Source organism: Notolepis coatsorum (assembly GCF_963971535.1).
Source record: "Notolepis coatsorum genome assembly, chromosome: 11".
NCBI lineage: Eukaryota > Metazoa > Chordata > Actinopteri > Aulopiformes > Paralepididae > Notolepis > Notolepis coatsorum.
In genome coordinates this window covers 54,421,944-54,529,433 of record NC_140175.1, presented here as the reverse complement: position 1 = coordinate 54,529,433, position 107,490 = coordinate 54,421,944, and the positions used below count along the sequence as shown (strand labels likewise).

The 107,490-nt window shown below is 42.7% G+C and overlaps 1 protein-coding gene across 1 annotated transcript; it reads right to left on the bottom strand.

The window, feature by feature from the left end:
- Nucleotides 1-18,002: 18,002 nt before the first annotated feature.
- Nucleotides 18,003-103,173, bottom strand: LOC311237130 (protein phosphatase Slingshot homolog 1-like; the record flags this gene model as incomplete). Its single annotated transcript, XM_084324936.1, is given in 17 exon segments — nucleotides 18,003-21,864; nucleotides 25,836-26,487; nucleotides 27,523-27,723; nucleotides 28,493-28,639; nucleotides 29,146-29,192; nucleotides 33,104-33,232; nucleotides 33,851-33,944; nucleotides 34,501-34,695; nucleotides 48,719-48,784; nucleotides 50,852-50,920; nucleotides 52,078-52,199; nucleotides 56,108-56,172; nucleotides 62,095-62,195; nucleotides 69,763-69,805; nucleotides 69,808-69,870; nucleotides 95,759-95,796; nucleotides 103,061-103,173. Coding segments are annotated over 17 exon segments (3,537 nt in total). The 3' UTR covers nucleotides 18,003-20,472.
- Nucleotides 103,174-107,490: the final 4,317 nt, after the last annotated feature.

Sequence of the window (107,490 nt, the reverse complement as noted above, 5' to 3'; positions counted from 1 at the left end):
ATTACACAATGTTGGGTTTTCGCCGGAGATTCACCAGCCCCTGGAATCTTCTCGGCACATCCTAACAGCGCATCGGGCCTGTCCTGGGGTTTCCTCGTCTCGTGACAGCGGATCGAGGGATGTCGTGCGGCGGCTAGCTGTCGGGCTAGGTCGTGCACAGGTAGGGCTGCGCTGCCAGGCATTAATGCTAGCATTTGTGATACTGCTCGTTGTCCCGTGAGACAGCCGAGTCGTGTATTGGCGCGAGGGGCAGGATATTTGGGAAAACATGGTCGTTGTGACTCTGTTTTGGGTGTTTTCCCAGCTATCCTAGTGCTAATGCTAATGCTAATGCTAATGCTGGGTCTCCGTTCTTGTTCCCCGCCGAGGGCTGTCTTTACTAAAAGGTCTTCCCTCCTCTTAACCATTCATGCTGACGGTCAATCGGTGTCTAATGTTGGGAGTTTTGACGGGGCTTGTTTACCATTTTCATGGGTGGATGGGCGAGGCCTAGGGCTGGTGTGCTTTTTGTGAATCTATGAATTGTGTGCGGGACTGGTGTTTTTCTCTGGTCTGCATCCCCTTAACATTTGTGTGTATGTGTGTATGGAGTTTTCGTTCATTTATTCATTTACCCCTTCATGGGTGCACACCACAGTGGAGGTTGCTGCATGCCTACTAGTGAGGCAGTGCTTCACTAGTAGTAGTCTTTTGTCTGCAGCCACCACTGGTGCTCCGTGCTTGTGAAGCAGGTGGCATCAGTCCTTTGCCTCTGACATGGTGGAACGGTGTCCCACCCGGCCAACGCCATGAGGCGAGTCGGCCCAGCAGGTGGCTGGTGGGCTGTTAAAGACCGCCACGGTATAGAATTAGCAGCGACTAGCAACATTGTTCGAATTGCTGTTTTTACTGTCAAAAAAATGGTGTCGGGTGGTGGGGCCTTAGGGCCAGCCGACGTCGAAACATCGCGCAAGGTTTTGAGGTTATTAGCTTTTGACCTAGCCGCAAGCTATAACCGCAGGGAGGGCTAGGATGCTGTCAACGGTTGTTTACAGACATCTTGGTTGGATCAGTCTCCCCTTGAGGAGGAGAGATGTTTTTTCCCTCCTCAGGGCTCCCCTCTCCGCAGAGGGACTTTGGTCTTCCGCAGGAGCGCGGGCGGTATTTGACCTAGGCCCCACACCGCCTCACACCGCGCAGCCAGAGGTGAGGGCGCGGCCTTGCCAGCGGCTGTGGCGAGGCCCTCAACCAGCGGCCGTGTTTCCCCCGCCTGAGGTACCCTGGACACAAAGAAAACAGGTGATTGCAAGGCCGACAGCCTTGGCGGCCGAGGGATCGGCTACATTAGATGAGCACGCCCTAAAAAACCGTCGCCGTCTAGCTCGCTCTCTGGTCACTCCCCCCCCAACACCAGCGGGGTAAGGGCTCTGATTTGTTTCCTTTGGCTGCGGGCCGCGTGCCATCAATGAAGCGCAAGCGGCCCCACATTTCGCTTCTCATGGGGACAGGGGCTGACACCCAGTTGCTGGCTAGGACTGGGTCTGTCCGTGAGAATGTTGTGCTGTCAAGCGGCTCCCACGCCACACGTTCTCCGTCTGTGTTTGGTGAGCCTGGTGTTGTGTCTGTCAACAACAAAGGTTGTCAGCGGAGGAGCTCGAGGCCCTTGGGGTCGCAGTGCGAGTTCCCCCAGCCCCGCCCTCGCCAGGCCGGGTATCACGTTAGTGCCTCCCATGGCCGGAAGACCGGCGGTGGTCAGGCAGACGCGCATGATTTGGGTGGTAGTAATATCACTGCAGGGCTACGGTGTGTAGGAACCCACCCTATCGGGCAGTGTGGGGACCTCATGCCTTGCATGTCCAGCTGTAGAACAGTTCCTCAGCAATCCATGCCGGGGAGGTGTTCAGTGGGGGAGCTTTTGTCACCCAGTGTGATGTCAGCTTCCCCCGTATCAAACCGGCCCTTTCTGTCGGGTTCCCCCCTTGGGTGCGATTGCCTCGTTGGTAGTGTCAGGGTCCGATATCCCGTCTCCGCGCGGTTGGCGGGTCCAGGGTTGGCAACGCACAGCGGGTGGGACCGGGCCGCCTATCTACGGTTCCTGGCGGACCAGCGCCAAGTGGCGGCGGGTGCGCTTGGGATTATCATCACATATGGCTACAGCAGTGCCATATGTCGAGGTGGATGGAGAGAACGCTGAGGCGGGGACTTGTGTTTACACAACCCCACCCATTTTCAGGTTTGGTACAGACCCTATTGTCGGGGTCAACAGCAGTGACAGCTCTGGTCGACGAGATCCAATCTCTGTGGGCGAAGCAAGCCATCGTCGTGGTCCCACAGGAGGACGCGATGCATGGCGTTTTCCTCCCGGTATTCTCTTATGCCCGAGAAATCGGGGGGGGGGGGGGGGGGTGTCAGACCCATAATGGACCTGTCCCAAGGAAGGTTCAGAATGTTGACCGTCTCCCACCTGTTAGACGCTGTCAGGTGGGGGCCTGGTTCTCCTCCATAGACCTGTAGGATGCGTATTCGCATCCCGATCTTCCATCTCCAGGGCTTACCTACGCTTCCTTTGCAGGGCTTAGCGCCAGAGGCTGCCGTTCGGCTACTCTCTGGCTCCCCGCATCTTCACCAAGTGCGTGGAGACCGCGCTGGGGACTCTGCGTCGACGGGGGTTACAAATTGTATTCTGCCCTGGATGACGTTCTGGTCCTTGGCCGGTCAGGGTAGATCGCCAGGTCTCATACCAGGCAGGTGGTGTCTCACCAGCCTGGGTTTTGCTGTAGACTGAAAGTAGAGTTCTCCTCTTCCCAGTCAACGGGTGGAGTACTTGGGCTTTTTCTAAGCTCAAGGTCTATATGGGCATCCCTCTCGGAGCGGTGGCGAGTGGTTGGGTTCTCGGCGCGCTCGGGATGTTCCGTCCTAGGACGGTTACGGCGCTGTCCGTGATGCGCCTGCTGCTGGGGTCCCTCTTGGCCTCCTCTTCATGAGGAGGATGCAGAGGTGGTTTTTTCCAGTATGGAAATGGACCCGATGTGAGACATATGGAAGCGGCTGAAGGTTCTCATGTCAGTACTGGGGGACCTCGTCTTCTGGGGAGGGTCTGGTGAAAGGCAAATCGAATCCAGGACACTTGGACAAGGAACTGTGGCTGAATGGTACACCTGAACAGGCCAATGTAATAGCCGTTAGAGACATAAAAGAACTTGATCAATATAAATGAAAATAACAAATGCTTTGGCAAAGTGGTGGATCAGGGAAGGTCATATGTTTCTTCTGTTTTCTTTTGTATTTTGGGTGGGTTGTGAAATGTTTGTGGGTGAAAAATATGACATGAGACAATGGGTCTCATTCCCGAACGGATTTATGACAAGAAATTTCCTCTCAGGCGTATTTGCGACATATTAGGGCTGAAAGAGAGATTCCCCTAACTTCCCTGAGATTGGATCCGGCCGTGGCTGAGAGCAGAATTTAAGAGTGCTGAGGAGCACACTTATGATTGATTGATTGAAAATTGTATTAACTTGACAGACTGTGTTCTCCATGTTCTTAATGGCTTTATTTGGAAGGACATTTGTTTGATATAGCTATAACTTGCATTCCTTCAAATATATCATTAATCAATAAAACAGATATTGAAATCTGTTTGACTATGTAGCCTACTACACCAACACTGCAAATGACAGTAGATAAATAAATAAATAAGAACTAAAGCTAATCGCGTGGAAATAGACTGCATTAATATTCCATAAGTCTTGTGTGCGCCAGTATAGCCTACGTGTCTAATGAATGAACAGTAGGCTTATATTATTCTAATTACTTGTTTCATTAGGATTTAGTAGATACTATATATATTCTCTGCCCTATATGTACAGTAAGTACAGTACACATATTAAGGCCGCCAGAGTCGGGCAGCGAACTGGTGGACTGTACTATGCAGCGCAGTATCTGCGATCTCCTAATAAAACAAGTCATTAGAATAATATAAGCCTACTGCGTTCATTCATTACGCACGTAGACTATACAGTACTGCGAGCGTGTGGGGGGGGGGGGGGGGGGCTGCATCATTAGTTGCATTTAATGAGCTGGACAGGTGTGTCTAAACTCTCGACTTTTCTCGATTTCATTTGCACATGGCACAGACCCTGCCTTATAAGGAGCTCTGGAGGCATTGTTTTGTATGCAAATTACCTAGATGGGAACGCACGTTCATGTTTCAGAATGGTGACATTCCTCATCGCCGGTATCTCAGCTGTGATCGTTTGAGCCACTTAAGACATCTTCCCCACGCGTGAACTTGTCGTCGATTCTGTCTCAGTCGGTTCCAAGATAAGTCTTCCAAGAGAAGTCTTTGGGAAATATTGGGGAATGAGACCCAATGTTCCTTGGTGGTGTTTGTGAGAGTGATGTGCTAGAAGTGGTTAGAAAGTTTAAGAAAAAAAAAATCCACTGATAGTAATACTATTGACATGTCAACTATAAAAGAAGTCTTTGACTGTGTCCTCAAACCATTCACTTATATATATATTTAATATATTATTATAAATATATATATTTATATTTAAGAATTTGTAAGGGATAGGCAAAAATAAGCATGTGCTTCAGCCTATTCCTTTTTTTCGGTCGTTGATTTTGGATTTTGTGTGTGAGCTTGCTATGTACGTTTGATTTGTCTGTAAACAAGACCGAAAAATAAACTTCATTCATTCACTCTCAGGGGCTCATACAGAACCAAGCATTTCACCGTAAAGTACATGTATTTTATATGTGACAAATAATAAACAAACTTGAAAACTTGAAATCTACTTTTATCTTCTGTGCTCCTGACACATGGAACATCTTACAACAAACTCAATACTTGATAACCTTGGGTCAGTTTAAATCCTTAATCACCCACCATTCCACCATCTGCATTTGTTTTAATTGATTATACAAACTCTATTATGATTGCACCTATTATATATTGTATTGTTTATTGTATATTTATTGTATTTATCATGTATTTATTATGTATGTATGCTCAACGTCATTGAAAATGAGGGCTTGCCTTCAATAAATATTCTAGTTGAAATAAAGATTGAATGAACATATTGAATGAAAAAAAAAGTATGAAAATACTAGAATAATAGTATTTATTTTTGAATGTCTTGAGTTCCAGGGTGATGCTGAATGTACTGTCTGACAAAGTTTAAGAGACACTGGTTTATATGTACAGTATAGCGTATATGCAAATGAACAATACAGCAGAGGAACAGAAATGAGATGTGCAGATGCAGAATATAGTTTGACAATAAAGTCTAAATTAGGAATGAGGCACTGATACCACTTTTTCTACTATTGATACAGATTCATAAACTTCCTGTATCGTCTGATACCGAGCACCAATCAGATCCATCGCTTTTACTGAACAGATACCGAGCACCAATCAGATCCATCGCTTTTACTGAACAGATACAGAGCACCAATCAGATCCATCGCTTTTACTGATCAGATACAGAGCACAAATCAGATCCATCGCTTTTACTGAACAGATACCGAGCACCAATCAGATCCATCGCTTTTACCGAACAGATACTGAGCACCAATCAGATCCATTGCTTTTACTTTAACAGTAGAGACTTAGACCATTAGTGTGGGGTTATACATTTATCTCCATTAGAGACCCAACACACACACACACAAATCAATTTTGTGTCAATTTAATTAAAAGTAAATACATTTTCAATTACAAATGAAAACAGATATTAAATTAGAGTTTACCTACTCTTAATACTGTACATAATGATAATAATACTGTACATACATCAGACTAGCATATTACTCAGTAGCTTCACTATTCCATTTAAATCACACTGTATTGTTAATGCACTTTACTGTTACCTTGCACTCTGGTTAGATGCCAACTTCTTTTCGTTGTACCGTAATTGTGCTGCACGATGACAATACATTTGAATGTAATCTAACCAGCTGATAAGAGAGTTGACCAGATAGACACTCACCTACAGGTTGGGGTCTGGCTGGTGTGGGGCAGCCTGCTGGTCTCTGAACAGGACACCCTCTGGACCAAGACGAGTCCTGCTGCCTCCCCATGGTCCTCCCTGTCCCGTGATGTCACACTCTCCCTATTTGACTAACTCAATAAGAGTCCTCTCTGCCTTGTGCAGTTAACCAAAAGAAGCCTGAGTCAAGGGCCAAAGAAAGACAGACAGTGCTGTTCAGAGTGACTGAGGCCTCTGTCTGTCCATGTGCGTCTCAGAAAAACAAGTCCTTTATTATTAGCCTGTACTTTCAGACACATATCTTTTTTGTTGATCATTTTGCGGAAGTATATATATATATGGTGTTAAATAAACAAACAAATTAAAACACATGAGCTAGTTGTACAAATGACAAGGAAGAACTGTTCCAAGCAGCATCTTGTACCTGCTGTTGGATTAAAAGAAAAACAAGCTAGTTCTAAGGCTGAAGCCTAAAGCAGTGGTTCTCAAAGTGGGGTCTGGGGACCTCCAGGGGTCCAGGTACAGTATCACAGTTGTGGAATTCTGGGCTTAATCATATCCAACAACATACAGTAATTGCTTTTTCCCCTATTGCTAGGTTTTTAGTGAGTCGTTCCTCATCTTCATTGGGGAAAGTCTGGGAGTGTTGCACATTTGGATTTTATGGTGGTTTTTGTGATGTTTCTTCTTGACTTAGACTTGTACAGCGCATGGGGGCTATTCTATGTGATCTCGGGCTATACAAGTACATTTGATTTGATTTGAATTCTGCTCAGATGGGGATCCCTGATCATCTCTGATGGCGGTCCCAGATAATCCCAGATCATCTCGGATGGAGGTACCAGACCATCTCGGATGGGAGTCCCAGAGACAAAATCCTAAAATGGGGGCCTGCTGCCTTATGTATTTCAATCTGGGGGTCTTTGACGTGAAAACGGTTGAGAACCAATGGCCTAAACGTTTGGGTAAGAAGGTAAGTGGGCTTGTAACCAGGAGGTCACCAAATACACAGACCAACAACTGTTGTTCAAGTGCCCTTTAGCTAAGAGTGGCAGCTCCTAGTGATGAACAGTGTCAGACTGGTTGTACTGGGCAGCTCCTAGTGGTCAACAATGCCAGGCTGGTTGTACTGGCAGCTCCTAGTGGTGAACAGTGTCAGGCTGTGGTTGTACTGGGCAGCTCCTAGTGGTCAACAGTGCCAGGCTGGTTGTACTGGGCAGCTCCTAGTGGTGAACAGTGTCAGGCTGTGGTTGTACTGGGCAGCTCCTAGTGGTTAACAGTGTCAGGCTGGTTGTACTGGGCAGCTCCTAGTGGTCAAAAGTGTCAGACTGGTTGTACTGGGCAGCTCCTAGTGGTGAAGTGTCAAACTGGTTGTACTGAGCAGCTCCTAGTGGTCAACAGTGTCAGACTGGTTGTACTGAGCAGCTCCTAGTGGTCAACAGTGTCAGACTGGTTGTACTGGGCAGCTCCTAGTGGTCAACAGTGTCAGACTGGTTGTACTGGGCAGCTCCTAGTGGTCAACAGTGTCAAGACTGGTTGTACTGGGCAGCTCCCAGGTGTAAAGAACACACTTTTAGCAGCTCTTCCCTGGTTAGAGGTTAAGGGGGAAAAACAAGACAACCATCAAGTACTGAAATGATAGTCGGGGTGAATGTCTTGTAGTGAAACGTGAGCAAAGACAATGAACTAAGGTGAAGTTTATTATTATCTATATATATTATATCTTTTTTTGTTTTAGATATGCTTATATTTTGCCTCTACAACTGAAGTTTAATAAATATATATCATCATCAAAAGCAAGTATTAGTATAAACATTTGTTATTGTACGATCTGCATAATGTAAACCAAGCTACTGAACACACTTTACAGTCCCTTTTCTCAGAATGACATATATTCACCCTTTTTTCAACAAAAATAGCTAGTAATTTACAGACATTTTTTATTTATATATCTTTTGTAATTTTTCACCATATAAAATAAATCATTATAGAAACAACATTTTGTTGACCGACTTAATCCACTGCGAAAAAAGGGTCCAAACTAAAATGGACATTTCCTTATTTTTTTTTGAAAATGTTGGTATGTTAACACATTGGGCGCCGGGCATTGTGCCCATCATTATACCCAGTCTGCCAGCACTGTAACCCTATGGAGATGTTTACCTTCTTTGCAGGGCTATAACTTTTTAAATATTATAGCTATATTGACATTACTATGGCCCATTCAACATCGCTTATCTATCGTTCAGGATGTGGGAACGTTATATTTTTTCATTCATACATTGTTGTGTTAATACCTTCGAGAATATAAGTATGTTTTTAAGCTTTTCTGCTGTAATTCCAAAAACGCTAGTTATAGGCCCTGACGCTATGATAGATTATTGATTGGCGTTTCTTTCCTATACACGCTATATTAAAAAATTCAAATGTATATGATCGGTATACATTATGCTTCATCATGCGTGAAGGAAAGGGGGGGGGGGGGTCGTTTATAATTCCTTGATCGTCAGTAACGTCTTTATTTAGTATGGGTTGATATATTGATCAGACTGATTGCAAACAAGGAAATGGACAATCGGGCTGAAAATAACGTTAGTGTCCTCTTACCGTTCGCCGATGAGACTGGAGGAAAAAGATCCCAATAATTTGACACCGATCTCCTAGATCCATTTCCGGTTTGTATTGCGCAATAAACGCCGAAATCATATCGATTATTGCGTTTAGAAAGCGATCCAAATGCACTAGAGTGTTTGTCTGGATCCACGTAACAAGATATGACTGCCGGAGGGATTTCCTCGATGCACCGACCGCCACTTCCGGTTTGACGTGAGTGTAACTCGCCCGACCATTCACCAGGCGGCGGTATTGAGGCGTTGCAATCTCAGACAGGGTGCCGCTGCAGTCCGGAGGGAGGCTGGATGAATTATGAATGCCATGGCGAAAAAATGAAATATTAATCCCAAAAAACGATTTACGCCGTTGTTGGCGTTCAGCGCATGGCGGGCAATAACGAATTACGCCATTTATGGCGCACAATGTGTTAATAACAAAATATATAAAAGTCATAATACAAAGATTATATATTTTGTATCCAAATTTTGATATTCCAGTCCAGATTTTCAAGTATATGAATTATAAGTAATTACACACACAGATTAAGGTAGTTCAGTACCACAACTTAACACATTGGATGCCAACAACGTGATAATTCGTTATTGCCCGCCATGCGTTGAACGCCAACAACGAATAAACACGTTTTTGGGATCAATATTTAATTTTTTCCCCATGGCATTCATAATTCATCCAGCCTCCCTCCGGGACTGGAGCTGGACCCTCTCTGATATTGCAACGCCTCAATACCGCCGCCTGGTGGATGATTGGGCGAGTTACACTCCAAGCCAAACCGGAAGTGGCGCTGGTCCATCGAGGAAATTCCTCCGGCAGTAATATCTTGTTACGTGGATCCAGACAAACACTCGAGTGCATGGGATCACTTTTGAAACACAAGAATCAATATGATTTCGGTGTTTATTGCGTCATACAAACAGGAAATGGATCTAGCAGATCGACGTCAAATAATTGGAATATTTTTCCTCCAGTCTCATCGGCGGACGGTAAGAGGAATATAACGTTATTTTTCAGCCCCATTGTTTATTAATTTCATGGCAATTCATCTGATCAACATATCAACCCATACTAAATAAAGCCGCTACTGACTATCAAGGAAAATAAACGCCCCCCCCCCCCCCCCCCCCATTCCTTAACGCATGATGAAGCATAATGTATACCGATCATATACATTAAAACATTTGAATATAGCGTGTATAGGAAAGAAACGCCAATCGATAATCTATCATATGCTTCAAGGCCTATAACTCGCGTTTTTGGAATTACAGCAGAAAACCTTAAAAACATACTTATATTCTCGACGGTATTAACACAACAATGTATGAATGAAAAAATCTAACGTTCCCACATCCGGAACGATAGATACCCGATGTTGAATGGGCCATAGTAATGTCGATATAGCTATAATATTTAAAAAGTTATAGCCCTGCAAAGAAGGTAAACATCTCCATAGGGTTACAGCGCTGGCAGACTGGGCATAAGGATGGGCATACTGCGTGGCAATCAAAGTGTTAATATACAGGTCTATCGACCATGTTTACAAACAATACAAAATTAAGACAAACTAAATGTTTTATTTTAAAACAGGTTAAAGACCTACGGGATCAGTAGCTGTGTGGTATTGTCAATTTGAGGGTTTTCAAGACGATGAACTAGACATAAACCACGAGTGGGAACAGGCTGCTCCTTGAAGTTTACTTACAGTAATTTCATTTTCTAAGAGTCCAAATGTAAGTCACTTAGCCTGGGAAACCACTGACTAGTTCTTCAGCCTGTTTGGATAAAGCATGTGAAGGAGTCAGTGGTCTGTTTGGATAAAGCATGTGAAGGAGTCAGTGGTCTGTTTGGATAAAGCATGTGAAGGAGTCAGTGGTCTGTTTGGATAAAGCATGTGAAGGAGTCAGTGGTCTGTTTGGATAAAGCATGTGAAGGAGTCAGTGGTCTGTTTGGATAAAGCATGTGAAGGAGTCAGTGGTCTGTTTGGATAAAACATGTGAAGGAGTCAGTGGTCTGTTTGGATAAAGCATGTGAAGGAGTCAGTGGTCTGTTTGGATAAAGCATGTGAAGGAGTCAGTGGTCTGTTTGGATAAAGCATGTGAAGGAGTCAGTGGTCTGTTTGGATAAAGCATGTGAAGGAGTCAGTGGTCTGTTTGGATAAAGCATGTGAAGGAGTCAGTGGTCTGTTTGGATAAAGCATGTGAAGGAGTCAGTGGTCTGTTTGGATAAAACATGTGAAGGAGTCAGTGGTCTGTTTGGATAAAGCATGTGAAGGAGTCAGTGGTCTGTTTGGATAAAACATGTGAAGGAGTCAGTGGTCTGTTTGGATAAAACATGTGAAGGAGTCAGTGGTCTGTTTGGATAAAGCATGTGAAGGAGTCGGTGGTCTGTTTGGATAAAGCATGTGAAGGAGTCAGTGGTCACCCAGGCTAAGTCACTTACATTTGGACGCCGAGCAGCTAGCTGAGAATTTGTATTCATTTATAAATGTATAACTGTTGATTGATATGCACTGTCCCTGATCAAATAAACTGAGTAAACTAAACTAGTGTTTTAAGTGCCTTGCTCAAGGGCACACAGACAAACATCGACAAAAACTAATGAGGAAGTTGATAGCGTTACTTATTTACTTCCCTGGTCCAGGTTGTCAGCAGGTTCAGGAATTGATTTGACTCACAAGTTTAGCTACTATAGTCTTCAGGAAACCGGGGCGGTACGGTGGCGCAGTGGTTAGCACTGTTAAGGTACAACTTAATTTACCACTTTCAAAAGGTAATGTTTGTTACATGAACAGTATATAAGCTGTGTATTGGCAAGCATCTGGCATTACTATACATATCACAATACAGGGGTCACTATTGAATATGTTGTGAATCACAATATGATGCTATAGTATCATGATAGTAGTATTGTGATAACAGTGATATACTGGTAGTGCTGTGAATTTAGTACAGTACATCAAAATCTGAGACTGTAGCAAAGATGGCGGCAGCTACAAGTTGACCTTGTGATGGAAGTTGAATTTTAAACACAACACAATTAACTGTTAATAAAAAAAACACAAGATTAAGTGTCTGGGGTTAAACACAACCCAATTAATGGTGTTTAGTGTAGTAGTGTTTTTGAGAATGACAGGACTGCCCCCCCCCCCCCCCCGCCCCCCCAAATAATATAATCCAGTCAATTCTGCAGATAGGAAATTATTTATTCCCATGACAAACATTGGACTGGACATCATTTAACAAAATGTAAAAAAAGAAATAATAATAAAAGCATTACACATTAACATCACCAATATACAGTACAGTGCAAATAATAAATTACAGCTTAGAAAAAAATATAAATAAAAATCATGTTAACAAAAACAATTAATTCAACAAAAACTGAACTCCCAGTTTGATTACTCGTGTTCTTCATGTATCCACGCATACACTCCAAAACATCAACATCATGATTCTACTGGGGGGGGGGGGGGGTATGGCCAGGGACTGTCAGAATACTTTAATCTCAATAAGCATCTTTAGATGCACAGTAGTTGGGAAGGAAGAAATCAAGTTGCACACTTGGGCTATAGTCGCAGAAGAAACATTTTCATTGACTTGACATTTTAGCCATAACCCTCCGCTTCTAGAGCCTGAGTGTGTGACTTGATTTCTTCTAAGTTTAGTCTCCCATCGTCAGCATAGACACGTTTTTATAGTGCATGTTCTCTTCTCTCCAGATATAGCCACGAGACTGCGGCATGTATAGACCTCATACCATTTACTAGTGGCTTTTTGCAGTATGTAAACTCGGTTTCCATGGTAATATTTGAAACATTTTGTTCATATTCATAGAGTATTTACAGGGATATTTGTAATCGCCTAATCGGGATATGAGGATCTATAGAAACAGATGATCCAGAATAAGACCTTAACCTGGATGTGCTATGCGTTATTACCCAGAATACTTTGTGCATGTAAACCCACTCCCTGTCTTGTCCACAGCCCCCCTGTCTCTGGCTACAGTGGGATTGTCAAGTTTAATGCCTGCTGGAATTCAACAATGTGTCCATTGTCTGCAAGTCTAAATACACCCTCAAGACGCTGGTCCGATTAGAGCTGCACCAACGCCATTTCCTGCTGACCAAGTACAAACCCCAGTGCTTCATTATGAGTGCTTGTTTATATATGAAGTTGTGATGGTAGTATTCTCTTCATATTGACCATTCGGGCCAGCTACTGTATTCCATAACAGCTACTTTATCCCATAAAAATGGCAGGAGAAAATTATATTATAGAATGTTAAATTTGTAAGACTTTATGCATTACTGTTCTCAGCTAATGGTATCCAGGTATGTCCATTAGGATCATTAGATAACAGCTGTTTAGCAGGGCCTGACGTGGTGCAGCGCTAGTTCCAGGTGTGAAAACAGATATGGGCTCATGGCTCCAGTCCATCAGACGCATCACTGCTGTGGTGAGAAAACGTCATAATAACACATACTGTAAAAGGTCCAGGTGCTTTTCATTTCTCACCATCCTAATACCCCATCATTCCCATTCAAAACACATTGCATTCACAGTATTCCATCACATTGTCACCACAGACATCTTGTGGTAGGCAAACAAGGGGCGATTATAATCAAACAATATGTAATAAATCATTAATGATTGGCCACTGAGCTGTTTCATGGCATTGCATCTTGTTATGACATGTCATGAGGATACTATGAACCAGTTCAACATAATAGTTTGTTATTCTGGTTCCTGGTAAATTTGGCTTTTTGGGGGGGGGGGGGGGGGGTGACAAGGTTTTGACCTCACAGCAGTAACATGCTTGTTGGATAAGTGCTGTCGGTTATAGGATTGTGTGAATAATGAACACGTTTACATACAGTAGCCTACATTATGTGCTTAAAGAGTACGAGTGCAACCCTCGCAGGGCTGAGGGCAGGTTAACGGACAGCAAGCAGCACACTCCCTCACAATGACTGCGGTTTGGTGGAGCTAAGGCCAAGGTTAAGGCACTTAAATACAAAACCAAAGTCAAAGCATGATGAACTGAACCTATAGTGTAGGGGCTTGAGGAGACACTGGCCTTAACATCAGTATTCAGTAGCTAGTGATGATAACACAGCACTTCTGATAGCTAGGGATGCACCAACGTGATATAAATCTGATCCATTACCTTTACTGAACATTAGAGGGAGCTGAAGTATAATTCCTATGACTCCCATTCCAAACTACAACGCTTAGCCTTAGCTAACGTTTTCCTAAAAGGTTTAGAAATTACTTACGACTGTAAACTAAATGGAGCCTTGAGGTTTGAATCTAGATTATTTATTGTGCCGTGTGCTCATACCAAGTCCCTGAATGTAATGTCTATGGGGATAATGTGCAAGCATGGCTAATGCTAACATACCAGAGTCTATGGGGTTCTGTGCTAGCATGGCTAATGCTAACATACCAGAGTCTATGGGGATCTGTGCTAGCATGGCTAATGCTAACATACCAGAGTCTATGGGGTTCTGTGCTAGCATGGCTAATGCTAATATACCAGAATCTATGGGGATCTGTGCTAGCATGGCTAATGCTAATATACCAGTCTATGGGGTTCTGTGCTAAGATGGCTAATGCTATTAAACCAGAGTCTACGCGGATCTGTGCTAGATGGAACTAGGAGCTAGCCTCCACTTATCCCAATATCCTCAGACCAATAGTTTGGGGTTAATGGACAGAAACAATTGAAATATAGCTATAATCCATTTGTCTTCATTAGATTGATCTAATATTCTTCTATGGGTGAAACGTGTGCGCTTTGATGTGCGATATGCTGCACATGGCTTTAGGTATTATGCTTTTGTACTGGAGGAAATTGCCAATATCCATAGCATGTTTTAGCCTGGTATTGGCCTGATATTCAAGGCCAGTACTGGTATAGGTGCATCCCTATTTGATAACATTTGAAATTCTCCAACATTATGACATTCAGTAGACCCTACTGAATATTAACATGATATGATATTCAACACCTGGCCATGTTGGAATCTGATAAAGATTAATCTCTTAACAGTCAGAACTGAGCTTGTCCCGACTGCTGTTTTATAGGCTTGTTGAGCCTTCTTGAATCCAATATTTCTTCATCAGACAGTGAGTGCTCTCGATTTCAGAGTTGTAAAGCAGCTGTTACCAGCTACTTTTGCTCCGTGTCCGATGTTACATCTCACTCTGAACAGCCACATGGCACAACATGTGAGAGAGAGGTTTGTGTTGAAGCCGCTTCCTGTAAGAGACCATCATCTCCCAGCAGGCCAGTGGAGGGGGGGGGGGGGGGGGGGGGCAGATCGGATGTCTAGTTATCCCTCTACAGATTGGCCATCCTATCCACACAATATAAGGTAGAAATAACCATTAATGCCACAGTCAAAGCAGATTAAATAGTTCATTTGCATTCATTCTTTACAATTTTCTCATCTTCCCAGAGCACTCGTATCGTATCAGTATAGTAATAATGCTGCATGCGCCTGCACACACACGCTCGTCACCCTAGCACACTCAGCGTGCCAAATGCAACACAACCAACCAAAACATATTCACAATAAAACATCCGTGCAAAACTATCATACCCTCTATGGCAAAGGAACTGAAGGTTGGCTGCACAAAACTTCCATAACCTGTGATATGTGCCAGAGGTTATGTATCGAATGTGTACAAAATAAATATTACAAGTGATAAATAAAGGGAAGAACTTGATGACTTGTGAAGTAGGTAGGTGATCTGAACAGTTGGGGGCACCTTAATGGATATTGTGATATTCTGAATTCAAGGTGGTTCATTTAGTTCAGACTCTTGTCACTTTGTACAAAAGAGATTTCTACACGTCTCCTTCAATTTCCCCCAGAAATGGCTTAGAAGCATTGCTTATTAAAAATCAAGGCTTACCAGTAGCCGCAAGCTCAGCTGGTTAGCAAGCTTAAGGAAAGTCAAAGGACAAAAGTATTTAATTATATATATATTTGTTTTACACACAACACTAGGGACCAACCGAATAACCAACTCAAATTCTAAATGTCAAGGTATTCCTTCAACTGTTTTAGTTTTTGTCTCATCCTGCTAAATTGGCTGATGATATGAGGCAGTAAAAACCTGCCTCACATGACCACATGAACCATCTATCTATAGGAACACAGGCCACCTATAGGACCATCTATAGACCACAGGAGGAGCATTAAAGAGTTTAAGTCTGGCACGATGTACAGTAGGCCAACCAGAAATTAATGGTCTCATTCCAAAAGGCTGCATATCCATGTTGGGGTGGTGCTGCCTAACGTTCGCTGCTAAACATTGTAAAAATACAACTGATTATATTGTCTAAAATGTTTTTATTTTTTTTTACTTCTCAAAACCAAAAGGTATTTCCTACGAACGTCAATAATAATCCATAGTGAGTTTTTATTTCAGCAATCATTCTGCTATGAGTAGAATGAATTATTAAGATGGTGGATATCTCAGTCGGGATAAAAATGCTTCCAACTCCACTCCAACAAGCCAGGTGAGAAAAAAATATCCATTCTGACATGTTGCACCAGAAGACAACCAAAATATTCAGTCAGAGAGCAGGGAGTCTGTGGCAGCTGGGTACAGTAGCAGACCCCAGATCTGTACTCAAAACACTGTCACACATGATTTATGTGTATTTTCAAATGTTCTGTAAGTCAAGTGAAAGGTAGATCTCAACAATGTCAGCATGTATGGAGTTGTAGCACAAGGGTGAGTCTCAGCGATTGATCGAGGAGCACTAGCCAGACTGTGATTGGTTTAACAACAGGAAGTGAAACAGATCAGAGAGAGAAACCATGGTAACACTTCACTTGAAAGGCATCATATGTATATGCCCTATTATTACATCATAATCACATTAGAAAATTACGTGTTATAATGAAACATAAAATACATTATGGATTTGGCATGACTGAGATCATTAGCTATACAGTTGGGACAGATGAGTGTTAAACCTCCTAGATTTTGAACAATGTCACACATTGAAAGTGTGTATTATAGTATATTATGTTATGATTAGAATGATTAGGATGCATTCATAATGTGTTTATAGTGTGTTCCAATGCTCAATGGGTAACAATTCAAGTGTTTTCAAAATGTGTGCTTAGGTAAGCTAACCCTCAGATCCATTCGATTGCCTTCTCTGTGTAACATTGGTTGTGTTTACATGCAAATTAATATCCTACTATTATCCAATAAGACCTTAACTCATTCAGTGCCAGTCACGATGATAGTCGGGTTAACTTGCCATCGCTTGAGCACCAATCACGAGTATAGTCGGGTTTTAATCGTTATTTATTTTATTAGCAATATCCATTCATTTTCATCCATCCAGCCTGATGTTATCGTTGGGAATGGGTCTGAGCTTGCAAAAGGGCAAATACCGCCGCCTACGCCTTCCAGCGGGTATTGCACTCCACTGGAAATGGTGTAGTTTATTTTCTGGGATGATCCGAGCCGTGCGGAATTTCAACGTGTTTAGTGTATTCCACTAAAGCGCTATTATCGCGTCTTTCTCTGGAATTACTCAGAAGCACCCAAACTATACTCATATTCAAAACGGTATAAAACGGAAATGTACAGATGAAAAAACAATCCGTTTTGTACATGTTGACTGGAAGCAACTCACTGATAATCGACGGGTGTATTAGACCCATAGCTATAATTTAAGATATATTTTAAGGACTTGCAAATCTCGCAGTCCCCCCATTGACTTACAGCGGTGGCGTACTAGCGCCATCTCGCGGATTAAGCTCCGGCACTGAATGAGTTAAAAAGGATGAATTATCCAGAATATTGTGTGCATGTAAACATTGTCATTTGGCTGCAAAAGAGGAGCTGGCAGCATGATAGGGCTAGCTGACACGACCGCTGGCAGCATAATACGACTAGCTGACACCACCCCTGGCCAGCAAAATACGGCTAGCTGACACCACAGCTGGCAGAATGATAGGGCTAGCTGACACTACCGCTGGCAGCATGATAGGTCTAGCAGACTCCACTGCTGGCAGCATGATAGGGCTATCTGACACCACAGCTGGCAGCATGATATGGCTATCTGACACCACAGCTGGCAGCATGATATGGCTAGCTGACACCACAGCTGGCAGCATATGGCTAGCTGACACCACTGCTGGCAGCATATGGCTAGCTGACACTATCACTAGCAGCATATGGCTAGCTGACACTACCACTAGCAGCATATGGCTAGCTGACACTACCGCTAACAGCATGATATGGCTAGCTGACACTACCGCTAGCAGCATGATATGGCTAGCTGACACTACCGCTGGCAGCATGATATGGCTAGCTGACACTACCGCTAACAGCATGATATGGCTAGCTGACACTACCGCTAACAGCATGATAGGGCTAGCTGACACTACTGCTGGCAGCATGATATGGCTAGCTGACACTACCGCTAACAGAATGATATGGCTAGCTGACACTACCGCTAACAGCATGATATGGCTAGCTGACACTACCGCTCGCAGCATGATAGGGCTAGCTGACACTACCGCTAACAGAATGATATGGCTAGCTGACACTACCGCTAACAGCATGATATGGCTAGCTGACACTACCGCTCGCAGCATGATAGGGCTAGCTGACACTACCGCTCGCAGCATGATAGGGCTAGCTGACACTACCGCTCGCAGCATGATATGGCTAGCTGACACTACTGCTCGCAGCATGATAGGGCTAGCTGACACTACCGCTCGCAGCATGATAGGGCTATCCGACACCACTGCTAGCAGCATGATATGGCTAGCTGACACTACCGCTAACAGCATGATATGGCTATCTGACACCACCCCAGGCCAGCGGACTCAAGACTACCACCAGTGGTTTAACAATCGGAGAAGAACCAACTGATATTGGCAAAGTTTATAGTTTTATTTGTTGCTGCAAGATTTAACCTAAAGCGATATTTCTATTTAGTAAAACATTTGCGCTTTCTATCACATACACCTCCATAGGAGCTCAGTAGTAGTCCAACATCAGCTGACCTGGGATCAGTATTCAGGCTTTCCCCCACGGCTTTCAATATTAATACGTGCAAACAGGCAAAATTACTTATTGAAAAGTAGAACCCTAGACAAATAATTTTTTATATTACCTCTTCCTACTTTGTTGTTTTTAGATATGTGCTCTTATAGTATGATGTTTAGACTAGGTTTTCAAAACGAAAGTAAGCAAGTGGTGGTCAACATTGGTTGTTGACAGTTCATGTATTCCGATAGAATGGTAGAATGTACTAAGAAGTGAAAACTTTCTAGCCAAATTAAATATTGGTTTAAGCTTCGCATAATCCCTTGTGATGTTGGTGCGGTTTTCTTTGAAGGAAAAAAAAGTTGTTCTTCCATATTCTGGACTGTTTCTTTCTTCCCGACATAGAGAGCATGCAGAAGACGTTTTCCACTCAAAGTGAGACGAGGAAGAGTTGTGTAACACTGACAAGTCGCGAGCAAACGAGACAGAGCATTATGAAGATGATGAAGACGTGATTACATTAACTCCATACTCCTGCTGAGGAGCAGCAAGGGGGTGTGTCGGGGGCAGGGTGAGGGGAGAGGACAGGAGACAACACAAGTCTTTGACCAAAACAAGTCTGAGATGGATGTGTTCCGAGTTACGATGCTCTTCTCAAATGGCATGAAGAAACCTTGCATGACGACAGCTTCCATGACGCGAACAAAGGCAGAGCAGCAGGGAAGGGAGGAGAGGAGGGAAGAGAGGAGAGGAGAGGAGAAGAGGGGAGGAGAGGAGAGGAGAGGAGAAGAGAAGAGAAGAGAGGAGAGGAGAAGAGAGAAGAGGAGAAGAAAGAAGAGAAGAGAGGAGAGGAGAAGAGAAGAAAGGGGAGGAAAGTCAGTTATCAGCAGTCACATGAGAGGATATGGAATGCCATCAAACAGAGAGGCTCAATTGCAAACGTTCATTGAGCTCCTAGAAGCAAGTCCAGTCAGTGTAACTGTGTTTGATAATGACCAGTACACGGACAAGAGGAAGCTGGAGTTATAAATGACCAGTACGCGGACAGGAGGAAGCTGGAGTTATAAATTACCAGTACGCAGACAGGAGGAAGCTGGAGTTATAAATGACCAGTACACGGACAGGAGGAAGCTGGAGTTATAAATGACCAGTACACCATGGAGAAAGGTGGAGCTATGAATGACCAGTACATCAACAGGAGGAAGGGAGAGTTTAAAATTTACAGGAGGAAGGTGAAGTTACTTTAGCTCGTCTTTGTCCAAATCAAAGAGCTGCCAGATCTGTCAGGAGGTGGATGGGGACTAGCCAGGCTAACAGACTGCTCAAACCAAACACTGTCCACAGATCTGTTAGGAGGTGATGGGGACTAGCCAGGCTGACAGACTGCTCAAACCAAACACTGTCCACAGATATGTTAGCTAGCATCTCTGTCAGGAACAGGCGACATTCACGTATGTAAACAGCTAAGAGTCACTGAGCATTTCTGGGTTGTTTTTGTGTGCATACATGAAACTGGCGTTAAGTCTGTGCTGGAGAAAATGATTAAAAACAGCCCCTCGTTTGTCGCTGCAAACAGAAGTTTCCAACATGTTTACATCTAACAGTAAAATGTAAAAGTTATGCTCGCCGACTTTCCTGATGGAATCTATTCCCCTTTGAAAACTTCTGTTAGCCGCTCCAGGCATAATCTTTTACAGTGAGTGAGCTCCAGTGTGGACTTACACAGGTTGCAAGCACGTGGTCAAGTAGAACCTGGAAGTGCCTGACAGAGGTTTATATACATAGGTGAATTCCACCCATACAGTACAGCTATGTGACCGGGGGTCTATGGCAGCATAGAGTCAGTTCCGGGGGGGCGCGGGGGTGTCTGAGGGGCGGGGGGGCTCAGCCAGGTGGGAGGAGCAGGTGGAGGAGGACATGGAGAGGTCCTCGGTGGAGAAGGTGAGGCCGTCCAGTTTGGCGAGGGAGCTGGAGCGCTTCAGCCTGGAGGGCAAGGTGAGACCAGCCAGCCTCATGCGAGTCTCGATCTCCTGAGCTCTCTGGCGGACCAGGCCGGGCTGGCCCCCGCTGCTGTGCAGGCTGTCACTGCTGGAGCAACGGGTCAGGGTGGAGCTGTGCGGAGAGGACAGGGGTGTCCGGGTCAGGGCGGAGCTGTGCGGAGAGGACGGGGGGGTCCGGGTCAGGGCGGAGCTGTGCGGAGAGGACGGGGGGGTCCGGGTCAGGGCGGAGCTGTGCGGAGAGGACGGGGGGGTCCGGGTCAGGGGGGAGCTGTGCGGAAAGGACAGGGGGGTCCGGGTCAGGGCGGAGCTGTGTGGAGAGGACAGGGGTGTCCGGGTCAGGGCAGAGCCATGTGGAGAGGACGGGGGTGTCCGAATTGTGGCAGAGCCTTGAGGAGACGGCACTGCAGCGGTCATCTGCAAGTCAGCTGTAGCGGGGTAGCAGGAGGAGGAGGTAGGGGCTGTAGCGGCGTAGCAGGAGGTAGGGGCTACATCAGCCTCCAGCTCCATGTCCTCCACCTCTACCCCTCCTCCTCCTCCCCCCTCCAGGCTCAGCTCCATGTGGTCAGGCAGGAGGCCTGCTGGTAGCTGACAGCCTGACAGCCTCTCCAGCTGCTCTGCTCTCTGCCTGACCAGCCCGACCGGCCTCTGCAGGGCCTCCATCTGACCACCGGGGGGCTCCAGCCCTAGTCCAGGTCTCTCTCCCTCCAGGCTGAGTTGCAGCAGTGTCAGCTCAGTGATGGCTCCTCCTCCCGCCCCGGGCTCCCTGCCCTCCCTCGCCACCTCCTCCTCCTCCTCTTCCTCGTCCTCCTGCAGCTCGTCCATGTCCTCCGTCTCCAGGGAGCAGCGTTCGCGGGGCAGCTCCTCGCAGCTCATGGGCGACACCAGTCTCTGCCGGTAGGCTTCCAGCCGAGCCACCGGAGTAGGGAGGACACCGGGGCTGCAGGGGGCACAGGCGGGGCAACGACAGAGCCGACCACAGGACGGGGCAGAGCCGAGCGGGGCGGCATTGGGGGGCGGGGCTGGAGCCGGCGCAGAGGGCAGGGTCGAAGCAAAATGAGTCCCAGGAGGGTCTATGGAGATGGTGGGGACAGAGCAGTGGCGGGCGGGGTTAAGGCGGTGGGTGCGTCCTCCTGCCGAGCGGTCACAGCGCCGCCCTTGTGGCAGACGCAGGCAGTCTTTACACGACTGGTAGGAGGGCTTGACTTTGAAAGGGTTTCCTGTGCTAGCACTGTCCTAAACCGAGGAAAGACAGGGACAGAATGCATGGTCAGACACGAGGAAGCTGGAGATGGCAAGCTAATCACATTATGAGAACACAATTCTGGTATGAAAACAGTTCTAAAATAGGCAGCGAGGTACAAGGCAAAATTTGATCAGTATTTAAGAAAAATTCTAATTGTTTCATTTAACATGCACTGAATATGGGTGGGGTGGGTGGGGTTTACCATGTCGGGTTAATCAGACAAATGGTTTCAACAAGTTTAAGACTTTTTAAGACCTTTTTAAGACCACTTTGAATATAATTTAACCTGTTAAGCCCTAGCCCTATTTTCTGAAAATCCGCCAAAAAATACATACCTAAGTAAATGGAAGATTGCTCCACTTCTACAAGGTCCATTTGCATGTTCTTGGTATCTAGGGATATCTATCGATCTCATGGAATATATTCCCAGTGTCAGAAATATTGTGTCTGTTACTAGGCTTGAGTAAATTGTGATGAAACAAAGGAGAATATAAATTATGATTTTTCTTTGCATCTTTGACAGTGAATAATACCATGCTGAAAATGACCAGACATGAAAAACTGCCACTGCCAGCACCTTCTTGAGATCATGTGTACAAAAATTCTAAGCAAATTAATAAAGGCAAGATGATTAAACAGAAGGTTTTGTAGATACAGTACTGAATTCTGCCATCCGGACACATGCCATTTGAAATATTATTATAGAATATATAATACCAGGCCTATAAATGACCTTATTTTATTACATGGCGTTTTCACATTCGCCGAAATGCTTGCTTGTGATTGGTCAATAGCCCCCCGACTGCGCAGATTTTTCAATAATGACCGCAGAGCGCAGCTGTTCCCAATCAAGCCCACTGACACACTGTTTCAGTGCAAAATCAAGCCCACTGACACACTGTTTCAGTGCAATTAGACACTGCCGTGCCGGCGATGACAGGGGGCGGAGCCAGAACACAGCGGAGCCAGAACACAGAGGCTGCCCGCGATAATAATAATCACTTTATTTGGGCTGACAGAGCCACAGAACAACTGCGATTTGTCAAATGAATTAGGTATATTGTTAGTAAGTTAGCCATGTAATAAGCGGGATAATGTATAGCGCTGCACTGACAGCGGAGCCAGAGGCTGCCCGCGATAATAATAATCACTTTATTTGGGCTGACAGAGCCACAGAACTGCGATTTGTCAAATGAATTAGGTATATTGTTAGTAAGTTAGCCATGTAATAAGCGGGATAATGTATAGCCTACTCGGTCATTGTCGCAAAATAATTGACCTTCACTACGTTTAAAACACCTCGGCGCGGCGCCTCGGTATTTTAAACTCTGTGTCGGTCAATTATTTTGCGACAATGACCTCGTAGCCATACATTATCCCTTACATAGCCAACTCGCACATCTATGGATCGGGCCAAATCTCCTCTTTCAAATGGCAGAGTTCAATTCGGATTTAGTATCTCCAGGCGTGCAGGAAGAACCGTGAATGAAATCTACTGTAGGTACACGTATCCGTACCGAACAAGTTTCAGTGTGTACCGTACCGTACTGAATGGTTGTGTAGTGTACCGAACGAATACATTTTTTTCACAATCTAATATAATATTATTTTTTATTAAACATTTTTTACAAGTCGATTATTAATTTCAATATAGAATATTCGTTGACAGCCCTACAAGTACAATTACGGTAGTTACTGCACACTACATCACCCCTGAGTGGAACATGGAAAGCCAAACTTTCCCCCACTGTACCAAAAACCGTACCGAACCGTGACTTCAAAACCGAGGTACGTACCATACCGTGGTTTTTGTGTACCGTTACACCCCTAGTATGTACAGTTCCATTCTTATAATGGATATGGCTCCGCCATTTTGGATCGGATTGCAACGGGGATTGTTGCTAAATGTTCACAGAAGTTAGACACACTTACTGCGCTCCAATCTATGCCAATAACGTTCAGTTTTGTAATAGAGAATCCAGAGAAATTAAAAAAAAATCATACAGAAGTAATTTGGTTGCAGGAAGCTGGAATCGGCTCTGAAAGTTAGTTTTTCTAAATTTCAACACTATTTGAGAGCTCTGGATGCCCTCTCCTCATATGACTACAATCGGCGACATTTAGCTAATTCAAAATGGCGGATATTCACTAAATTATAAACACATTCCATAAACTAAGATTTTCGATTTTAATACCCTATTCCATCCAGGGAGCCTGGTGTTATCATAGTCAGAGTCTGAGAACGCAAAAGTCCAATACCGCCACCTGGTAGGATGCGGCCGGTATTGCACATACTTTGAAACTGTGTCTTGGGCTGTGCGTCGATTATATTGGTCCGGGCAGACTTTTCCATGTCGGGCAAGGGGAGCGGTTGTCCCGATCGGCTTGAGGAGCGTCAAATGCTCCAGATGGATAATGTATGGCGGATTATGTTGGCGACACGATCGACACCAATACTTGGAATGGCGATCAGATAATTGGAATATTCTTTTTGGGGTACATCCTAGTCAAGGTAAGGGCTATATGGTATCAATCTTGCGTTGATCCAAGAATTGCTTTCATTGCGATCCGAGCGTATGTGTGTAACGCTAGTCCATAACGTATTCCATTGGTGACGATCAAAGCATCGAAAAACGACCCCCCCTCACCCTTTCATGCATTCATGATGGAACATAATACCTATCATATGCATTTGATTTTTGAATTGTGGCGTGTGTAGGGACAAAACGCCAATGCATTTGATTTAGTATAATAGGGAGGTGTAGTGGTTACGTCATTGCCGTTTTTCATGTTCCACCCTCTGTCCAACGCAATGTATTTCCCCATTGCCCATTTCTAAATCGTCTCGTTTAAAACAAATAAAGCATGAACATTTGCATGGTGTACCTTTCTGTGCTTATTCATCCACAATCTATAGCTCAACATGAAAATATTCGCAATTAATCATCTGTTAAATTTGGCAATTAAAAAAAATTGCCAAATTGTATTTCAACCAAAAATGCTTAAACAATAATGTTAGTGATAGAAGGGAACTCATTTTGTGCAAAAATGGAAAGCTTTTCAATTTACAGTACATGCGGCAGAATTGTTACAATAGCCGGTAATCCATTTTCCCAATGATAAATCCCTATACGGGTGGAACAACCAGTGACGTCAGACTACACCTCTCTATACACGTTGGGGCTTATAACCAGCCTCTCAGGAATTGGCCCGGATCATTCCGAAATAACACTCATATTCACCACGGCTTTTTTGCATCTTGACCGGAAGAAACTCAGTGTCAAATGACTATAGTATTGTATCCATAGCTATATAGAATATAGTTATAGCTCTACAAACAAGGTGACGGACTCCATTCGTTTAATGGGTGGCATCGCATACAACAGCAGGTTAACCCTTTCACTGCCACACTACAGAAGGTTAACCCTTTACTATCACACTACAGTCGGTAGTGTGATAGTAAAGGGTTAACCTTCTGTAGTGTGGCAGTGAAAGGGTTAATACCAATTTCATGGCCATACTGGCAAAAAAGTATGAAAGAAAATGACTATGAAAGAAGTAATTCCATATGAATTGTTAGGGGGGGACTTACTTTGCAGTCTCATTGTTTCCCACAATGAGATATAGAGAAGTTATCGCAACATAGAAGTAACTTCCTGAATCCAATACGGATTATTAATGTAAGACTTTTTAAGACCTAAAATTCTGATTACTAAATGTAAGCCTTGTGTCTTTATTTATGCCACATTTATGACATTTAAAAAATTTCATAAAATGTTATGATGAATAAAAAATGGGGGACCCTGATGTAAACAAGACGAAAGTCTTTCTCTGGTCTGCATGCCCTTAACAATTGTGTGTATTGAGCTGCAATCTGTTAATAAAGTTTTCAATCAATCAATCAAACAAACAAACCATGAAAAGTAGACTACAATACTAGAGAGAACTCCTCTGTACTCACGTCGAAGGCAGCAGGGCAGCTGCGCTTGGCAGCCAGGCGGTTGCTATTGTTGGTGTTGAGGTTGGCCAAACCCAGCCTGCCGTCCTCCTTCCTCTCATCCTCTCCCTCCCTCTTTCCATCGGCGTCTCCTGGACTCCGGGCCAGGGCCGCCATCTCCGCCTCCTCCTTCTGCACCTCCTCCTCGTCCTCCTCCACCACGGTGCTGAACTCCAGCCTCAGCCTCATGTCCTCCAGGGGCTCCAGACGGCCGCAGGTCTGAGCGGCGGTGCCCTCCCCCGGCAGGGCCAGCTGAGCCATGGGGAAGGCCTCATCCTCCAGCAGGGCGTCCCGCTCCACGTCCTCGATCTCGATGAACACCCTCTCCATGCCCAGCAGGGGGGGGCCTCGCACCGGTGTGGAGGGCTCGCTGTCCAGCGCAGAGTCCGACAGTCGTCTGAAGTAGTAGTTATAGTTCAGGGGGTCGAGGGGCTCCACCTCCAGGCCCCCCCGACAGGGAGAGGCCCCGCAGCCCCCCCATGCCTCCTCTTCCTCGGTGGAGGAGGCCCTGGGCTCCGGCGTCTGCTCCCCGGGGTCCTCGGTGCCGCATGCCTGCAGCTCCTCGGAGCCCTCCTCGTCTGCGTCGGGCCTCCAGAGTTTGTTGTGCCGCTGCTTGCTGTGGGCAGGACAGGAGAAGTTCAGTTTACATTTAGTAATTTAGCTGACGCTTTTATCCAAATCGACTTACAAGTTCTGTACGACAAGTCATCAGGAAGGGCACAACTCTATCAGCTGAGTAACAATGTTCATCAAAGTGTTGAGTGCTACAGTGTAGGTTAGTTTATTAGGACAAGTGCATGACAGTAAGGTTAGTTAGGCTTAGAGATGTCAGTTAAAGATGTACAACTGCCCACCTGCATAAAGGACTTTATAATTGGAGAGGAAGACTTGTTTCCACTGCTGATTACTATCTTTCTAATGTGAAGGCTTTTTTGTGTGTATTGATATTGAATGATGCACAACACTGAGCTGCTACATTGAATGAAATGGAACTCAACTGCCTTACTCAAGGGCACCTCGTCAGTAGTTGTTGATGGAGGGGAAAGAGTGTTTCCCCCGCACAGATCCTCCAAGCTGTTCTCGGGAGTTGAACCGGCATCCTTCCATTCAGAACCCTGCTTCTTTAGCCTCTAGGCCACCGCTGCCTGGTTCAGCTCATCTAACCTCACATGTAAAAATAGAGATGCCTTTTAAAAGCATTGCTTGGTTACCTTGACCAACCCTGCGGTCTAAATCATAGCAGCATGTCTCCTGGCCTGCTAATACAATCACCACAGACTGGTTAACCTACTTTAGCCATGGTCTAGTACAGCTTTGTCAATCCCACTACTATAACTGGAGATTGGTGTGTGTGTGTGTGTGTGTGTGTGTGTGCGCTTGGAGTTGTACCATGCACCATTCCTCCGATCGCCTCCAAACAAAGTTCAGAGGTCTAGCTTTTACAGGGTGGGGCAGGAGTCAGGGGGGACGAAGGGGGATAAGGGGAGGACTGGGGTGAAAGGGTCAGGGGCCAGGCGTCCGAGAAGACTTTGTTCTAGTTAACATAATGATCAGCCTCTAACCCGACCTTCAGCTACATGAGAACACGTGTCATTAAGATGGAGAGCTCAAGACTGTACTCAAGTTAGCCTGAAGTTGTAAACCTTCCCACCTGGCATCCAGGATGCCCTCGTACTCAGACAGCTGCTTCATGAAGCCGGCGTTGGGCCGAGCTATGCTCCTCTTCTGTTTGACAAAGTTGTAGGCCTTCTCCAGGGACCAGCCGTACTCCTTCATGGCGTAGGCAATGACTGTTGAGGCCGAGCGGCTTACCCCCATCTTACAGTGGACCAGACATTTAGAATGGTTCTTCCTACGGGAGAGACGGAATAAGACATTTAAGACAAGTAGTAAGATAACATCTTATTATCCCTAGGAGGGATTTCATATTTTAAGTCGATTTAAATATATTTGTAAATACATAATTACAATTTAAAGTTGCATTATAGCAATAAAATATCTATAAATAGTTTTTCATAAAACGATGTACATCTATAGGCAGAGGAAGTCTCATGTACATGGGTGATAACAGATTGAAGAGAGTGGGGTCTCACTTGTAATGACATTGTTGTTTTGGATCTAGTTTACTGTGTTTTTTGTCTATTTTATATATCTATTAATCTGACTGTTTTGTATTTACTGCTTTTTGTATCCATTTTATTGTATTTTGTATCTATATCACTGTGTGTTGTGAATCTGTTTCACTGTGTTTTGATGTACAGACAGAGTCTCAGTTGGCTTTGACACAAAGTAGCTAATTATCAATTCATGTAACATTCTTGCTTGACTTTAACAATGAAAGTGTGACCTTTTCTACTGTGATTTTGTGTGAAGGGTTGATGAACTTATCATTAATTGTATTATTATTATTTTTACTTTGAGGTAATGAGGTTGTGTATATTTCTTACTTGGCTTTGACATTGAGGCTGTAATGAATTTAACAGATTTCTTACAATGAGTAATCAAGTTGTGTATATTTCTGTCGCATTTGTCTTTGATGATTACGTTGTAATGTATTTATATTTTACTTGAATAAACGTAATGTTTTACTGTGAGGTAAATATGTGGTGTATATCTCTTACTTGGCTTTGACAATGAAGTTGTACGTGTCATTCCAGTGGGCCAGGAGGTCGGTGGCCTCCTCGTCATACACTCTAATGTTGTGGTACGAGAAGGTTCCAGGGAAGAAGTTGTCGATCTCCCTGGTCACATTCAGGATGTACCCCACTCTGCAGCCACAACACGGAAACACACGTATGGCTTTCGCTCTGCCCATACCTACAGTACTCACTGTGTAGACCAATCTCATTTTTGTCATAGTGAGCACTTCTGAAGAATCCTTCGTGGCCTTGACGCAATCTGAGTCAGCCTTCATCTACAATGTGTGTAGGGGGAAATTGACTGTTCTCCATGTGTATACCGCCACCTAGAGGCTCTGACTGATAGAGAGAATCAGTCATAATTTATCCCCACCGTCACTCTTTAGCAGTAATGCAGAGAAATCATTGTTTCAACCACCACTGTATCTCAAATGAGGAAGAAGCAGTGTTGTCTTCTGGGTAAAAAACAGCTGGAGGTGGAGTTGTTATGAATTGGTCTCCAACAGCATGGCAGCTGTTGGAAACGCTTGGGCTGTACTGTGTAGGTAGGAAGTGCAAACTCTAGCTTTAATCGCTTTGGATTGTGTAATGACCAGCGAGAGTGCGGATGTGTCAAAGTTGGGATGTCCACTCACCCACAGTCTCGTAGCTCCTCCAGGTTGGAGGCATTCCACTCAGAGCCCTAGGAGTACACAGAAATAAGAGTTACAAGGTTCCCACTCTCACATTCAGTCAGAATTAGGGATGCACAGATTTTGGACATTTTGGGCAATACCAATATAATTTCTGTTATGGCCAATAACCAATATTATCTGATGTGACAGAATTCACGATAGTCATATATGATTAGGGGTAAGATACTCATAACACACTTCATAGTTATTGGGTGAGGGAGAACCGTATCAATTGGAGGTGTGAGATGTGTGACCTGGAGGGGAAAAGGAGGTTTATGGAGGGAAGGGCAATAAAAGAGTTGCATTTCGGAGATAACAGCGCCGGTCAGTCTAGAGAGGTACAGAGATAACAGCTGTGGTCAGTCTAGAGAGGTACAGAGATAACAGCTGTGGTCAGTCTAGAGAGGTACAAAGAAGCACTCTTTACACTATGAGAAAGGAATTTCAATCAATGACATCTTGGTATTGTGAATTATCTAGGTCTCACCTCGACCATTGAGGGCAATGAATCTCACATGCATATAAGATGAAAATGTTGAATACTGGGGTGGTCACAGAACAAATGTTGTTAAACATTGATTCTGGAGGTTAGACGGGGCACACTATGGGATAAACAGCTGGTGGGGGTTTGGGAGACATTGGGGTCTCTGGTCACATGACCTTCTATAGTGACTTGCAGTAGGAGGGACAAGATGAACAACTCGAGACAGAACTTAAGAGATTGGAGGACTAGACGTTCAGGCGGCACGCAGGCCAGAAACCAGCACATATTGGGTGAAACTAACCTCTCGTGTTGTTTGTTCTGTGCTTATCAAGTAGCTTAGGCCGGTTAATGGTTGAGTTTGGTATGAATTATATCAGTCTCTCCAATACAATAATTCTCTTGTCATCAGATTTACCACTACTTGGCATTATGTCATAACATAGCATTATTATTGTAAATTTGTCACAGGCCAAAATCTTGTAGCACGAGTATAAAACGTCTCTAAAATCTCTAAAAACAACCACATGTAGTGCAGTTCATCACTTAAATAGGTATGTGACTGGCAAAGGACATGCATTCTTGCATACAGGGCACACAAAATCCAAACCGTAACAAGAAATGTTTTCAGACAAACATTTTCTCTTTATTTGCCCATAATGGGTAAATTGCAGGGACATAACAATTGTATACAAGACATCAATATGTTACGCTTCAAATTAGCAGTGCAAATCTGTTTAAATTTGTCAATTGTCATACAATGTTTTTTTATTGAGAAAGTGTGTAAATCACTAATAGAACAAAAACAACAAACTGTGTGTGTGTGTGTGTGTGTATGTGCGCTTGTAGTACTCCCTGAATGAGATCATCACACACACACACACACACACACACACACCATTGCATTAATCAGGAGTACAAGGAACTCTGCATACTACCTTTGTTTCACAATGAAAAGTACTTTATAAATAAAATGAATTATTATTGTAAATAACCCCATGAAAGGAATGTGTTGGGCGGTTTATAGAGATCTATGCCAATTAATGTTTATGTATATTGGGGACTTTTATTATAAGAATTGATAGAGGCCTACTACGGTATGTGTATATGTGACCTTTATTTTGAAAACCGTGTCGCTGTGTTGCGACGCAACCATGTTTATGTTTGCGCTTTTGACAGTGAAATGTTCAGTTCAACTTAACGGAACATAGGCCAATCTCGATTACTTTCTTTATCTGGGAACACCCATGGCCAAATTCAGCCACGCCCCATTTTGCGTGACATCCTGGCTCTACTAGTCTAAACTCAGCCGGAGTTTGTTGTTGAAAGGTAGGTGATGTGAAATTATACTTATTTTAGAGTATATATATCAAATTTCACGAGTATTCATCTATTTAGTCATCTAAAGACTATTAGATATGAATGTATGTACCAGTAAGAAGTTGGAATATTTAGAATGTGTTTTGGGCGAAGTTTTTTTCCAAGTACGGTTAGCTCTATAATTGTTGTCCGTTAACTCCCTAGTTGCCCCAAGATAACGTCAAATAGTTTGGCTATGTTGCTATCCATATAGGCAGTGTTATGTCTGACGAAAATGGATAAATACATTGTAATCTTAAGCAGAGATCTAACTTTGTCTGACGTGATGAACGAAGGGACGCAGAAATATTATAAGAAAGAAAGATGTAGTGTGAAAAATTGTGATTTTGAGTGTTTTTTAACTAACGTTATCCTTTTATATGTGATTGTATAGTTTCAATTTCCCTTGTGTTATAGAACCAAGCATTATACAGCGTTATGAAAACTTCGTGTTTCCTTTTGATTATCATTTAATAACATGTATCTCCTCTGTTAGCTCGAAGGAAAGACGCTAATCAAAAAGGTTTAATGGACCTGTATGAGGCCATAGCTCTTACGGTGGGACTTTGATTGTTTATAGAAGAGGAATATAGATAGATAGAATGTAATACTATGCAAAACGAGAAATAAACAGTGATTTTACCAGCAGTAAGTTGCAAGCCACTTTCATATATGGGGAAGCGTGACAATTATTAGTATTACCTTTAGGGATGTCCCGATCAGAAAATCGGGATACATTCTTTTTATTTAATTTTTTTATTTATTTATTTATTGTCACACAGAGCAGAAGAATTTGCCAAAACAAATGCATTTCCTTTTATTTACACCGTCGCACTACAGTGAAAATAGCAGACCTCACAACGTGTCGCTCCCGCAACACCGGCAGGTCCACCTGATTACTCGGAGCAGCTAGACAAAATGTCATAAGTTTGGAAGCATTTTAAAATTGAAACCGAAGCCAGTCCAATAGCCAGTTGCAATGTTTGCAAGGCGGACGTTCCGCATGGAGGAAAGAACAGCTGCGTTCAACACGACCAATCTAATACGTCACGTTATGTGACTAGAGCGAGCAAAGGAATGGGGGACTCTGTGGCTGGTGCTTTGCCATACAGCTGTATTGATTGCAATGCCTCGCTTGAATGAAGAACGTTCACCTGGATAACGTCAACATTCGCTTTGTGAGGATTATTCGTCTGCGTTTCAGACCAAAATGGAGCAAATCATTACGTAAGTCGAACACTGAATGTATACTAATGTGCAAACAGATTGAAACTTTGAATATTTCTCGTATGGTGAATGTAATGTGAGCCGCCGTGCTCGACTGGGGCTATTGAGGCAACAGAGGGGCTTGTCTCGCTTCGCCAGTTTCTGACAAAAATGCGTCAAATTGGTTACTAATGTGAAAGATCGGATCGGGAAAGATCGGTATCGGCAGATACTCAAAATCACATGATCGGGAGCAAAAAAATGCAATCGGGACATCCCCAATTACCTTATTTGCATATTGTCTCAGAGAGAGAGATAGAGAGATAGATAGAGATAGAGAGATAGATAAAACAAATTAGAAAAACAATTCACATTTTATACATACAATTTTTGTACATAATTGAAACAATGTTAGCTCACAATCCTGTGCTTTGTCAGTCACATGCAAGTAATGTTACCCAAACAAATTGTGTGGCAAAAAAAGAAAAACACACACAATGGCAGCTAATGTAGATAGAGAAATAATCATCAGTTGTTCACATTGGCCCAGTTTTGGTCATCGGACCGATACAATCAATAAAATAAATCACAATCACCAGCCGATATATGTTTGCAGATATATATCTGCCCAGTTTTGCTCATCGGACCGATACAATAATATGAAAAAAATCACTATCATCGGCCAATACCGATAATGTCTCCGATATACAGTATGGTGCATCCCTTGTCAGAATGCAATGTAGAAGTAGTGTGAGCGCATGTTAAGTCAATAGAAGGAGGCAATCAGAACTAGAAAGACACAGCTTCACTCTAGGTGGTGCAAACTGAGCATAATCTAGGACAGCTACCAAAAGGAAATAACTTGGTGCTGACCAGGTAGAGGTGGTCAAAGATTAGAGTGGCCTTGTCCATCTGACCCAGGATCAGCAGCATCTCGTTGTCAATGAACTCCTTGTACTCCTTCAGGTTGCAGCCCATGTGCTGCTCCAGTTCATTACGAATCTGAGGGAGGATCAACGCATACAATTTTGTTAATTAAAATTGTATTAACCTGTATTCAGTGGGAGGTTGACTAGGGACACTTGCTCTCAACTCCCTTTTCACTGACCTCTTTAGAAGTAATGTTCTCAACTCCCTGCTTCACTGACCTCTTTAGAAATAACATTTACATTTAGTAACTTAGCTGACACTTTTATCCAAAGCGACTTACAAGTTCTGTACGACAAGTCATCAGGAAGGGCAACTCTATCAGCTGAGTAACAATGTTCATCAAAGTGTTGAGTGCTACAGTGTAGGTTAGTATATTAGGACAAGTGCATGACAGTAAGGTTAGTTAGGGTTAGAATTATTATAATTTTTTCCCCCATTTCAGATAATGGTTGAAGAAGTGCGTCTTTAGTCGACAGAGAAATATTGGACGGGTTTCGGCTGTCCTAACTGTAGTGGGAAGTTCATTCCACCATTGTGGCAATAACGTTCTCAACTCCCTGCTTCACTGACCTCTTTAGAAGTAACGTCCTCAACTCCCTGCTTCACTGACCTCTTTAGAAGTAACGTCCTCAACTCCCTGCTTCACTGACCTCTTTAGAAGTAACGTCCTCAACTCCCTGCTTCACTGACCTCTTTAGAAGTAACGTTCTCCAGGTCTTGGAACATCATGATGTTGCGCAGCTTGGCTTTGATCTGGCACTCTGTTCGCTCCCGCTCCGTTGGCCTGAACACGATACAACAATACATTCAACTTTCTGGTTTTATTTTATCTAAACAAATAAAAATGATATAGCACTGTATATTATGAATCACTTCTCAGTATATCCCACAGGTCTGACCAAAATGTTATCAACTGGACTGCTTCGAGTTGGCTACAGCTCTGCTGGCTGCAATTCAGTCCAACATGGAAATAGCCAAAGAATGTCCTAAAAAGCAGCCTGATGTCTCTTTTATTTTTTTTATACATTTTTTTTTAACTCTGAAGTTATTCTGAAATTATATTCTGTATTTTTGTTAACATTCTTTGTTTGTTGCACAACAGTTCGCTCATTTGTGTTCTAATTAATGGTCAAAATTGTTTAAAATGTTTAATGTTTATGTTTAAAAATAAAAAATTATCCTCTAAGGATGGGGAACATATTTCTCATAACTAAACAGGAGCTGATAAACTGGAAAGCATTTTGAGTTTCCAATACTGCCTTCAGCCGGGATAGGAACTGGTAACTGGGACTAAATCAATGGAATAATTGAACGTAGAAGCAAATTTGTGAGGGTCTGACCGGTCCACAAACATGCCAGGGGAGTCTGGCCGGGTGGTCTCCAGGTCTGTCATAGTGTTCCACTCGTTGACGCAGCTCTGCTCCGAGGTGATGCAGCTCTCATAGAAGCCCAGCCAGGTGAGAGCCATGCCCCCGGGGAAGTAGTTATACCTGCGGGACACCTCACATGCCTTATGGAGGACCTGCAGGGCCGACCTGGAGGACAGGGAGGACATCAGTCAGGACATCAGGGCTGGGGCAAAATATCCAACAAGACTTTGTACGTTTATTTTATTCTGGGGTCCACTCACTGTACATAAGAAAAAAACTATCCAGTGTATAAACACAAAATGAACAGTAAATCCCCACAACCACCTATCAACACTAAAAGAAAACCGACCCATACAACAAAATTACTACACCATTTCTAATAGAGTGCAATACTGGCAGGAAGGCGTAGGCGGCGGTATTTGCCCTTTTGCGGGCTCAGACCCATTCCCAATGATAACATCAGGCTGGATGGATGAAAATGAATGGATATAGCTAATAAAAGAAATAACGATTAAAACCGACTTTACTCGTGATTGGCGCTGATCGGTTGGCGAGTTAACCCGACTTTACTCGTGACTGGCGTTGAATGAGTTAATGTAGAAATAAATTGTTTCCATTTACCATAGATAACAAACTCAAAAGTTGGATTAACTAGTAAACAGTGTGCAGTATGGTTCAATTCAGTACATACTGTCAGTAGACTGTATGACAGTAATCATTGTGCAGTATCAGTGAATGTATTTCTATTAGTGTTGATTGTGGGTCTAATAATTGTAGTTAGTGGGATTTATAGACCTCCATCAGCTCCAAGCCCATGTGAACTCCAAGCCCACGTGACTGAACTCAAACTAGAAAGAAACAGACTAAGAAATGACGTAAACTCCATGATAAAAATTGCAAAAAAAAAGCCGTCATCAATGACAAAACTGAGGAAAACAAAAATAAACCACGTGAACTTTGGAAATTACTCAATAATCAACTAGGCTGCAGTAAAAAACTTAAAACCAGGTTCTCAAACATAAACATAAAGACGGACAACACGCTCATCACAGACAAGCTGGATGTAGCCATTTACTTAAACACTTTCTTCACAAACATAGCCACAACACTGGTAAACAAACTACCCTCCCACTCAGGGCAGTATAGGGTAGAACACATAGTAGCATACTACAAGAACCTAGGCGTCCACAAAGACGACTTCAAACTGGAAATGGTAACTACAGATGAGGTACTCAAAAAACTGAGCGCCCTCCAACCGAACAAGGCCACTGGCCATGACAACATCCCCTCCAAATTCCTCAGCAGCCGCCATCACCCCAGTCATCACACACATAATAAACCTCTCCATAAAACAGGGACACGTCCCCAAGGACTTCAAAATTGCGAGAGTAACACCCCTGCACAAAAAGGGCAGCAAATTAGACCCAGGCAACTACCGCCCTGTTTCTATCCTTACATCCATCTCGAAAGTCATGGAAAAAATAGTACTGTATACGAACAGGTCGAAAAGTACCTCGCGTAAAAAAATCTAATCTACGAATTCCAATCTGGCTTCAGAACATCCCACTCCACTGACACATGCCTTCTCTATTTGAACGACCACATCAAGCAAGAGGTGGACGCGGGCAAATACTGCGGCATGGTCATGCTGGACCTACAAAAGGCCTTCGACACTGTCAATCACACCATTCTGATTGACAAGCTAAAAGCAATTGGTTTTGATAGTCTATCAGTGAGCTGGATACAATCCTACATGGAGGGGAGAGAACAGATGGTGGAGGTAAACAGTACCCTACCCCCCCCTCACAGTGAGCTGTGGTGTTCCACAAGGAAGCATACTAGGACCGCTACTGTTCCTAATTTATGCAAATGACATGTCGTCAGCTTGTGACTGCAACTTGTTCCTATTTGCGGATGACTCAGCCCTGCTGGTCTCTGACAAGAACAAGTTACAGGTTGAAAAAACCCTCAGCTCGGACCTAGGCAAAATCTGCATATGGCTCGCCGACAACAAACTATCATTACACATGGGCAAAACAGAGTCCATTCTCTTCGGTTCAAATAACAAACTCAGCAAGACCGACGGCTTCTCAGTTACAGTGGGTGACAATATTGTCACAAGGAAAGATGAAATTACCTACCTGGGTTCCATCCTAGAGGCTAATCTTTCCTGTGACAAAATGGCATCCAATGTAATAAAAAAAGTCAACCAACAAACTCGATTCTTGTACCGGATCTCCTCTCTGATAAACAAGAATACCCTGAAGCCTCTGGCAGGAGCACTCATTCAAGGGTACTACGACTATGCTTGCACCTCATGGTACCAAAGCACCTCAAAGGCACTAAAAACCAAATTACAAACATCTCAAAACAAACTAGTCAGACTACTGCTTGACCTGACTCCTAGAACCCACCTCACCCCTGCCCACTTTGACAACCTAGAATGGCTTAGAGTAGACGACAGAGTACAGCAACTTGCAATGGGCCTGGTCTACATTACAAGACCAAGGTACCCATGTACATGTCAAAATACTTCCCAAAGGTCAGTGAATACCACGATCACAACACCAGAGGGAGCTCCACAAATCATGTTAAACCCAGATTCGGCTCAAACAAGGGACTAAACACGTTTCGCAATTATGCCACATCAATGTGGAACGCCCTACCCAAAGCTGTAAAGGAATGTGAATCACTACCCACTTTCAAAAACACTCAAAGAACACCTACGGGAGACTGCAATTCGAAACTGGCCCCTACAAATGTCCTAACCCAGTTGTACAGTAAATGACCAAGTATGGCTTTGTCAGTATTCCAATGTACAGTGTCCCCCCCCCCCCCTGCCCAACCCCCCCCCCCCACCTCCAATGTACAACATGTATGCCTCAGATTATTTAAATGTTATATTATTTATCTTCTAACCTTAATTTATTGCAGCTGATCACTGATCCGACCAGGCCTAATCTGAAGAACCCCTTAAGGTCAACCTTAATTGATTGAATATTTTCTAATAAGAGATCAAATCACTGCATGTGGTGTTTTTAACTTTGGTATTAGTGATCACTGTCCTATTGTGTGTATACTGTACCTGACACACATTTGAGGACTTCATCTAAGATTTTTGTTGAGGAGAAATGTAAGTAATTCTAATGAGCAAGCGTTCCTTTTTTACCTTTATAATAGTGATTGTATTCTACTGTACATCTGCTATTCCAGGTTTTTCTTTTCTTTTCTTTTACAAATAGTTTCCTGTTGGTGGTAAATAAACACGCACCTCTTTTTTTTTTTTTATCAAATTTTTTATTATTATTCACATGAAACAAGACAACACATTAACCACAATCACAGTACATAGAACTTCACAAGAAAATAACAAAAACAATAATAATAATACAGACTAACAATTATACAGACAAGAGAAAAGAAAACAGAGTTCAACCTTCTAAATTTAATTCCATTCCAAGGGGTACTATCTAATAAATGGTCTTTCCCAGTGTTCAGCCCCGATTCCCGGCCGTGTGACCCTATATTAATAAAACGTACATCTCCAATCCACCACAAGGACCATTTTTTGAGAACACGACCCGAAAACAGAGCAATGAACCTTCATGAAAAAACAAAAACCTGTAGAGGTGTTCCATAGACTCACAGAGACCGTGTAAAAGTGGCCAAACAGTGAAGAAATAGTTAAATAGCTGCCCCCCCATAATATCCCCAGCTAAACTCAAGATGACAAGACAAAAGACAAGACAGACAAAACATTTCCTCCTCCCCCTCCCAAGAGACCGCCGGACTCACCCGAACACGCACCTCAACCCCGCTCAGCCGCACACTGCGGTCTTTACCTTCTCAGCTGCTGCGAACCATAGGTCAATTCCAGCCTGCCCCACCCCAATCACCCGGGCTGTGGATATCTCAAGATAAATCACATCCAATAGAGTTAGGGACCAGTTAATCATTGTAAGCTTCTCAGGCTCCTTCCATCTCATTGCTATTAGCTTCTTCGCTGCTGTGACGCCCGCTAGGACAACCCTTTTCAGTTGTACGGTAGTGTCGTTATATCGTTCAGGAGTAGCGTAACAGCTGTGAATGGGATAGTTAGGCCACACAGATCTGAAAGTTTGTCCGTTATTGACCTCCAGAAGCGGGCCACTGGTGGGCAATCCCAATACATATGCATATAAGTGCCAGTGGCCTTTTGAGAGCACAAAGTGCACCGAGAGTCGGTTATCAGTCCCATAGCATATAGCTTCATAGGTGTAAGATAGGTCCTATGAATATAATTAAAATTAATTTGCTGGTGATTGGGGTTGCGGGAAGATAATGCCACATTTGCCCACACATCATCCCAGTCAAACTCGGGGTCCAACTCCGGGATATCCACACGCCAGATTGTATCCAATGATAAATTTGTATACGTGGATTGAATTAAGAGCGTATAAAAGTCGGAGACAAACCCTCTGGATGTCGTCCTGTCCACTATGAGCCTGAGGAAGGGGTGTGGGTGCAAGGCCTGAGCCCACGGTACGCCATGCGCCCTCAGTGCTGACCTTAGTTGAAGGTAAAGAAAGAAGGACTCGCCGGGAAGATCATAAAATTCTCTTAAGTCCTGAAACGCACGGAGGCCGTTCTTATCATAAATATCCTCCAGAGTATGCACTCCCCTCCTTTGCCATTGAGGAATATTAACCGGCTTGTGTCCTACAAGTAATTGCTGGTTATTAAAAATTGGAGAGTCCAGGTGCCATGGGCATTTAACCCCACACGACCTCTGTACATTACGCCACGTTTGGATCACGTGAGTTATGATCGGTCCATACCTCAGCCGGCATTTCGAAATAGAGACAGTGGAGTACACTACATCCTGCAATCTTAGCGGAGATACCGCCGCCGCTTCTAAGGAGCGCCACGATACGGCCTCTACAGGGTCTAGCCAGCACATCAGAGGTCTCAGTGAAAAGGACCAGAAATAAAGTTTAAAATCAGGGATTGCGAGGCCCCCATCTTGTTTTCTAAGTTGAGTAGTAGCCCTTTTGATTCTCGGGCGTTTGTTATTCCAAATAAACTTAGATACCATCGATTGTACCTTGCGCCAGTGGTCTATTGGAGGGGGCAGGGGGAGCATTGAGCTAATAAAATGTATCCTAGGCAGGATGTTCATTTTGATTATGGAAGCCCGGGCTTGTAAGGAGTTAGGAAGGGACGACCACCTGTCTAGATCCTGGCGTATTTTATCATAAGTACCCGTGAAGTTGTACTTAGTAGTTTGGTTCAGCGTGGGGAATATCTCTATGCCCAAGTATTTAAAATGTTCTACTATGGGGATATCAGCTGGTAGTCGTACCGCCTTGGCCAGATCATTAAGAGGTAGGCAGGCTGATTTGTTCCAGTTAATCTTAAAACCTGACAATTTACCAAAGTCGTCGATTATCCTCAATAATTTTGTGGCCGACCGGGAGGGGTCGTCCATGAAAATCAGCAGGTCATCCGCATAGAGAGCAATTTTGTGTGGAGTATTGTTGACCATTATGGGGACGATGTCCTCCGATTGCCTAATAAATTGGGCCAAAGGTTCGAGGGAAAGCGCGAACAGTCCCGGGCTCAGAGGGCAACCCTGTCTAGAAGATCTGGAGACTGGAAAGAGTGTGGAACAGTTTTTGCCTGTCAGTATCATCGCAGACAGCGAGGCATACAGGACTTTAATCATATGAATAAAACTCTTTCCAAGACCCATGACCTCAAGTACCTTCCACAAGTATGACCACTCAAGTCTGTCAAACGCCTTCATGGCATCCAAAGACAGAACTGTGGATGGAATTGTATTGTCTTTACTGTTATCGATTACATGCAACAGCCTCCTAAGATTATCTGCAGCCAGACGCTCCGGGATAAAACCAGTTTGATCGCAGTGTACCAATACAGACATAAATCTCTGCAGGCGACGGGCCAGCACCTTGGCAAACACCTTTAAATCGGCCCGAGAAGACTCAAGGGTCTATAGCTACCACAATCATTGGGATCTTTGTCCTTCTTGAGAAGTAAAGAAATCAACGCCATATTGACATCTCTTGAGAACTCCCCTTGTTCGATAGCGTAATTGATCATATCGAGCATCAATGGACCCAGTTGGTCCCAGAAAGCTAAATACACTTCGGGTGGAATACCATCCCAGCCTGGTGCCTTACCCCTCTGCATTTCAACAATCGTCTCCCTCAATTCTACGAGAGTAATCGGTCTCCCCAGTTCCTTGGCCTCTTCCTCAGAAATGTGGGGTATCTCAAGCCCGCCAATGAACGATTCAAATTTAGAGTCATCAAGATTACCCTCTGAGCTATATAACTGTGAGTAAAACTCTTTAAAAGTGTCATTGATCTTTTTCGAATCAGTAGTGACTGCACCCTGGCTCGTCCTAATCGAGGGGATATCCGAGAAATGATCATTTGAGCGTATTTTCATTGCCAATAGATGGCTAGGTCTGGAGCCGTGAAAATAGTAATTTTGTCTTGTCCTATGTATCAAGAACTCAGACTGTTGTTTAAGTTGTTAAACTCAGACTGTTGTTTTTTTGACTATCTTACGTTGTGTGTTTAGTCGTTCATTATAGTTAGTTTGCAAGGATGCGTATAGGTCCGCATATAATGATTCCAGTCCTTCTAGCTTTTTTGACCGGGATTTTCGCAAATTGGAGGCAAATAGTGTGACATGACCCCTGATAAATCCTTTCAATGCGTTCCACAGGACCCTAGGGTCTTCTACTGTGCCAACGGTGATCTGCAAAAATTCAGCTAGTTTACTCCTGAACTCAGAACAGAAGTCATCGTTCTTTAGCAAGGTCGAATTAAAACGCCATCTGGGAGCTCTTGCGGAGAGCCTGCCAAAGGTTGCCGTAAGGAAAATCCCCTTGTGGTCTGAGAGAGCCAAGGGAACCAATGAGACATCGAAACTATCAAACATATTAGGGGACGCGAATGCATAGTCAATTCGAGAGAAGCTTTTGTGTCTGGCTGACAGGTGAGAGTAATCTTTGAGGGTGGGGTTGCATAAGCGCCAAAGGTCTGTGAGCCCCGTGTCTTTGGCCCACATCCTAAGGCCCGTTTTTGGTCGCTCGTTTCAGAGGGCCCGGACCTATCCATCTCCGCATCCCAGCACGCATTAAAATCGCCACCCACAATGAGAGCGTATCCATTAAGTTCCAACATATTCTTCGTGATTGTATTATAGAACGCTGAATCAAATGTGTTAGGAGCATACAATGCTATTATAGCCATCTTCCTATGCAAGAATTCAACTTTTGCTATAGTAATCCTTCCCTCCGTGTCCGACCATACATCCAAGATTTTGATATCAAGGTTACGTCTTGTAACTATGACTACTCCTTTCGTCTTATCATCGGCTGAGGATGAGGAGATAACGTGATATTGCCGATTTGCCAGTCTTGACACGTCACCTACCAATAAATGCGTCTCACTAAGGAGAGCAAGGTCAATATTTCTCCTCTTCAATAGCCAAAGGACACTGGCACGCTTGTGTGGGGCGTTAAGCCCTCCTGCGTTCCAAATTAAAATATTCAATTTAGCCATGGTCGAGCTTGTATAAATGCGTAGAGAACATACCAGTGCAGCCAGGCTGAGTACAGAGGTGCTGATCCCGGCGGGCCCGGACGGTCAATCCCAGGAGTTCAGAGGAGGAACAATTACACACATATAAGACAACAGTACATAAAACACATAAAAATACCACCCCAGCTACAACCCCCCCTCCTTCTACTCTAAACCCTAACCCCCCCGTCCTATTATAAGGCCCCCTATACCCACTCTCCAATCCCCACCCTATGCCCCATCCCCTGAGGATGGTCATCTTCCTATCACTTCCCACTAGAGACATGGATCAATAAGACGCTCCCCACTCCAACCCCCCTCTAGATAAACCCCTGAGTAAACCCCCACTAGTCCAATAAACACAAATAATAATAAAAATAAAATTCAATAAAGATATCGGTCGAAACCCACCTGAGCCCTGGCCCCAACATGAGACAACCATAATGGTAAAAATAGCCATTATTAAATAATAACTCCACATCAACCTGTAGCCAACTATTTCCGACTCTGCGCTTCAACGTCGCATTGTTATAGCCTAAAAGGGTATAGGAAAATTCAAAACAAAATTAAATTAAAGCATCCCAGCCGATAGTCTAAGGCAGGATCGGGTCACAGGTTAATTGTGCAAAATTGTGTGAACAATGTCAATTAAACAATGACAAAAAAAGGAAGGGAAAAAAAGGGTTATGGTCAAAGTGCACCCCTTTAGCTGTCCCTCTGATCAGGCACAACGGCTGAAATGACATAACCTATGTAAGAATAGAATTAAACACATTCATTAATTAATCCGGGGATGGTAATAAGCAACACCTGACACCACCTGTTATCATACATTGTTTCAATAAAGATATCGGTCGGAGCAGTTAGTCCAAGGTAGGATCGAATCACAGTTAAATTGCTCATTCAAATGCCATTAAAACAGCGACAATAATTATTATATAATTACTCAGCATCAACCCTGTAACCATCTACCTTGGAGTCTGCATATCGCTGCTGTCGGGACAAAACCTCATAACTCCATTTATTTATTTATTTTTTTATTATATAAATCAACTCCGTAGATCATCCTCCATATGTGTGTGTGGGTTTTACAAAGTTTAAACAATGGGAAAGCATTAAACCGATCATCTGTCTAAACCTCCTAACTCTATTCACCCTCAAATCTGTGTTAGTTTTTTTCATCTGCTGAAAAGTTGGGTTTTTGGAGTTATGAGGTTTTGTCCCGACAGCAGCGATATTAATGTCGCAACGTTATAGCATAAATGGATCACGGAAAATTCAAAACAAAATTGAGGCAAATCAGCAGTTAGTCCAAGGTAGAATCGGATCACATTTAAATCGCGCATACAGATGACATAAAAACAGCGACAATAAGAAAGAAAAAAGAAAAAGAAAAAAGGAAAAAAGGGTAATGGCTAAAGTGCAGGCCATATAACCATATAGCCATGAAGTGCAAGCCATACCCGACCCAACCTGTTATCATATATTGTATATGCATATTCAACCGACCTTGGCTTCTACTATGGATCCCAAAGCCCAAAACAACCTGGATATAAAAATAAAAGCATACCAGAAGTTAGTTAGGGATTCGATCGCTCTTGAATTGTGCAAACCAATGTCCCTTTGAACAGCAACAGCAACCAAAATACGTAACCATTAACGGGTCTCGAATGTCTCAGCGCAGACTATAGACGAAGCCCGCTGGCCAGCCCGAGGCTAGCGCGTAAGCTAGTGATGAATCCGGATAGCACGTTAGCCTATTATGTACATTGTTCAGCTAGCTCGTTAGCTTCCAAAGAGGCGATACACAAGTATGACCATGAGGTCAGCCTTAGCAAGTAACAGAAGTCATTGGGAAGCCCCGCTAGTTGGATGGGCATTGGGCAGTTAGCATGTCTGGGCATGACAGCAAGTATTTGTGAATAGTCGGCCTAATCAATGTATATAGGCCCGAACCGCCAAGTCACTCACCCGCCATAGATATCAAGCAACAGACTCGGGTATCTCCGCGAGATATTCCTTCGCTTTAGCCAACGACCAAAACAAACGCTGACCACCGACCTTCTCCAACACAGATAATTTCGCGGGAGCGAATAACGTGGGCCTCAGGCCTAGTTTCCATAGCTTAGTCAGGACCACCTTGTATTCGCCTCTCTGTGCTTGAACCTCCGGTGTAAAGTCTTCGAAAATGGCCACTTTGTGATCGCCAAGCCTCAGATTACCCCTTCTGGTACGAGCCGACCGCATGATGAGTTCTCTCTGCTGGAGTCTGTTCAGCTTGACTATGATGGGCCTCGGCTCTTTGTTCACGCCGGGAGAAAACCTGCCCGCTCTGTAGGCCGACTCACAGATAGGAGGCGAAGGGAGGACGTCCGTCCCTAGTATTTTCTGCAGCAGTTCGGGCACGGTCTCAGAGAGACGGCCTTCACCGCTGGTCTCCGGTACTCCAACAATCCTGACGTTGTGGCGTCTATCCCGGGACTGCATCTCCTCCATTGCCGACTGTAGTTTGTTGACTTCAGCCTGCCTAGCCAGCAGGGCGGATTCGAGACCCGCCATCTTCTCGCACTGTAATGATACCTCCGTCGTTAGCGTGGCTAGTTCGTTAGCATTAGCCGAGGAGACAGCGTGCATCGTCTCCATCTTGTCTGTCAGCGGTACTACCGCCAGCCGTATTTCTTCTGATATCTCACGACGGAGGCTGACACAAAAATCCGCCAACACTTTCTTCTGTGCTTCAGCGATGCGTGTCTCAGAGTCTGCGTGTAGCTTGGTCATGACCAAGAGCACAGCTTCGCTTAACTCCCCGACAACGGGCGACGGTGCGGCCAGGCCCGGCGGTGATGGTTTGCTAGTTGGGGCAGTCATGGCTCTGGTTTCCACCCCCGTCATCGTAGAAAGTCGAAAAAAGTCGATGAATGTATGCTAAACACGACGACCTAGCAAACAGATAAAAACAAATAAAAATAAAATAAAGACTAATGGGGAGAAACGTATATTCAGCACGGTAGAAGGGAGCTCATGTGAAACACGTCTACTCCATGATCGCTCAGCTCCGCCTCCATAAACATGCACCTCTTACGAATTTAGAGTATAAAATAGATCCAGCCTTTGGTTCACTTCTAAACTGGCATCCCTGTTCTTGTCTATAAACAGGGCATGGTCTCTTGCTAGACATACTAATGAGGCTTCACACTCATTTTGTGAATTGTGAATTATTTTTTAAATCTGTGTATTATTTGAATGTGATTACTAGCACCAACTCTAATCCATTTAAATTCTGGAAGGTGGTAAAAGCTAATAGTAGCAATTCACCTGCCTCTTTACCTTCTCAGGTCAAATTTGCTGACTGTTTATTGTATCATCAATGTGACATTTGCTCTGCCTCGCCATTTTGCTGCAGCTGGCCACATTTTTGAGGATGAGGATCTTGGAATTCCTGCTACAAATATTGATAATCTGTTTACTGAGCAGGTTCATGTACCTAGTCCTACTCCTAATCCCAGTTTTCTATTTGTTCTGTGTCTTCCAGTGTGGTGCTTGGAGCTCTCCATTGATCCTGAAATCCACTGGTGAAGATAATTTGGATCCTTTTTTCCTTCAGCTCTCTGCTCCATTAATTGACTCCATTAATAATTTATATTCTTAATCTGTCTACTTCATCTGATCCTTTCATTGCATAAGGGTGGAGATAAGAGTGATCCTAATAATTATAGACCAATATCTAGGTTGTCTTGTTTGGCCAAAATTATGGAATCTATTGTAAACTGTCAACTAAAAAGATTTTCTCTCAAGACATTCTATTTTATCTTTGCACCAATCTGGATTTAGAGCTAACCACAGCACTATCTCAGCCATCACTTTGGTTACAGATAATATTGTTACTGCTATAGATTTAAGAAAACACTGGGGTGCCCTTTTCCTAGATCTGTCTAAGGCTTTTGATACAGTTGACCATTCTCTGCACCTGAATAGATTAAGTAGTATTGGCCTAGATGAAAATGCTTGTAACTGGTTTCAACATTATTTATCTGATAGATTTCAATGTGTGAAATCAAGGTGTGATAACAAAAGGTGTTCCACATGGGTACATTTTAGGTCCTGTGTTTTTTACTATTTATATTAATGATATTGTTTCCTCAGTTAGTGGTTGTCAAATTCATCTTTATGCTGATGATACTATTTTGTATTGTGTTGCTGACTCTTTGTAATTAGTTATTGAACGATTGAAACTTTATTTTAATGCCATACAAGATGCACTTGTTAAACAAACTAAGTTTGTACTTAATGAGAACACAACGAAATGCATGTTGTTCTCTAGAACCAGGGACCTTGACCATAATACTCTATGGTCTATAGATAATGGATCGATTATTGAGAGAGTTACAGAGTATAAATATCTCAGCATCTGGCTAGATGAAAAATTTACATTTAGATAGCATAGAGTAAACTACGTCAGAAAATTGGCTTCTTGTATAGGAACAAAACCAGCTTTCCAATGATTAGTAGAAAGAGGATTGTCGAAGCTGTCTATAGACATGCTGCTGCTTCTACTCTTAAATCATTCTGCTCTCAGATTTATTACTGGTGACAGCTATGACACTCACCATTGTTTTCTGTATGATAGGGTTGGTTGGCCCCGTCTTGCAGAGAGGCGTAATAAACATTAGTATTTGTTTATTTTCAAAGCTCTTGTTGGTAAGCAACCCCCTTACAACAACTATGTTGGATTGGAATTCTGGATTCAAACTGGCTCATGTGATTTGCTTATGCCTAAGGTTCCCCCGAGCTTGTTTTAATTTAGGAAAAACTGCTTTCTCTTTTAGTGCTCCATATTCTTGGAACGCCCTTCAATGCACTTTAAAGTTCGATATTCTTCCAACCTTTGGACAATTTATAGCTTTAATTAATAACCATTGTTGTCATTTTGTAATTGCTTTTAGTCAGCTTTTCCCGTTTCCTGTTTTTATCTTATTTTAATTAGATTGTATCGTGCTAATTACTTGTTTTTATCTTTGTTATTCTATCTCTTTTAGTTGTATACTCGACGTCAAAGTGTAAATGAGGGAAACCTCAGTGTCTCTCAGAGTTTAAATAAAGGTTGAATGAATGAATGATAACAATACATTCAAAAGCAGGCCGTTCGCACCCGTTAATGCACTGCAATAGTTTATTTTGTGTTGAGTGAATGAGAGAGCGTGGTTGTTGGGGGGTACCTTGTTATGCAGGACTGCAGCTTCAGCTGACATACTTGCGACATACATCCTCTAAGCGTCATGGCCACTTAGGGATGGCAAACGTTTTGTAGCGAGTGTGTAGAGCAGATGCAGTGTTGAGGTCATAGAGGTATGTGTACTGTTTCTCTAAGTCGTCTCAGTAACGACTGCCGCGGTCTTCATTGGCTGCCTCCAAGTGCTTTTGATGTTTTGCTTTGAAGAGGGCAATCATTGAGATTGTGGGCTGCTCCTCCTCTCACATAATAGTGGTCACAACTTTAACTTGGTTCTTTACTTTGAGATACAACTCACGCATTTGTATGTGAAAGGCTGTCTGCTTGGCATCTTGGCTCTAACATATTTATCATGTCACGAAAGCAACCGCTCTCAATTCCTCTGTTATTTTCACCAGGCCTGTCTTACAAATGTTATCTCCAAATGTTTGATTTGACAGTGCACTGTACCGTGATCAGACTCAATCAGACTCAACGCTCAGTCAGTCTTCCACAGCGGCTTAGTTGAATTAGCAGCAAAGCTTCAGTTAACCGATTTGTAATGTTAGAATCTGGCCAATCGACCGCTTCTGGTACATTTATATAATGTAGACATTACCGCTGATTGCCGATTTGTATACTTGAATCTTTACACCCCTAGAAATACATGTCACCAATATCACTACATTACATGGAACTCAGGCAACACAAAGCAACACAACTGTTTATCGTCAGACAAAACAAACTGGTTGGTCTATGACCGCGGGGTGTTCAAATACTCCCGGTGCATCTATGCACGTTGCACAGAAGCCTTTCACTGAATGTTTACAATGCCCATTTCCCCTCCATGCTGGAAGAGACAACGCAAAACAACGGTTGCTATGTGTTGATCTATGAGAAATACTGTATATCAACAAAAACATAATAATTTACGGTCTTATTACTGGACCCAACCCCCTCCTATGTACAGTTTCCCACCCCGCATTTTCAAGTTGAGGACATAGTAACATTCATGTGGCTGACAGTCAGGGAACCAGCCATACCACCTCTGTACTGCCAATACTGATCCAGAGTCCCTGCCGATACTGATCCAGAGTCTGTTAACTTAACCCATACCAAGTACCGACACTGATTCACTACTTTTACTAATCATTATAGACTTAGACGATCAGTTGTGGGTCATAAGTACTATATATAATTGATATCTAATCCATGGTCCACCATTAGAGAGATCCACCACATTTATCTGTGAAAAAACATAGTCACTTGATTTCTGACATGCTACTCTTGGTATCTGATACCCTGTGTCTTAGTCTGGTATCGGCCTGGTTTCAGATGCCAGTATCGGTACAATTCCAGTCTCTCCAGTCTCCAGTCCACTCACCACATGGCCTGTACTGACACAGGCTTGAAGACATGTGAGCGTCCGGCTGTGATGATACTGAACCCTCTGGATAGAAGAGAAGAAGAAGAGGAGGAGATGGTAGGTTAGATGTAGTCCAGATGGAGAGAGTCCTAGATAAGCGAGGTGTAGGAACACAAACACGGGCTGGGCTAGCTGGGCTGCTGGAGCTATTCAGGATGGCAGGCAGTGGAACATTCCTCCAACACACAGAGAGAGAGAGAGGACCACTTTACCAGCTCAGCAAGAACACAGCCACCACACACAGCCACCACACACAGCCACCACACACACACACACACACACACACACACACACACACACACACACACACACACACACACACACACACACACACACACACACACACACACACACACACACACACACACACACACACACACACACACACCTACACACACACACACACACACACACACACACACACACACACACACTGGTGGGCAGAACAACTCAGAAACAAGGCAGTGATCATAAGTGCTCTTCACACACAGCAGATGTACTGCAGAAATGATGGATTCTGATCCAGCTTCAAATTCTGTGTAAAGTTGATGCACTGATGAAAATAAGCTATGACTGGGTTGAGGTATCACTCTGTACTGGGTTGAGATATCACTCTGTACTGGGTTGAGGTATCACTATGTACTGGGTTGAGATATCACTCTGTACTCGGTTGAGATATCACTCTGTACTGGGTTGAGGTATCACTCTGTACTGGGTTGAGGTATCACTCTGTACTGGGTTGAGGTATCACTCTGTACTGGGTTGAGGTATCACTCTGTACTGGGTTGAGGTATCACTCTGTACTGGGTTGAGATATCACTCTGTACTGGTATTTTTTAAAAGGAACACACCAACATTATGGGAAATGCACTTACCTACGTACTTCCCCAGATTCAGACAAGAAGATACAGTACAGATGTCAAGCTAAATGAGGATAAGACAGAAGTTCTCATAGTGGGGTCTAGTGAGCAGAGAGAATCGATAATAAGTAGACGGGGTAACATGCATGTAGAAGATAACACTGCAGTAAAGAACCTGGGGGTTATTATTGATTCTGAATTGAATTTCAATACACATATTAATCATGTTACGAAGATTGCCTTCTTTCATCTTAGAAATATTGCGCAAAGTAGAGCCCTGGACGATGCAAAAACGCTGATCCACGCTTTTGTTTTCTCTCGGCTTGATTATTGTAATTGACAGATTACAACTTGTCCAAAATGCGGCAGCCAGAATAAAAAAATTAAATAAAGATTATTATTATTATTATTATTATTATTATTATTATTATTAGTAGAAAGCTATCCGGCTGCAAGCTAGCATAGCTTAGCACAAATTAATGGAAGTGGATACGGACCAGCTAGCTGTTGGACAAAAACACCTCTCCCAGAGTTTTAAGATAAGCTAGTGATCCGTATCCACTTCCATTCATTTGTGCTAAGCTAGGCTAGCTACTGAACGCACAGAGAGGAAACTGGTATCTATCTTCTTGTCTGACTCTGGAGAAGACGGTGAGCGCATTTGAACAATTAGTTTGTTTTGTCATAATGGTATATACTTTGTATTGAAATGCTTCTCATAAAAACATAAAGACACGCTCTCTCAGCCATTAGTAGTTTTGAGTAGGGATGTCCGAAATTATCGGCCTACCGGTATTAGCATTAAAACGTAATATCGGAAATTATCGGTATCGGTTAAAAATTATTATTATTATTATTTTTTTACATTTATTTAACCTTTATTTACCCAGGCAAGCAAGTAAGAACACATTTTTATTTTATGTATTGTCAAAAGTATGCATAATGTTGTGTTAATTCCATGACAAGATATATATAATGTTAATTACCTGAAATTATTCCGTTTCTTTGGGGGGGAAACCCAGCATATATCGGTATCGGTTGATATCGGTATCGGAAATTAAGAGTTGGACAATATCGGTATATCGGATATCGGTAAAAAAGCAAACATCGCACATTCCTAGTTTTGAGCCTTGATCATTTGTACTAATCGTTTCTGCAGCCGACTCATGGGGATATTGATTGTCACCTTTATTCTACAAGGAGGAAGTCACGGCAGCAGAGAGACACTCACCCATCGCCATCTAAGTGGATGTTGGTGTCGCTCCACAGAGGCAGCACCATCCCAACAGAACAGCTTTTACTGAGGAGGAGAAGAAACAGTGATGAAATCAACCGTGAAGTCAGTTTCATACTAAAAGCTGTACTATAACTCAGATCAAGTCAGTCAACTGGCTAGTATATCTAATTTTATCACACATTCTGAAAATTACTTCTTTAAAAGGTAGAATCTGCAATGTCGTCAAACAGCAACCTTTCTTTTTGTGTGATGTGTGGCGGTTTAGTAACTTATCATACTCTCCAGATCTCTCTTGGCAGATCAGGTAGCCTGATGTGTGGTCAGCAGTAGCAACCGCTCTCCCGCATAAACAAAGTGCAATACCGGGGCGGCTGGGTAGCGCAGTGGAGAATGCACTTGCCTACCACCGCAGATACTCTGGGATCGAATCCAGCTGTCAGTGGTACCTCCGGCTTGGTCAGTCGTCCCTACTAACACAATTGGCAGTGTTAGCGGGTGGGAAGCTGGTGGGGTATGTGTCCTGGTCGTTGTAAACTGTGGTTCCTACTGGTCGGTCGGGGCGCCTGTTCAGCAGGGAGGGGATCGGGGGGAAATAGTGTGAACCTCCGCACGCGTTACATTCCCCCAGTGAGAGTCCTCGCTGTCAGGTGAAAAGAAGCGGCTGGCTGACTCCACATGTATCGGAGGAGGCATGTGGTAGTTCTACACCCTCCCTAGGCCGACAATGGGGCAATGCGCGCAATGACCAGGAAGGGAATTGGCATAACAACTAAATTGGGATGGGAGCAAAATAAAAAAACTAAAAACTAAAGTGCAATACCAAGCAGGGCTCATTTGAGTTGTCTGTTTGATGCCATTACAGATTCAACCAATATTTTGGACCAAATATTATCCAAATATTATTAAAGAGGTAGTGGGGGGGGGGGGGCAACCACAACAGTGAAGACGTCACCTACACCACAGTGCACCTAAAGCAGGTTTCAGCATTCATTTCTGGGCTTGTACAGACTGAAATGTAGCCCCATTGACTTTACATTCATTTTGTGGCTAACTAGCCAGAGCTGCAGGTATCCAGTTAAAAAAAAGCATGGGTTGTGCTGAGATAGGACTATACCATTCATCAACATCATTGATATGCAGGGAATATGGTTACTAGGGTTACAGAATGAAGGTATTTATCTCCATGACACAACAGAGGAGGAGAGGAGGCTGGTACCTACCTGTCCTTATCGGTGAAGTCCATCCCCAGTAAGATGTTCTCCTCCGTATCCTGGCGACCACTGGTGTAGACCACCACCATGTAGCGAACACGGTCCGACCAGCCACTCTCCAACCTCACAACCTGTAGGAGGGATGGAGACAGGTCCCATCACATCTATTATATATACTATATATACATATATATATATATATATACATATATAATTTCTTTAATTTAAATTTTTTCATTTGTATTATTATTATAATCTTTTTTTACAGCTGATGCTGTGGAGAGAGAGAGCTGAATGAGTCCCAGAGCTATATATAATCCCATATAAATATTATAGCCACCTTTGGTGGGAACAAATGAGACTTGAGCAGGACACACTGTTCACCATTTGCGCTCGACTAAAATTTTTAAATACACATTCAGTAGCGAGTAGTGCATATTACATTTGATATGACATTTTAAAATATTAGAGATATCTATGATTAATCAGCTGATAAACTTGCCACGGCACCCACTTTGGGAACCACTGGTGTAAAGGGATATATTTGTGAGAATGGAGAGAAGCTCCCAATAAGTAGATGTACTGTATCTGAAGAGTACATGTTAGTATATAAAGATAATACAGATACCAGCTGTTCTGAAGAGTACATGTTAGTATATAAAGATAATACAGATACCAGCTGTTCTGAAGTGTACATGTTAGTATATAAAGATAATACAGATACCAGCTGTTCTGAAGAGTACATGTTAGTATATAAAGATAATACAGATACCAGCTGTTCTGAAGAGTACATGTTAGTATATAAAGATAATACAGATACCAGCTGTTCTGAAGAGTACATGTTAATATATAAAGATAATACAGATACCAGCTGTTCTGAAGAGTACATGTTAGTATATAAAGATAATACGGATACCAGCTGTTCTGAAGTGTACATGTTAGTATATAAAGATAATACAGATACCAGCTGTTCTGAACAGTACATGTTAGTAACTTAGTATATGTGAAGAAGATAGTATACTGTAGACACCAGCCGTTCTGAAGAGTACATGTTAGTATATGTGAAGATAGTAGATAGATACCAGCTGTTCTGAAGAGTACATGTTAGTATATGTGAAGATAGTATAGATCAGGGGTGGCCAACCAGTCAGAGACTAAGAGCCACAAAAATTACTGTGGTACCACAAAGAGCCACACCATATACCAGCGTTTCTCAACCTATTTTTTCAGTCACGGCACCCTTCATGTGTTTATAGGTCTCACCCTCTGGCCTCTGAAGTTGCTAATGTCTTTTTTATTTGGGCCTCACAGGGTTAAAAGTACCCTGTGAGACCCACAGTTGCAAAATTACAAAATCACTTTTAGCCATTTAAAAAAATAATGTTTATTTAAAAAATGTTAAAGGGGAACTATTTTACTATTTCTTTCACTATTTGGGCACTTTTACACAATTCCTGTGAGTCTATGGAACACCTAGGTTTTTTTCAAAATAAAATGCATTGTTTTGTATTTCTAATCAAGTACTAAAAACTGCATTTTTCTACCTCAAGATCTTAAGCCGTTTTGAGGCTGGGCTCCAACCACTGTGTGGCCTGGTGCCAACTGCCACATCAACTGCCACATTATTATGCAGCTGAGAAATCTCTGACATCACAGATATGCACATTTTCAGATGACTCAGTTCAGTGAGGGTGAATATTGTGAGAGGAGAATTGGAAGAATTCGCCAATATGAGAATTAGAGACATATATCCTATTAATATAAGTCCACATAGCTAAGAAACAATGGTAAACACTGAAAAAAGCCATTTATAAGATAGTTCCCCTTTAAGCACATGTATAGTCAATTGGTCCTGTTGTTCAGCCTCACAATGCTATTTGATAGTAAATGTGTTTATATGTCCCACCCTCTGGCCTCTGAAGTTGCTAATTTCTTTTTAATTTGGGCCTCACAGGGTTAACCTCTTAAGCCCGAGATATACAGTAAAAGTGTATATTTTCAGCATTACGTTTGTTTACCAATTATTTTAACTGTTATTAGTGAAATATAAGATTATAGAAATCTCAGGGCATTGAGTCGGAAACCGGCGCATATTGACAGGAGGAAGTGGCACAGCCAAAAGTGAGTGTAGTCTTTTGAAGGAAGAGACTCAGGGCTTTCAAATTTCGAAAAACTACCCTACCCAGCTCACACCAGCCCCTGTCAATCATCTGACTTCTGGATTTACTTTTTAATTTCTCTTATTTTTTGGGATTATCTCCCACAAACCTGAACGTTATTGCCATAAAACAGAACGCAGTTAGTTTCTCTACCTTTCTGTGAACGTCTTGCAAAAAACGGTGTTGCAATATGATGAAAAATGGTGGAGAAATTTACATTATAAAAAAGATGGCAGAATTCAGTACTGTATCTACAAAACCTTCTGTTTAATCATCTTCCCTTTATTCATTTGCTTAGATTTTTCAGGTCTGGTCAATTTTAGCATGGTGTTATTTACAGTCAAAGATAAAAAAAAATTTAAATAGAATTGATATTCTCCTTTGGTTCATTACAATTTACTCAAGCCTAGTAACAGACACACTATTTCTGACACTGATCCATATATGTCCCTAGATTCAGATACCAAGAACATGCAAATGGACCATTTAAAAAAAAAATTAAATGTTTATTCTACGTCCTTATGGAATGAGTGACATAAAAAAAAAAAAAAGTAAAATTTTAATTTTTTTATTTTTTATGGATGGAAGAGCCGCACATTGACGGGCAAAGAGCCGCATGCGGCTCGCGAGCCGCGGGTTGGCCACCACTGGTATAGATAGATACCAGCTGTTCTGAAGAGTACATGTTAGTATATGTGAAGATAGTATAGATAGATACCAGCTGTTCTGAAGAGTACATGTTAGTATATGTGAAGATAGTATAGATACCAGCTGTTCTGAAGAGTACATGTTAGTATATGTGAAGATAGTATAGATAGATACCAGCTGTTCTGAAGAGTACATGTTAGTATTATGTGAAGATAGTATAGATAGATACCAGCCGTTCTGAAGAGTACATGTTACTTAGTATATGTGATGAGTACATGTTAGTAGTACACCTTAAAACAATAATTAATAGCCCAGGCTTTTATTTGGTTCAATCACTGAACTCAACCAGCCTATACTGGGACAGGCGTCTATATGGGACAGACCTTTAATAGTTAATATAAGGTTAGAGAGAAATTAGATATTGTTCAGTTGCCCGTCTAGTTCAGCCCTGGACAGCGTGCCCAGCCCACACACCCTCAGAAGCTGCTTTGCATGCTCTGAGGCCTGTCAGCCCACACACCCTCAGAAGCTGCTTTGCATGCTCCGAGGCATGTTTGTCAGCACTGGACAGCGTCCAGAATTTCAGGTCGTAATTTTTTCTCTGTGCTGCCATGGCGATCAGGAAAGCAAATGTGACCAACATCGAATGCAAAACATAAACCGCTTTGCAAGTTGACCAAATCACATCTTTTGACGAACCAGTGCCTAATTGAATCTAAATGTAATCCGATTTGAACCTTGTGAAAAGAAATGGGAAATACAGTATGGTCAAAATATCATATCACAATATTTTGTGATATGATATTGTTAGTATAACAGTAATTAAAGGTATTTAGTTTTCCAGTACGAAAACACTACATGCTACTGACCAGTTTAATGTGAAAACACTACATGCTACAGACCAGTTTAATGTGAAAACACTACATGCTATGATGCTACTGTGACCAGTTTAATGTGAAAACACTACATGCTACTGACCAGTTTAATGTGAAAACACTACATGCTACTGACCAGTTTAATGTGAAAACACTACATGCTACTGACAGTGTAATGTGAAAACACTACATGCTACTGACCAGTTTAATGTGAAAACACTACATGCTATGATGCTACTGACCAGTTTAATGTGAAAACACTACATGCTATGATGCTACTGACCAGTTTAATGTGAAAACACTACATGCTACAGACCAGTTTAATGTGAAAACACTACATGCTATGATGCTACTGACCAGTTTAATGCGGTCTTCTGAGCGCAGGATGTTGATCATCACCTGCAGGTGCTGAGGAAGGTCACCTGAAAGAAGACCATGTATTCAGAATAACACAAGACCATGTATTCAGATCAACACAACAAGACCATGTATTCAGAAAAACACAAGACCATGTATTCAGATCAACACAACAAGACCATGTATTCAGATCAACACAACAATACCATGTATTCAGAATAACACAACAAGACCATGTATTCAGATCAACACAACAAGACCATGTATTCAGATCAACACAACAAGACCATGTATTCAGATCAACACAACAAGACCATGTATTCAGATCAACACAACAAGACCATGTATTCAGATCAACACAACAAGACCATGTATTCAGATCAACACAACAAGACCATGTATTCAGATCAACACAACAAGAAAACCATGTATTCAGAATACACAAGAAGACCATGTATTCAGAATACACAAGAATACCATGTATTCAGAATAACACAAAGTCCCCCTGGCATCTGTAGGACATTACTAGACTCAAATAGTTTGACACATACAGTAGAAGCAGGTAAGATCTCCCTAATGGAGAAAAAATTTATTCTATCACACATTTTTGTCCGATGACCACAAAGGGTCTATATACTGTTCAGTAAGAGCAGCAGTACTGAAAGTTTAGGACTCTGAATGGATAGTGTATCCCTGATGTGAACTCACAGGGAGGGACACAGCTACAGGGTTTTATGCAAACTGACAACACCAGATTCCTGAGACAGATGAAAGATTCTCCTTTAGACAAGCATCATTGTGGCGCCTGACACTTATCACAGAATCACACTGCTTCTACCGACTCACTTACAAACCTGCACAGCCTGGGAAAGAAGGAGAGGGGAGGTGAAGAGAGGAGAGGAGGGATGAGGAGAGAGGAGGAGGGGTGAGGAGAGGAGGGGTGAGGAGAGGATAGGGGGGGTGAGGAGAGGATAGGGGTGAGGAGAGGATAGGAGGGGTGAGGAGAGGATAGGGGTGAGGAGAGGATAGGAGGGGAGAGGAGGATTGAGGAGAGAGGAGGAGGGGTGAGGAGAGGATAGGAGAGGATAGGAGGGGTGAGGAGAGGATAGGAGGGGAGAGGAAGGTTGAGGAGAGAGGAGGAGGGGTGAGGAGAGGATAGGAGAGGATAGGAGGGGTGAGGAGAGAATAGGAGGGGAGAGGAGGGTTGAGGAGAGAGGAGGATGGGTGAGGAGAGGATAGGAGGGGTGCAGAGAGGAGGGGAGAGGAGAGGAGGGTTAAGGAGAGAGGAGGAGGGGTGAGGAGAGGATAGGAGGGGTGAGGAGATGAGAGGGGAGGAGGGTTGAGGAGAGGAGGGTTGGGGAGAGGAGGGTTGAGGAGAGGAGATGAGGAGGGTTGGGGAGAGGAGAGCTGAGGAGAGGAGAGTGGGGGAGAGGAGAAGAGCAGAGGAGAGGACAGGAGAGGAGAACAAAAGAGAGGAAGAGAAGAGAGAAGAGGCTGTTGGGGCTCAAATAGGAATATAGGACTCGTCTCAACAAGGTACAAGGTATCACATGTACTCAGATAAGTACAGATGTACTGGAATGAATTAAATTAATGAAGTGGGTACATACAGTAAAGACTGATACAGTACACACTGATACAGTACACACACACACACACACACACACTGATACAGTACACACACACACTGATACAGTGTATCATCACAGACCACTGAGGCCTCATAAGCGGTTTCCTATGCAGTCATTCAGTAGGGCAGGAAATCACTGTAACAACTTATTACTGCTATCATTTCTATAATTTATTAAAATAAATCTCCATGGTCCATTCTGAGGAATTAGCATCATAATCTATTGTCTAAATAACAGGGCTGAGCACAACTAAACGAAATCCTTAAATCGACTAACAGTCATAAGATTTAGTTGACTAATCAAATTGTTATTTAATTGACAATTCTGTAAAATCACATTTCCCATATTATTGTCCTGAATTGTCCTTTTTGATGTGGAGGGACCTCTGAGAATGTAGTGCTTATTTAGAACCAGAGACGTATGTCTGTGATGCCAGAGACCCAGTATTGATGATTATAAACATTAAAAAAAAAAAAAATAATAGTGTATGCAGTCACATAATAGATGTATGCATGTATGTATGTATGTATGTATGTATGTATGTATGTATGTATGTATGTATGTATGTATGTATGTATGTATGTATGTATGTATGTATGTATGTATGTATGTATGTATGTATGTATGTACGTACGTGCGTGCGTGCGTGCGTGCGTGCGTGCGTGCGTGCGTGCGTGCGTTTGTGTGTGTGTGTGTGTGCGTTTGTGTACATGCAGTCACATAACACAGACAGCAGTGAGGTGATCTTGGGGAGCTGCAGTCGGTCCGGCTCGGCCACCTTATGTAATGACATCTTGATGGGAAAATCAAACAAGTCAGATCTACAAAGGCTGTTTTTGTCCGGTCCGCCCTCTGCTTTTAAATCACATTTAACACACTGAAGCAGTGGGATGTTGAACAGGATCACATGCTTCAGCGTTAAGTCTTTCAAAGTTACTCTCAAACCTCTGAAAAAAAAGCTGCGAGTCTGGAAGATACCACAGCTATGTGACATACCAGCTTGTAAACAACACTTGACTTGTAACATCAGTGGTTGGGGGCCATTTTGGTCTGCAACCTTTTTGCGATAGGCCGCTCGCATTGCCACGCCCCCTTTTAGCCAATAGGGAGGTGTAGTGGCTACGTCATTGGAAGTCATGGAAAAAATAGTATACGAACAGGTCGAAAAGTATCTAAAAATCTAATCTACAAATTCCAATCTGGCTTCAGAACATCCCACTCCACTGACACATGCCTTCTCTATTTGAACGACCACATCAAACAAGAGGTGGACGCGGGCAAATACTGCGGCATGGTCATGCTGGACCTACAAAAGGCCTTCGACACTGTCAATCACACCATTCTGATTGACAAGCTAAAAGCAATTGGTTTTGATAGTCTATCAGTGAGCTGGATACAATCCTACCTGGAGGGGAGAGAACAGATGGTGGAGGTAAACGGTACCCTATCCCCCCCCTCACAGTGAACTGTGGTGTTCCACAAGGAAGCATACTGTCTAGGACCGCTACTGTTCCTAATTTATGCAAATGACATGTCGTCAGCTTGTGACTGCAACTTGTCCCTGTTTGCGGACGACTCAGCCCTGCTGGTCTCCGACAAGAACAAGTTACAGGTTGAAAAAACCCTCAGCTCGGACCTAGGCAAAATCTGCATATGGCTCGCCGACAACAAACTATCATTACACATGGGCAAAACAGAGTCCATTCTCTTCGGTTCAAATAACAAACTCAGCAAGACCGACGGCTTCTCAGTTACAGTGGGTGACAATATTGTCACAAGGAAAGATGAAATTACCTACCTGGGTTCCATCCTAGAGGCTAATCTTTCCTGTGACAAAATGGTATCCAATGTAATAAAAAAAGTCAACCAACCAACTCGATTCTTGTACCGGATCTCCTCTCTGGTAAACAAGAATACCCTGAAGACTCTGGCAGGAGCACTCATTCAAGGGTACTACGACTATGCTTGCACCTCATGGTACCAAAGCACCTCAAAGGCACTAAAAACCAAATTACAAACATCTCAAAACAAACTAGTTAGACTACTGCTTGAGCTGACTCCTAGAACCCACCTCACACCTGCCCACTTTGACAACCTAGGATGGCTTAGAGTAGACGACAGAGTACAGCAACTTGCAATGGGCCTGGTCTACAAGATACACTACACGACCAAGGTACCCATGTACATGTCAAAATATTTCCCAAAGGTCAGTGAATACCACGATCACAACACCAGAGGGAGCTCCACAAATCATGTTAAACCCAGATTCGGCTCAAACAAGGGACTAAACACGTTTCGCAATTATGCCACATCAATGTGGAACGCCCTACCCAAAGCTGTAAAGGAATGTGAATCACTACCCACTTTCAAAAACACTCTCAAAAAACACCTACGGGAGACTGCAATTCGAAACTGGCCCCTACAAATGTCCTAACCCAGTTGTACAGTAAATTACCAAGTATGGCTTTGTCAGTATTCCAATGTACAGTGTACAGTGTTTGTCCCCCCCCCCCTACCCAACCCCCCCCCCCCCCACCCCCAATGTACAGCCCCACCCACCCACCCAACCCACCTATCCAACCTCCTCCAATGTACAGTTTCTACGTCAAATGTATATACTCTTTTTCTGGACACTTTTTGTATCACAAACAGTACTGTATTTGCAAATCTGGTATGTCATAAATGTATAGATGTAGCAGTACTGTCTATCTGTATGTCGTGTGTGTCATATGATGAATTGAAAATGGGGGACCCTGATGTAAACAAGACAAAAGTCTTTCTCTGGTCTGCATCCCCTTAACAATTGTATGTATTGAGCTGTACTGTACTGTACCCATTCTGCAATCTGTTAATAAACTTTTCAATCAATCAATCAATCAATCAATTGGTGTTTCCCGCACGGTCCACCCTCCTTGAAATTGCCATGTATTTCCAATGGACCCATTTCTAAATCGACTCGTTTTAAACCAATAAAGCATGAACATTGGCATGGTGTACCTTTCTGTGTGTATTCATCCACAATCTATAGCTCAGCATGAAAACATTTGCAATTCATCGTAAAAGTAGCTAAATAACAACGTTTATGTTTTCGTTCACTGAGGAACTACACTTCACGTTGGCGCTGCTGACTGACATCACCACAGAGTAGACTCGACTCCTGGCTTTCGCAAAGTATGCTGCCAGGGAACTTAGGGACACGACAGTAGACATTGCTAACGTCTAGTACATTTAGCTATGTAATTTTAGCTATGGGTAAGGTTAACATTAACTCATTGGTAGGGATGGGTACCGAATTCGGTACTTTTGAGGTACCGAACCGAAACACGTCGGTACTACAGAGTATCGATTCAAGTGAGATACCAAAAAATAAATAAAAAATAATTACTTTTTACTTTTTTTTTTTAATTTAATTCATTTTTTTTTCTTTTTTTTTCTTCATGTCAACGTTCACACGCACAATATATGCTTACCTAGGATTTGACTTGATTCAACAACAAAGCAGTCGGAGCAATGGCAAGCCGAAAACGGTCGAAATTGTAGTTACCGGTATTTGAAGTTTGGATTATTTTTTTCACGACTGAGGTAGGTAAATAATTTTTTTTGAGACTAAAGTACCGAAAAAAGGTACCGTTGGGTACCGGTACCGTATCGGTTCAAATGTGAAAGGTACCCATCCCTACTCATTGGGCGCCATACCCGAGTAAAGTCGGGTTATCTCGCCAACCGTTGAGTGCCAAAACCCCAGTATCCTTTGATATTTTCCTTTGATCCCCGTTCTATTATGGTCAGCCGGAGCCCTCTAGGTCTAGGTCTCCCTGGCTCATCTGCCTACGTTGGAATTGCAATGACGATCGAATCTCACCAGGTGGCAGTATCGCCTACCATTTTAACTGGAATAGCTTGTTGTGGATACACCTTTTTTTTCTTCTTTTTTTTTGCAATGGCTCCTCCTCCTCGGAGACAGAGCAACACAGCGATCGCCTCGAGATTTGTTTTGCCTGAAGCCTATTTACATTAGTATAGAACCTCATAACACCATAACAGAGCTAGCTTAAACTCATACCACCATAACAGAGCTAGCTTGGTAACACAGAGTAGGGTTAGCCTAAACACACTCTGAATACAATGCTGCTCCACTTGTTCAATGCACCAAAATAGTCTTGTCGGCCTTACAAGCTGGGAGTTGGCTGGGAGGTGGTTGTGTCACTCAGCCTAAACAGAGGCCACGCTACAAAGACCCTGCCACCTCAGCTAATATGACTGTCTTTGTCTACAGCTCTCTGCAGGGAACATAGGCTGAAGAGCTATACAAAGCATTATGCGTGTGTGTGTGTGTTTGTGTCTGTTTGTACCCACCTGCATGTTTATGGTGTGTTGGGGTCTTGGGGTCCTGTGTGCTGCTGCCTTGCTGCAGGAACAGGGCAGCTCCTTTGACCATGAAGAAGCTCTCACTGAGGCTGAAACACAGAGTGGGGAACGTTACCACTCACTGTACAGTATATCAGAACATTACCACTCACTGTACAGTTTATCAGAACAATGTTACCACTCACTGTACAGTATATCAGAACATAACCACTACTGCAGTATATCAGAACATTACCACTCACTGTACAGTTTATCAGAACAATGTTACCACTCACTGTACAGTTTATCAGAACAATGTTACCACTCACTCACTGTACAGTTTCAGAACAATGTTACCACTCACTGTACAGTTTATCAGAACAATGTTACCACTCACTGTAGTTTATCAGAACATTGCCACTCACTGTACAGTTTATCAGAATGTTACCAGTTACTGTATAGGTCTGACTTTATCAGAAGAACAACATTGTTAATTTTCTAAATTTGTTTGCCTTTCTACCTTTTTCACCCATCCCCCAATTTAGTCGTTGCACTGCCCTACTGTTGGTCTGGGGAGGGTGTAGACTACCCTACTGTCTGTCTGGGGAGGGTGTAGACTACCCTACTGTTGGTCTGGGGAGGGTGTAGACTACCCTACTGTCTGTCTGGGGAGGGTGTAGACTACCCTACTGTCGGTCTGGGGAGGGTGTAGACTACCCTACTGTCTGTCTGGGGAGGGTGTAGACTACCCTACTGTCGGTCTGGGGAGGGTGTAGACTACCCTACTGTCAGTCTGAGGAGGGTGTAGACTACCCTACTGTCAGTCTGGGGAGGGTGTAGACTGGCACATGCCTCCTCCAATACATGAGTCTCCAGTCGCTTCTTTTCACTTGACAGCTAGGAGTTTCAGGGTGCTTTCTCACTGCCATTCGGAGTCGAATCAGCTCCGTTCCGTCCTCGTTCCGTCCTTGGGTGCGAACTTCCCCCCTCCCTCTCCCCCCTCTAGTTTGTGTACACACTGCAGTCTTGGTGCGCACGGGGTTTTGTTTACGGTTTGCGTTTTGAGCGTGTAAGCTTGCCGTAGGCGATGATGTCACGCTCTAACGTCAACACAGGAAGAGTTTAACACACGGTGGTGGAAACTTGATGCTGATATAAAGAAACAAATAACCAATAAATTGTTGCTGTATGTTTTTATCTGCCCAAAATTCAAGCAAGCATGAAAGCATTACAGTAATGATGTTGTGTGTCAGCGAGTTGATACAGCAAGCCTCTTCTGTGTTTTGGTACAAGCTCGCACACCATGCCCCCCGCTCCCACTGGCGTGCACCCGAGACCATCTATTCCAGCGGTCCAGGTTTGGAGCGAATCAGCATCCCCGGGGACGCGGGGGAGCGTTCTCAGTAGGACGATCACACCCTTTTCTGGTGCGATCGAGCTCTGATTCGACCCCGAATGATTAGTGAGAAAGCCCCCTCACTGAGAGAGAGAGGTGTGCGGAGTTTGACGCTCCCACAGATCCCCTCCCTGCTGAACAGGTGCCCCGATCGACTAGTAGGAGTCACTATTGCAACAACCAGGACTCATACCCTACCGGCTTCCCACCTGCGAACACTGCCAATTGTTCGTAGGGCAATGTTCTGAATTTAATTAAACAGAATAAGTGGCCTCCGCAGAATGACTGCAGAGGGTCAATGTGACATCATGTGACAACAAAGGAAACCACTTCAAAGTAAAACCATCTCCTGTAGGTACAGGTCTGGAGGTGAACGACCTGGAGAAGATAGAGAAGAGCACACAGAGTGCAACCAGGGAACACAGGAGCCATGTGCTGGGTTCTTAATTGCTTCTCCAGGCTCTAGTGAGCAGCAAAGGGCACTGGAAGCTCATCACTGGCCGAATGTCAACAGCTTGTACTGACCTGTCTTTGACCATAAAACCAAACAGACCGGACTCAATTAGGCCTGCTGACCTTTGACAGACCAGACTATTGCTTTAGAACCTCTTTCTGTCTATCTGTATGTGTAAATCCTTCTTCTCTCTCATCCCTTCCCTTCTCTGCTCTGTAGTAAAACATATCACCATACTTTTCGTAGTTTTAACAATATAATGCTAACAATAAAGTCATTATCTCGTGATACACTTGTCATGGTGCCATTTCATTCAAAATTATACATTTTGGGGGGGATTAAAATAAATATATACAGTAGGCTATAGTGACAGTGGCTCGGGAGGTAAAGCAGTCTGGTAAACCGGAGGTTTCCGGTTTGATTCCCGCTCCTCCCTCCTTGAGCAAGACATTTAACCCCTAACTGCTCCCGATGAGCAGGTTGGTACCTTGCATGGTTGCCTCCGCTGTCGGTGTGTGAATGTGTCAAATGTGATGAACAAGCGCTTTGGATAAAATCGCTATATAAATGCACCAATTTACCATATATATATATATATATATATATATATATATATATAACATATATATATATATATATATATATACATATACATAGGCGCCTGGCCATAAGAGCACTCGGAGCATCTGCTCTCCCAGTATTGAACTTGGGGGAGCAAGGGTATGATCTTGCTCCACCACTTTTTGATCATATGAAAAATATGATATACCCCCCCCCCCCCCCCCAATATATAAATCTAACCATAACTACGTAATTTCAATCAAATTAATAATATGCAATGACACTTAATAACAAGTTTTTAAGTTTCCAAAGATTGCGAACCCCCCCCCCCCCCCCCCCCCCCCCCCTGCCCCATTATGGTTTGATCCAGTGCCTCCCATCTCCTGCGCGTAGACCTTGGCGCACAGCGCTGCAGTCTGGCTGCAGGTAGGCTGAGTGTAAATATCAAAGCCCACAGAGTGTGTCATAATATTGGTGGCAGGCAGGCAGGCAGGCTTTTCCAGTAAGTTGTTAAAATAAAAGGATTATGTTAGACATAAGTTACTATTGAGTGGTACTAGAACTTCTACGGTTCTACCACGCAATACAATAAAAGTGTTTCACGGTCCCGAATTGCGATCTGGTCATACGGTTTCCTCGAATAAATAATAATAACGTTTCCCTCTCTGGTTGGCATTAGCTTTAGTGCTAGCCGCTAGCTAACGTTATCTAGATATGTGGTGTGAGCTGGATGACGTTGACTTCATTTGCAAACGTTAGCGCTATCTATATGGCAGACGAGCAGGGCCGGATTAACGACGGCCGCGGCCCGTGGGCCTATAGTGACGAGGGGCCTCCATTTTTTTTTTTTTTTAGATCGATGTCATGATTGTGCACTGCAGACTCAGGGAGGAGGCAGAGAAGGAGAGAAAGAGACACAAGATTTACAGGTAATGGAAATATATCTTTTTTCTCTTTCTTATTAAAAACTTGGCCTATTTGAAAGGAGATTGATTTAATAAAAATGAATGAGCGAAAAATCAATATACAGTGTATATACAGTATATATATATATTAATATATTATTATTATAGTAATTGGCTATCATACTGCAATATAAACTGAGTTTTATAGTGAAAAGAGCAGCTTTATTGGTCAAGATTGAAGGCTCTATATTGCAGGAAATTGCACGTACAGGTTCATTAAATTAAAAAAAAAATCTGCATGGATCCATTATGGTATACCTTCATATGTGGTATCGCTCCCTGCCCTGCGGTCTAGATGAACTGACTTCTGACTCACAACTACAAATAAATCTCTATGAATGATGCACCAATACCAGGACTGATATGGGATATCAGGCTAATATATTTAGTAACAGCTCTGGTCTGTGATTATATTGGCTCCTAGATAGCCTCTGCTAACAATTCTAAGCTGTGATAGGTGAGTCTATTGGCTCCTAGCTAGCCTCTCTGCTAACAACTATGACCGGTGATAGGAGAGTCTACTGGCTCCTAGCTAGCTTCTCTGCTAACAACTATGACCTGTGATAGGTGAGTCTACTGGCTCCTAGCTAGCCTCTCAGCTAACAACTATGACCTGTTTGATTGATTGATTGAAAACTTTATTAACAGATTGCAGAATGGGTACAGTACAGTACAGCTCAATACATACAATTGTTAAGGGGATGCAGACCAGATAAATACTTTCGTCTTGTTTACATCAGGGTCCCCCATTTTCAATTCATCATAACATATATGACACACACGACATACAGATAGACAGTACTGCTACATCTATACATTTATGACATACCAGATTTGCAAATACAGTACTGTGTCTGTTTGTGATACAAAAAGAGTCCAGAAAAGAGAGTATACATTTGACGTAGAAACCTGTGATAGGGGAGTCTACTGACTCCTAGCTAGGCTCTCTGCTAACACAGCTCTAACCTTGGTTAGGAGAGTAAGAGAGTCTGTTGGCCAGCCAATGGCCATGTCTCTGTTCAGACAGAAGAACAGTGTATAGCTTTGTTGGGCCACAGGCTCTCGGTCTCTACTCTGCCTCTCTCTCCTACCAACAGAAAGCCTGGTATGACTGAGTGGGCCTGTCACAAGACCTCTTGTTTCAGCTCCTCTGTTCGGAGGCATCATTGTTCCTTTTCAAACTTCTCTCAAAGAAAGCGGCGTGTTGACGACGACGAGGCGGCTTCAGCAGACAGTTCAAGGTAGTTCAAGTCAAACATCTCACTTGAACAAAAGCTTCTTCATGGAAGAATGACAAGCAGCTGGAGTACAGTAGATTACTGGCCATGTTCTTTTCGGAGGGGTTTGATGAGTTAAAAATCACCAAGGCAGCTTTTTATGCTTTATCAATATGTTTTAAGGATTTCATTTAGGCGTACCAATTATTATAATAATTTTGTTTTATCCTCGCTTGTATGTAACCAAAATGAAGGTTTTTATTAATATAATATAACACTATGGTTGTATTTCAACTTGACTATCAAAAAATACAATGTAAAAGATAAAGTTTGTTGACTGAACGTTATAGTGAGACATGACATCTGTGTGTGTTATATTTGCTATTATGGGATGTACCAATAGGAAACAAGCATCAGGCAGGCTGTGCTTTGTAACAACCCATTTATTGGCATTATAGGCACATCCCCAAAATCATGTAAAAAGGGACAAGAACCAGTGATGCGTTTTCAGTTCACCTCATATCAATCGTTTTATTTATCCATTCAATTATTATATATATATTTTTTTTTTACATTTGACTAGCAGTTTGGTTCTAGTAAGTAACGGATCTGAATTCGCCAAGGTCCAAGGAAAGAAAGACTGAATGCAGCCCGTTCTCAGGTGCCTTTCACAGAGGACGCAACAGCGGCACTGCTGCACTCTAAAACCCCTTATTTACAATGGCATGCGGCACAACCACGATGGCTTTTCACTGCGCCAAGCAAAGTGCACTCCTCTGCGAGCTATTCCAATAGAAATGAGAGGAAACCAGCCAGGCACATGTAGGGATGGGTACAGAATCAGGTACTTTTAAGGGTACCGACCTAATCAGGTACTTTTAAGGGTACCGACCTAATCAGGTACTTTTAAGGGTACCGACCGAATCACGTCGGTACTACAGAGTACTGATTGAATGAATGAATGAATGAATGAATGAATGAAAAAGTAAGTTTTTGAACATGTATTCTCCATATTCCTCCAAACAAATCACAATATTAAGCTCTGTCATACATAACAATCATAATGAAAAAGAAATGAAGCAAAAAGTCAAGAGCAATGTAGTTAGTTTGTTGACATGTTCAAAAAAGGAGTAGAGGGAAGCTAAGCTTATTGATCCCTACCCCCTTACATTTAAATTTTTTTCTTCCATTAAATTTGACTTGATTTAACATAATTTAGTATAATACATTATATACTATACTTTGACTTATAGTACAAAAAGAAAAAAACTTGAGTAACTTGACAGCAGTAAATACAATACCACACTACATAACACAATATAACATTACTTTGTTTATCCGCATTATTCAATTCTATATTTCTCGAATGTGTATTTTTTAAGCTGCTTTTTAAATTGTGCAATATGTTTACTCATTTTGATGTATTCAGGTAAATCATTCCACAACTTCACTCCACAAACGGATATGCATATGCTTTTCAGCGTAGTGTGTACCATCACATGAGATCCGCAGGTGCCACATTTAAGTCCGATGACGTCAACGTTTCGTTTACCGCAAAATGAAACCTATGAAGTGTGCCGCATGTTCACGTCAACGTTCACACACACAATACACGCTTACCTAGGATTTGACTTGATTCAACAACAAAGCAGTCGGGGCATTGGCAAGCCAAAAACGGTTGCAAGTGTTGTTACACTTTACAAAGCTAGATGCAGAAAACGCTCGCTGCAATATTATATATTAACAAATGTTCTAAATAAATAATAATGATAATAAATTATTTGAAGTTTTTTTTTTTTTTTTTTTAACTGAGGTAGGACAGTTTTAGAAACTAAAGTACAGAGAAAAGGTACCGTTGGGTACCGGTATCGATTCACAGGTACCGGTTCAAATGTGAAAAGGTACCCAACCCTAGGCACATGAGGCCAGGTTGATACTCACACTATTACAATTTCCTAATTTCTACAAACACGTTTCAAACACAAATACACAATGGCAGGTAAACAATGCAGAGTAGATTATGTCATCCGTCTTTCTACTCTTCTAAACCCTGCCCATTTTGCTCTCTCCTCCGTGATGTCAGATGTGAGCTGTACTAGTGGCGAGCGCAGCTCAAATCACCTCCTATGTGAAACCAAACAGGAAATCAGGAAACCAAACAGACTAGTTTTCATTCCTCAACGAAAACTGTTTTGAAACGTAGGAACCATGACTCCTTACATAACACCTCTCTCATAGTACCAGCCACTACAGCGAACATGTAAGGAGCGGTATCCACCACATGCAATCAGATCTTAACAGATCACTATCACTATTGTGTTTTATGATGAGTTTATAGGCTGCAACACACCCATAATAACCAACATCAAAGCTGAATTTGACAAATGACTCAAAACATCAGGGATTACATGCAGCGTTTCCCCTACAGAGAGGCACCACTGCAATGACATCAACTTGATAGTCCACTGAAACAAATTGGGTATTTATAGTTGTAGCCCACAGTAACTGGTAATAAAACATGTTATGATGAATTCCAAGAGGTAGGATGGAACAATATAGAATTCATATATTATTATTTAGCAATATGAAAGAATGCAATATCCATTGATAATTTTTTTTGAAAGAAATGATAATCTACATAATAAAACAGCTAAAGTAAGATTGACCATCGGATGTGTCTCATATCCTAAAATACTATGTCCATATAATACATTATATAAATACTAGGTCCATATAACACATTATATAAATACTAGGTCCATATAATACATTATATACAGTAAATACTAGGTCTATATATACAAGGAGAAATCAAAGAGGCGATAGTATAATGTGATGCGGTGACTCTTACATAGCAGGTAAATATATTTCCACAATATACTACTAATATTACAATATACTACAATCTAGATTTTAACTCAAGACAAGACCTTGAACAAGTGCCATTGCAAATAATATTACAATCACAACGTCTGCTAACATAATAAAATCAACATGATATGTTATCTCTATATATCAATCAGCCTTTGAGAATAGACTCCTCTGGAGTTTTGAGTGCTGCAGGATCAGAGCATCTCTACTTACAGGCGACAGATCGCTGTCTGAGTCAAGACGGAGTTCTCCACAAGTGAGGCAGCGTGCAGAGCATGGCTCCCTGAGACGGTTCGACCACCAGATGCATCCTGATGCCTGCTACTGGTACACTACACTTACTGTACTACCTACAGTCTAACTACAGCCCAACACCAACCTACAGCATAACTACAACCAAACTACAGTCTATCTACAGCTAAACTACAGTCCAATTCTTACCTACAGTCTAGCTACAGTCAAACTACAACCTACATTCTAAATACAGTCTAACTACAGTCTGACTACAACCTATAGTCTGACTACAAGTCTAACTCCAAGACAGGTTACAGTCTCAACACAGTTTACCGCTGTCCTTAGAAAAACCTAGTCTAACTGCAAGACAGTCTGCTCAAAAGTGTCTTCAGTTGGTGTCTATGTGGATACATGTAACCCCGCTAGCCTTGGATCAAATCCCGCCATAACCATGTCTCACTCTCAGCCTTCCTCCCGTCTCAATAGGGGAAATACCGGTACATTGAAAGAAACAGACTGCCCAGTGATTCTCCTTTAAGTCAGTTCACAGCATGCTCGTGGGAAATCACACACAAGCAACAGTTGCACAAAACTCAAACTCAACCAAACACAAAATATTAGTCACACCATCCTTGCGTTCCCTCTCTAAAAAACAGCAAGATAGCTTAAACTCCAACAGTCGTCCATCCTTGCTTTAGTTTGCAGTGTCCTCTCTCTCTCGCTCCCTCTCCCCCTCTCCTTCTCTCCTCCCTTCCATGGTGCTCCTGTCTTGTGGGTCTGGTCTTGTTAAGGAGCGGTATTCTCTCTGTCCTGCCTCCTCTCTGCTCCCTCCCTCCCCCTTCCAGCTCCTCTCTGCTCCCGCCTCTCAGCGCGTGCTTAAGCAATCGGTTCTCCCTCCGCAGCCCTCTGCCACAATACCTGTCTTTCTCCCCATCTCTCTCATTCTCTCTCCGTCTCTTTGATTCTCTCTGTCTGTCTGTCTGTCTGTCTGTCTGTCTATCTCTCCCTCTCTCCATGTTTCTTTCATTCTCTCTGCTGTCTTTCTGTCTCTCTCCATGTCTTTCATTCTCCTTTCTCTCTCTCTTATTTCTGTCTATGTCTCTCCCCATTTCTCAGTCTCCCTCTTTTCTTCTCCTCTCTTCTAAAAGAGAAATGTTTGTCTGGAGCATATTTGTTGTTGATTGAATGTCTCCCATAAAAGAGCAATGGGTGTTAACTCCAATATACATTTAATAAAATAAATACTAGCCATACAGGCATTGACTTGTACATTGCCATGTACAAAACAATGGTTGCTATGATACAGGCAGGCAGCCATGCTGGAAAACAGAGAAAAACACAGACATTCGGTGCAAGGCCTCAATTACTTGTAGGAATCATGTTTGAAGGGAAAAGCACATTGAGATTGTGAGATTATAGATGTTAAGTGGTTAAATGGGATATGCCACAGCCACGTCAGGATCCTTCTAATCACCTCCCACACGCGCCTCCATGGCAGGGTGAGTGTGCATTTAGTGTTATGATGAATAATTGAAACAGATTAGGATATCACCCACCAAGAGAGCTATATTTCAGCAAGTGATCTCTAGTTTAGGTTAGGGTTAAGGTAAGGGGTAGGAGTAGGCGTGACGTCTCCAGTGAGGACGAGGTTATGGTTAAAACATACACAACAACATTATGCTCTTACCATCTTCTCTAGAGTCAGACAAGAAGATAGATACCAATGTCCTCTCAGTGAGTTCAGTAGAAAGCTATAATAAGCTAAAGCTAAATGTGAAGTACGGGTGTGGAAGTGGCCATTCACTTCAATGTAAAAGCTTAACTATAAAAATGACACTTCAAAAACCTAAATAGTCAAAACAACAGTCAGAATACACTATCAGAATTACAAGATCATGATCACCTGGGCAGCTGGGCTCGTCACCAACGCAAGAAACACCGGGTTCAACTCCGGCTGTCGGCGTTGCCTCCGGCTTGGGCCAGCCGTCATACTAACTCAATTGGCAGAGTTAGCGGGTGGAAGTCAAGGGGTGGTAATCTGGACGTTGTGGACAGTAGGGCTGTCTTAAATACTTTGAAGCTTTGAAGCTTCGTTCGATGGCACAAGCTTTAAAAAAAAAAAAATCAAAGTAAAAAAAAAACAATAATAAAAAAAAATGTTTGCCTCCAAAATCTTGCGCCTCCATTCCAATGAAACGAAAGTAAGCGGTGCCTCGACTCTACCTCTCTACAACAAGCACGTGGAGATTATCGGTGTTGAAAACAACAAGGACATGTGCAGCAGACATGTCGACGAAGAAGTCATCAGAGACGTGTGGTTACACTTTAAAATATGCAAAGACAATGCCCAAAAAGCCGAGTGCCAGATATGCCAGAAGAAAATGGCATATCACAACTCTACAACAACTTTGTCAAATCACCTAAAAAAAGGAGGTATCGTTGTACACGACGGCGACGCCACACAAAACATTATTAAGGCTATGCCTATGCTGCTATGACTAATGTGTTACCAAGTTGGCTAATTTAATTGTAATCATCTGCTTTTGTAGGTGCATTGTCTGATATAATTATAAATTATAAATTAAATATAATATAATTGTTTGCTTGATAGACGAAGGTTGCAACATAATTATGTAATGTCATGTCGTTGGCTGTGAGAGCAGCCCCACTGCACCCAGGCAGCGCAGCCGAGTGCAACCTTGTTGGCTGCGTCACAGTCACGAAAGGGGCTACTTAATTAATTAATCCAATACACTTTATTTATAGAGCACATTTAAAAACAACAAAGTTTACCAAAGTGTTGTACAAGTCCCACAACATAAGATAAAAAAATATATATATTATAATTAACACAATGGCGCCCGACCACGGATATAAACGTGTTTCGAATCCATGCTTAATGGACCGAAAGACGGATATATTTGTGGCAAGTTGTTTTGGCTTTTATTCCATTTTAATAACCTATTCAAGGTCGCCGAGCTGCACTGCAGATGTACCCTACTCTTTGAATTCGAGAAAGTGCATTACCGGCCAGATCCTCTTAGGGGCGCTATCGCGATAATGCAGTGTTCCATGTGGCCGATTTTTATTTTTTTTTATCTCTAATGTAGTTTTCTACTCACCTGAAGCGATAGCTATTGTCTGTTGCACGGAATACGTTTTGGATCGCGGATTTCACTATGCAATAAGGGGATTTATCATCAGCCAATGCACATATCGATCTACCAGATGGCGATCGATAACGGGGAAATGCTCAGGGGGATCCAACCGGCTCATGGTAAGATCTTTTTCACGTAAATTACATGCTGATCAGAGCTTGCTATGATACTCAACCAGCCGACCAGCGTATGTGGCTACTTAGACGAACACGGTTATTGGTAATCAATAATCAGAAACGACGTCCCCCGCCCCCCCCCCCCCTTTCATGCATACATGCTTGAGGATCATACCGATCATATGCAGTTTGAGTTTTAACTGTAGCTTTTGTATAACGGAAATGCCATTGGATATAACGTTAGTAGCTATTAGCCCTTTATCTCGCCTTCCAGGAAATATACTAGACCAAATGCCGTATAACGCTTATATTCACGGCGCTATAAAATGAGAACGTATTGATGAATTTAGTTTTTTTCTTTAATCCATTTTGAAGGGACGGTTTATGGACTCAATTGACAATGAGAATGGACAGATAGCAATACTATAAAGTATAGATTTAGCTCTACAAACAGCCCCAAGTCTGTTTACATATGCTGGTCGTCTAGAGTGGGGCCCGTCTAATCCCCGTGGCCGTCAATGTGTTAATATATATATATAACATATATATATATTTTTTTTCTTGAAGCTTCGAATTAAAATCAAAGCTCGGCCCGAAGCTTCGATTGCCAAAAAAAGCTTCGAAGGTCAGCCCTAGTGGACAGCGACTCCTACAGGTCGGTTGGGGACGCCTGCACAGCAGAGACAGGAAATGGCGGGGGTAGTGTGAGCCTCCCACACGTTACACCTCACCAATGAGTCCGCGCTGGCAGGTGAAAAGATGTGACAGGCTGCCTCCTCGTGTATCGGAGGGGACACGTGATGCAAGGCTTCTATCCTCCCTACAACCGGGCAGTGGGGGGCATATGCGAGCAACGTTCAAGACAGGGGAGGGGAGAATTGGCACACTAGAATTGGGATGGGAGGAAAAATAGAAAGGGAAAAAAGTGGATACAAAAAAAAAGATCATGATCACCCGACTGATTTCATCACTGTAGTTTTGTAAACATACATACATGGTATGTATCAGTATTAGTCATCAGCTCATTGCAATGAATTCATAGCGATATACGAAAAAAGAGATGGTGGCTAGGTGAATAAGGCAAATCAACATTGAATGGGGCTTTGATTTTAGGAGGACATACAATGTTTGTGAGCTTACACCCAAATTAAATCAGATCTACTAGCATTTGGGTGTAAAAGCTCATAAAGTCAGAGCCGCATTCATGGAGCATGTGATACACAGTCCAGGGGGTCAGTCGCACTTAAAACGTAAAACTTTCAACTTTGAATACAATTAAAGGTCCTATAGATGACATTTTTATGTAGAGTAATATATATATATATATATATATATATATATATATATATATATATATATATATATATATATATATATATATATATATATATATATATATATTAAACTAGATAAGACTCGTGCACATCTGGTTGGACCCCGACTGGAGGTGCAGGTCAGCGCAAGAGAGATAAATAAACTAAAAGGAGAAAACCTTCAAGGGAAAGAAGGGACCGCACACTCCACAGGACTCGTTTTTGCTTATTTATTGTTGCACAACGCGTTTCGCTATCGCTTCCTCAGGTGCTATGCAGCAGGTGTCATCAATGATCATCATTATGTATAGCATACTCCACCCCACATCGTAATACATCAAGCCCATTGGCTACTCAATTATCACATTTAATTTGATGATTTTGCAGGATGTAATGCATATAACTCTTATGTATAAAAATTATGCATAGAGACCACATATATACACACTCATTTTTGAAAATTATATAATACAAAATGAGAGAAGTGACAAATCGTAACACATCAAGCCCATTGGCTACTCAATTATCACATTTAATTTTATCATTTTGTAGGATACATATCACTCTTATGTATAGAAATGCCTAGAGACCACATACATACACAGACTCATTTTTGAAAATTATATATAATAAAGCAATATGAGAGAAGTGACAAATACCTAGGTCATTAGACCTGATAAATAGTTTAAAACAGACTTAAAACCACACCCATATAGGTTACACAGAACGGATAGTGGTTACAAAAATGGAAACGCGTTGTGCAACAATAAATAAGCAAAAACGAGTCCTGTGGAGTGTGCGGTCCCTTCTTTCCCTTGAAGGTTTTCTCCTTTTAGTTATATATATATATATATATATATATATATATATATATATATATATATATATATATATATATATATATATATATATATATATATATATATATATTATATATATATATATATATATATATATTAGAGGTGGGCATAGATAATTTTTTTTAATCTAGATTAATCTATCTGCAATCCTGGATTTAATCTAGATTAATCTAGATTAAAATGACCCAAAAAAAAAAAATTTAAAAACCTGCCGAAGGCATTCAAAATATGTGTGTTCTACCCAAATAATGACCAGAAGTAAGTCCTTACGTTTTCTTTCCTCCTTATGTTTCTCAGGCCAGGTGGCCCATTACACCATGAGCCCATCTCCCGTTTCCAAAATGCATTACAGACTGTTTGAAAAAGCTGTTTTGCTATGATAATTGGTAATGAAATATCAAAATAATGTTCAATAAGATGTACTTGTGTTTAATAAGTTGTTTTATTCAGAAGTTAACACAAATAAATAATATTACCAGTACAGTACAGTATCTAGCACTCTCAGGAGTTCCTAATTTATGCAAATGACATGTCGTCAGCTTGTGACTGCAACTTGTTCCTGTTTGCGGACGACTCAGCCCTGCTGGTCTCTGACAAGAACAAGTTACAGGTTGAAAAAACCCTCAGCTCGGAACTAGGCAGAATCTGCATATGGCTCGCTGATAACAAACTATCATTACACATGGGCAAAACAGAGTCCATTCTCTTCGGTTCAAATAACAAACTCAGCAAGACCGACGGCTTCTCGGTTACAGTGGGTGACAATATTGTCACAAGGAAAGATGAAATTACCTACCTGGGGTCCATCCTAGAGGCTAATCTCTCCTGTGACAAAATGGCATCCAATGTAATAAAAAAAGTCAACCAACGAACTCGATTCTTGTACCGGATCTCCTCTCTGGTAAACAAGAACACCCTGAAGACTCTGGCAGGAGCACTCATTCAGGGGTACTACGACTATGCTTGCACCTCATGGTACCAAAGCACCTCAAAGGCGCTAAAAACAAAATTACAAACATCTCAAAACAAACTGGTCAGACTACTGCTTGACCTTACTCCTAGAACCCACCTCACCCCTGCCCACTTCGACAACCTAGGATGGCTTAGAGTAGACGACAGAGTACAACAACTTGCAATGGGCCTGGTCTACAAGATACACTACACGACCAAGGTACCCATGTACATGTCAAAATACTTCCCAAAGGTCAGTGAATACCACGATCACAACACCAGAGGGAGCTCCACAAATCATGTCAAACCCAGATTCGGCTCAAATAAGGGACTAAACACGTTTCGCAATTATGCCACATCAATGTGGAACGCCCTACCCAAAGCTGTAAAGGAATGTGGATCACTACCCACTTTCAAAACCTCTCTCAAGGGACACCTACGGGAGACTGCAATTCAACACTGGCCCCTGTAAATATCCTAACCCAATCATTCCAACCCCCTCCAATGTACAGTCATTTACCTAGTATGGTTTTGTCAATAGTTCAATGTACAATTGTGTTTGTTTGTACAGTGTCTCCTCCCCCCCCCCCCTCAATGTACAGTGTTACTTGTTTATACAGTGTGCCCCCCGCCCCCCCCCCCCCCCAACCACCTCCAATGTAAATTACCCAGTATGGTTGTCAATATCCCAATGTACCCAACCCCCCCCACCCAACCTCCAATGTACAGTTTCTACGTCAAATGTATATACTCCCTTTTCTTGACTCCTTCTGTATCACAAACAGTACTGTATTTGCAAATCTGGTATGTCATAAATGTATAGATGTAGCAGTACTGACTATCTGTATGTCATGTATGTCATATATGTCTATATGAATTGAAAATGGGGGACCCTGATGGAAACAAGACAAACGTCTTTCTCAGGTCTGCATCCCCTTAACAATTGTATGTATTGAGCCGTACTGTATTGTACCCATTCTGCAATCTGTTAAATAAAGTTTTCATTCATTCATTCATTCAAAACAGAAAGAATCATTTCAAACTTGAACTATGTGACATGGCTTGAATCAACTGCTCCAGTGGAGTTGCTCAGTGGCCAATGGTGTCAACTGTGGTTGTACTGGGCAGCTCCCAGGTGTGAATGGAACTGTGTGAATGTGAAGCAGGGCGTTCCTGAAAAAGAGCATCTGTGCTCAGCGAACCTACCCTGGGTAAATAGAGGTTAAAAAAAAAAAAGAAAAAAAAAAAAAAAGCGTTAATTATATTATCGCGCGATACTAGTATAGCGTTAACGCAGCACGTTAACGCCGTTAACGGCCCAGCTCTAATATATATATATATATTAGTGCTGTCAATAGATTAAAAAAAAAGATTAACTAATTAATCTCACCATTTTCTGTAATTAATCTAGATTAAAAATTGCATTTTTCGATTTAAGACCGAAGCTTGTAACAGATATTTACATTCAAAATCATGGAATTAATGTAAAATCAACACAAAGAAAGTATATTTAGATTCAAATACTATTTTACTAGTAATATAAATCATAGTAACAACAAAAATGTGTTCCAGCTTCATGTCAGATGATTTTCAAAAAGGTGCATGAGTCGATGCAAAAAAAGAACAAGCAAATACTGCTGAAAGTTCAGAACGTTGAAGATTTTTCACTCCATAGATTAATCTAGATTCATTTATTTTAATGCTTTAATTAATTTAAATTAATCTCCAAAGTTAAAGCATTAATTTTGACAGCCCTAATATATATATAATACACCCACAGAGCTTTTAGAAAGGTGCCGAATAAAAGTATAGCTTTTCCCCAAAAAAGTATTGATTAATTCATTTGTAATTAAAAAAATGCTTGCGAGGTCAACATTAATGTTGTTTACATGTGCATGTATCCCCTCCCTACTTCCCATTTCCCCATGTGGAATGCACCTGATTGGATAAATTACATGGTGCTCTGGTGCGACATCTAGTGGCTGAATGTTATCTATAGCACCTTTAAGTAACAAAGTGCTCCATAAACTCCTAAAAACCTTAGAGAGGGGAGAAAGAAAAGTACACGATAACCTAAACCAGTAAGTAACCATGGCCACCCTTAGCTGTGGAACCGCATGTGAGAAACCTCACATAAAGACACGACACGACGTCCTCCTTTGTGTGACCTTTGACCCTGTCAGACACAGAGACAAACCCTACCTTGCAACATTCCATACACAAAACATCTGAGGCGTTTCTGTCAGCCTGCTATGTATCTCTGTGTATTACAGCTGTCAGAACAGAATGCATGAAAACATAATATGATTTTGAATACCAAATATAAAGAAAATAAATAAAGAATGTTGTTGATGAGTTGAACTGAACTGTGATTTTGGGAATGTGCCTGTAATGCAAGCCAATAAATGGGTGTTACACAGCACAGCCTGCCGACGGACACACACACACACACACACACCTCCAGTCATGGGGTCAGCTGTGTTTCACTCTGTTACATAACATGTTCTTTTGAGGAATGAGTTTTTTTTTCTCCTCAAAAAGCTGTGAGAAACAGAGCAGTTCCATGATAATCAGGTTTGGATCAGGTTTCTCACTGATACAGTACCATGATCTGACTGACAGACAGCACCAACCTCAGACAGACAGCACCAACCACAGACAGACAGCCAGACAGACAGACCCACCCCTGACAGACATACATACATACATACACACATAGATACATACATACATACATACATACATACATACATACATACATACATACATACATACATACATACATACATACATACATACATACATACATACATACATACAGCACAAACTTCTAACAGACAGACAGCAGACAGAGACAGCATGGCCTGCTGAAAGACAGACAGTCACACTGACATAACTGATGATAGCAGAGGAGGCTGTGGGCTACCAGTCATAGATCCTGCTCAGTCACTCATGGAGAGCAGGTGATGGCAGATTAGGTGGACTATGTATGTAGTAGAGGTATAGTAGAGGTGTTGTAGGTAGCTGTGAATCTTCACTGGCCTCACGATTAGATTACGATTCAGTTGTCCATGATTCGATTCTACGATGCAGCTCAATAATATATTACATCCTCAATTTTATAATCTATATTACTGCTATATTATGGCTACTTTTTCATAAATTAATACAAGCAGTCAGATAAATTAACTTTTATATAGAAAGTTCTTAAATCAGAATGTCAAAATAAATGTATTTACTAGTGTTGCATGATACAGATACTAGAAAGGTATCTCCCAGCTGTTAAAAACGGTTCAATACTCTTTTTATTAGTATCAGTATTAGTAATTTAGTATCAATACTTTTAGAATAGCCTGATGCTGTATTTTCTATGAGTTGAGTGGATGCATGACCAGAGCACTAGCTTTAATAATACAATAATAATATATTTGATTTGTAGGGCGCTTTATAGTTGTGGAGCAAATCCCAAAGCACTACATTGTAAAAGAACATAAAAGCTAGCAAGAGAGTAAAAAAAACCAAAAAAAAAAAAACCCGTTTCAGTACTGGACCTTAAGTTCAGTACAGCTGTGTACCAAACGAATACAACGGTATGTCAACTCATTCAGGGCCAACAGCGGCCTCTGCTGATGGCCCTTCGGTGCCAATGCTTTATCCAATGGAGAATAGGACTTATTTGCGAGTGCTTAAAACATATCAAATATAATAGCAATAGATCTAAATAACACAGTGATCGTCAATGAGTTGCTTCCAGTCAACATGCACGAAACAGATAATTTTTTCATACATACATTTCCATTTTATACCATGATGAATATCAATATATTTCTAGGGCATTCTGTCTCATCTCAATAAACTCCAGCAAATCGAGCTTAAATGTATTTCCTTCGAAATCGTGCCATTTGTCGCTTGATTTATGAATCATTTTCAAATAAACGCTAGATTATTGATAGTATATGTGTCCTCATGCACGAAGAGAAGCGCAGTCTGAAAAATTGCTTCTCCGTACTTTGGTCGGCACGAACCTCACACACACACACACACACGCACACGCTGCGTTGGCGGTGATAGGAACATCTGATTACCCCAAGATTCGTAACATAAAGGCCTTACCTCACATCTGATGTCATGCAAAAAGATTAATCCAATTCCTGATCGCCATTCCAAATATTGATCGCGTTTATTGATCCAACCGTAGACGCCTACATAATGAAGCAGTCGAAGCAGGTGCCCCACCACTATTGAGCTCGGGGGGGCAAACGTCTGCTTTTGCACCCCCACTTTTTGATCATATGAAAAACATGTTATATCCCCCCCAATATATAAATCTAACCATAACTACGTAATTTCAATAAAATTAATAATACGCAATGACACTTAATAGCAAGTTTTTAAGTTTCCAAAGATTGCGACCCCCCCCCCCCCCCCCCTGCCCCATATGGTTTGATCCAGTGCCTCCCATCCCCAGCAGACCTTGGCGCACAGGTAGCTCAGGTAGGCTGAGTGTAAATATCAAAGCCCACCGATTGTGTCATAATATTGGTGGCAGGCAGGCAGGATTTTCCAGTAAGTTGTTCAAATAAAAGGATTATGTTAGACATGTCTTTACTATTCAGTGGTAGAACTTCTACGGTTCTACCACGCAATACAATAAAAGTGTTTCACGGTCCCGAAATGCGATCTGGTCATACCGTAAATCCTCTAATAAATAATAATAACGTTTCCCTCTGGTTGGCGTTAGCTTTAGTGCTAGCCGCTAGCTAACGTTATCTAGATATGTGGTGTCAGCTGGATGACGTTGACTTCGTTTGCAAACGTTAACGCTATCTATATGGCAGACGAGCAGGGCCGGATTAACGACGGCCGCGGCCCGTGGGCCTTTAGTGACGAGGGGCCTCCAATTTTTTTTTTTTTTTAGATCGATGTCATGACTGTGCACTGCAGACTCAGGGAGGAGGCAGAGAAGGAGAGAAAGAGACACAAGAGTTACAGGTAATGGAAATATATATTTTTTTCTCTTTCTTATTAAAAACTTGGCCTATTTGAAAGGAGATTGATTTAATAAAAATAAATGAGCGAAAAATCAATATACAGTGTATATACAGTATATATATATATTAATATATTATTATTATAGTAATTGGCTATCATACTGCAATATAAACTGAGTTTTATAGAGAAAAGAGCAGCTTTATTGGTCAAGATTGAAGGCTCTATATTGCAGGAAATTGCACGTACAGGTTCATTAAATTTAAAAAAAAATCTGCCAAACCACCTCCAAAAAATAAAAAATAAATATAAAAAAATATCTTGCACCCCCACTTTCAACTATAACTAGGCGGCCATGGATCCAACGTTATATATCCAAAACACATAATCCAAACTGAGTGTCCTCAGTCCATCGGTTATAACGATACTGCATGCCCGAGAAGTAAAACATGGACGGACTTATTTTTTTGATGCACAGTCCCAGCCAATCCAATCCAATGATGTGCAATACCATCCGGGAGACGATAGGCGGCGGTATTTGCCCTTTGCGAGCTCAGACCCATTCCCAATGATAACGTCAGGCTGGATGGATGAAAAATGAATGGATATCACTAATAAAAGAAATATGGATTAAAACCCGAGATTTCTCGGGTTTGGCGCCCAGAGCATGGAGAGTTAACCCGGACTATCTCAGGTTTGGCCTCCAGTGAGTTAACCACTAGCGAGCGCACGTGCAGAACTTTTTTTTGCGTGCAGAATTGAATTAAAAACTCCAAAGTTCACCCATTCCCAAAATATAATTTGCGCAAAGGGCCGGGTGTTCGTTTAACCCACACACAACACTGAGATATTACCTGTAATTTTCTTTTCAATTATAAATAATTAAGTCGATTATTAATTTCAAAATAGAATATTCGTTTGACAGCCATACAAGTACAATTAGTTACTGCACACTACATAACCCCTGAGTGGAACATGGAAAGCCAAACTTTCCCCCACTGTACCGAAAACCCGTACCGAACCGTGACTTCAAAACCAAGGTACGTACCAAACTGTGGTTTTTGTGTACCGTTACACCCCTAATAGGTATAGTACAGGTATATAGACTTCAGAGCTACTAGTGTGTCAGGTACCAGATGCGACAGCTAAGGCTACAGTTAGTGCAGGCTAACAGCAAAACAACACATGTTAAAACAGCATTACGGTTATTCCTTGTATCAATAGGTCAGAAAAGCTCATATGAAAGTAATGTCTCCATTCTTATGTTGGTGGTGGGACTACTAATTTGTTTATGTCTGTATCACGGTTTACCCAGCCAGCCCGAAAAGAGTTTACATGAATTCCATGTACTCCCTGATCTTCTTAATCATTTGTATGTTGTTCAACTTATATAATTGATGTCTTGCAGCCGTACCGGTGATCTCTCATCATAAACAAGACTTGAGAAGTTATTTCACAATCATTTGTAGAGTTATCCGACAGAGCAATCCTTCTTGTTGAAACACCTGGCTGATATAGACCTGCTAACATTATGGACTGATACAGACCTGCTAACATTATGGCCTGATATAGACCTGCTAACATTATGGACTGATACAGACCTGCTAACATTATAGACTGATATAGACCTGCTAACATTATAGACTGATATAGACCTGCTAACATTATGGACTGATATAGACCTGCTAACATTATACTGATATAGACCTGCTAACATTATGGACTGATATAGACCTGCTAACATTATACTGATATAGACCTGCTAACATTATAGACTGATACAGACCTGCTAACATTATGGACTGATATAGACCTGCTAACATTATAGACTGATATAGACTTGCTAACATTATGCACGACTGAGGTAGAGAATCCTCTCCATAGCCAGCAGAACTGTTCCCAAAATGACTGGAGTGGGATGTAAAATTGCAATTGAGGCTTATTTGATTGAGCAAATCAGATTGCAATGTTTAGGGATTAGAAATGTTTTGAAATGTCATTCAGCTATATTTTGGGTGCGTATTGATGACTTATTTCACCTTCTGTTGACGATGTACAAACAATGAGGATAAGCTAGGTTAGCAGTTTGGCTAGTTTTGACATACAAATTAGAAAATAGTTTATTTACGGGGCGGCTGGGTGGCGCAGCGGACATTGCGCTCGTCACCAACGCAAGAGACACCGGTCTGGAATGCGGCTGTCAGCGTTGCCTCCGGCTTGGGCCGGCCGTCATACTGACTCAATTGGCAGAGTCAGCAGGAGGGGAGTCGATGGGTGGTAGTCTGGTCGTTGCAAACAGCGACTCCTACAGGTCGGTCAGGGCGCCTGCACAGCAAAGGCAGGAAATGGCGGGGGCAGTGTGAGCCTCCCACACGTTACACCTCGCCAATGAGAGTCCGCGCTGGCAGGTGAAAAGAAGTGACTAGCTGCCTCCACATGTATCAGAGGGGACATGTGATGGGCTTCTATCCTCCCTACGACAGGCCAGTGGGGGGCACATGCAAGCAACGATCAGGACAGGGGAGGGAGAATTGGCACGAGAGGAAATAGGGGATGGGAGAAAAATCACAGAAAAATGAGGAGAAAAAGTAGGTACAAAAAAAGAAAATAGTTTATTTACAATATTCAAATTGACATTCCTGGTGTTTAAGAAGTTGCTATTCCCCAGACATTTACAGGGATGCTGTGACAGTTTTGTCAGTGACTGCTAACATTATGGACTGATATAGACCTGCTAACATTATACTGATATAGACCTGCTAACATTATGGACTGATATAGACCTGCTAACATTATACTGATATAGACCTGCTAACATTATAGACTGATACAGACCTGCTAACATTATGGACTGATATAGACCTGCTAACATTATAGACTGATATAGACTTGCTAACATTATGCACGACTGAGGTAGAGAATCCTCTCCATAGCCAGCAGAACTGTTCCCAAAATGACTGGAGTGGGATGTAAAATTGCAATTGAGGCTTATTTGATTGAGCAAATCAGATTGCAATGTTTAGGGATTAGAAATGTTTTGAAATGTCATTCAGCTATATTTTGGGTGCGTATTGATGACTTATTTCACCTTCTGTTGACGATGTACAAACAATGAGGATAAGCTAGGTTAGCAGTTTGGCTAGTTTTGACATACAAATTAGAAAATAGTTTATTTACGGGGCGGCTGGGTGGCGCAGCGGACATTGCGCTCGTCACCAACGCAAGAGACACCGGTCTGGAATGCGGCTGTCAGCGTTGCCTCCGGCTTGGGCCGGCCGTCATACTGACTCAATTGGCAGAGTCAGCAGGAGGGGAGTCGATGGGTGGTAGTCTGGTCGTTGCAAACAGCGACTCCTACAGGTCGGTCAGGGCGCCTGCACAGCAAAGGCAGGAAATGGCGGGGGCAGTGTGAGCCTCCCACACGTTACACCTCGCCAATGAGAGTCCGCGCTGGCAGGTGAAAAGAAGTGACTAGCTGCCTCCACATGTATCAGAGGGGACATGTGATGGGCTTCTATCCTCCCTACGACAGGCCAGTGGGGGGCACATGCAAGCAACGATCAGGACAGGGGAGGGAGAATTGGCACGAGAGGAAATAGGGGATGGGAGAAAAATCACAGAAAAATTAGGAGAAAAAGTAGGTACAAAAAAAGAAAATAGTTTATTTACAATATTCAAATTGACATTCCTGGTGTTTAAGAAGTTGCTATTCCCCAGACATTTACAGGGATGCTGTGACAGTTTTGTCAGTGATGTGAATGACATGGTTTTCAGGACAGTGCCTCCCAATCATTTCCCAGCATGATTGGCCTCTTCTTTCTTAACCCTCTTTGCCGTTCCCTCTGGCTGCGTGTCTAAATGGTGGCCTCATGGTATTTTAGAAGCAGAACAGGCTGAGGCACATACCATGAACGTACAGCGCTGTTTGGGTCAAGTCTGGTTCACGACCTTTGTTGCTTCTAATCACCACTATTTCTCTCTCTCTGGGTCCATCCTATGATCCCTCACCTTAACTACCCCTGTGGCATTTTCTCTATGGCACAATCCCCTATGTTCCTTCAAACCTATATCCTGGTTGTCAATTTATGTTGAGGGAATAATTAGGTTGGGAGGGAATATTGGGCTGAGGAAACATTAGGCTGAGAGGGAATCTTTGGCGGAGGGGACATTAGATTGAGGGAACATTGGGCTGAGAGGGAACATTAGGTTCAGGGAACATTATATTGACAGAACATTTGGTGGAGGGAACATTAGGTTGAGGGAACATTGGGCGAAGGGAACATTAGGTTGAGGGAACATTGGGTGAAGGGAACATTAGGTTGAGGGAACATTGGGCTGAGAGGGAACATTGGGTGAAGGGAACATTAGGTTGAGGGAACATTGGGCTGAGAGGGAACATTGGACGAAGGGAACATTAGGTTGAGGGAACATTGGGCTAAGAGGGAACATTAGGTTGAGGGAACATTGGGTGAATGGAACATTAGGTTGAGGGAACATTGGGTGAAGGGAACATTAGGTTGAGGGAACATTGGGCTGAGAGGGAACATTTGGTGGAGGGAACATTAGGTTGAGGGAACATTAGGCGAAGGGAACATTAGGTTGAGGGAACATTGGGTGAAGGGAACATTAGATTGAGGGAACATTGGGCTGAGAGGGAACATTAGGTTGAGGGAACATTGGGTGAAGGGAACATTAGGTTGAGGGAACATTGGGTGAAGGGAACATTAGGTTGAGGGAACATTGGGTGAAGGGAACATTAGGTTGAGGTAACATTGGGCTGAGAGGGAACATTAAGTTGAGGGAACATTGGGTGAAGGGAACATTAGGTTGAGGGAACATTGGGCTGAGAGGGAACATTGGACGAAGGGAACATTAGGTTGAGGCACCATTAGGCTAAGGGAACACTCTTCTGAGGGAACATTGGGCTAAGGGAACATTAGGTTGAAAGGGAACATTGGGCTGAGAGGGAACACTGGTCTGGGGGAACATTAGGTTGAGGCAACATTAGGCTAAGGGAACACTGTTCTGAGGGAACATTAGGTTGAGAGAAAACACTGTCTGAGGGAACATTAGGCTAAGGGAATATACACTGAAGGAATACAACCGAGGGCACATTGGGCTGAGGAACTTAGTGCCTTAAGTTGTGTTGAGGGAACGTTGGTTGATTGTTTGATTGATTGATTGAAAAGTTTATTAACAGATTGCAGAATGGGTACAGTACAGTACAGCTCAATACATACAATTGTTAAGGGGATGCAGACCAGAGAAAGACTTTCGTCTTGTTTACATCAGGGTCCCCCATTTTCAATTCATCATAAATTTAAGAGTTTAAGAGGACATTGGATCTTAGGAGCAATGCACTGAGGGAACAGAGTCCTGTCGCTCTCCACCATGTACTAAGTAAAGAAACAGAAATGCCTAAAAATGTTTTATTTAAATGGTTGCCTCTTTGTTGCCAACAACTCTAAAAATACATCAGTGGCACAGAGGGTTGTATTATGAGTCTGAAAACACTGCTCTATATGAGCGAATGTAGGCTACTAGAAGTGTTACAGACTAACAATGCTGGCTAATATTCCACTTATGGTTGCGTGACTTGCACATAAAACCAGCTCTGCGTACGGCCACAAGGGGTTGTGGCCTGTGGGTATTTGTAGGCTGCAGACTGTAGAGCCCCTCTGTATAGGCTATGTGAAGGGATGCATCGATACCAGGCAAAAAACTACATTTTTGTCCAGTGACCCCAAACTGATGGTCTACGTCTATACTGTTCTGTAAAAACAATGGATTGGATCAATACTCTATATCAGCCGATACTGAACGTTTAATATTCTGAATTGGTATAGTGTATAGTGACACAAGTGGTCGTCAGCAGTTGTCAATGAAATGAAGGCAAACAAATCTCCCAAGCAGGTCTGTTACAGCTTTCATAACTGAACTGAGGGAGCTCCTAGACGTTCCACCACTCTTGTCAACAGGGTCAGCAAAGTAGGTCACAGGAATAAACAAAACCTTGCCTTGTGTGCCTTGTACAGTAAACTCAAGACCCGTTTTGATCATAACGTTGCTTAATAAACCACATAGGGAACATCGAGTCCAGTGTGTCAGTATCGTTTTAGATGTGAAGCACCTGTATGATCGGTACTGTCACTAATTTGGGGCGACAGTGGCTCAGGAGGTAGAGCAGTCACCTGGTAATTGGAAGGTTCCCGGTTCGATTCCGGCTCCTCCCGGCAGCATGTCGAAGTTTACTCCTACAGTTGTTGGTAGATGTACCATGTACCGCTGCGCTACACCAGTCCCTGGTTGTAATGTAATGCTTTACATCTATTACCTTTCAGACAGATATGGTTCTGGTTCCGGTTCCGTTCTGGAGTCTCAGAAGAACCATGGTGCTTTCTGGCGAAATCGGCCTGCACTCACGCCAGTTTAAGCAGAACCAAAGTTCCACTGTTCCTCAATGCACCATGTGGATACTCTATGCAGTCTGACCCCCAGATTGGTTAAACCTTGTGTGTCCTTCTTCCTCTTGTATTCACAACCTAGAATATGACACGCCCACTCATGATGTCACGGTTAGCAAAAACAAAAGAAAATAATAATTTGGTTCAAGCTTGAGAACCAACTTTTCAGGTTCCGAACCAATTTACTCTCGATCTGAACGCGCCAGCCGGTTCAAAATTAGGTTTGGGAACTGGCACGGAGCCCTGTCAGTGTGAAAGGCCTATCTGTGTCCTTGTTCTTCTTCATTTTGCTGCCATTTATATGAAGCACCTGGTTAGGGACGTGCCTTTACTAAATTATCTCCTGGCTTCCTCTACACATCTACCTGATGGAGGAGGATGAGGGTTGTGTAATGACTCTAAACCCCTGGCCCAGCAGAGTGGACTGACTCACTGACTGTACAGCCAGCATTAGGCCTGTAACAACATGTTCAAATATGTCTTATCACCACCCGGCACCAAACTCTCCTAATCTACGACTAAACAAGACTGGATTTAGGTTTATGACATCACACTCTTCTTGGCGAGGTTACCATCTGTTAAACCCCAGCTCTCTGATACAGATGGGCAGTGGTTAGTTTTTAGTGAGGTCTACCCAATAATAAAAGGGGACATCTTATGTATCTTAAAAAAAAATGTATGTCATACGACTTCCTTGAATGTGGGAAACATTTCTTTTTGCAAATAAACTAGTCTAAATCTAATTTGAATATATACGGTGAGAATGTATATTATATGGTATATACATGGTACACCATAAACGCAGAACTGTTGTAAGGAGTAGAACATGACATCTTATTTAGTAGTGGCAATACGCGTACAAGGCCACCCAAAAAAAGCGGCATTGCACGAGTTAACAGGTGAAATCAGAGTCCAAAAAAAACACAAGAGAGAGATGCTGGCCACTGGAGGGGTTGTCTGAGGTGTGTCAGCTGCTGCGTCCAGAGACATCCAGCGTCTTTTCAGCAGTCCAATGCTGCTGCGTCTGTTGTCATTTGTGTGGGTTCAACTCTATAAATAATAATAATAATAATAATAATAATAATAATAATAATAATAGAGAACAAGACGGTATATGGAATATTAATACAGTCTATTCCACTATAGCTATATCCGGACGATTGAGTTTAGTTAATTATTTATTTATTCACAGTCATTTGCAGTGTTTGTGCAGTGCTTTTATTTATCTTCAGACATCACGATGCCTCGTTGAGTTATGTAAAAGGTAATTGTTAATGATACAAAATACGAAATTTGTTCAAAACTTTCTCGTAAGTCCTTTCGAGCATGAGGTCAATTTCTTTTTGTATATGAATTATTCATTTCCCTGTCTAGCTAGTAGCTACCCCACACCCAAGAGTAAAGAATATTTTACAAACTGGGAAGTGATTTGGTAGACAGTGTTCCTGGCTAGAAAAAGCACAGTTAATTAATTGTTTTGTGCTGTAACATCACAACAAGCAGTAATTCTGAACAGCTTGTTTTGGCTTGTTAATCTGAAAACTTCAAACCCTGGCCAAAACAGCAAGGAGAACCTATGCAATTTCCCCCCAACACCTAAATAACATTTCAGACTGAGAATCCCATACAGACAGATAAGACATTTTCCATAAAATGTGTCCTATAAATGGTGGGGTAGGCAATTTCAGAGAAATAAGCTAAAGTGAGGTTTCATGTCCAGCAGAAATAGAGGAGCGAACTCTGAATCACTAATATTTTTTTTTTAAAGGCAGCAGTAGCAGCAGCAGTAGTAGTAGTAGTAGTGATGGTAGTAGCAGTAGTGATTGTAGTAGTAGTAGTAGTAGTAGTAGTAGTAGTAGTGATGGTAGTAGTAGTAATAGTAGTAGCAGTAGTAGTATAATTAGTAGCAGTAGTAGCAGCGGTAATAGTAGCAGTAGTAGTAGTAGTAGTATATTAGTAGCTGCAGCAGCAGTAATAGTAGCAGCAGCAGCAGTAATAGTAGCAGTAGTAGTAATAGTAGCAGTAGTAGTAGTAGCAGCGGCAGCAGCAGAAGCAGCAATAATAGTAGTAGTAGCAGCAGCAGCAGCAGTAGTAGTAGTAGTAGTAATAGTAGCAGTAGTAGTAGTCAAGTCAAGTCAAGTCAAGAGTTTTAATTGTCACGGCATACAGGTATACAATGAAATGCGGGTGGTCTTGCCCGCAACGATGTGCAATACAGTGGTACAACATATAATAGAATAAAAAAATTAAAAAACAACATTGTGCAGTAAACAGGTAACGGAGTGACATCTCGGTATCTGTACATAGTTATTTACAGAGCATATGGGACATGCTAGTTAGCTTTGGTAGTGCAATACACTGTTCCTGTTATTCTAATTTAAAGTGTCCTTTCCTTTGGCCATAAGTAGTATCAGCAGCAGCAGAAGCAGCAATAATAGTAGCAGCAGCAGCAGCAGCAGCAGCAGCAGCAGTAATAGTAGCAGTAGCAGCAATAATAGTAGTAGTAACAGCAGCAGCAGCAGTAATAGTAGCAGTAGTAGTAGCAGCAGCAATAATAGTAGTAGTAGTAGTAGTTAGGGTGACCAAGCGTCCTCTTTTGACCGGACATGTCCTCTTTTCACGCCCTGTCCGGGTCCGTTTTTTTTTTTTTTTTTTTTTTTTTATAAATGCATGAAAATGTCTGGGTTTCATTGTTTTTCAGTTTCAGTTTCAGTTTCAGGGCACTTTGCAAACGTCTGAAGGCTCGGACTGCATTTTTCGCCGAAAATATAAATGACCGAATTAAAGTTTGTTGCCGTTCGAAGGCCACGTCACTCGACAAAATCTATCCCTCGGTTCTCGAGTTACATGCCGATATGTTAGGCGTGCGACTTTTTACGCGCGCGCATCAGATTATCACCCTGGACTCCCGAGGCTCCAGAAGTCATTCATCCGTCGATTGCGAAAATGATTGGTCAGTGTTGTAACTTGTAGCAAACAATGAGTATAGCTTTCCAGTGATATCTTTCCTGTGCGAAAATTAGGGGTGCACCGATATATCGGTCGGGTATCGGTATCGGCCGATAAGTGCCTTGTTGACTGCTATCGGCCTATCGGCCGATAAGCTCAAATGTGCCGATAGCAGTCGCCGATAAATAACCATCAATTTGTGTAGCATCAAAAGGCAAAAAAAATAAAAGTTCACTCGCGACCTACCTGCACAACGCCCGCCGTCCCCCACACACACACAAGCTACTGCATCAAAGTTACTACTTATGATTAACAAGGCATTCGTTTTGTGGCATTAACGTTATATAGTTAGTGTTACACGGACAATAACATCAGCATATTATTATTACCCATAGCAGCAAGGCATTACTCCGAGTCCGTTCATAGCTCAGTTCCATTCCGTTGCTCATTCCGTACCCAACTACCCACTACTAGTTAGTTAGCACCATCCAGGCATCAACGTGAGCTCCCGGTACGGTAGCTAGTTAGTTAGCACCATCCAGGCATCAACGTGAGCTCCCGGTACGGTAGCTAGTTAGTTAGCACCATCCAGGCATCAACGTGAGCTCCCGGTACGGTAGCTAGTTAGTTAGCACCATCCAGGCATCAACGTGAGCTCCCGGTACGGTAGCTAGTTAGTTAATAACGTTATATAGTTAGTGTTACACGTTCAATATAACATCAGCATATTATTTACCCGAACACAGCAAGTAAGCAAGGCATTATTCCGTTCATAGCTCAGTTCCATTCCGTTGCTCATTCCGTACCAAACTACCCATTCTGCAATCTGTTAATAAAGTTTTCAACCAGACAAATGTATAGAAAGGCTTTGTTTTATTATAACATTTGTTGCAGTAAAATCATTATGTCTCATTTGGTCATGCTGTGGAGCGCTGGTCGGCGGGCCGGGCAGCTAAGGTATTAGCTACGTTAAGTTTGTTGTGCTCTCGAGTGAGTCGCAAGCAGATCAATGGCGGCATGCCCGAAAGTAGAAAATGAATAAACGCTTGCCGATTGGTGGTAAGAACAGCAGGAGGTGGGTGCTAGCGGTGTGGCGTAATTGGCCGAATCGACTGTCAATCAAAATGGTTCCATTGCATTGGTTGAAAGCTCTGGTTGAGAGAATAGTATCCCGCTGCAGGCCCCAGAATGGTTCCATTGCATTGGTTGAAAGCTCTGGTTGAGAAAATAGTATCCCTCTGCAGGCCGCCAGACGATACTGGGAGAGAGATAGTGATACCATAAACATATTTCTTGATGTTTCCTTTTTTTAAGTAAGTAAAGAGGCCTACAAATACAAACACACATACAAATACACAGTAGTTTCATTAAAAAAAATAAAAAAAATAAAATAAAAGAAATTACAAATACTTATATACAAATATACAAATATCGGTATCGGTATCGGCCGATAGTGTTAGTTGAACAATCGGTATCGGTGGCCAATTTTCATATCGGTGCATCCCTAGTGAAAATGTACAAGCGAAGACGACGGAAGTGATACAAATTCCAAATGAATTTACTTGGATGAGGAAATGGAGAGATGGAGAGCTTTTTTCTTGGCACACGGTTTACCCGGACGGATTTTCATAGAATTTTGACCTGTACTACATAAAACTTCAGGCTATGGATTTGTGGTCTTTTCCAGCTTATACAAAATAAATATATAGATATTATTTTGGAATATTGCAACTAGGCCTACTAAACAAAAACATGAGTACACAAGTTCAAGTTCAAATCAAGTTCAGCCCTATGTTACTCATTAGCACTAAAAGTTATTTGTCTTTATTGTGTAAGACACTTCAGAATGTTATCTTTCAAAAGAGACCAGGCTTATGCATGTGCTATAAGCATAAAGTATAAATATAAGCTTTGCAAAAAAAGTATGCAGTCCTCAAGTTCAAGTAAAAAAATTGCCACTTTTCTGGGCGCATGTTATGTGGTTAATTTGGGATATTGCAACCACTACAGAAAAATGTGAGTACACAAGTTCAAGTTCAACTCAAGTTCAGACCTATGCTACTCTATTTCATGAGCACTAAAGGTGATTTTCCTTTTTTGCATTAGTAACTTCAGAAGGTTATCTTTTTTTTTTATCCACTTTTTCTCCCATTTTCTATTTTTCTCCCATCCCAATTTCGTATCATCCAATTCAACCCTCCCCTGTCTCGAACGCTGTTTCTTGCCTCCCACAAGCCGGCTGCAATGTGGACTAAGTCATACATAGCATGAGTCCCCTCCGATACTCGAGGTAACAGCAGTCGCATCTTTTCACCTGCGCGGCGCGATCTTTCAGCGTCAGGGGTCTGCGCTTTGGAGGGGCACCGCCCCCATCGCTTCCTGATTCTACTGCGCAGGCGCACCAACCGACCTGTAGGAGTCGCTGTCCACAACGCCCGATCCCCACCCATCAGTTTCCCACCCCCTAATACTGCCAATGTGTATTAGTACGGACGACCAGCTAAACTGAAAGCAATGTGGAGCGCTGGGCTCGAACAGGCGAACCCAGCGTCTCCAGTATTCGTGGTGAGCGCCTTGCCCACTGCATCACGTAGCCGCCCAGAAGGTTATCTTTCAAAAGAGACCAGGCTTATGCGTGTGCTATAAGCATAACGTATAAAGATAAGCTTTGCAAAAAAAGTGTGCAGTAGAGATTCAAGATTCAAGAGGTTTATTTATCACATACATACACAAGACATATAGTGAAATGAAGGTGGCCATGCCCGCTTCGATTGTGCAAAGTATCATTAAGTATCTCGAGGCTGGGGCCAGCATGTCCTCTTTTTTGGAAATCAAAATATGGTCACCCTATAGTAGTAGTAGCAGAAGCAATAATAGTAGTAGTAGTAGTAGCAGCAGCAGTAATAGTAGCAGCAGCAGCAGTAGGGATGGGTACCAAACCGAATTAAGGGTACCGACCGAATCACGTCGGTACTACCGTCTACCGAGTACCGATTCACCTGAGATCCGCCAGTGCCACAGTTCAGTACTGTAAAAAAAGATATATATATATATATTTAGTGTTTTTTTTTAAGTCCGATGACGTCAGCGTTTCGTTTATCACGAAACGAAACCTATGAAGTGTGCCGCACATTCACATCAACGTTCACACACACAATTGGGGTCGGCAATAGGCGGCCCGCGGGCCGAAATTGGCCCGCCAGCAATAATTTCTGGCCAGTCATTTTATTTTGAGAATATGATATTTATTTTATCTTAATCATATTATTTTTATTATATGCATACTTTATGTTTTATCCATGTTGAGAGTGAATAACAGGTATAGGCAGTGAGGTGCAATGTACCGTATATATAGGCTTGCTCAAAGTGAGGTGGACAGCGCGTGGTGCTGAAATGGGAAACACGAGTCCATGAAATAAAAACACCAGTTCAGTAAGTCATTCAAGCTTTATCTTTACTCATGACTGACGGCACCACACATGCATGTGAACAGTAATGCAATTAAAAACAATGCAAAAACAATGCAATTAACTTTAAACAAAAAGAGTACTTGAAGAAGCTCCTGAAATGACGGCGCTATAGGTATTTGAATTAGACATTCGGAAGTCCATTAGCTCCATTTCCAGTGCAGCCTCATCTAACAAGGTTAACTATCATAATCGATCGTCCCACTATATTCCTTCATCCGTAATTGATCAGTCTCCCCAGTTAGTAGCTAGATTAATATATTTAGCGGAAGTGTCAATAATCGATCGCGGGGGATTCCCCAATCTGGATGTGCATGTCAGCCGCAGTCTCCTCCGTAGACCAGACTCTCATTTAACAAGACGAGGCTTGTTTGAGAATCAATAAGTATAATAATAAGTAAGACAACGGATAAGTTAAACGAATTCCATATAAATCGATAGTTTTAACATGAAACATTCAACATTAAACCGGTCCGTGGACGTCAGATAGACTGTTGCGCCCGCGTAATGTAGGATAGACCGATAGAGGCGCTTTATAATACAATGGAAAAAAGACAAAGGTATAATGTTCAGTGCATGTATATGTCGTTTACAGTTTATTATGCCACCTATGCAGCATAAAGATTTTTCACTATCATTATATTAAATTAGCCATTGTTTTTGGTTCTGGCCCGCCATTCAATGGCTTGGGGAAAAATTGGCCCGCCTCCAAACCTAATTGCAGACCCCTGCAATACATGCTTACCTAGGATTTGACTTGATTCAACAACAAAGCAGTCGGGGCAATGGCAAGCCGAAAACGGTCGCAAGTGTTGTTACACTTTACAAAGCTAGATGCAGACAACGCTTGCTGCAATATTATATACAGTATATATTAACAAATTGTTCTAAATAAATAATAATGATAAATTATTTGAAGTTTTGAATTTTGAGGTAGGTAGATTACATTTTTAGAGACTAAAGTACCGAACAAATTTACCGTTGGGTACCGGTATCGATTCACAGGTACCGGTTCAAATGTGAAAGGTATCCAACCCTAAGCAGCAGTAATAGTAGCAGTAGTAGTAGTAAGGTTGATTTATGTGCATTCTGCATGACTAAAAAGGGGCCTGTGTAGCTTGTTATTTGATGGCTCCAGAGGCTCCCCATGAAGGTCATGCATGCCTTATGGATATTATAACTGCATGTTGATCTCGCAGACCATGTGTGAAAATTACTGGTTGCCAGTGCTTTCAACCAAAAGGAGATGCTAAACTGATTGGTTAATTATCCATGAATTCAGTGAAACTAAAAGCAGAATGTGAAAAAGCCCTGCAAGTTTCCTGTGACTCTACCGTACTGTCTAATATAGTAGAACTTGAGAAGCAGGAGGACTTGTCTGTGTGGAGTTTCCTTCCACACCAAAATACATGCATTCTAGGCAGGGACTACAGATGAGACAGATCTTTTAATCTTTCAGTGGATGCATCGAGGTTTCCCCTAATAGTTAGCGACTCACGTCCTGCAGATGTCTCTAGTTCGCCTTGCGCTGAGTTTGAGAACAATGGCAGCTGCTGGCCCCATAAAAGCAGCACTATCAAGCCTAAATTAATATATATCCAAATTGGGACCTTGTGAATCTAAATCAAATCAGGTAATCAGTGTTGATACCCAGCCCTACAAACAACAAATCACTTAGAACACTCCTGAACAAAAGATCATATCTTACCTTTGATTATTCTTCCGGTCATCATCACTCCCAAAGTCCTGGAAAACAGAAGCAAGAGGTACAAAGATTACCTCAAATTTCAAATCTACCAAAAGGCATTAAAGGAACACACCAGCATTATGGGAAGTGTGCTTACCGTCTTCTACAGAGTCAGACAAGAAGATACAGTGGATACCAATTTCCTCTCTATGCGTTCAGTAGAAAGTAATTTTTTTTGCCAACAGCTAGGCTAGCTGATCCATATCCACTTCCATTAATTTGTGCTAAGCTAGGCTAGCTTGCAGCCGGATAGCTTTCTACTGAACGCACAGAGTGGAAATTGGTAGGGCTGTCTTAAATACTTCGAAGCTGCATTCGATGGGCATGGGATTCGAATGGGAAAATAAAATTCAAAGATTTTTCTTTTTTTCAAAATCAACCCTGCCTCTCTTTGTAAAACAAGCAATGCTGTTTGTTATTTAAGATGAGGTCGGACTCGGCACCGACAGATTTGTGTTGCTTTTATAAAGCCTCAAATAGGGATGGGTACCGAATTCGGTACTTTTGAGGTACCGAACCGAAACACGTCGGTACTACCGAGTATCGAATTAAGTGAGAAACCGAAAAAAAAAAAAAAATATATATATATATATATATTTTTTTTTTAAACTTTTTTTTTTTTTAACTTTTTTTTTTTCATGTCAACGTTCACACGCACAATATATGCTTACCTAGGATTTGACTCGATTCAACAACAAAGCAGTCGGAGCAATGACAAGCCGAAAACTGTCGAAATTGTAGTTATTTGAAGTTTGGATTTTTTTTTTTACGACTGAGGTAGGTAAATTAAATTTCTTGAGACTAAAGTACCGAAAAAAGGTACCGTTGGGTACCGGTATCGATTCACAGGTACCGGTATCGGTTCAAATGTGAAAGGTACCCATCCCTAGCCTCAAATGACGGCTTACAATATTTCATGAAAGCAAAGTGTTTCGTTTGTCTAAGATTTAAAAAGGTTTAAACTTTACAGCACTGACAAAGTTGAACAAAGCTCGAAGCTTCGAATTAAAATCGAATCTCGGCCCCCGAAGCTTCAAATGCCAAAAGAAAATTCGAAGGTCAGCCCTAGAAATTGGTATCTATCGTCTTGTTTGACTCCGGAGAAGACAGTAAGCACATTTCCCATAATGTTGGTGTGTTCCTTTAAAGGGGACATGCATTATAAATGGCTTTTTTCTGTGTTTAGCATGTTTTTATAGTAATAGGAGTTAGTATCAATGGGTCTGTCTCTAATTATCATATTGACTCATCAGTCTAGTCTCAAGTTCACGAGATCCTCCCTCACTCAACTAAGCTGTTCCGATTTGACCCGCTCCCTGACGTGAATAGGGTACTGATCTGCATAACTAAACCCTCTATAGCGCACAGTGAAACCCGACACTTCCTCAAACGGGAGGCAGAGGGAGGGAGAGAGAGATAGAGAGAGAGCCAGATCGCTCAGAGAGCCCGCGTGTGCACGCTTTGAGTCGCCATGCAGAGGGACTCGGGGAGAGACAGAGGAGAGATCGCTCCGTATGAGCCTCTCTCTCACTCTCTCCATCTATCTGTCTCTCCCTCGAGTCGGGAGCACTATATATCACTGTATTATCTTTGCGCATGCTCCCACGCGCACGCCCGTATTCAGATCCGTACAATAATAATCACAGAGGTATATATTGTCATTTGAAACAAGTTACCAATGCATTGTCCCGTGGGATTATGCCCCCCCGCTGCAAAATTTATTAGTATCCCCCTCAGTCTCTCTCTATCTCTCTGTCTGCCAGTCGCAGACTGTGTGGATGACTATCACTCAAGTGCTTATGGGCGGAGCCAGGCCAACACAGCCTGAAATCCAAAGTGAGAAAATGTGGCTTTTGAGTACTTGATTAGAAATATAAAACAATGCATTTTTTTTTTAAATAAAACCTTACAGAGGTGTTCCATAGACTCACAGGAATTGTGTAAAGTTGCCCAAATAGTGCTAGGAATAGCAATGCATGTCCCCTTTAAGCCAATACAACACATCCTTCATCCTTTTCATTTTACACCATTGGAGGTGACCATATGTCTGGGCATTGAAAAGCAATACGATCAATATCTATCCAATAAAATAAAAATCAATGCTACCTGCCCTGGTATTGAAAAGTGTAGACAAACAATAAAAGATTTCACTTTTATTGTAAAAGAAAATAGACAATACCTGTAACTGAGGGGTACAATTCCCTGACTGTATTGAATAAGTATGGTATCATTAAACCACTACTGCGTTATGTACATTACTACTGGCCATACAGTACACAGGTATATGAGATGAACACACCCACAATAACACGGCTTCACAAGAAATACTGTTTAGAAGAATATTTATTAGCAGCACGAAGATTATCTTACATTACTTATCAAGATTGAGAGTTGCGCTTGTAAGGCGAAGAATGTGCATGAATAGGTCAAGAGCGTAAGTCCATGAGCATATTACGCAGGAGATAATTAATACCACCTGTATCATAAGAATTATATATGGTACACTAGTAGATCAGCTGGAGATACTAAAGGGGTCCCTCCGGTTGTAAGCCAGCAGGGGAGAGGATTTGTCGGTAGCAGAAAGTCTGGGTCAACGAGGAATAAGGAGACTCCAGGTACAGGAGACAGTGCAATAATCCCTTGATCCGTAGACGAACAACAGCTATTCTCCGGTATGCAGTGCCGCATGGAGGAAAGCTAGCCAGCCTCAGAGTACTAGAGGCGGGCTCGACGGTGCTCCTCACAGGGTAAATCCCACACAACAGTGGGTGTAGACGATTCTCCGCTCCAACAGCTACAGGACCAAAGCAAATATAATCCAGCCGAAAAGGGCTCTGTAGTCGTCGGGTAGGTTATCCAGTGTACATATCCACACGGTTCTCGTCTAGGGCTCCTCAGATGACGGCACCAGGTTAAGCCGCCCAGCCTGGATAAGCACACTAGCTCGGTACGATGAAACGTTGGTAATGCTGGTCACTGTAGAACGGTAGCCGCACGATACACTATACATAATAGACTATTACTTAATAATAGAATAGGTCGAACTCAACGATACAGCGTTAAACTCTGACACTTCAGCTATCAATTCGCACGCGGTCTCAAGGCTCTATTTCGGGGCAAAACGGGCCCACTTCACAGCACGTTGTATCGTGGTGTGAGGCTTCAACTTATTGGGTAACTAACTGCTGTATCCACCTGCGACGTATTTATACGTACGGTGAATAATCTAGTGCCAACCTCATTTCTGTCTCGTATTCCTGCGCAAAACTGGGCATGTTGAGACAAGCCTTGGCGGTGGCTTTGAACTCGGCATTGGGGGTATGGCCGTGGCGCCTAGGGGATCGCTTCCAATAGGAGAACGAATATTATGGTCTGTCCTGTACCAGTTAAAGGGATATTCCGTGTATATGTACAAAGAATATACAAGGGATATCAAACGATATACAAATAGTATACATGGGATCTCAAGCAATAAATATATATATTCGGTTTAATCTGACCCTTTGTAACAATACCTATATATCCACCATGACTTGACTGAAGTATTGAAACAAGACAGTCTAAAAGGCCCACTAGCAACTGTGCTGCTCCTAACGCACACCCTAATGCACATACCACCCTAATGCACACACCACCCTAATGCACACACCACCCTAATGCACGCACCACCCTAATGCACATACCACCCTAATGCACATACCACCCTAATGCATGCGTCATCGTAATGCACGCATCACTCTAATGCACACACTCTAAAGCAGGCACCACCCATTTAATACACTCCTAATACCTTAATGCATGCATCACCCTAATGCACACACACCTTAATGCATGCATCACCCTAATGCACACACACCTTAATGCATGCACCACCCTAATGCACATGCCACCCTAATGCATGCACCACCCTAATACACACACTGTAGCTAAGGGGCTACACAACCCTGACTGTATTTAAATAATGAGATTGACAAATACTAAATTATTAATTAACCAATTCTAAATGTACACAAAATGGCGGACACTATTAACAACAAATATCATGGGGCTAATACAATTTTCATATAACCTAGCCAGTATCCTAATTATTATACAATTTATATATATCACAATTTCCGAATTATTATGATTCCTAAGTTAATGGTACCAGGCCGTTGGAGCTCTGAAGGAGGGGGGTGGATGGTGAATTGTCCGGAGGAGAATGGCGATGACTGAAATGACGATTTCTGGAGTTCCGGTTCAGAGGCTGATGTAGGAAGACCGTCGGGTAGTCGCTGCTGGATAGGAGGGTCTCATACGGACCGGGTTCCTATTGTCCAAAAATGCCCAAGTTTCTGGTATGATAGCTCGTTAGCCCTTGTGGTATTATGAAGGCTTCACAATACCAGTTTTTAATAATCAGTGTTTATCTCTAGACATAACCCAAATTGTCTTATAAACACATTATCAGCCAAGCCCCAAGAAGGGTCAATATTGTGGGGACCTCGTGTGTGTTTGCAGGACCACTTGGAATGTTGTCAGCTGACACCAGCATTTGCATATAAACACCAGATTAGCAGCTGGGGACTGGGGAACAATAGAAGTGGCTGATCACATCAACAGGCCGGCCTGTGAGACAGACAGCATGGAACCGGTCACAGGAGGAGTTACTGAAAATATATGAAAGAATAACTCTTCTTCTTTAGAATATGATTTGCTATATTAGAAAACAGTGCAACTCAATTTTCATTACCATTAAAAAGATATGCTCATCAGGGGAACACATGGATATTAAACTTAATATGGTTTAGAGCCTAAGTCCTAGGCCAACGTAAGAACTATGGTTGAAGACTGTTGCCAATATTCAATTGGACATAGAGTAATTTAACTGGTTAGAATGACATGTTTTCAGGTAAAACCTAATTTAAAATAGTGATTAAAAGGTTCGAAATTAAGGGGGGCTTGGGGCAAAATGCCCTTGAAAATTTACCAAATGCCCTCGAAAATCAGTTAAGGGGGGCAAGAAAAGCCCCCGACACTTTGCACAGATGTTTAGCCCTTAGTATGCACTAGGGATGGGTATTTAAAAAAAGAAATCCAGATCGATTGATCGCATGCTATAATCGAGTGATCGTGTATTGTATTACTCGAAAATGAAAACAAAACTTAAAATTTTTATTTTGAATTTTATTTTTATTTATTTTTTTACTTATTTTTGTTCATTCACGTATATATGTTTAAGGAAACCAACAAACAGTTATAATCTTACACATACATGTGAAAAGATATGTTAATAAAAAATAAAATTTCATGATTATGAAATTTCAATTTTTTTCTCGATTTTTCTCATAGATTAATCGATTACTCACGCCGAATCCCTAGTATGCACACGCACAGTATAATATGCATGTAATACATAATTTGTTAATAAACTCTGTGTTACTTGAACAATTTTCACTGTGCTCTACTATTTCTTTGTGTGCTCCAAAGGTTAGCGTAGAGCCCTATATATGGAGACATTAACATGACGTTATCAAACATAGGGACGAAGACTGTAAAAAAATGTGTCGACAATGTTATATAATCTTTGTTAATTTTCATCTTAAAAATTCTGTGCCCCCGAAATACAAAAAAAAGCCCCCAAAAATCAATTAAGGGGGGCAAAAAAAGCCCTGGAATTTTTTTATTTATTTCCAACCCTGGTTGGATGACTATAACTGACAATTGTGTTATACCATGGTGAAAAGTGTGATAAATAACATTGGAATGTGCGCCAGGAGAAGACTTAGAATAATATGTGTATCTTGTACTAAACAAAGGAATGATTTAATTTGATTTGGACATAAAACCAATTTGGAGTTAAACGTTATGGCAAAGAGCCGTTGGGGTGGCCAAGACCGCCCCTTGTTCAAATTTGAAGGTAACCAGCTTCTGATGGGGAGAAACCCTTTTGTGATGTCACTTCCTGTGAGGTCACACAGGCACCTGGGACTCTGTTATAAAAAGGAGGGCGCGGGAAACAGGTTAGAAGGAGAAACTGAGAATGCTGAAAAGATCAACCTTCAGCACAACCTCATCGGTGAAGGACATTGATATCAAATCGACATAAGAATATTAGGAGACAAAGCGTTATGCTCGTCTCAGCAACGCTTTTTTTGTACAATTATCTTATAATCTGTGAACTTTTTGAGTAACGGTGACTCCCGGCGCATGTGACAAATACAGTGTGCGTCTTTAAGGGACCACCCAATTTACTGAGTGCGCATTGTGTAGCGGTAATTGATTACGTCGTGTGTAGTTAATAAACTGCTTGCCTTGTGGGCACTCGGAGCGAACATGTGGTTTCAAATCATTCTACTGCACCACACCTTTTTTTGGGACCTCAGAGGACAACACAGATCCACTTTTCTTCATAGAAAATAGACGATACCCTTTATAGTGGGGCTAACTAGCATACAGTCCGTTGGTGGCGTTCAGCCGCAACCGAACTCAGTCTAACGTCGCCTCTGCCCGTCGGCAGATCGATGCTGGAGTATGGTACTCCTCCTCTCCCTTGGCGACACAATGACACAGTTTCCAACTAATAACCCAACAACGTTACCACCACAGCGCATAGCAAAACACCTCTCATCATACACTTTTCTTCCCCGACTAACTGTAACTTTTTCTCCGTCCCAATACGTGGGTGCGTGGGCTCGTGCTGTATACATACTAACGGTAACACTTCTCCGTCTCAATACGTGGGTGCATGGGCTCACACTGTATACAGTGCGCGGTACAAGGAGCATACGAAAATATAATAAACAGAGTAAATATATCTTATACAAATAAACAATATATAAAAGGTATAGAAAATAATAAACATGGACTTTTTGTTGAACTAATTCTAATCATTAATCTGGACCTTCAGAACAGCCGCACCCTAATTAGTCGGAACCTAATTAACTAACAAAATAAATTGGGGCACAGATTAATATCAAATGTCAAGTCGATCTCTCCATAAGGGCCTATGGGGAGTTGGAGGTAAGCTATAAAGTCGATGGGTTATCGTCATCGTCAGTGGAGTCAGGGAAAGCAGGAAGCTCAATCAACTTAGCTACTGGTCTGGTATAGGTCCGCCCTTGGACGATGACCTCTGCAGCTCTGACCTTCCCAACCGAGCCCTTGATAACTCGGCTCACCTGGCCACGTAGCTCAGACATGAGGAATGAGTCGGTACTCATAGACTGGAGGAGCTCAATGTGGACAGCTCTGGTGGTCAAGCATTTATATACAATACCCCACCTCTTCTCCGTTCCTCTTCCTTTCTTAACGTTGAAGGGCCCGAAGCAATCCACTCCTGTGGAATGGAAGGCCCGCTTGCCGACTCTGAGGCGGCAGGGAGGCAGATCGGCCATCTTCGGTATAATAGGCTGTGCTCTCCACTTGCGACAGGTAGGGCAAGTTCGTTGGAACCGGCGTACAGCTTCTCTCCCTTGGAGTATCCAAAAGCGCCGCCGGATCTCCGCGAACACTCGATCTGTCCCCGCATGGCACACCACCTCATCATACTTCTGAATGATCAGGTCTGTTACCCTGTGTGGGTTGCTTAGGACGATGGGATGCTTCACATCCTCTGCCAAGTCCGGGGCCGTCTCAACCGGCCCCCCACCCTAATGAGGCCCTGGGCTTGGATTTCTGGGGCCAAGGTGAGGAGTCTACTTTCTGATGGGACCGGCTTCGCCCTAGTCAGACACTCCCTTTCCTCTGGGAAATAATCTCTCTGTGCCCTCTGCAGCACCAGGAGTTCCGCTTCCACATAGGCGGCTGCACTGAGGTCTGTGGTGGGGATGAGCTCCTGGTGGTGCCAGAGGAATGTCCTTTTTTGGGCATTCTTCAGAGTCTGGCAGTCATCTAAGGTTTGGGCCCGTTGGAGCCTGGGCTTGACTTGACTGAGCCCGCAGAACATGGACTTATTTTCTTTATCTCTGACTCGTCCTGGTTCGCAGCCCGAGGTGTTGGGATAGGCCACTCCTCCTGCGGGAGTCTGAGGAACTCTGGACCGTCACTGTATGAGTTGGGACGGGTGAGGTCGGCTAGGGGCATCCGCCGTGTGATGACATCCGCCGGGTTCTGCTTGGTAACAACATATTGCCAACATTCCGCTCCTACCAGGTCCTGGATTTCCGATATGCGGACTCCTACAAACACCTTGTACCGGCAGGAGGGGGACTAGAGCCAGGTGATCACGGTCATAGAGTCTGACCATAGGACGATCTCATGCACCGGTATGGTGAGCTCCTCTTTCACCATCTTGGCAAGTTGTACGCCTACCAGGGCTGTGCAGAGCTCGTCGCGGAATCAACCCTTCGAGCGGGCCAGGACAAAGGCTACGTGGACTTCTCCTCCCTCTTCTCGAGCCCTCAGGTAGGCCACTGATCCGTATGCCATCTCCGAGGCGTCGCTGAAGACGTGCAGGTCGATCTCGCAAGTCTCCAATCGCTCGGTAGGAGGGGAGTAGCTCTGCGGGATGGCAACCTCGTGGAGTAAGATGAGTTCATCCTCCCACTCCCTCCATTTGGCGGCGAGGTGCTCGGGTATGGGGTCGTCTCCCAGCCCTGCTCCTTTGCCCATAGTTCCCTCACCAGCATCTTGGCCTGTGTGGTGAAGGGGAGGATGCACCCCATGGGGTCGTACTGGCTGGCGAGTGTTCGGTACACACTCCTAGGGATGGGAATTGATAAGATTACGATTCCATTATCGATTCTGCTTATCGATCCGATTCTTTATCGATTCCCTTATCGATCCCTGATGCATTTAGAATTTAAATAAATTAATTGGAAATGCAACATAACTAAGCTGGTTAGAATAACATGCAACTTGACATTTTTTTTTTTTTATATTTTATTTAGATTTTCCATTATTCAAAACATACACAAATGACAATACTGAGACAATTACAAGACAGTAATAACAACAACAATAACTAACAACTATATGTGGGTGCCTATATATGCCTATGGTAAATCCGTTGTAAATGTGTAGGATAAAGTGATAGAGGTCCCTACATATGTAAACAAACACATCAGGAAAACAGAAAAAAAAAAATTAAACAATAAAAACAGAACAAAAAATAACAATATTTTCAGAGACATTGAGAGATACAGGATGACCGCAACACATTACCAGAATGGAGCTACTAGAGAGATCAATGAGAAGGTCATTCAGTCAAGTCGGGTGTGAGAGCTCCTAGATAGTCCAGAAAAGTCTGCAAAATTTTATTGAAATGATCAACCCTGTTCCTTAGTGAATAAGTCACCTTTTCTAGAGGGATACAGCTCTTCACCTCTGAAAGCTGAAACGTTAAGCCGTATCCCAAATGGCAACAGGAGATCTGACTTCCATTTTGTTGAAATAAATTTTTTGGCAATAACCAGCAACTTGACATTTCTGATTGTCATTTATTGTTGAGCCTCCATGTCAGAAAAATACAAAAACTGTAAAAAAGATTTATAATTTAACTATACACTTAAATAAAAGAATGTATTTGAGATTCTCTTAAACCATTTTTTTTTATTTATTCTTAAACTAATTTAATCTATTGAATAACGACCCATTGAATGCAACCACAGCTCATTCAACAGGCCGCCATTCCTCTGACTCCTCTGTCTCTGGTCTTTCAGAACACACACACACACACACCACACCACACACACACGGCTCCCTCCCCGGTCCCTGCTCGCCCCCACCCTTTCTATTGAGCTCAGTGTGTCTGTCTCTGTGTTGTATGAGCTTGGTTAGCTAGCGTTAGCTCCGCAGCTAACGTTAGATTACCCCGAATTAAATGAATGACTAGGTTGCAAAACATTAGAGTAGTTTTCACTGCACATAGAAACAGTCAAACAGCGGGAGCATTTCGGGAGCATATGCAACCAAAGCCCAGGCAATTTCGAGCCCTTAAGGAATCAAATAGTCTGCTCTATGGCTGCGTGCGGGGAGCTAACGTTATTGTTTTAAAATGCGCAACTGTCGGAAATCGATAGTCACGGAGGCATGCGATTCCAGGAATCGGACAATTAGGAACCGGCTCCCAACGGGAACAGGTTTTCGATTCCCATCCCTACACACTCCGCCGAGTGGTCAGCCTAGTCGTGGATGCCTCCTGGTCCGTCCTCGGAGGCGTGTGCCGGTAGTGAAGCGAGTCCGTTTTAAAGCGCCAGACGAGACCCAGGGTCATCTCTTGTGCTTTGCCTGGGGTGTGTGCCATCCAGGTCTCGCTGCTAGCGGCCTTTGTCTCTGGAGGGAGGTGCCGGAGGACTTGAGGGTCGCTACTGGCCCACTGTCGGAGGTCGAATCCACCTTTGACTAGCGAAGCCCGTAGCTTCATCATGATGCTCTCTGCTTCTCCTGGTGTGTATACGCTCTGTAGACAGTTGTCTACGTAGAAACATCGCTCGACGCTGTGTCGGACATCATCGCCAGCTCCAGGGTCTTCAGCCACGTGTTTATGTAACGCAAACGTGGCACAGCACGGGCTGCAGGTGGTGCCGAAGGGGAGTACCTCACATTGGTATATCGAGGGTTGTTCGTCGTCGAGCCTCTCCCTCCACAGAAACCTCAGTAAAGGCTCGTCTTCCTCCATCAGCCGGACTTGTAAGAACATCCCCTTGATGTCACCGCTGATGGCCACTTTGTCCTGACGGAAATGTATCAGGACGCAGAGGAGGGAGGGTCCAAGTGTGGGACCGGGCAGGAGTAGGCTATTCAGATTCTGCTGTCCAATCTGATGGCTGCAATTGAACACAATGCAGTCTTTGCCATTGTGCGTGACCTTGTGGTGGGGCACGTACCAGGACTCCGTCGTCCCTTCTGCCTCACGGTCATCGATTTTCTTTATGTGGCTGGCCGCCGCCAGCTTCTCGATCTCGGTGCGATAGATTGACGCCCATTTGGGGTTCTTGGCGAGGCGCCGCTCAGTGCTATGCAGGTAGTGGTGCGTAGCTCCCTTAGGCACGTGTAGAGTGGGCATCCCTTCCCGCCTCAAGAATGGGGTCACGTACCTTAGCACTCCGTTGACCTTGACCCTAGTGGTCTTCTGCTCTAGTAGAGCGATGGCAAACTTGTCCTCCTTGGACCGGACCATCTTCCATTCGTTCTTGAATGGCAGCGCATCTAGCGTCCATAACCGCTCAATGTGCTGCAGGAGAGTGGGGTCCGTGTCGCTCACCTTGGTGTAAAGGCAGCGGGTCGACGTTGGTCGGCTGGAAGGCCCAGAGAGAGGGGGCCCTGGAGCGTCCACCCCAGCCGGGTCTTAACCATGGCCGGGCATCCTCTGGGTCCGAGGTGGATCGCGTCCGTAGGGACGATGAGGTCCGCGTGGTCGGACCCAATGAGTAGGGTCGGTGTGCGCCGCCGATAGGCGGTATGGGCAGTTGGCGTAGGTGGTCGTACTTTTCCTTCAGTTGTTGGATGGGGTAATCGTAATGTGACAAGCCAATGACGTGGCTCATAAATGCCTTGCCAATGACGTACTGCTTCTCAGGCTGGTCAATCGCTGCGATGGTGAATGAGACACTTTCACCTCTGATGGTCTTCAAGTCTCGATGAATGGTACGGAGAGTCATGGTCTCCTCGGGTCCCCGCAGGTCCAACTAAGTCACGGAGGCGAGGAGGAGCGTCTTCTCCGAACCGTCGTCAAGGACGGCGTAGGTGTCAATTACTTTATCTGGGTGATT